The sequence below is a fragment of the Mercenaria mercenaria genome, chromosome 15 (assembly GCF_021730395.1).
Source record: "Mercenaria mercenaria strain notata chromosome 15, MADL_Memer_1, whole genome shotgun sequence".
NCBI classification, from domain to species: Eukaryota; Metazoa; Mollusca; class Bivalvia; order Venerida; family Veneridae; genus Mercenaria; species Mercenaria mercenaria.
This window is the reverse complement of record NC_069375.1, coordinates 52,347,228-52,471,159: the sequence shown is the minus strand read 5'-3', so window position 1 is coordinate 52,471,159 and position 123,932 is coordinate 52,347,228. Positions and strand designations below refer to the sequence as shown.

The following is a 123,932-nucleotide window of genomic DNA, read 5'->3' as shown; positions in this document are numbered from 1 at the left end:
AAAGTTCCAGGCAGAAAATATCTCTGTCCAAGAACACTTAAAGGCAGCAAACGCCCCTATACAAAGATAGTTCCTAGGAGCAAACATCTCTATATAAAGACAGTTCCAAGGAGCAAACATATTTATCCAAAGACATTTCCAAGGAGCAAACACTGCTATACAAAGGCAGTCCCATTGAAGAAACACCTCTATCCAAAGACAGTTCCAAGAAGCAAACATCTCTATCCAAAGACAGTTCAAAGCAGCAAACACCTCTATCCAAAGATAGTTCCAGGGAGCAAAGACCTCTATATAAAGGCAGTTCCAAGGAGCAAACATTGCTTTACAAAGCCAGTTCCATTTAACAAACACCTCTACACAAATACAGTTCCAAGGAGCAAACATCTCTATCCAAAGACAGTTCCAAGGAGAAAACATCTCTATCCAAAAAAACGGTTCCTGGGAGCAAAGACCTCTATCCAAAGACAGTTCCAAGGAGCTACATCTTTATTCAAAGATATTTCCAAGTAGCAGACACTGCTATACAAAGCAGATTCCATTGAACAAACATTTCTATTCAAAGACAGTTCCAAAACGCAAACATCTCTTTATAAAGATAGTTCAAAGGAGCAAACATCTCTATCCAAAGACAGTTAAAGGGAGCAAACTTCTATATCCAAAGACAGTTCCAAGGAGCAAACACGTCTATACAAAAACAGCTCCATTGAGCAAACACCTCTCTCTAAAGACAGTTCCAAGGAGCAAACATCTCTATCTAAAGACAGTTCAAAGGAGCAAACACTACTATACAAAGACAGTTCCATTGAGCAAACACCTCTATCCAAAGACAGTTTCAAGGAGCTAACACCTCTATACAAAGGTAGTTCCATTGAGCAAACACTTTTATACAAAGGTTCCAAGAAGCAAACACCTGTATAAAAAGACAGTGTCATTGAACAAACACATCTATCCAAAGACAGTGCCAGGGAAAAACACCTTTATATAAAAGTTTAAAGGAACAAATATCTCTATACAAAGACAGTTCCAAGGAGAAAACAACTCTATACAAAAACAGCTTCAAGGGACAAATACCTTTATCCAGAGACAGCTCCGAGGAAGAAACACTTGTATAGAAATACAGCTCAAAGGAGCAAACAGCTCTATACAAGACTGCTCAAAGGAGAAAATACCTGCACAAAGACAGCTCCAAGGAGTAAACACATCTATCCAAAGACAATTCAGAATAGTAAACACATCTATCCAAAGACAATTCAGATGAGAAAACACCTCTTTCCAAAGACAGTTCCAGGGAGCAAACATCTCTATACAAGGACAGCTACAAGGAGCAAACTCATTAATACAAAAACAACTGCATGAAGCAAACACCTCATACCAATAAAGCTCCGAGGAGCAATATCATCTATATAAAGAAAACTGAAAGGCGCACACCTCTATTCAAAGACAGTTACAAAAGAGCACGTACATATTTACAAAGACAGTTCCAAGGGACAAACACCTCTGTATAAAGAAAGCTCCATTGAGCAAACACCTCTATACAAAAACAGCTGCAAGGATCAAACACTTCTATATAAAGGCAGTTCAAAGGCGCAAACACCTCTATACAAAGACAATTCCAAAGAGCAAACACTTCTATACAAAGACAGCTCAAGTGAGCAAACACCTCTATACAAAGCCATTTCCAAGGAGCAAACACCTCTACACAAAAACAGATCCAAAGAGCAAACACCTCTATACAAAGCTATTTCCAACGAGCAAACACCTCTATACAAAGACAGCTCCAAAGAGCAAACACCTCTATACAAAGCTATTTCCAAGGAGCAAACACCTCTATACAAAGCCAGCTCCAAACAGCAAACACCTCTTTACAAAGACAGCTCCAAACAGCAAACACCTCTGTACAAAGCTATTTTCAAGGAGCAAACACCTCTATACAAAGCCAGCTCCAAAGAGCAAACACCTCTATACAAAGCTATTTCCAAGGAGCAAACACCTCTATACAAAGCCAGCTCCAAACAGCAAACACCTCTATACAAAGACAGCTCCAAACAGCAAACACCTCTATACAAAGCTATTTCCAAGGAGCAAACACCTCTATACAAAGCCAGCTCCAAACAGCAAACACCTCTATACAAAGACAGCTCCAAACAGCAAAAGCCTCTATATAAAGCTATTTCCAAGGAGCAAACACCTCTATACAAAGACAGCTCCAAACAGCAAACACCTCTATACAAAGACAGCTCCAAACAGCAAACACCTCTGTACAAAGCTATTTTCAAGGAGCAAACACCTCTATACAAAGACAGCTCCTAACAGCAAACACCTCTATACAAAGACAGCTCCAAACAGCAAACACCTCTATACAAAGCGATTTCCAAAGAGCAAACACCTCTATACAAAGACAGCTCCAAAGAGCAAACACCTGTATACAAAGCCATTTCCAAGGAGCAAACACCTCTATACAAAGACAGATCCAAGAAGCAAACACCTCTATGAAAAGACAGCTGCAAGCTGCAAACACCTCTATACAAAAACGGTTCCAAGGAGAAAACACCACTATTCAAAATTAGCTGCAAGGAGCAGTCATCTATACAGACAGCTGCAAGAGCAATCACATCTATACAAAAACAGCTCCAATGAGCAAACACCCGTATACAAAGACACATCCAAGGAGCAAACATATCTATACAAAAATAGCCCCACGGAGCAATCACATCTATACAAAGACAGTTCCAAGGAGCAAACACGTCTAAACAAAGACAGTTCCAAGGAGCAAACACGTGTATACAAAGACAGCTGCAAATAGCAAACACATATTTACAAAAACAGCTCTAAGGAACAAACACCTCTATACAAAGACGCATTAAAGGAGCAACACCTCTATATAAAGACAGAACCAAGGAGGAAAAAAACATCTATACATAAACAACTGCAAGAAACATATACCTCTATGCAATGAGAGCTCCAAGTAGCAAACACCTCTATACAAAGACAGCTGAAACGAGCAAACACTTTTATACAAAGACGATTCCATGGAGCAAACAGCTCTATAAAACCCGCCCGCTTAGTTCAGTAGGTAGGGCGTCGGTCTACGGAACGAGTGGTCGCAAGTTCGATCCTCGGGCGGGGCGTATGTTTTCCGTGACTATTTTATAAACGACATTGTGCCGGAAATCATTAGTCCTCCACCTCTGATTTATGTGGGGAAGTTGGCAGTTACTTGCGGAGAACAGGTTTGTACTGGTACAGAATCCAGGAACACTGGTTAGGTTAACGTGAAAAACGGCGTTAAACCCAAAACAAAACAAAAACGGCTCTATAAAATCACAACTGCAGGAAGCTGCAAATAGCAAACACATCTTTACAAATACATCTTCAAGGAACAAACACCTCTATATATAAACACAGTTCCAAGGAGGAAAAACATCCATAGAAAGACAGTTCCAAAGAGGAAAAGACGGTTGCAAGGAGCAAACACCTCTTTGCAAAGACAGATCCAAGTAGCAAATACGTTTATACAAATACGGTTCCAAGGTGCAAACGCCTATATACAAAGACAGCTCAAAGGAACAAACACCTCTATACAAAGACAACTGCAAATAAAAAACACAAAGACAGCACCAAGGAGCAAAAAATATCTATACATAGACAACTGCAAGGAGCACACACCTCTATAGAAACACATCTCCAAAGAGCAAACACATTTAAGCAAAGACAGTTCCAGTTAGCAAACAGCTATATCCAAAGATAGTTCCAAGGAGCAAACACCTCTATCCAAAGATAGCTCAAAGGGGCAAACATGTCTATACAAACACAGTTCCAAGGATCAAATACCTCTACACAAAGACAGCTCCAAGTCGCAAACACATCCATAAATTGAAAACTCCAACAGGCAGACACATTCATCCCAAGACAGATCTAAGGCTTAGAGACAAACACCTCTGTACAACACCAGACCAGACATTTTCATTAAAAAGATTTTTTAGCATTTAAAACCCCAAATGCCGTGTGTAAATTTTAGAACATCATGTACAAGTTTTATTAAATACAAAAAAAGAACATTGTTAATCACCAGTTCAAAGCTCAGATTATTTCCAAAATATCTTTAGTTTTACTTGACCAGTATATTTAACAGAATGTACATTTTTTTCACCGTTCTGGCAAAAGCTCTACACATATCTATTAGACATTGATTATATTGAACAGTAGGTAGACCGCATGTTATTACACGATTAGCGGTTGTATTGATATCATGCACCCCTCAGTTTCTGCTATTTACTTTGCTTGGTTGCATTCGGTGCTTCCGCAAGATCCTCTTATATAGTGATTTTATTTTCTTTAAATGGAACCTGCAGGTACAGTCTCCATAACTCTGATTTGAATTTTGACAGAATTATGCCCCTTTTTAACTTAGAATTTTTTGTTAAATTTTTTGATAAAGTCAAATATCTCTGTTACTATCAAAGCTATTGACTTGAAACTCAAAATAGTTATTAACTATCGAAGTCTACACCAGGAGGAACAATCCCCATAACTCTGATTGAATTTTGACAGAATTATGCCCCTTTTTAACTTAGAAGTTTTTGTTAAAATTTTTGATAAAGTCAAATATCTCTGTTACTATTAAAGCTTTTGACTTGAAACTCAAAATAGTTATTAACTATCAAAATCTACACCAGGAGACACAGTTCCCGTAACTCTGATTTGAAATTTGACAGAATTCTGCCCCTTTTTAACTTAGAATTTTTGGTTAAAGTTTTTGATAAAGTCAGATATCTCTGTTACTGTCAAAGCTTTTGACTTGAAACTTAAAATACTTGTTTACCATCAAAGTCTACACCAAGAGAAACAATCCCCATAACTCTGATTTGAATTAAATATGAGGGATTTCGAATCAATATACTTTTTCAGTTCTATCCCATCCCAAATATAGAATCTAGTGATTTAATCAAAATTGGGTGCCAAACTTTCTCTTTCTCCATCCTTAAATATCTACCAGTCCTTGCGCATTCAATTGAAAATTTAATTCAGTTGAAAATGATTTGAACTCGTGTCAATAGTTACTCCAGACCATTTTATATTTTACTTGCTGCTTTGTATTACACTGACTAATTGTTTGTTTTCATGTTGAAATTATAACAGTAAAACATATACAACATTCATTATAATCTTATCTTTAATCTAAACTTATTGTTTAGCATTAAATAGACAACAGTAACGGCAATACTGATTAATTACACGAAATAGCCGAGGTCACGGAGGTCGGAAAAAACAAATAATGTATTTTTATTGGAAATTAAATGTATATAAAAACGATATTGTACATGTTGAAGCACAAGTCCTATTTTTATTTTATGAAAACTGATTAACTGATAGCGTTAATTATGATTTTTCTTCATTAAAACTTTTCAATACAGAAAATATTTTTGTATGCACTTAACCACTGACAACCTTTTTGAGTTCAACGATGCATGAGAACCATAACAATCAAACAGTAATATAAACGTGCTGTCGTTTAAATCATCGTGTGGGAGTAGAAGATCAGCCAATAACAAACAAACGATTATATAGTGTTATTGTCGTAGTAGATTCAAAACAGTGAATGATTATCTTGTATGTATACACGTCAAGTATAAAGTATAATATGCTGACTGCCAAACTGAACTAGGTAAGTTATTTTATCAAGCATTTCTACATTTAAACTTCTATAATCTGCACACGGTGTAATGTAATGCAAATATAGATAGAACTGTGTGCATGTATAATCTAACTGTATGCATATATATATCTAGATCTATAATCCATACATGTATAGTAATTTCGCATAAACTAATTGAGTGGCCATGGCCTACTTGTAAGACAAATATATTAGTATTGATTAGTGAACTATGTTATACAAAATGTGAAGGTTTTATACTACACATTCTTATATAGATCTATCAATCTAAAGTACACAAATGCAGGAGTGTGTAAACTGGTATCGATTTAGATCCCTAAAATGTTCCTTAATTAATGGACCCATTTTTCACTGCGGTTTATTTGGGTTTAAATTGGGACGAAAACAGGTATTTTGTCTGATCATGTCTTTGTCTATTGTCAATCAATGCGCGATGGTTGGACAGTGGGATGTCCACGGTTGGGAATCTTAGAAATTCATTATAAAGAAAATAATGACATTATGTCTAACCTTTCAGTGTGTTTACTTTTTCCGCCGTAAATTCGCCAGACTGGTGTAAAGACGTAAAATGTTAGGGACTTTGACAAGGACTTTCTGTGCCAGATCCATTCGATCCCTGCAAAAATGCCAAATGGTATGTAATTCTGTTTCATTTCAAAGTCCAATCGGCTGTGCTTAAAACTTTATATAGAACATTTTTATACACAAATCGACGTTTATAATAACACGTATAGTTGTATTGACTGATAAACCCGCCTGGAAGGACATAAGTAGCATTTTCAAATCCATGAACATCGATGATCATTAACGCGTAGTTCAACTGAATGTTGTTATAGCCCATCTATTGTCTTTACTTTTTTAACACGATTTAAAAATACGTTATTACTTAAAGAACACAAAGGGCTTTTAAAATAAGTCGCAGTGTTTAATTAAAATTTGTTTTCAAACACAATATATAATCACTATAACTAATAAGTAATAGGTCTGCTTTCACCACAAACTAACATATAAAAATATTAAGGTGCATACATCGATCTCTTTTTATTGCAGTCCACACAAAGCAAGTTAGAGGGGATGGCTGTTGCACCATTTACGCCATTCAGCAACAACGGGTAAGACAGCTTATTAACTATTTCATATAGAAAACATTAAAGACCTTATATTTAATAACAATTTTGAAATATGGAAACACAGTCTGTTTTCAGTTTTACTCTTTTTTTCAGTGAAGTGGATTATACAAATTTTGAAAGATGCGTTCAGTATTTCGAAAAGTCACATTTTAATGGAATGTTCGGTAAGTATCCCAGTACATAATTCCACGAATTCTGATATAATAATTATGTTTACACTCTTTTATGAACCTTTAGAAAATTCTTGTGTATTTATGAGCAGTGTGGGTTCAAGTCAACTATTGTATACCCTGGCCTCATGACTGTGTCGTTCGTCTTCAGCAGTTTTACTGTCAACATTAGAGGTCAGATTTTGCTGTATTCTGATGAAACATGGTCAGAATGGTTCCTCCAGTAATGTTCCTGAGATATTTCAAGGTCAAAACCAGGTCACTAGGTTAAATTAAAAACTGCTGATTCTCTTAGAGGCCGCCTTTTTACCTGTTCTTTATAACACTTTGACAATGGAGTCGTGACAAGTCCAAAACTGAGTTACCTAGGGTCAAAGAGTAATAGAAGTGATAGGAAAATATTTCTTGATATACACTAGAGATCACATTTCTACTTGATCATACTATATTTTTGTAAAAAAGGTTTGTCTGTATGAAATCATCAAAGTTCAAACTTAGGTTATCTAAGTTAAAAAATGAAGAGGACAATTTTTCTACTTTATCTTCTTAAATATTTTGTTGTCTCAGTCCTGTTTGAAATGGTTATGTTAGGTAAAAAAACTACGTTATTTTCAAATAATAGAAAGCATTGTTAACACTATATAAATCTTTTATTTGGTTTTCATAAAACTGCAGAATGTTAATATCCATGACATGTATATCAGGTTTGAAACTAGATTAGCTATGGTCAAAAACCATCTCACTAGGTAAAATCATAATAAAAAATGCGTTGTTAGCACTCAAGGGACACATTTTCTATCCGATCTTTTTGAGACGAGACTAGAATGCCCATGTCTTTAAAATTTAGAAAAAAAAATGTAACAGGGTCATTTGGGTAAAACTCTAGGCCATATTGAAACTCTACCTAATTTACAAAAAAAAAAAAAAAGATGGTCAAGATGACTATTTTCAGACTATTTTCTAAAGACTACAAAAGGATGAAAGAAATTGTCTGAATATGTGAAAATTCGATTATTTAACTTACTTTTGTGTTGTTTATAATTATAATGTTTGATTCAGTAAATGGTACACTGGCAGAAGGAATGAGCCTGTCCTGCAAAGAGAGAATGAAAGTAGCCGAAAAATGGAAGGAGGTTTCTGACAGGTTATTTATTGAATATCACATGAAACTGTTTTATAATCAATGAAGATTTTCTAAAATTTAAAGTTTGACAGTCCGCAAGGACACTTTTGAAAATGATCTTATCCAAAAAAAAGACATTTTATCGCAGTTGAATACTGCTAATAGAAATTTCGAATTAGTCATTTTGAAACTAAAACATTTTTAATCTGTTGACGGAATCGGCGCCTTTTGGTTAGAAATGATCCAGATTCACATGTGAACTGGAGGTTGGGAAGAACGTTTTTAGCTACTGACCCACTCCGTCAAATAAGTCTTTAGCAATAGATTGGCCATTTCAACTAATTCAAAAGCTTTTTGGTTTTCGGTGCGGAATAAGCAGTATATGAGGAAATGAAACACAGGAAAAGGTCCTCAAAATGTCATGGCTCATTTTTGAGATGATAGTGTCCATTAAGTACTGTGGGCCATATACTATAATGCTTCACTGCTGGTATACTGTAACACAAATGTTTGCTTTGAATATCGGGGGAAATATATTTTAAGATTTCTAGAAAAAGGTTAGTATTTTACCGCCTTCGTCAAAAAGAGGCGGGTTGGCAAAATTCAGAACCAGATTTATGCATGCAAGTTCCAAAAACAAATTGGTTGGCATTGGAGTTTTAAAAAAACATGCGTTGGGGATTCGTAACACAAAAATATATTCCCAATGTTACTGCAGATGGGTTGGGTATTTGATGAAATTAATACTTGCTCGAAATTCATAAACAGTAATGACAATTATTTATAAAATGCTTCAGCAACTGCTTTAATTTTATTATGTAATACATGCATGTAAATAAAGAAATGCTACTAATATTTCGTTTAATCGATTTCATTTTAAATTTGCAATACTTTGTTTAATTAAAATCTAATGGAAGCTGCCTTTAGATATCACTTAATTCTCACAGTCTGGCTAGGATTTCTTTTGAGGACTTTTTTTCTTGTATTGCAGAAGTTACTTAAGATTATAAACATCTGTCCAATTTCAAGTTGGAATTAGTTTAAGGTTCTGACATTATTTCCAGTCATATAGCCGGTCTATCATTAAGTCGTGCACTCTCTTTTAAGGTAGTGGACACGTAATGATACTCGGCAATTTCCGTAGGCAAGCCGGACATAAAGTAGCTCAACCCGCAGTGACACTCGGCAATTTCCGTAGGTAAGTCGGACATAAAGTAGCTCAACCCGCAGTGACACTCGGCAATTTCCGTAGGCAAGTCGGACATAAAGTAGCTCAACCCGCAGTGACACTCGGCAATTTCCGTAGGCAAGTCGGACATAAAGTAGCTCAACCCGTAATGACACTCGGCAATTTCCGTAGGCAGGTCGGACATAAAGTAGCTCAACCCGCAGTGACACTGCAATTTCCATAGGCAAGTCGGACATAAAGTAGCTCAACCCGCAGTGACACTCGGCAATTTCCGTAGGCAAGTCGGACATAAAGTAGCTCAACCCGTAATGACACTCTGCAATTTCCGTAGGCAAGCCGGACATAAAGTAGCTCAACCCGCAATGACACTCGGCAATTTCCGTAGGCAAGTCGGACATAAAGTAGCTCAACCCGCAATGACACTCGGCAATTGCCGTAGGCAAGCCGGACATAAAGTGCTCAACCCGCAGTGACACTCGGCAGTTTCCGTAGGCAAGTCGGACATAAAGTGCTCAACCCGCAGTGACACTCGGCAGTTTCCGTAGGCAAGCCGGACATAAAGTAGCTCGACCCGCAGTGACACTCGGCAATTTCCGTAGGCAAGTCGGACATAAAGTAGCTCGACCCGCAGTGACACTCGGCAATTTCCGTAGGCAAGTCGGACATAAAGTAGCTCAACCCGCAAATAACTTTCTGTTGGTCGACCCTTTTGCCTATTATATGTACAATTGACGTAGTTATCTGTTTATATATGTATATATTGGCAATAAAATATGTTTAAACTAAACTAAATAACTTTCTGTTTAGCCCCGATCCTACATTCCCTGTGACGGCCCCGGTTCCTCCCGGTAAACATTAGCCGGTATACCTGGATGAAACGTGGCATTTTTTTGCAAAAATGAAAGTTGGATCTCATATTCCCGACTGTGTCCCGGTAAATCCTCGATAATGAAGCAAAATCTGCACTTTGGTCCCGGTTTAGTCCCGGTCTGACACCGGATATCCACGGTGATTGTCCGGCGTGAACCCGATTGATCCCGGTGTAATCCCGAGTGACCCGGGTCATAGCCGTTAGTGCCCCGATGACCGCCGGTAGCATCCTGTCATAGCCCGGCTGTGATCCGGTGACACACCGGCGCCTACCGGTGCTTACTAGCATATAAAACAAGATGCACGTCGATCCCCATAAGTTATCTTGTTGTCACTTGAAGCAAAACATCATGCCGAAGACGAAGAAACTGCCAGAAAATTACCAAGTTAAAAACCGACTCTATTGAGAGGCAAACACAGAGCCCAACGGACGAAGACTCTGCTGGAAGGCTAAAACCTCCCTCCCCAAACTTGGATTTTCACAGTGTTTTTATATACTATATCATCATATTACCTTATGTCACCGCAACTTCACCGTCCCGTCTGTTACCGTCGTAGATCCGTGTCCTCACCTTCTGTCACTGTCGTGTGGCCGGAATTAGCTGGCACACACCAGGTTAAACCCGGACAGTCCGTTGTGAAACGGGGTTCTACCGGACTACCGGTGGTTTGCCGGCATTTTTCGGCTATTACCGGGAGTTAATCGACGAATAAACCTGGGCTTACCGTAACTTTCCTTACCCCAACTAGTACAATACGGAGCCATACCGTTCTTTGTCTGCGCTATGCCGTCCCGGGGCCGGAGTTCGCCGAAGCTCTACCGTGTATAAAGTGATTGCCAGTGACCCCGGATTACTACGGAATATCACGGTAGACAAACGGTGGATATCCGATGATACCACGGAAATTGCCGGCATTGCGCCGATATTGCACGGAATATGCCGGTTTTGGCCATCGTTCCCGTTGATTCCCGGTTGTATTAAACATTTTAAAACAACCGGGGCCGTTTGCCGGTTCGACAAGGTTTATCAAGGATCTTCCCGGACGTTCACGGAATCGCCAAGGTTGTACGTCGGTTCAACAAGGATGAACAACAAGGTTTATCCCAGATCACTGAACCGGGATAAACCGGGAGACCAAACCGTGACAGTGAGATCGCGGCTTAAAAAAATTGAAAATACTAAAATCGCACTTGGAGTACATGTAATTTATCGATTAAGTACCGGGTGCATGAGATAATACTCGGTTTCAGAATATACTAATTGAAACGAAATAATCACTTTTTTTTCAGACTTTACATTATCCTTCACATTGGAACGGGGAACCTGAAAGAAAGCCAGGAGCTGGTAAAATTATAGTTTATTCACAAATATCAGTTCTGCTAGATTCCCCATACTATTTGTGTTGGGAACAGCTTCTAAGCGGAAATACTTTCTGCTTTTATTGAAATGAATATTGTTGTAATATGTATATTTTATATCAACATTAATAACAGCTTTATTTAAAGACCGACAGACAGATAGACAGATGATTTTATTCACGTAAACTATACAGTTTTTTGTAATACATAATGTATACATGTACATATTTGTCAACAAAAAGTCATGTAATGCAGACAGTTACATAAGGCTTTTAAGTTTATGTTAAAACAGATCAAACAGCAATCCAAATACTGATGCAGATATTATGCTTATTTCCATGGTCAGAAAATCACTACTTTCAATATTACACATGAACTTATCCAGTTAGAGCAAGAAAAGAGGTAAACATAAACAATAGATTCAAAGAGGTAAACATAAACAATAGATTCTAATATTTTCTACTGTGTTTGTCAGTACTGTGGTTGGCATAAAACATGAGAAAACAATTATCGAAAAGTAGGATTTAACAAGAAATAGACATTTTTTATTTATAAAGATGGAAACAAAAGATGTGGTGGCCACGTTATAAACAAAGGCATTAGGAGCCTTTAACAGTCAGTAAATAGATGGAGGGTAAACAAATGACAATATGTTTATAAGACATAATGTTCTACAGAATGTTTCTACATGGGGAATGTTGCATGGGGAATGTATGATGTCAACGTGTTACAATAAATTTGATCTTAAAGATAATGCATTGTAAATAAACTTTGCTAAGTTGAGCATTGTTTTATTCTTAATTTAATGGTAAAATATGGCTTTCTGAAATTGAAATAAAACAAACAACAAATGCATACATGCACCGTCGAAAATGAAATATCTACCGTCGCTGATGCAGATACCATCACCACGTACGGAAACCGCACTCATTCATACAGTTTATGACAGACAAGAAAAATGAAGACATATTGTGCAACAGATTCGTTCTACTGGTGTTGAAAAAGGAACAAACACTTACTCTGTAAAACATTTATGTGTACGTTTCTTTAAAACATTTAAGGCTATTTATGTTTATGAATAGTACAGTAATAAGTCTATTCTAAACGTTTATACTATAATAAGAAAATGTATTTTAAGGTCTTATACTTTATGCAATGGCATTACGTGAACTTGATCTCAAGTTGTATATTGTATTGTTTGAAACAGTCATCAATTCCGATCATATTATTTACTGTTTTGAAAACTAATATTTGTACCATGTGGTATTTACATCTGTAAAGGAAAGGTAACCAGTTAAAGACTCATAATGCCTTTGTTTAAATGTGGCTGCCACGTTTTCCATAATGAACATAAAACATACTAATTTGTCGTTAAATCCGATTTCTAAAAATTGTTTTCTCAAATATTTGTCAAAGATTTGAATAAAAATGAACATAGTAGATTTTTTTATAGAACTTGCTGCTTTTGATAACCTCCCTTTATGGCTTTAAAGGGACTAACCCACACATTTTAGGCAAAAAATAATTTCTCTCAAAAACCCATAAAAAGTGAGTACCCTAAAAGTGAATAGTGGTACAAATTTATTGATATAAGACTTTTGCAAGATATTCTTATAGATAACCGAAAATACTGTGCAGAAGTTAGTAAACCGTTGCAACGCTTTTGAACTATTGCAGAAAATGTACATTCTTTTCATATTTTTACCAAATATCGTACTTTTATTTTCATCCAAAATAATTTTGTTCAATGTCATATATACATTCTATACCAAACTTGGTGGAAACGAACAGGTTGGAAATTTAACCCAAACGAGTAGCTTTAACTTTAAAACTATTAGAAGTAGCGCTTTTCTAACCATGTTATTATGCATACCATCTATATGGACAGCTTTTTCAACTGTTTTTAATATAAAATTTAAAGGCTTATTGAAGTTTGTTTTGTAAAGCTGAGCTAACGGATATGTATGAAGGCTGGTTTTTCGTTTGCAATTTGCAAACCTTATTTATGTTTTTTGTTGCCTATACCCCATATTGCCCAACAGTGGTCCATAATAGGCAATATGTATGCTTTAAAAAATAAATTTCCTATCAAAGTTCAAATAGTATATTATTAGCCTACCATCATCAGATGGTGGGCTATTCAAATCACTCTGCGTTTGTCGTCCGTCGTCCGTCATCCGTCCGTTAACAATTTCTCGTTATCGCATCTCCACAGAAACTTCTGGGGGGATTTCGACCAAACTTTGTCAGAATGATGTATTAATTGGTACCCTTATTGTGTCCCCCTGAAAATCAGACTGGTTCAACAATTTGTAAGTGAGTTATGGCCCTTTGTTTATTTTTATAATTTACATAGATTTATATAGGGAAAAACTTTGAAACACTTCTTGTCCAAACCCCATCAAAGGTCACGGTCACAGGGGCCAACGTTAACTTTTTGCATAAAGGCACTTTACTCGCGAACCACTGCATCCAGGACCTTCAAACTTCACATGCTGATAGTACTTAATGAGTACACCACTTCTACTGACTTTGGGGTCACCAGGTCAAAGGTCAAGCTCACCGGGGCCAACGTTAACTTTTTGCACGAAGGCACTTTACTCGCGAACCACTTGACCCAGGACTTTCAAACTTTACATGCTGATAGTACTTACTAAGTACACTATCCCTACTGACTTTGGGGTCACAAGGTCAAAGGTCACGGTCACGGTCAAACGTTAACTTTTTGCACGAAGGCACTTGACTCGCGAACCACTTCACCCAGGACTTTCAAACTTCACATGCTGATAGTACTTACTAAGTACACTATCCCTACTGACTTTGGGGTCACAAGGTCAAAGGTCACGGTCACGGGCAAACGTTAACTTTTTGCACGAAGACACTTGACTCGCGAACCACTTCACCCAGGACCTTCAAACTTCACATGCTGATAGTACTTATTGAATACACCACCTCTACTGACTTTGGGGTCACCAGGTCAAAGGTCAAGGTGATGCGGGGGCATTTGTCACCATTAGTGACAGCTCTTGTTAGTAACGTTTACAAGAACGATTCCATTTATTGTAAGGTGAAAATTTCTTGACTTGTTTACTTTTGGCATTGTTCCGATCAGCATACATTTAGATTTATCAGGATCTAGGGCCATATTGATTTGGCACCGCCCTTCATTGCTTTTTTTTTTAAATAATAAGTTGTCTCCAGATTCATGGAGTAGTACGGTGCCCCTAAAGTGACATGTTACACACTTTTTTCCACTTAGGTAATGTGAGACTTTTTTTATTTCGTTTAAACAAAATCATTTCGTTTGAACGAAATAACTTTTTCGTTTAAACGAAATAACATTTACAGTTGAACTTCAATGGCTCGAACTCGGATCTTTCAAACACCCTGGATCGCTCGAACTCTTTGCCCGGTCCCGAATTTATTCCTTCTTTATTTTATATAGTTCTACCTCGTATGGCTCGAACTTCGAAAATTCGAACTCTCGAACTCATTTGGTGGTCCCCTCGGCTTAATTACAGTGATAATTACACCTATTCAGTCGAACAGACACTTTTTGCCAGGATGGCTTGTGTTTACAAAGTTTTTCATACTTCTGCCTGACATTCGCCAAGTTTCCTCTTTAACCGGCGCGTGCATAATTTTCACACGCTTACGTAATTAGCGTCGGTATACGACAAACAAATTAAACAAAGTGACTTTTGTGCACTGCAATGCTTTAATGGGCTTTGATTTATACGAATAAAATTATTTAAAATGATTGAGCAATGTACATACTACGTCTGTCTTTATTTTTTCTGCATAAAAACGGGAGATCCGACGTCAACTTTCATACTGCTTTAGCATGGCTGAACATCTTAGTAAAGGACCCGGATACGGGGGGATAGCTAAGTCGGCTACTGGAAAGCAATATATTTGATAATATTTGTACTGGACTAAGATTCAAAAAGGTTTGTTATTCATGTCTTTCTATTTGATGTTGTCTTCACCAAATTCTTATAATTATATTAGAGTTTTATCTGTTTTTTTCCGTATCTATGTCATGTTTGAAAATAAATAATAAAGCATATTTCAGCGTTCGTTTTTATTTATCATCGTATCATACACACATTTAGTTACAATATGACAATATATTACGATGTAAGGTTTGTAACACATCATGCCCTCGAATTCCCAAATTCAAAATGGCCGCCATTTGGATGGCTCGAACAACGGAAAACTCGAACTAATTTCCATGGGACCCTCGAGTTCGAGCCATCGAAGTTCGACTGTATTTCGTTTAAACGAAATGATTTCGTTTAAACGAAATAGTTATTTCGTTAAAACGAAATGATTTCATTTAAACGAAATAGTTATTTCATAAAAACGAAATATTTATTTCGTTCAAACGAAATGATTTCGTTTAAACGGAATGATTTCGTTTTAAGGAAATAGTTATTTCGTAAAAACGAAATATTTATTTCGTTCAAACGAAATGATTTTGTTTAAACTTATTTCGTTAAAACGAAATGATTTCTTTTAAACGAAATAGTTATTTCATTTTAACGAAATGATTTCGTTTAAACAAAATGATTTCGTTTAAACGAAATAGTTATTTTGTTAAAACGAAATCATTTCGTTCGTTTAAACGAAATGATTTCGTTTATACGAAATAAAAAAAGTCTCACATTACTTAAGTGGAAAAAAAGTGTGTAACATGTCACTGTAGGGGCACCGTAGAGTAGAGACCCGTGAGAGCGCAGATCTACGGATCGGGTGAAGTGCATGTTCTCCGCGACAATTTGATAAAAGACATTGTGTATGAAATCATTCGACCTCTACCGCTGATTCAAGTGGGGAAGTTGGCAGATACTTGCGGAGAACAGGTTTGTACTGGTACAAAATCCAGAAACACTGATTTGGTTAACTGCCCGTTACATAACTGAAATACTGTTGAAAAGCGGGAAACAAAAACAAACAAACAAACAAACATATAAAATAGAAATGTCTGCATATAAATCAATGTTTTTATTGTCGCATGTATAAACTTTGTCATTTACGTAAATTGTAAACAATAAAGGTTGTTATATATCTGATCCGTGCGTAACACATCTAGCTTTTGTTTCAAAGGTGTAAATTAGATAATTTTACGGCATTTTCATTTTCAGTGGTTTAGCTTTAGTTTATGCAGAAGAATTTCATGGTCAACTGAATCGAATGTTTTCTTTAAATCTAAAAATACAGTCATAACATATTTACCGCTATCCACATCCTTTAACCGGGTGAGGCGCATGTTCTCCGTGACGATTTGATAAAAGACATTGCGTCTGAGATCATTTGTCCTCCACCTCTGATTCATGTGGGGAATTTGGCAGTTACTTGCGGAGAACAGGTTTGTACTGGTACAGAATCCAGGAACCCTGGTTAGGTTATGCTCATTGTTATATAACTGAAATAGTGTTGAAAAACGGCGTTAAACCCAACCAAAAAAAAAACATGCTTTAACCTTATCTATTAAAGTAATGAGAGCAGTATTACAAGAATGATTTTTTTTCTAAAGTCCGAACTCAGCCCGACCGTTGATATATTTCAGGCAAAGCATGCCGAAGCTATTGGAATAGATGCCATAGCCGCACTACCGCCAACCTACCACAAACCTACTACTGAAGGTACTTGTTGAAGCAGTTGCTCGCGATAAATCTCATTATGATGTTCGCGTCATTTCGAGGGCTTAGAGTGGAACTGGTCTATATGTATATAGAACTAGAAGCAGATAGACCAGTTTCGCCCTCGATTTGTACATTTGTATATTGCAGTTTTAAACAGTGCAATGTCTAATTGTTGTTACTGCCATCATGGATAATTATTTGACTAGATCTTGTTGGCCATTCTTCTTTAAATATTTTAAGAAGATAATTGGTTTATGCAAAGCAGACGAGTTGCAGCAAGTATTTTTGTTTTCTTCATAGATAATGTGAGTTTCACTTACGCGTTTCTTTGATGAAGCATTTAAAGTTTTCCAATACAATAGTAACTAAAAGGAACATGAAACTTAACAAAGAGTTGTGTTGTTAACTATCTCCGGATGCGATAAATAGTTAAAATCCAGACATGTGTATTTCAGAACAGCTGGTCGAGTATTTAGAGCAAGTGGCAGCAGCTGCCCCGAATACACCATTCCTATATTATGAATACAGTGCGACAACCGGTGTATACTGTGAGTATACATGTGCATTGTTTTCTGTAATTACTATATACTAACACAACAAACATACGCTTCTATGTTTTTTTCACATTTACGAAGGACATCATTTTCTACTTTTCTTAGGACTTATCATCCTGTTTTATCAAAAGGGATGAGCAAAAATGCCTCCTGAATAGATTGTCTTGAAACATACGGGCAACAACAGCATTTCTAGGGCTAAATATAAAACAATTACATACAGCACTATTTACCTAAGTTAGGGGGGTGCGGTCGGTCGCGTTGGTGGCATTGTAACAGAAGTACAACCATAGTTTTTGTATAATCATTTTTTCCCTTTTTTGTTTCCACATTTTTCTTTTCTTTTTTGTTTGTGTAATCGAAACATTTTTCAATGTGTTTTTCTTTATTTCTTCAAATTATAAAAACCGCCATTAGTTTAATCTACAATTATTTGACGCAGTGGGAAGGGCTGCTTATAATGTTGGTATAACTTAAAGTCCAACCCATTTGCTATTTTCATACTTCTGTATTAGATATGTGTATATTATGTATATAATGAAAATATGCAATAAAATATGATTAAACTAAACTAAACTTTACCTAAGTTGAACGATGAACCCTTGATGTATATTCATAGTTACGTTAACCTTATGTATTTTCAGTGAAAATTCCGCGATTTCTTCAACTGGCCCAGAACAGAATACCTACATTATATGGACTTAAACACACTACCCCAGACCTTAGCTCAGCATTAAACTGTACCAAAGCATGTAACCGGAAGTACAAGATATTTTATGGCACCGAAACGGTTTGTAAACTGTAATCGTCTAGTACAGTCATTCTCTTATAAACCGGTTTTATTAACAAAATTGAATGTTAGGTAAAAGAAATAGTACACAATAAAGGTATAACTAGTAATAGTATGAATTTGTATTACTACTAAAACCACTTGCAGTTTTTAATAAATTACTGGAACTACATCCAATCTAATTGTGAAAGCAGCTCAATGTAGTGTTTTTCTATTTGACCAACTTATATACAACTTGTGAGTGTATCCTCCATTTAAAGTTAACACTAAGGGATAACATATTTTAGTGGGGAAAAAAACCCGCATAGACGGTATCTTTAAAGTTTTTATATTTCCAGCAATATTTACCAACACTTTGCCTTGGTATACCAGATGTTATAACATCGCCTTATATGGGAAAATGCTTCTACAACATCAAAGCTGAGTTTGAAAAGGGTGAAATGAAACATGCCCAACAGTTACAGGTAGGTTGCGGGATTTGTTAGTCTAATTTTACCTTGTATATTGTAAAAGCGTCTCTTTGTTATTTAGATGTTTAGTAGGCTTATTTTCTTTCAATGTTTTACGTAAGTAACTTAGACCTCTTTTAGTTTTAAAATTGACACATATATGGCGAATTCCCATTTGTCAGCAAATGGGAACCTACCTGCGATTTAGCACGGACATGCACCGTTAAGTACCACTGACCTTCACCACACGAAGGAAATGCGTGATGCCGTCATATTTATGCAAGGGATTGCTGCTATCAGTGCTGATTTATTCATTATTATACCCCCACAAAACGAAGTTTTTTTGTTTTGTTTTTTGTGGTGGTGGGGTGTGGGGGGTGGTGGTGAGGAGGTGGGTATTTAGGAGTGAGCTTGTGGTGGGTTTGTCTGTCGGCCAGTCCGTTGGTTTTCATGGTTTCCGGACAGTAACTCATGAAAAGCTTGACATATTTAAATAATGTTTGCTACACAGGTATAACATTATAAAATACAGGACAAGTTCGACTTTGAGGTCAGTAGGTCAAAGGTCAATGTCACAATAATCAGGAACAGTTAAACGGTTTCCGGATGGTAACTTGAGAATGATTGGGCCTAGGATCATAAATTTTAGTACACAGGTGTAACATCATAAAATACAGGTCAAGTTGGACTCAAGACCCGGAACAGTTAAACGGTTTCCGGACGATAACTTAAGAATGCTTGGGTTTAGGATCATGAAAGTTGCTAAGTTGGTTGGTCATGAACAGCAGATGACACCTATTGCTTTTGATGTCAGTAGGTCAAAGGTCAAGGTCACAGTGACCTGGAACATTTAAACCATTTCCGGACGATAACTTGAGAATGCTTAGGCCTAGGATCGTGAAAATTAATAGTAAGATTGATCTTGACCAGCAAAAGGCACCTATTGATTTTGAGGTCAGTAGGTCAAAGGTCAAAGTCACAGTGACCCGTAACAGTTAAATCGTTTGTTTCTGGAAGATAACATGAGAACGCTTGGGCCTAGGATCGCGAAACTTGATAGGGAGGTTGATCATGACCAGCAGATGACCCCTATTGATTTTGAGTCCGACTTTGACATTGGCTTACTTCTGTGACAAGTCCGTATTGTGGAGGTATAATTCGTCACTCCTGTGACAGCTGTAGTTTAGAATAATGGCTGTTTCCTATTTTTCAGAACAGAGCTCAGGAGCTTATCAACATACAAGTAAAACATGGTAAGGTTGACATTCTTTGTCTACATAAATCTTAAACACAAGTCATTAATTCGATTAATGTTAATATCACAATGTTAGATCTTGTTTACTGTGAATATTTTGTTCAAAATTTTCTATAATGGTGTTTAATTTGGTTTATAAGTTTGGTTTTTATTGTTCCGAATTTGTACGTATGTATGTAAGTATGTATGTATGTATATACGTACGTACGTATGTATGTTTTGTAACTGACAGCTCTGGTTTTGATTTGGATATTTCTAAACGGTTAGAAGGGATGCGTAAAAGGAATGCAAATTCCATGCAAGTGGAATAGTAGTCCCTTATGGATTAAAAAAAAGGCGTATGACAGTTCAGATTCATTTTACATATGACCTGGCATGTTCCTGAGAACAACTACTGCATGTATTGAACTTACGGTATTTAAGTGATATGGTCCTTGTTAATCGATTTTTGAACTGCCCGTTTAACTAACCGCCGGTTAAAATTTGATTCAAAATATTATGAGCCGTGCTATGAGAAAACCAACATTGTGGGTTTGCAACCAGCATGCATCCAGACCAGCCTGCGCATTCGCGCAGTCTGGTCAGGATCCATGATGTTCGCTAACAGTTTCTCCAATTCCAATAGACTTTAAAAGCGAACAGCATGGATCCTGACCAGACTGCGCAGATGCGCAGGCTGGTCTGGATCCATGCTGGTCGCAAACCCACTATGTTGGTTTTCTCATAGCATGGCTCTTATCATTTTTGGAAAACATCAGTGCGATCTTTTGCTTAACTATAAATACATTTTAGTCTTCAAAATCCTTAACTCATAGTTATATTCATTTTACTAAGTCTTCTTGAATATTGAAATATCATCCCATAAATTAATCGATCGTTAAACTTAAATTTTACTTGTTGTTTCAAACAACTGGGTCATGAGCTGCTGCTTAAGTTTAGTTTTTTACATACCCCTTGTACTGTTTTTCAGGTGGCGGCATACCCAGTGCCAAGGCATTGTTTGAAATAGTCTCTGGTATCACTATGGGATTACCTAGATCGCCGTTGCCTTGTTTATCTCACCAAGTTAAAGACAATATGAAGAAAGATTTAATAGAGGAAGGGTTCTTAGCCAGCAGAAGTTTCACTGAGGAAGATTACGATAGTATTTTGCTAACTTACTGATATTTACCGTCGCAAGTAGAAAGTTACCTTTCCTTGTGAAAGAAAACGATACAAGTCCAAACAGATTTCAGTTTTATATTGAGAATGAAATATATTTCTTTCTCTGCGAAATAGCTATATGTGCTGTGTGTTTGTAAAACCTTGATTACATGTTTGTCGTATCTACAGGAAAGTATGTGTGTTACGTGTCCAGTCTATATATTGAGGGTCATAGTCATGCATTTATGTGTGACTGGTTGCGAATGCGTCGAGTTGCAAAATGAGTGAAATTTCAGTTAAAAACGTGTGTTTGATTTAGAAAACAACTGAACAGATACTTGTGAACGACTATGAATTTATTTTAATCAGTAAAACGGTATATACATTTAATTCAACTCTCAGAAAGCCATATGAACTGTAATAATTACAATTCTAAATTGTATATATGTTAAAACGTCAACATACGGGCTGTCAATAAGCAGTTTCAAAAGAAAACCATTCGAAATTATTTTTAGCTCAACTGTTCGAAGAATAAGTAGAGCTATCCTACTCACCACGGCGTCGGCGTCAACGTCGGCGTCACACCTTGGTTAAGTTTTTCGTACCAGTCCACATCTTGACAGTCTTTGAGATAAAGCTTTGAAACTTTCAACACTTGTGTACCATCACCATGTCCAGTTTAAAGCAAGAGTACATAACTCCATAAAGGATTTTGGCAGAGTTATGGCCCCTTTTAACTTAGAAATCTTGGTTAAGTTTTTCGTACCAGTTCACATTTTGTGTAAAGTATTTGACAAATGGTTTTGAAACTTTTATCACTTGTTTATTATAACAGTCTCTATCTGTAGGCAAGAGTACATAACTCTGTCAACTATTTTGGCTGAATTATGGCCCTTTTTGGACTTGAAAATTGGTACAATTTTTGTACAAGTCCATGTTTTGTCAAAACTATTTGACTTGTGGCTTTGAAAGTTTTAACAACTGTTTATCATCATGATGTCTATCTGTATGCAAGAGTACATAACTCTGTCAAGGAATTTGGCTGAACTGTGGCCCTTTTTGGACTTGGAAATTTGTTCAGTTTTCGTACAAGTCCATGTTTTGTCAAAAGTATTTGACATGTGGCCTTGAAACTTTGAACACTTGCTTATCATCATGATTTCCATCTGTAGGCAGAGTAAATAACTCTTTTAAATATTTTGGCTGAATTATGCCCTTTCTGGAATCTGGACTTGGAAATTGGTTCAGTTTTCATTCAAGTCAACATTTTGTCAAAGCTATTTGACATGTGACTTTGAAACTTTTAACTTTTGTTTATCGTCATGATTCCCATCTGTAGGCAAGAGTACATAACTCTGTCAACTATTTTAGCTTAATTATGGCACTTTTTGGACTTGGAAATCAGTTAATATTTTCGTACCAGTCCGTATTTTGCCTAACCTGTTTGTCATATGGCTTTGAAACTTTTACCACTTGTTGCAAGTACATTGTCTTATCTATTCCTTTTCTTTTGTCTGAAAAACATTGGTAATATTTTGACCCTATACTTCTATCAATGCTTCGAATAGTCGAGCGCGCTGTCAACAGACAGCTCTTGTTTAGATCAGTTTGTCCTTTGTTTCATTAATGTTTTTATTCTAATAGATTGAGGACTGGCATCAGTTGTTAGAGTCCTTTAAGATAAATATCTCTGCCATTAAATCCTCTCAAATTGCACTTTCTAAATAAGATATCTCTGACTATTCTGGAAAAAAATACAATATCATTTTTAGCTCCACTATTCGGAGAATAGGGGGTGGGGATATACTACTCGCCCCGGCGTCGGTGTCGGCGTGAGCTTTCTTGATTAAAGTTTTTCAGCAACCTTTGTTTTTCTGTCATATCTTTGTTACTATTGCTTGTATCTTACTGTAAGTTCACATAAACATTGTCCAGCATACATGCAAATTATGTGCAGGGGCTGGACCCATTATACATAAGGTCAAGGTCACCAATGTGTTATACTTAGGTTATTTTTAAGTTTTTTGGCAACCTTTATTTTTCTGTCATAACTTTGTTACTATTGCTTATATCTTACTGTAAGTTCACATAAACATTGTCCAGCATACTAACAAAGTATGTGCAGGGGGTGGGCCCATTATACCCAAGGTCAAGGTCACCATGGTGTTATACTTAGGTTATTTTAAAGGTTAAAGTTTTTTGGCAACCTTTATTTTTCTATCATATCTTTGTTACTATTGCTTATATCTTACTGTTAGTTCACATAAACATTGTCCAACATACAAACAAAGTATGTGCAGGGGCTGGGCCCGTTATACCAAAGGCCAAGGTCATCAAGTTGTTATACTTGGAATTATTGTCATGTTAATTTTTTTCTAAAGCTTTGTGTATAGACATATCTTTGGTACTTTATAAGATAATGACTTGAAATTAAAAATATTTCTTTATAATAATCATCTGCATGTGTGGTTACAATCTCCATAACTCTAATGATATTTTTTCAAGAAATATGCCACTTTCATATATACTTAATGTTTTTTTGACAAACTTCGCTTTCTGGATATAACTTTAGTACTATATAAGATAAAGACTTGAAACTTAAAATGTATCTTTATCATCATCATATGCATGTTTGGTAACAGTCCCCATAACTCTGATTTGTATTTTTGACCAAGTTATGCCCCTGTCATACTTAATTGTTTTGACAAACTTCGTTTTCTGGACATAACTTTGGTATTATATAAGATAATGACTTGAAACTCCCCTAACAATCAAAGTAACTCTAATTTGTGTTCTTAACAGAATTATGCCCCTTGGTGTAGTAAAATTTGTCGCAGAAAAAAATCCTTCCTTTATGGTCATCTACACATCAATCTTGTTCATTTGTGAAAGTTTGAAGCAAATCAGGCTAATGGTGGAGGAGGAGTTTGATACACAAGAATTCGCTATATGCACCCCTCCCCGTCCCCGCCACACACACATATAAATGATAAATGTGCGGGGCATAAAAACGAATTGTTGTTCGTATTGAATAACCCACATACTATGGTATCATGTCCATTATATCAAACTAGGAGGAAACCCGTCCACTGTAAGACAGTTCTTGTTAGATGTATCAAAATAATTGTACATCCTACTGGCAACTTTTGGATCTCCTGCCGAGAACATTTTCACTCCTCCAATGTCGTGCATCCATTATCTGCTTTAAAGTTGAAGATCACTAATCCAGTCCTATTTGTTATCATTATCTAGGTAAAAGAAATGTGCAAAAGTTCTAAATAGGTAATGAAGCAGCACTTCCAGATAATTGTGGAAAGGAAAAATACTCAACTTTTTCCCGCTTAAATTGGCATTTTCATGTCTTATATTTTGCACCCATACTTGACATTTTGGTAGCATTTCAACGAGATTTTTTTTGGCATTTATAGTGTTGACCTGTCAGACAAAATTGAAATCTCTCAAAGAACAGATACGATTCCCATTTTTCATGGTGTTTTGTTGTGATTTATAGGTCATTTATGAACTTAAGGTTCGTAATGGACCTGGCTATGTGTGACAGCTCTCAGAAGATTGCTAATTCTATTTAGAACATATAGTTAAATTATTGTGCCTCACCCCCAAGTTTTTTATGGTGGGAGGGGCGCACTTAGAGTTGCCCTTGTCCGTCCGTATGTCCGTCCGTCCGAATTCGTTTCATACATATCAAAAAGATATTTGACCCAGTTATCAAACCTGACAAGATTGGTATTCAGTACCGGAAGTTGTGCACTAGATGTTTCAGTTTGGATCTCACAGTCAGACTAGAGTTATGGCCCTTGACTTAGTCAGAATAGGCTTAAAAGGGTCTAAGTTTGTGTCGCATGTTTCTCAAAAAGTATTTGACCAAAGATTATGAGTCATTACAGAAATATCATTCAGCATGTGAAGGTGTGGAAGTGGGGTTTTGTTATATATATTACTCAGCCAGTTCAGAGCTATGGCCCTTGACTCCGTCAAAAATATGCATAAACAGGCATAAAAAGTTTGTGTCGCACATATCTATCTGAAGAAGTATTTGACCTAGGGTTATGAAACATCATAGGAATATTATTCAGCATGTGAAGTTGTGCACCTTGGATTTTGTTCCGGATTTATGTCAGACGGACTAGAGTTGTGACCCTTGATTGTCAAAAATATGAATAGAGGGGTAACAAGTCTATGTCGCATGTTTCTCAAAAACATTTAAATTGAGTCATGAAACATTAGGGGAATGTTCTGAAGCATGATAAGTTGCGCACCTAGTAATCGGCTTGGGTTTTTCCTCAACCAGACCAGAGTTATGGTTCTTGACTAAGTGAAAGATACTCATAAAGTGCTTATATCTTAAACATATTTCACATAGAGTCATGAAACCATGTAGGATTATTATCCGCGATTCGGGTTATTTTTATATTATTTCACTTTGCGAGACCAGAGTTATGACCCTTGACTATGTCAACATATAAAAGTTTGTGTCCCATGTATCTCAAACTGTACTTGCATGTAAAGTTGTACGCCTAGTGTTCTCTTTGTGATTTCACACAGCTAGGCCAGAGTTATGGTCACTCACTTAGTGAAAAATGCATATATATATATATATATATATATATATATATATATCTTTAAAATATTTCACCTAAAGTCATGAATATCATGTACAGAGACAGGTGTGTGTGTGAGTGGGGGGGGTTGAGGGGAGGGCCACCTGTGTCCGATTAACACACATTTAGTTTATTACTGAATTACCTTTAAAACGAACAATTTAGATCAGTGATACGTACCACTTCTGATGAAAGTTCCATCATAACGAAAATAAATTGGAAGAAAAAGGGAGTTAAATACTATAATAAATCCCTACTTCCGCTAACTTGAAGTTAAAACTAGGTTTTAACTGTCCCAGTTCATGCAGAATGCACTTTGGCAATGAAAGGAGTGATAAAAGCACCATTTCTATACGAGTTTGTGCAAAAAAATCAAAATGTGCTTCTTTGGTGTAGTCGAAAAAAGTCTACACTAAATAGATCTTTTTTTCCAATTACTTTAAATAAACATGAAAGATCAAATTTTCTTCACATTAATATGTATCAACCCTATAAGATACATTAATATGTATCGCCCTATAAGAGAACGGCTCGTTATGTCATCCAGCTCATGATAAAATTCTTTCTTTACTAGGGATCTCACGTCAACATTTTGGATCAGATAAAGTGGTGTATAAGCTATAGATTATATAACATGCGTTGCAGTTCTTTATGTACAGTGCAACCAGTCTTAACACACACAACTGAAATATCTTAACTCTTTCAGGTGGAGGCCTGCCTAGTGCCGAGGCAGTTGTTTGATGATAATGGTATCACGATTGGCTGTGTTTTAAAACAAGAGGGTCATGATGACCCTATATCGCCCACCTGTTTAACCTGACCCTGGAATCCTCAAAATAAACATTCTGACCAAGTTTTATGAAGATAAGGTCATAACTATGGTTTCTACAGTGTTAACAAGCTTTTTCCTTGAATTGAGTGGTGACCTTGGTTTTGACTCCACATGACCCAGTGTCGAACTTGGCATAGGAACTGTCAAGATAAACACTCTTACTAAGTTTCTTGAAGATAGGGTCATAAATATGGCCTGGATGGGGTGTTACCAAGCATTTCCTTTGATAAAAGCGAGTGGCCTAGTTTTTGACTCCACATGACCCAGTTTCAAACTTGACCTAGGAATCATCAAGATGAACATTCTGACCAAATTCCATGAAGATAGGATCATAATTGTGGCCTCTACAGTGTCAAGCTTTTCCTTTCATTTGACCGGATGACCTAGGTTCAAACCCCATAGACCTAGTTTTGAATTTGGCATAGGAATCATCAAGATAAATATTCTTACCAAGTTTCACGAATATATGGTCTTAAATATGGCATCTAGAGTGTTAACAAGCATTTCCTTTGATTTGTGAGGGTTGCCTAGTTTTTGACCATACATGACCCAGTTTCGAACTTTGCCTAGAAATCATCATTCTGACAAAGTCCCATGAAGATATGGTTATAATGTGGCCTCAAGAGGTTTAAACAAGCTTTTCCTTTGATTTGACCGAGTGATCTAGTCTTTGACTCAACATGACCTAGTTCTGAAATTGGCATTAGAATCATCAAGATGAACATTCTGACCAAGTTTCATGAAAATAGGGTCATTAATGTGGCCTTTAGGGTGTCAACAAGACTTTCTTTTAAATTTCTTTTTATTTGACCTGGTGACCTAGTTTTTGACCCAACATGACCAAATTTCGGACCTGACTCAGAGATCATCAAAATAAACGTTCTGTGCAAGCATACATGAAACCTCTTTATGGCTGAAAGCGCCAAAACAGAAAATTTTGCGCCTTTCAGAGGCAGTCACTCTAGAACCCATGATGGAATCTAGCTGGTTTTCGAAAGGAACCGACATCTTATTGAGACTTAAGTTGTGATTAATGTGATTAAAATCGAATGGAAAATGTGACTTCTTTCATGTTCAAAAGGTAAAAATTATTAATAATGTTTGACTCTTTCAGGGGTCAGTCAGGGACCGTAATTCCGGAACCTATGACTGGATCTGAGGATTTATCGTAGAATCCAAGATCTATTGTTGTTGAAGATATTTTGCAAGTTTGTATCAAATCAAACCATAAACAAGAGCTCGTAGAACACGAAATGCCCCCCTTGATGCATTTAGTAATTGCACAAGGAAAAGAAATTATTTGGTCATTGTATACAAAAGTTCTACTGTTCTGGGTAAATGTGACCTTGACCTTTGACCTATTGAACTTAAAATAAATAGAGGTCATCTGCTGGTCATGATCAACCTCTCTATTAAGTTTCATGATCCTAGGCCCAAGCGTTCTTGAGTTATCATCCAGAAACCGTTTAACTGTTCTGGGTCACTGTGACCTTGACCTTAGACCTACTGACCTCAACATCAAAAGGGGTCATCTGCTGATCATGATAAACCTCCCTATTAAGTTTCATTGTCCTAGGCCCAAGCATTCTAAAGTTATCGTCCGGAAACCATATAACTGTTCTGGGTCACTGTGACCTTGACCTTTGACCAACCGATGTCAAAATCAATAAGAGTCATCTGCTGGTCATGATCAACCTCTCCATCAATTTTCATGATCCTAAGCCCAAGCGGTCTTGAGTTATCATTCAGAAACTGTTTAACTGTTCTGTGTCAATGTGACCTTGACCTTTGACCTATTGATCTCAAAATCAATAGAGATCATCTGCTGGTCATGACCAACCTTCCTGTCAATTTCCATGATTCTAGGCTTAAGCGTTCTTGAGTTGTTATCCGGAATGCCAATACAAACTGTGTGCAAGTTATTAAAATCTATTGCAAAATGTGGTCTGTATCGTGTTCACAAGCCAAAATAGCAAATTTTGGCCCTTTGAGAGGCCATACCTCTGGAACACATGATGGGATCTGGCCAGTTTTCGAAAGGAACCGAGATATGATGCCAGATACAAGTTATGTGCAAGTTTGATTAAAATCATTTGCAAAATGTGGTCTCTATCGTATTCGCAAAAAATTGTGGACGGACGGACGCCGACGGACGAGGGGCGATCATAAAAGCTCACCTTGTCACTATGCGACAGGTAAGATAACAAATTAAAAATGATATAAAGAAAAATGAAGAAAGTTTTCATAAGGTATGGTGGCATATTTTTGCCACGAGATAGCCAGGTAGCTATCACGATAATTTTGTATACTTTCCGGGAAATGTGTGCATTTTTCTAAACACTTCTATGGTGGCATTTTTTTGCCACGAGATAGCTCGGTAGCTATCACCTTGTGCATTTTTGACGGCAAAACAGTATTTTCTAGATACATGTATTTGTTTCCTGAAAATATTTTAGAGCAAAGTTTCGCTTTGATTTTGCAACTGCCTCGAGATACTTGGTAGCTATCAAGATAATATTCTAAATTTTCCAGCAAAGTTGTGCTTTTCTGAAAACATTACCACAATAAATTAGTGTTTTCATGGTATGTTTTTCATTTCCAGAAAACTTTAGGCTATTGATATAAAGCTTTCAGAAAAGTTCAAAATATCAAGAGAATTGCTTAAAGATATAGCGGTCTTGCTAATAAATGGCAACTGTGGGCACTTTCACAAAAGTAGAGGATTTTCAAGTATTTCGATAGCTACCTAGCTATCAAGTGGGGTAGAAATATGTTTTCCTCTCTCTATGAAATATGTATGATTATCTGTTTGTCATGCAGGAACATAAGAGTATGTATGTGCTGTGTGGTATTTTGATTTATTCAATTTCATATAGTTGAGATCCTTTTAGTTCTATTCATTCTTAGAGAGGAATTGAAGCTAGCTGTTCATCCAACTGGCAAGATAGTTACATGGAACAGTGACTGCAGCAGCTGAAATGTAAACGAGATGTGAAACTGAACAAATAATTATATGTGTCACAGGGTGAGAAAAAGGTGTAGCCAGACCGGGGCTCAAACCCGGGGCCTCGGAATACCGTTCCGATGCTCTACTGTCTGAGCTACCCGGCCGCCTGCACATTTTCTCCCCGTCTAAATATTTACTGTGAAATCATTAATATTCGTGGGGGACTAATTTTCGTGGATTTCTTGGTTGAGTCAATCCACGAAATTTAATCCCAACGAACAAGTAAAATTCCCATTAATTTTATGCACAAAAGTTGAAATCCACGAATTCATATCCCCACGAAATTGCGGTTTGACCAAAACCACGAAATTTCATGCTCACGAAATTAAATGATTTTACAGTAAGTTTTATACCATGACATAAAATTAAAACGGGGAGAAAATGTGTAGGCGACCGTGTAGCTCAGACGGTAGAGCATAAGACCCCGGGTTCGAGTCCCGGTCTGACTGCACATTTTTCTCACCCTGTGACATATGTATATTAAATCTAAAGTTTCATTTTTTGTAATTATTAAATTACGCGTCAGATTCAAAATAGTATGGACTTAATACACTCATATATTATTACAGTATAACTGTGTACTACCACTGAAACTTGAGATTTTTGTAGCAATGAACAGTTTCTGCATTGCATTGAATTACGAATGTAGTTCTATTTTCAGTAAAGTTAAATACATTGGATTAGGAGAGAAAATGCTGACAGATATTTAAGCAGAATTCCTAGTACAGAAGTAGGTTGCGTTTTAAATATTTGTAATCAGTATGATGAAAGATGTTCCATTATGCTTGCAAAAATAGGTCAGACTTCTTATATAAAAATCCGTTGAAATTCGTCGATAATTATCGAAGCTTCTAGTTCACAGTCGAACAGAAATTTGCATGTTTATAGAAATACAGAGCCTGATGTAAAAGTGAAAACTGATATTAGATATTTGTTAAACTAATATAGAATGGCGAGTCTGGTGATTATATCCACACCGTCACAGACACTTTACCCCTACTGAAGCATTAATTTTGTGGGAGACATATTGTTCCGTCCGTCACACTTCATTTCCGATCAATAATTGGAAAACCATTTGACCTTGATCCTTCAAACTACACAGGATGACAGGACTGATGGAGTAGACTTTGGAGTCACTCCATTACAAGTCAAGGTCACAGGGGCCTGAACATGGAAAACCATTTCCGATCAATAATTTGAGAACCACTGAACTTCATAGAGTAATTGGCCATGCAGAGTAGATGACGCCTATTGATACTGGGTTCACTCTGTTAAAGGTCAAGGTCACAGGGACATTAATATGGAAAACCATTTCTGATCAATAACTGGAGCAGAATGTTGAAACTTCATAGTATAGGATGATTGGATATGCAGAGTAGATGACCCCTATTGATTTTGGGGGGTCACCCTATTATATGTCAAGGTCACAGCAGCCAGAACATGGAAATCTATTTCCGGTCAGTAACTTGAGAATTTTTTAACTAGAACCTTCAAATTTCATATAGTGATAGGGCTTATGGAGTAGATGACCCTTTTTGGTGGGGGGGGTCACTCCATCAAGGGCCAAGGTCGCAGGGGCCATCCGTCCGTCACACTTCCTTTTTTTCAATAACTTGAGAACTATTTAACCTAGAACTTCAAAATTCATACTTCAATAGGGCTTACAGAGTAGATGGTCCCTATTATTATGGGAGTTACTAGATCAAAGGTCAAGGTCACAGGGGCCTGATTCTGATCAATAACTTGAGAACCACTTGATCAAGAATGTTGAAACTTCATAAGATGACTGAACATGCAGAGTAGATTACCCCTATTGATTTTGGGATCCCTTATTTACAGGTCAAGGACACAGGGGTCTGAACGTGGAAAAATATTTCAGAACAATAACTTGCGAACCACTTGACCCAGAATGTTGAAACTTCGTAAGATGATTGGACATATAAAGTAGATGACCCCTATTGATTTTTGGGTCATTTGATCAAAGGTCAAGGTCACAGGGACAAGAGCATGGAAAATGGTTTCCAATCAATAACTTGAGAATCATTTGAACCAGAACCTTCAAACTTTCATAGGATGATAGGACTTACAGAGTGGATGACTATCGTTTTTGCGGTCACTTGACTTGACCTAAGGTCAAGGGCACAGGGACACGAACATGGAAAAATCTTTCCGATCAATAACTTGAGAACCACCTTACCCAGAAAGTTGAAACTTCACAGGATGATTGGACATGCCAAGTAGATGATTTCTATTGCAACAAACTATCAATGTCTCTGACTTTCGCTCCTGTCCCCTATTGACTTCTTGCCTATAACGACTATGCACTGGGGGCGACATGTGCTTTTCTACAAAAGCATCTTCTAGTTTATAGATTTGGTTTAAAAAATATACGTAAACAGTAAACAAATTCATTTCAATGTTACGTTTTACAAAATGCTTTTAACTAATATAGAGGGAACTCATTTTCACCGACGAATAAATTATTTAAACATAAAGAAAGAAGTTTTTCCTTACATTCACATAGTACTTTTGAAACTCTGCCATTGTCACCATTCCGTTATCTGAAGACAAATGCATACACCTACATATTTGAAAAAGCTATAGACCACTAACCATATTTGAGAAAAACAAGAAATTCAACAACTGAACTAGAGCTATCACTTCATCTGCTTCATACCTCCAACAAAAGGTTCAACTGGTAGTCAATAGTACTCACTGTATTTTTTTTAAAAACTATACAAAGTTCGATCTTGGAGATGCTGAGTTTCATGAAATTCTTTTACAGTGAATTTAAAGTTACCGTCTTCTTTAATAAAATGTTAATAAAGGCAGTTGGCGTATAAAGCTTTATTGAATTTTATTCCCTAAAGTTTTCACAAGTTCGTATTTTTTTTTATTTTTTATCATATTTAGAAAGCAAAAAAGTAAAATTTTTAAAAATGTCTTTTAAATCTTTTTTCAAATCTGCGACAACGTTCCCTGAACCAGGGAATCTGTGATTATGCTCCTTGTTCAAAACTTAACGATTGGTAAGATACTTCATTACCTTCTTTGTAGTCATTAGCATCATTTTGCTTTCTATGTTTAGAGTTTAATATTCCTTTTCCATTTCAAATTCTAGGGCATTTTCTAAGTCAAGGGTTTTATTACAAGACAATATCTCTGGCGTTATAACTGATGACGGAAATGGTTCAAGGCTGCCGAATATCAATTTATTCATCAGTTTAAACAAGTACATTTATTAAAAATTAGAGTCTATTTTCGTTCCATTTCGTTTCGACATTTTACTCACCAGTGTGTGCAGTTAAATCATTATCTCCATCTATATATTATTACTATCTTATACCACCAGATCTAAAGTCTTGAAAGAAGAAATTGCCGTTGGCAATTAAACCCATTTATTTAAGATGAAATTCCGTACTGAATAATCCACTTACTATCGGCGTCCATGATATCAAACTGGGAAGAAACATCGTCCACTCTAAGACAGTTGGTGTTAGATGTGTCAAAGTGTTTGTATATCCTACTGGCAATTTCTGGACCTCCTGCTGAGAAGTTTTTGTACTCTTCTAGTGTCATACATCCATTGTCTGAAAAGATTAACATAATATTTAGTTACACCTGTTGCTATATACCGTAATACATCGATCTGTTAAACAAAGTTTGAAATTTAATAGTTTCGTTTAATTCTTAGCTCACGCGAACACAGTTCAATACATAAATTTCGATTACCTAGCGAGTATTTGCCATTTCCATCTTAAAATTGCGGGAGGTCGGTTTTTCTACCGAGATGGCCGAGGGAGAGGTAAAGAGAAAGCAATCTTCTGTTACCAATTAAACTGAGTTAGCGTATATCAATACATGAAGTGTAATGCTCTTCAAACAGTTACACTGTGTACCGTGCTATCGATCTGCAACTAGTCTTGTCTTATGGCATATAAAACTCTCTTAAAGATCACGCACCGTAGCAGAAAACTGCAACAATGCAAGATGAAGTAACTTACTGTCTTTATCTGCTATAATGACCAAATTATCAAACTCGTATCTTTCTATGATGCCGTCCGTGTCTCTGTCAACGTTCTTGAAACTTCCATCCATAATTTTATTAAAGGCGGAGCCTGTAGGGATGCTGTTTAAGCATGAAAAACAAAAAGTAATACACTGAAAATACTCAGATAATCAGTTAGAAAACCAAAGCCTTGAAATGTCTGATGGTTGCGGGTTTTTGGTAGATTTATTTCTGTTTAAATGCCAGTCTATGAATATACATGAATGAGAAACAAATACAAATTTAATGTGCCTAAGATGAAGAACGTGAATGAGTATCTAAGATGAACTCTGCCTGACCCAGCTTGTGATGTAACCATGGGCTGGAATACCTTATCATTGATAGATCTTATATAATCTAAATGGTCAGTGCGAGTGGATACAGGTTGAATAAGAACTGCTTGTTCATTGATAATTCATCCGCATTGTTCATGAATGGGACTATTTTGTGTAGCACATGAGTATCCTTTAGATGTGATTCGGAATTAAATAAAGATGCTATGATTGTCAGAAATACACTTTAACTTTGGTAGCGGTACAAACCCGCAACCAAAAAGTAAAAAAAAGAAGATACATTGTTTTTACCATCGAAAAATTCAGACAGGAACAAATTTCAAATCTTATATTCTTGTGTCACGGGGAGGAAGTGTTACACGAAGGACGGAGTCCTTCTGATAACCTGTCATATTTTCTTCTGATAACTGTTACGGAGTTCCTGGAAAACGTTACAGAGTTCTTCTGATATTTGTATGATAAAATAAGGAATCGGTCGAAGAAATGGTAATTATTTATCTTTGAAAAGAGAGAATGTGATGTAAAACTAAAGTTTGATGATCAAGGTTGCCTATTGTTTTGTGCTATGCGTCAGAAAAAAACTGTTTAGTCTAATAATCAGCGCCACTTCTTTAAAATCAAGACATTTTGAGTAAAATATCGAAATCGTTTGCTTATTCATACATATTAATCTACTCATTCACGTTCTTCATCTTCACCACCCGCAATTCTTATTTTCATTTATTTGGCTTTGAAATTACATTGTGTATTCTATTGTAAGAAAGTGCAGAATCTTCTTACTTAACAATATTTCCAACTAAACTCAAAATGCTCTTTTATTCATATATCTTATAGCATTTTGACAAATGCAAAGGTCGTTTCTAGTGAAGGATTGATATAGATAGCACTTTAAAATTCACACTATTCACGCATTATGATATTCTTTAAGACAAATAGTATATGCATATTTGAAGATGACAACCCCCTTTTTGGTACGCAGTATTCAGCGCATTGAAAATTATATGCATTCTGTAAGATGTTATGACAATACCAATTAAGTTTTATCGCAGTATTTACGCCAGTCACATTTAAATTCACCAAATACGATCATATCGGTCATCTACATTGAGTCTGTGGTAAATACGCTATAGAATCATATAACTAGACAAGCAATTGAATCGCGTGAGATAACAACAGCAGTCATATATAGTAATGCAAATAAACCACTTCAGAAAAAACAGTTTCTGCTAAATCAGCATTTAGATGTACCTAAAATTAAAGATAAAGGATTTGATTTTAATTCAGTGATCAATCAAAACGGAATCCACTAAACCGTTGTTCACAAACATTGGCACACCCATTGATAGATCGAACAATACAATTTACTGAATTTGTTACCTATTCGTATTTTACTTTATTATACCTCACTTTTGTCTACAATGGTAAAATCCCATTACCCGAAAAGGAGATATTTTGACTGCCAGAAACATTTTTAATCTTTTTAACACGTGACCAAGCGAAAGTGACTGTCAGGTCATGTGACCGCGCTGATATTTTGAATGTCATATAAGGGCAAATAACTACTTCAGTTTTTTAGCCATATGATTGCCTCCCTTGTACAGAATATCATATTGTAATGATAATGACGTCGCTGTTCAATGTGTACACAACTGATTACCGCGCTAAAGATGAAACTACTGAATTAAATGAATCAAAAACATATTTATTTTTTTTGTGTTTAGTTTTGTTCGGTATAATAAAATAAATACCATATGGCAGCGTGTGTGACATTGATATTGTCAACCCTCGGAACAGAATGTCACCACTCGGCTTTCGCCTCGGGTGACATTCTGCCCTCGGGTTGACAATATCAATGTCACACACGCTGCTATATGGTATTTATATAATATATATGTCATTATACTGCACATAGTTTTAAACTTTACAGAATTCTCATATCATACATTATATAACTACAATACTGTACCGTGGATAAACATCTTACGTTAGAACATGATAAACACCCTTTCTAAATAAAAAAATTAGCAAAAGAATATCTTAACATAGCTCAAGAAACACCCTGGCAGTAACTCTGTAACAGTCATCAGATGAAAACATGACAGGTTATCAGAAGAACTCCGTCCGTAGTGTAACACTTCCTACCCCGTGGACTTAAAGCCTATCAAGCCCCACTTTCAATTTAGAAAAAAAAAACGAAACACCAGTTGACGACTTGTCTCTAATGTACGAAAATGTACAGAAAAATAAATACATACCTTGGTGATGTAGTAGTGGAAGCACTGGCCCTAAAATATAAAAAAAATAATCCATTTGGTCATTTTGTACATATATGTTAATCAAAGGTATCTAATATTAAAGCCTTTAGTGGTACATTGATATTTTCTCTTTACTATCTGTGTGCAGAGAAGATTGATCTTCTACCAAAGACAATTGTATTATTTCGAAGATTCACGTCTTAAAAGGAATTACATTTTGTCGTAAGTTTTTTTCTAATATGATTTGTACAGTATTTTTGATTTCTATTTTTCTCATTTTACATTTTACATATTCAGTCATGTAAATATATAGTCTATATCGTAGGGATTCGAGAGATTGACCAGTTTTGTGAAACGGGGAAACATATGTTGCCTAATATTCTGACATGCAAGTATTTCATATTGCGTCTTAACACATTTTGACTATTCTGTCTGACACATAATTGAACCGTGCCATGAGAAAACCAACATAGTGTGTATGCGACCAGCATGGATCCAGATCAGCCTGCGCATCCGCGCAGTCTGGTCAGGTTCCATGCTGTTCGCTTTTAAAGCCTATTGGAATTGGAGAAACTATTAGCGAACAGCATAGATCCTGACCAGACTGCGCGGATGCGCAGGCTGGTCTGGATCCATGCTGGTCGCAAAGCCACTATGTTGGTTTTCTCATGGCACGGCTCATATCTCATACTTCGTAGTATTCTGTCCAACTCAGACCTCACCTGTCTGTCTTGGATTTCATATTCTAATTGGATTTTCAGATTTTCATTAATTCTGTCACAGCGAAACTTCTTGTCATATTTTGTATGTAATATATTTTAAAGAATGTCTAATAAGATTTTGACAGATTTCATATTTTGACTAGTTTTGTCGGATTACGATTTCAGTGACTGTCTGTATATAAGAAATTTCACATTTTGACCACATCTTGACCATACATTTCTCTAAGAAATTTCACATTTACCTGTATAGCCTCTCATTCCAGGCAGGACTTCACATTTTGAATAATTTCGCCTAATTCTGCCTGACAAAGCCTTCAATTTTTTTTATCACAGAAATGTCTAATTCTTACAGGTATTTCACAATATGACCTCTTGTTAGTATAGGGACTCCAAGGTCGACCAGTATACCCCCTGCAACACTCGGTCTACTAATATACGGAATTATAGCATAATATATCGAAAGCTGACACAATAAAAATCCAAAGACTTGAAAGATTAGCTGCAAAGAATGTTCAACATCTTCCACAAACAGCTAGAACAGACATGGCCCTAAGCATTTTAGGATGGTTCTCTATCGAAGCAGATAAAGACCAAAAGAAAACTGAGTTTCTTGCAAAAACTGTACACAATGTCGACAAATACTCTTTCCAGGAGGCTATGAAAGGCTACAAAAATCAACACGGCCTCATTCCTGAAATATGCAAAATACTGTATAAATATGAAATATTTCATTTTTGTCGAGCCCGCTTGCGGTGAGCTCGATATAGTCGTCACTTTTGGCGGGTCAGTGTATGTGCGTGCATGCGTGCGTGCGTGCGTGCGTCCGTCCGAATTGTCCTGACCATTACTTCGACATGCTTGGGCCAATCTTGTTTATATTGTTTACCTCAATGAGAAGGAGTGTCATGCGCAAACCGTATGTTCCTAAAGGTCAAGATCACAGTTTGTCCGGAGCATTTCTTCTTCATGCATGGTGGGATTTTAATGTAACTTGGCATGAATCTTCACCATTATGAGACGGAGTGTCATGCCCAAAAACCAGGTCCCTTGATCTAAGGTCAAGGTCACATTCTGAGGCCAAAGATGCTGGCGGGCTCGACATTCAGCCCGTGGGCATACAGAATGTATTTCTAGTATAGTCAACTCTATGAAGGATGCAAATTTTCCAAGCAATTACTCATGGAAATATACCATTAAAAGGTGATAACAGACAAACAAAACAACATGTGGCAGAACAGAACAAACAGAGATAAAGACCTTGATAGATACATTGCAATACATGAATCGGTCACACCATTACATCTATGGCTTTTCTCAAATAATAACAGCGGAATTATCCATGTTATAAGTGCTGTGAAAATACTGTTATATCGGCACTTCGTAAGAAACTTTTCCTGTAAAAGTGTCGAATAGTAACTGAGGATATAAACAGACATATATTAGCTGAGTGTGATGTATATAGAAATGAAAGGACAAGATTTACTCAATCCATCCATGCAGAAATAAGTTCTGATATTTACAATTTCTTTCTTAGAATAAATTCAGAAGCATTCATAAGAGGTATCTTTGATTGCAATCTACTCGCTGTTTTTGGCGTTAACCCAGAACTCCAAAAGAGCTTCGCCATTTTATGCTGTAAACTAAAATATAATCAAAGCGCTGAAAGCACTGAAGGACGGTTGTCCTGAAAAGTGGCAGAGGCCTACGTTTGTATTGTTTCTGGTGGTGCACAAGTGACAGATAAATGTTAATTTTAACCTGGTTTTCATTTTCTGTAGTACAAGAGTCATGTTTTAGTTTTTATCATATGGTGGCGTCTCAGAAATGCTGCACAATGAATTTAATGAATTTCTTGGCTTCATCACCAGACCCCATTGACACAAAGAATGTTAAGGCACAGATTGTTGTATTCTGTAATAAAGGTTTTACTAGGAGGCTTGTATAGATATTCTTTATATAGGTTGAATTAACCACTTCTATAGCAAACTCATTTCAAACGTGGTTATAAGAGAAAAGAAAGAACATTGTATATTCTATAAACTTTAATAAAGAAATAATTTATAGCAAACAGTGCTTTATCACTATACACGACGGGCGGTATTACGCCGGTCGTAATAATTTCACGAGGGCGCAAATGCAACAAGTTCAAGCTTCCTTCCTATATGGCGGCTTCTAGTGAAATGATCGCGTCCTTTTGTCCCGTGACTCAGCGTCTGTATTAGTACTCGTTTTATATTTCAAATACTTTTATATATAAACGTCGGTGCTACTTAAAAGGTAGAGTTCCTTGAAAAATCACCAGTGCCCCTTAAAAATTCAAAGAAGTGGTGTTATTGCAATGGCTGCAAATATATTCTGTATTTACGGATCCATATTAGGAAGTTTATGTTCTGTTATTACAATCAATGATTATCCATCATTTCTATATGCAAATTACGTTCAATTCTGGAGGAAGAATGTGATCAAATTTCGGTCAAGAAACACTGCTAGGCTAGACCTCTGGTATGGGAGAATGACAAGCAACCATTTACATGAATATTTTTGTTTCAAATTTAAAACAAAAAAAAATTTAAAAAGTAATTGATCAGAGATTTACACAGAGAAAAACACCGAACACAGAAATTCTCGAAAACCCAACTGCTAACTGTCTATGGCTTTTTGAAGGTTTATATATTTCATCTCTATAGAGTATGGGGTATCTATCTGTTTCGGTTTTATTCTGTAAACTTGTACAATGATAACAATAAATAGCTGTGATATTGTCAGCCATCTCTTATAACTCCATGTTGGAGTGGCATTGTACTTTTATGTTGTTAACATTGTTTTATCTTATAATTACAAAACGTATGTACAATGAGATGTAAATAAATAAAGACACTTTATATTTGACTAATATTATCTGTCTATGCAGTTCATATTAACGGACGGAATCTTCTTATACATAAAATTTCTCTATTTTTTTATTGTTATATATACTATAGACTTCGATTTCTAATCTCGATTCTTTTCAAAATTTGCTAATTCCTAACTTGATACTAATATTTTGTTTCATGTCATTTTTTCTATTCAATGCATATTAGCTAAATGTTTGTTCGATGATACATTTCAAACAAATTATGTAATACCGCCAAATTTACTGTAAGTTATCCCATATAGGAGAAGACCTTTATAAGCTTAGCTTTCGGATCTTATCCTTTTTCAACATGTATAATATTGATATTGTAAATTGTAAAATGTAATATGCACGTATGTTTGAAATAAAATATGTTTAAATCAAATAAAGATTGCCGATTTACATTAAATATTGTTGTTCACAGTTCAAAAGAATAAGCGCGTCGGTTTAATCATTCGTAAACTGCAAGTTCGTAAACTGCAAGCGTCTATTGACTCAAAGAAAATACTGTTAAAGTCTGGAACTATTTATTCCAATGGAGTTTCGAAATCACAGGAGTGGTCAAAAAATCGAATAAGGATATTCCCTGTATATATATATTTATTGTAGGAGGGAAGCGTGTTTGAACTGGCCGGTATGTCTTTGACAACCGTCCAGAAATAATTTTAGAGCCATCTAATTACATCCTCCTCGGAATAAAAAATATATATAAGATACTGCTGGCCACGTAGCGCAAGCAACTAATTGCAATCCTTTTACAACTGAATGTTATCGTACACGGATTTCACATTTTGCCAAGGTCTGTGTAACAGGGCTTTCGCGTTTCGACTTAGTGTTTGACAGCTATTTCTTAGTCCAGTCTATATAAGATGTGTTTCAAAATCGCAAATCTCAAAGTCGTATAACAGGGATCACACTTAATACATGTATTATATTCTCTTATCATATCTTACATAACTTTAGAATACAGATTTTATGGGGGAGGGGTTGCAGTGTATTCAGCTCCAATACACTGCTATGACAAAAAAAATCCTTGTCTATAAGAAAAATCAATTAGACAAACTTACCCAATACAAACCAACACCAATGTCAACCAAAACAAGTGCATGCTTGTTCTGAAAAAAAAAACAGTTCAGAGGTAAAGATTCCTACATAGCACTGTTGAATTAATGACCAATAGGAGCGATAACACTTTAAAATCTCTTGTAATTACTGACGCATCAACACTAAAATCTTTTTCCTAATATGCTTTGTTACATCTGAATGATTTAGTTTCAGTACTGTTGCGTATATTATTAACACTTGAAGGTGAGAAGCACTGTGGTAGATTGTCATCCAGCTGTTCGAAAACTGAAAAGGATTAGAACAATACATGACGAAAACTGCCAACAGCTTTTGACTTTGGCATGAATCCCAGAATATGGTTTGATATATCATTTTCCGCTAGAAAATACTTAAAAGAAACTTCTCTTTGTAATTATTTTAAATAAACTTGAAATAAGCTAATGTTCCTACCTTTATTGTAAAATATCCTGATAAGAAAAAAAATGAAATTATGTCATCTAGCTCAGGTTTTAATACTTTCTACACTAGGAAGTGTGATTTAAGCATCTGACGTCAACATTCGAGATAAGACGACCTGTATGGTGCATTAAGGTTTAAAAAGGTTTAAAATATGTAACGTGCATTGCAGTGCATTACACTCGTCAAAACACTGTTTGAATTTTTTTTCTTGGCGGCAAACATAGTGCCAGTGCATTGTTTGAAACATTTGGTGACATCAAAATGTATTTTATTGAAAGATTTGATAAATAGTTTTTGGCCAGCAGCGGTTTCACCTGGGAAGATAAAGATAGCTCTTGTTTCCATACAGATATGTACCGTCTTAGTAGGAAGTCATTTTGTTGTTCAATCAGACAACGTGAATTTATCATGCCATGAGTTAATTAAGGGCAAGGGAATCCTACCCGAGATTGAGGTTTGTTCTTAAGGGGACATAATTCTTACAGATATATGTACATAACGCCTAGCCTGAGAAAAAAATATAAATTCTGGCACTTATTTTAATAAAACACAGGATAGAAATAACTACAATAATGCAAAGTCTTATTCTTCACTTTGAAAATTTATGATTTAGTATTTACTAATTGACGAATTGCAAAAAAGCACGACATACTAGCATTACTTGCTTGTCAACAAAAATTAAAGAATTGTCACATAAAGAATGCTGCAGAGTTATATCTGTTTTTATATATTGCAGTCCATGTATGTTTTAGATTTTCATCTATGTATATTCATTACATTCATGCTATTTATTCTAATGCACAATGCCATTCTAAGATTCTAAGTGATAGTCGGAGACTAACATCTATCAGGTATTACAACTGTGTGCACTTCCGGTAAGATGCTTAAACTCTATGCAAAAAGGGCACTTTTAGCGACTTAAAATATTTTATTTTAAGAACTCCTATTCAGCTTTGATAAGCCTAAAAGTAGTGAAAGTATAAACAACATCTACACAGCAAAACACCCTGTTAAAGGAAACACAGACAGGCACATCATGTACATATAATTACAAAGAACACAGTCATGCACATTATGTACATATAATTACAAAGAACACAGTCATGCACACTATGTACATATATTTACAAAGAAAATATTGCGTTGGTGTAATATTAAAACAGACTTTTGCATGTGTTAGTATCAATGCCACAAAAATAACAATGTAATGAATTGGTTTGTGAAGATTATCGCATTATTTAATAGAAAAGACCTAATGTCTTAAGTCATAATACAAGGCACAATCCAGAATTGCATGGCTTAAATCATCACCATCTACCGTACATCACAAAATGGACCTTTAGCCCCTCCTTCCTTAAAGACAAGACTGCACTATTGTCCCACTGTCAAACCAGATAATTTCCTTTTACAACTTAAAGTACTAACTGGATGAAAGATTATTCATTATTTACAAATGATTACCCCTCAGTCATTTATTTTTCTTTTGAACTGAAAACCGCAATTGTAAAATTTCCGTTATAGCCCCCAACTAAGGGCTATGGATGACTTATCATTATCACAAATGCTTAGTCGATTGTCCGAAAACCTGATCACACAGAGAAGATGTTATGATTAAATGCCTTATAGAACTTTAAAACATCTTAGTTTTAAAACAATTTACTTGTTACCAGCGTTTCCAAGTATTTTCAAGAAAATTCAAGACTGGACAAGTGTTCGTAATCTGAGCAATTGGCGTCAATAGTCGAAATGAAGAAATCATAAAATAAATGCTATAAGAGAAAAACAACAACAAACCAAAAATATATTACATTAAATGTTTAGAAAACAAAAGCAATTGAGCAATTTAAAATCAGAGATAAGAAAACCGAAAACGTTTGGTCTAAACTTAAATAGATACATCTAATACTGTGTCTGGACATTATACACATTGTTCTGACATAAAACACATTGTCATGGCTTAATATATGTCCCGTTAGATTTATAACTAGATACTTATATTTCTCTTTATATAAGAATGCACATCATTGAAATACAAAAATATAGTTATTCTGTGGTGGGTCTTTGAATTTTATGAGCGATGCGAGTCAGAATCTTCTGTCTCATAGGGGAGAAAAATGATACAAAGTCTAAACAGACTTTAGCTGTAGAGTATGGAAGAGTTGCCTTAAAACACGAATGTTCTCCGTTCTAATGCTTGTTTGTCATGACTTTGTATATATAAGTATCTTTATAGTAATTTATAGATGTATGTTGAATGCCACCGTCATTTTCGAGTTGCGACTACATGCGATCATGTCAGTCGTGCGACACAGGTCGTGTGTTTTTCTGCGATATCAGACTAACTGTCATACAGTCAGACCAGTCTGCGACTTGTAGCAGACTGATAGCATGACTGGTTACAAAATCATAAGACATTTGTTGTACAATCCGCTAGTCACGAGTGGTCACGATTGGTCGTGCAAATGTGTCGTACATTGTCGTACATTGGATGACTGGTGAGTCCCACGATCAACCATGACAACGTAAGGCCAGTCAACTCTAGTAGCAAGACAACACAACACTACTGAAAAGCTACCCAAGACAAACTTCAACCAATCTGTCGCAGGCAGGTTTATGAATGTGACTGCAAACCTCCAAACGACCAAAGTCAGTCGTACTACTGCAAATACTCAAAACAACCCGTGACTCGCGGCATGACGTTCCTACGATTCCTGTAGTAACATGTTATGTTGCCTTTTAATTCAATGTGACTGGGGCTTTTAAAAATGTACGTATGGGTATGTGGAATTACAAAGGAGCCTGTGTTGTATTGCAGTGATTATTGTAGGAGTAAACCATGTAACATTTAACTCGTAGACTCACTCGTATCAAGTTTTCTGGAAGTTCTAAATATAGTTTTTAACTTGGTTATTTGTAGGGTCTAATTAATTCGAAAAGTAAACAGTCGATTCTCGGGCCACGAAGTGGAAAAGTGGGTCTTTTGGCACCCAACTATGTTTTTACCACTTCCCAAACGGTCTAGAGGGAGGTGGGATCCTCCTATGAAACTAGCTTAGTGTGTTAGGATTTGATTATAACTGACTGGTGGGTCAAAATTTCATATACAAATTGAATAGGGACGCTTGAATTAACCAAATATGAGTATATATATATATATATAATTTTTTATTCTTAGAATAAACACTTGTCCAACGGGAAATGCTGACTATCTGTTTAAACTGGTGGGAAGAGTATCTGCAACAGCTGAAATGCAAACATCAACAATTTAATACATGTACAGCATTATGTTGTGTATTATATTTTCATTATAGACATGGAAAAACTGCACGGGTATAAGATGTGTATCTGACATTTAGCAATAACAGAAGACGTAAAAGTCCATAAAATTCTGTCCTTCATGCGTGTGTCGGTGTTGTATATCCTTACAATAATACACGTGTCGCCTCCAGTAATTCTGGTCACATTGATAATCGGTCAATGAACAATATTTGGAGACAAAAGAGGAACATTTTCTTTGGCAAAGTTGTTTTAACATCGAGACAGTTCCAGATCTGAATTTACTCTTGAACTACAAAAAAATAGTTCAAGTCGAGGTCACGCCAGTTGTGATGGCTTCACGGTCGGGCAGATCCGTAAATAAAATTGTAAACTTTTCGTAAAACTCTTGCAGGAATAACAATAGTGATCATTTCCACTTATCCATTTTGGAAGCATTATTTTTGTACTTTACAAGGTTAGCGATAGGTCATCAACTTTCAGTATCTTCAAATTACAACGAATGAAAAGAGAATTCAGTTTTACCAAAAGTAATGAACGAATAATTATTTTGTTTTAATTAACAAAAACCTGCTTACATTCACGTAGTACTGCCGAAACTCGCTCTTGGTCACATTTCCATTTTCTGAAAGAAATTCACAATCTAGAAAGATAATGTTTACTTCTTGGGATAATGACAGAGTGAGTTTCTCGGCCTGTGTTATTACCCATGAGTATATTACGTTATTGTTCTCAACAGCGTGTATTGAATTTTAGAAAAGCAAGAAATTTCTCAACGACAAGTAATGCAAGTTTCATTACATGCACATTCTGATTGACGGCACTGGTTAATACACCGAAGGAACGCAGTATATGTTGTCATCTTATTTTTTCACGACATAATTATATGATATAGAAATACATGGTTCAATCACGCATCTGCTTATTGAGAAATGACATTAGAAAGAGAAATTATCCCAGTGTTTTGAATGCCGCCGCAATTAAATACTTCACTTACTTTCCTGGTCCATGACAGCAAACTGAGAGGCAACATTTTCCACTTTAATACAGTTTTTTCTTAATTTGTCAAAATGCTTGTATATTCTAGTGGCAATTTGTGGACCTCCTGCCGAGAAACCTTTGTACTCTTTCAGTGTCAGGCATCCATCTTCTAAACAGTTAAAACATGGTCATTTTGCAAGTTGTAATGGTTGCTTTTCTCACGGCAGCACCTAATTCAAAAGTAGCGTGGAAAAAACTGAATTTAAGTGTTAAAATTGGATGAGATTGCCATTGTATTATAAAGAGACAGTGTTTAGTGTGTGTCGGAGCAAAGTATCTATCGATTTATATCGTGAAATGTGACATAGACTGTATTATACACGGTAATACTACATTTGCAGTGTGGCCGGTGTAGACGTAAAAATCTCACGGGAGCCATCGCCTAGGTATCACGCCACTAGGAGAAAGAAAAGAAGTAAGAAAAGAAAGAAAAAAGATTCTAGCGTGAGATGACAGTTTGTTACCTTATGACAGTATATATGTGATTATTTGTGACTATACTGACAATCTTTCATTGATTTATAGCTGTTGTTTAATATCTGTATGATGGAAAATTTAGGGGAAGCACAAGAATATGTGGATAGTGTGATGTCTTCCTCCCAACCGGCAATTGCAGTTATGAGAACGCCTATTCCGCTTAAAAGAAAAAGATACCCATCAGAACCAGGGATTGAAAGTGAAATGAAAAAACAGAGAAGTGATAATATAGATTCTAATATCAGTGATCAAGATACTTTCTTTTCTGTGAAACGAAAACTTCTTGGCAACGTTAAATCTGAAAATAAATCAGTGTCTAATACAAAGACTGGGGGGAAAAATGGCAAGAAAACAGCAAATAAGAAAGATTCCAGTAAATCGATAAATGTTGCAAAACAAAGTGTAAATGAAAATAGTTCATATGAATCTGACCTTAAAGAAAAATCTTCGTTAACAGGAATAACTCGAGCAGATGTGCATATTGACGCAGATATTGACATGAGATCTATGTTGAAAAAGATGTCCGATGATATGCATGCTATGTATGACATGTTAAAAAGCAGAATGGATCATATAGAAGAAAAAATTGACAAATCCGAGAAAATTATTACTGAAAAAGTGACAGACAAGGTAACAAAAATTATAGATAAGAGAGTGAGCTCTGAAACTGCAAAACTTAGAAATGAATTTGATAAAAAGTTGGATGCTCCCCGTCAAGATATTATGATTGACATCAAGGAAATTGATACAAAGTTAAGTGAGAGAGAAGAAAAACAAATTGAAAACAGCACGACTATCAAATCATATGATTTATCATTGAACATTGTTGTACGGGGGTTACCTGAAACTGTGAATGAAAATGCAGAAAGTAAAATTAATGCTTTAGTCAGAGATGGGCTGAAATTACATGAAATCACAGTGGTCTCGGCTGTAAGGAAACAGAATAGAGACATAAGTAAGCCTGGATTGATTATAGCAAAATGTAGGAGTAAAGAAGACAAAAAGAAGATAATGGTCACAAAAAATAAGTTAAAAGACTCAAAGAAATATACAAAAGTATTTATACATAATGACCAGTCGTCGGAAGAACGCAGGTGGGCAACAAACATGCGTACATTAGTGGATGCGGTAAGAAGAGGAGACAAAAACCTATCAGTGCGAGGGTCTAAAATTGTGGTAGATAATGATTATAATGACCAACATAAACATGGTGAATATTCGCGTGTGCAGAGTGAAAATGATCAGAGCCGTCAAAGAGACGGTGGCAGTTTTAACCAACAAAGCAAATATCAGCATAATAGAAACTTTGACAGAAATGAACGTTATGTAAGATATTCGAGTCAAGATAATAGAAGACATTCGTCAAAAAACAATTATTCTGATCAAAGATACTCTTCAGATGATACTTACAGGTCAAATAGAGGTCAGTACAGTCGCAGGGGAAATTGGAGACGAGAGCAATGCTAGATAAAAGCAGGTTTTTGGAACGTGAATGGATGGAACTGCAACATACAAACTGATAATTTCTTTTTCAGGGAAAAATGTATAAATATGTTAGATTTAGATATAATAGGTGTCGCAGAAAGTCACTTAAAACCTCAAGAAGTACTTAAAGTAAATGGATATACATGGTTTGGAAATAATAGGTTAAATTTACATAAAAATGCAAAATTAGGTTCTGGGGGGTTGGGTTTTTAATTAAAAATGATATACTTGAGGATTTTAAAGTGACAGAATGCAATAATGAAAATGAGGGTATTCTGTTGTTAAAATTACAATGTATACATGATGATCTTTGTTTATGTCCGGTGGTATGTTATTTACCACCAAAATTTTCAACCAGACAGATAGATGTACAGAATTTTTACGACAATCTTTTAACATTGGTATATGAATATCATAAATATGGGACATTATTTTTTGTGGCGACTTTAATAGTCGCATTGGTGATCTTTATGATTATATAGAAGGTGTTGATTCTGTCATTGAGCGGGATGTTATTGATTTTATCAGTAATGAATATGGATCTTTTCTTATTGACTTTTTAATAAATAGTAATTTCTGTGTACTAAATGGTAGGAACACTGTGAAAAATGATTATACATGTGTTAGACCACAAGGTAGTTCTGTGGTAGATTTTTGCCTAGTTAGTCATGAAGATTTGAATTTATATCAAAATTTTGAGGTTAAACGTATGTCTGAACTGGTAAAGTTGTTTAGTATTATGCCAATTGCAATGCCAGATCATTCCATTTTAGTATGGGATATTATGATATCATGTACTCTTACTAGAAACGATTGTGTAATTGATGATGAAAACTTTAACTCATCAACAATGTATGATACTCAAAATATGCCAGATACTTTTTTACAAGATACTAGTATTGTACAAGAATTACATAATACAGTTTTTAAACTTGAGTCTAGTTTCCGAAATCAAACTGATATTGATGAGGCATATTCTAAACTTTGTAAGACCTTAAACAAAGAAATGTCATTAAAATTAAAGTGTAAGATGAAGAGTACGTCCAGTAATTCCAAGGCCCCCAAAAAGAATAAAAAGACTGGAAAACCATGGTGGAATAATGACCTCTCAGTAAAATGGAATAAAGTTTGTGAATATGAAAACAAATATTTAAACAGTAAAGTTCCTTCTATCCGAAAAAAGTATAGAATGGATTTTCTGATGTGCCGTAAAGAGTTTAATAGATTAGTGCAAAAATCTAAACGGCTGCATTGGTTTAATGTTCAACAGGATTTATTACAGAATGTAAATACTGATCCAAATAAGTTTTGGAAATCCTTTGGTAAAATTGGAGTAGGATATCAGAAAAAACATTCTATACCTATGGAAGTTATGTCTGAAAATGGTCACATTATTAAATAAAGCAGCTGTCTTAGATAAATGGAAATCCAGTTTTTCAGATTTGTATAATGTACTTGATAGAGAAGATAATGCCATTGAGGAAATATATGCTGAAAGTGATGGTGCTTTAGAGATAGATGAAACATTAAATAATAATATTAGTGTGCAGGAAGTCCGCAAAGCTATTTTTAAGGCAAAAAGTGGCAAATCTCCAGGCTTTGATGGTTTCCCATATGAGATATTTAAGAATGATACTTCTGTTTCATATTTACATGTCTTATTTAACGTATGTTTTAATTCTGGTAAAATACCATCAGACTGGGGTAAATGTATTGTAAACCCAATTCCCAAAAGTAGTACAAATGATACTAGAGATCCTATGTCATACAGAGGGATATCATTATCACCTGCAATGTATAAACTGTACAGTTCAGTTTTGAGCGAGAGATTGTCTCTATGGGCAGAATCGAATAAAAAATTAGCTGATGAACAAAATGGCTTCCGAAAGAAAAGGAGTACTGTAGATCATTTATCGTCATTAACAAATTTAATTGAAACTAGAATTAAACATAAAATGTCCACATTCGCAGCATTCATCGATTTCAGGAAAGCATACGATTCTGTACATAGAGGTCGTCTCTGGCGGAAACTGGGCAGTACAGGTATACATGGTAAAATGCATGGTGCTATAAAGACACTGTATGATTGTACATCTTCCTGTGTTAAAGTAAATTGTTTTCAAACAGACTGGTTTAAAGTTAAAACAGGTTTGAGACAAGGGTGTGGCCTGTCTCCAATTTTGTTCAGTTTCTTTATTAATGATTTGGCAGTGAAGATGAAAAGTTTAGGATATGGTATTGATATTGGTAATGATGAAAAAGTCTGTATTTTACTTTATGCCGATGATATTGTACTACTATCCGAGAATGAAAAAGATTTGCAGCTTATGTTAAATACACTGTATGAATGGACCAATGAAAATTGTATTTATGTTAATCCAAACAAGAGTAATATAATTCATTTCAGACCACGACATATACCATCTACCAAACACATATTTAAATGTGGTAACGATAGTCTTACAATTGTAGATAAGTATGTGTATTTAGGCCTTACTTTGGATCAGTTTCTGGACTTCAATGTTACTGCTAAATATGTTGCACAATCTGCAGGCAGGGCACTTGGTCTTTTGACTGCAAAGTTTAGAATTCTGGGTGGTATGCCTGTAGATGTGTTTACAAGATTATTTGACTCGATGGTGTGGTCCGTCATTGGATATGGAGCAGCTGTTTGGGGAACCCAGTCATTTTCCTGCATTGATTCAGTACAAAATAGAGCAATGTGTTTGTTTCTTGGTGTATCAAAATTTGCCCCATCAGCAGCAGTTGCTGGCGATATGGGATGGCGACCCACACCAGTGAGACAACTAATTAATGTTTCAAATTATTGGTATAGAGTTTGTAATATGTCAATATCACGTATAAACCGTAGAATCTTTGATTATTGTTATAACCAAAATGGCAATAAATGCAAAAATTGGTGTTTTAGAATATGTCAAAAATTTAAACTTATTAGGTGTGAAGAGTTGTGTAATCGCTTTTTGGTTATGTCTAAGAAATCTGTTTTAGATAGAGTCATTGAGTCTTCCATGCAAGAATTTGTTAATAGGTGGAAAACCGACATAAATGCTCAACATGGCCCGAGCAAAAGAGGTAGAAATAAACTACGTACTTATAAATTGTTTAAATCAAAGTATGAAACAGAACAATATTGTAAAGTTATTCTGTCTCGTCCACATAGAGCCGTTTTTGCAAAATTTAGGATAGGTGTTGCGCCAATACGTATTGAAACTGGAAGATATGAAAGACTAGATATTAATGAAAGGCTTTGTCCATTTTGTAGGGAAAATATTGAGGATGAAAAACATGTCATTATGGAATGTCAATTATATAGTGATTTTAGACAAGAATTATTCAGAAAAGCCAGTTCTATAGAAGCAGAATTTAATCATTACTCTGATAATGAAAAGTTTCTATTCTTTTTTACAAATAGAGCTCTTGTTCGTTTTACAGCCAAAACCTGCTTTCTTATTTTAAGGAGAAGAAATGAATTTGTATATAAATAAAATAGTTATTAAATGTACTAACAATATTCATATTTAAGATAAAACATGTGTTTTAGGTTAATGCATAATGTCAGTGTTAATCACTCATATTCCATGCAAAGTAATTTCCATTTCGAGTAATAAGTGTTTCGTTTTGTTTACAATTTTTATCAATGGTATTCACTATATCTTTTAGCTCGACTTATCAAGGGAAAATGGAGCTAGCACACTTGCCGCAGTACTGTCACAACCCTCAAGTTTATTTATTTTTTTTTTTTATAAAGTCAGAAGCATTTAAGGATTAAACTAAACAGTTATCAATACCAAGATCTACACCAGGGGAAACAGTCCCCATGGCTCTGGTTTGGGGTGTGACACATATGCCCCTTTTAAGTTAGAATTTTCTTTAGTCAAAAGTTTTTTTTTTTTTTTTTTTTTTTTTTTTTTTGATAAATTTGAACATCTCTGTTATTATCAAAGCCTGTGACTTGAACCATAAAATAATTATTTACTACCAAGTTCTATGCCAGGAGAAATAATCTGCATAATCCTGTTTTCAATTTTGATAGGGTTATGCTCCCTTTTAATTTTTTTTTTTTTTTTTTTTTTTTTTTTTTGGTTTAAGTTTGATAAATTTGTTAGACTCATAACTTGAAATGGTCATCTGTTGTCAGTCTACACCAGGAGGGACGATCCCCATAGATCTGATCTTGGATTTTGAAAGGGTTGTGCCCCTTATTTAACTTAGACTGTTCTAGTTAAAGTTTCTACACAGTGTTTCTTTTGCGGACAAAGCTCTAATTCACTGAGAAAGGTTGAGCCTGCTGTCTTACGAACAGGTTTTGTTGAAATATATTTTTAATAAAACATACATTTTAAAACAGATAGCTTTTTAATAGCTGTATCAATAACACTGACATTATGGTCTTATATGTACCAATGTAGATATTTAGGACAGTCTGTAAACAATTGTTTTATCTCCTTTTCATTATAAATAGACTGTTTTAAACTTTTAAATGGCACTGTCTTAGTAGTGATATGTCTAATTCCTAGATTTTAGATAGTTAATATAGAATTTTAATTAGTGGTAATACTAGTAAAAGTAAATATGAATATGTTTTTTTAAAAACTTTTGTCTGGCTTTTTATAGTAGAAATCAATTTTATCTCAGTCTCTTATAATTCATATATGAATGACATTGTACATTGTATTATTGTTTCTTTTTTTTGTTTTTTTGGGAGTATCACGTGACAGGTTTACCGGCAGGATGTGATTTTTTCACCGGAGATATTTTGGATATTTTTATTAATTTTTACAAATAATATCCGATTGGAAATTAACACTAAAATGATTTAGCAAATCTGTGAATCTCAGTGACTATGACTATGGTTCTATGGGTTCCAAAAAGAAGAATAAACGTGATAAAAAACGAAAACATAGCAGTGACAATAGCATTAGTGGTCATTCAAAAAACCCGCGTAATGGCGGATCACCGGCGGATATAAACAGTGGTAGTATAAGTGTAAGTGATACTATTCGTATAGCAAATTCAGTTCTATTTGACGAATTTGCCTCTGAGCTGGACAATTCTGTTTTCGAAACCAATGCTCAAGGGAACTGTGATAGTTTTATGATGGCGGACGCAAATATATCAGGTGTAAATATTCAGGTCGAATCAGGAACTATGCAGTCTACTAGCTCCACCAGTGATATAATGGTCTTCTTGAAGCGTATTGATGATAAACTCACACATGTTGACAAACGTCTTAATACTCTGGACTCGCTTGAAAAAAAGGTAAACAAATTTGAAACTGAACTGAACAAACTTTGGACTTTAGTAAGGGATCATACTAAATCGATTGACGAAAAATTGAGCAAAATTAATGACAGGGCTGATAACGTTGAGTTTTCGCTTGGATTGGCTCAAGATGACATTTCACGTTTACAAAAGGACAAGGTTAAAATGCAGGACGATTTACTGTATTTGCAGTCGCAAAGCATGCGCAACAATCTCATATTTGCTAATATAACGGAAGATGAGCATGAAACCCTCGAGCAAACCGAGTGCAAACTTCGTCAGTTCATGGTAGATCACCTTAAATTAGCACAGGATTTGGTTAGCCAGATGAGTTTTGAACGGGTACATCGCATGGGCCAGCGTTCGAGTAGTAGCGCATTACATCGCAAAATAGTTGCAAAATTTACATTGTTTAAAGACAGAGAAATAGTGAGGCGCCAGAAAAAGGAACTTGCAGGTACCAACTTCTTTTTGCACGAGCAATTCCCACCTGAGATCGTCGCGCGCAGAAAGGCACTCATCCCCAAACTTAAGGCGGCGAAACGGGAGGGTAGGTCAGCCTGGTTGAGTTACGACACGCTCTATGTGAACGGGGCGCCAGTGCGTGATGGCTGTGAGTAGCGGTGCGGTGAGGCTGGACTATCGGTTCTATCGTGGAACATTAATGGACTGAACCGATCTAAGTTGGAAGATAGTGAATTTGTAGATAAAATATCAAAATATGACATTGTATTCCTGTTTGAATCATGGGCCAACAGCACATCTAAATTTGATATAAGTGGTTATAAGTGTTATAACTTTTATAGGAAATTTCAAAATAGGAGAGCTAAGCGTTGTAGTGGTGGCGTTGTGATTTATATAAAAGATTCAATTAAGAAAGGAATTAAAATTGTTCAAAATCACCATGATACAATCATATGGCTCAAAGCTGATAAAACGTTTTTCAATATGAAAGACGATGTATTTATTGCAGGTGTATATATATGGGTTGAAAATTCACCTGCCTACAATTTTATTACAGATGACCTATTTACCTTATTACAAAATGACATACATATGTACGAATCACGTGGTATTGTATTGTTAACTGGCGATTAGAATGCTCGAGTAGGTAACGGGGACAGAAAGGATTACATTTTACATGATAGATTAATTGATTATATAGACGATGATACATACGGTCCAGATATGCCTTTAGGTCGAGTTTCGATGGATACTGTACATAATAACCAAGGATTAAAACTGCTTGATTTGTGTAAAGCTAATTCATTCCGTATCGCCAACGGCCGATTAGGTAGTGACTACAACGTCGGCAATTATACTTATGCTAGTACAATGGGAGCGAGCGTTATTGATTACTTGCTTTTAAGAGATTGTGATTTTTGTTGTATAAACAATTTTGAAATTGAACCGTTTTCTGTCTGGTCAGATCACGCGCCCATTTCCTTTTCAATTTTATGTAATAATGCGAATAATTGTAATGACGCTCCGTACAGCCGAACTCAAATAAAATGGAATGATGACCTACGTGACAGTTTTAGACGTGGTTTGATTTCAAAATTGCCTGCTTTGAATGATATTACTCAAGATGTTAACTTTACATGTAGAAATGAAGCAAATTTATGTATTGTCAATTTTACAAATATTATAAAATGTGTTGCTGAACCATTATTTTGCAAACATGTAGTAGTTTCAAACAGGCCAAGGCCGAGTGATTCTTTATGTAAAAAAGCTGAATGGTTTGACAACGAGTGTTTAAATGCAAAACAGATTTATGTGTCGTCTGTTAATAAATATAATATGTGTAAAAACGATGCCAATAGGATAGAAATGTGTACTTATAAAACTACTTATAAAAATCTTATTAAGACTAAGAAACGGAGATATGAATTAAATAAAATGAGAAATATTGAAAGATTACGCCATTGCAATTCGATAGAATTCTGGAAACATTTTTCACGTAAAAATACGTCTAATATAAACAACAGTATTAGTATAGATGAATTTTACAAACATACTGAAGAATTGGGCAAAAATCGATTCTATTATCTTTCCTTGTTTATTGAGACCAACGCTATACCTTGTTGTCTCCCTTCGACCGTCTAGCTAAATATCGATCACTATCGGATATTTTTTAGCGAGTGTTGCAGATCGTTATGGTTCGGCTATCTCCGCTTATCGTATCACGGGAGGTGCCGATCATAAAAAACAAGGATTATAGATTAGAAATCTCCTGTAAAAACGTAGTGGGAAGGGTGATTTATTTTACACCAATTTTAAGTACCGGTAAAACAACAACAGCAAATATAGTCATCAACGTGGTTTAATTCTGTTTTTCAATAATGTAAAATACGGAACGGAAAAAAAAGACACTACGTTATTTATTCTTTTATTTTGCATAGTCAAAGAGCTACAAAAGAGTGTTTTATACTTCTTTGGCATAGTATATGAAAATATGATCAACACTATATTATCTTCTTTATATTTCACATTAAAGAAACTGAGACATAAAAACAAATATGAATACACAAAATCATGTATATTAGGCGAGCATAACATACATGTACATGAAACTACTATTATCTTAAAAAATAGAAAGCAGGAAAAAAAAATTTTTTAAAAGTGCTTACAAACTTGACAATTTCATTTTCAGTTATTATAAATAGATGTGAAATGCGTTTTTTATTATTATTATTAATCATATTTAACTTGTCAAAATTAATTTTGCTATGTAATGAACATTTGAAAAACATATTGTCACACACTGATGAAAAATGAACAGAAAAACAAACTAGCAAACATACTTGACAATGTAAAAGGTATCTTTTTATGACACCAGAGCCTGTTAATTGGAAGTGTGACCTATTTGCCCCCGAGCCAGTCATTGTGTAATAAGGTATGTGCGAATTATGACATCTCAAGGTTTCTCAAAAGGGACTGACTGACTGATTTAATAAATGTCAGATTTTTAAAATAAAAAGTGGAAAACCTAAGAATAAAACAAGCACACCATAGAAAAAAGTCTTTTATAAAAGATTTAGGATAAAGTGACACTAATGTAGTGTAAAGGTTATTCATAATAACTATCACGAATATTTTTACTATATGAACAGGGGATTACAGATTTTTCATATCTTTTAGCGCGTGCTATACCTTCTTGAGATTAGCTGTGCGTACATTCAGTTCAATTCAATTTCGACTTATTGCATAAATACAATGCCTACAGCAAGTGAAAGCATTATATAATATGGAGCAGAGAAAGTACATAATAATTTTCAGGAGAGACAATAAACCAAAGAGCTATAAAAAATTAAAAATGTATTTTATACTTCTTTGAATAAACTAATAAATCAATAAACGACAATTTTTCACAATGTTGTCACAAAACTTCTATAGTATAATACTTTCACTCTTAGGCGAACTTTTAACACGTGTTCTATATATCTATACTTTAATATCGAACAATTAACCTGTATTCAGGAAAAAATACTGTTAATCAAATACAAGTAAATACTCAATCACTGTCCCATTATCTTATGTATCTAACAACACAACATTTGTACTTGAAAATAAAAAAATATATTTATTGTGTATTTACGTCTCGTTATTAAACATGTTACAATTTTCAAAATGCTCTTGTGCAGTCACCGAGAAGATTATTATCTGTGTAATGAAAAGACCTGATCGTCCCTAATCCCCTAATAAAAAGGTGTTGATAAGCAATAAACTTACAAAAAGCTGTTAATTGGTAATAAACAACTATCGAAAAGCGCTTTAATATGGCTGTTTCAGAGGCTCCGAAAACAATTTACTCAAATGTTGCATTATATAAATTCTTTATAACATATTTACGGTTAAAACTTAAACTAAGGGGTATAAGTATAATTAAACGAATCTTTAAAATACGAGACAATGGTTTAGAAAGAAATATATATATAGTTGCAACGTGCATCATGTCTTATTTTTTTATTATTTATTAACATGATACGTCAGCATCTTTCTCTGTAACATTTATTTTGCGGAAAGCTTGTAATTCCCAAAAACTATGGTTCGCCTTAATATAACTGAAATTATTCCCGCACTGTTATTATCACTTAAACCTATGTTGTAACAATCATATTTTCTGTATCATCGGTAGCTAAACTTCGGGCGAGTTCGTGCGTTTCCGCACGCGTCCGGAAATACCACGGACACGGCAAATAAAGAAATAATACAAAAATCACCAACTTTTAAACGTCTAGGGAAGCAAGAAGACATTAAAATAATTTCAAAATAAAAACATATATAAAAAGTTTATTGTCTGTAGAATACTTCAATAGGATAATAAATATTCTCAAAATATGAATAAAGTGGCTACAGGGAAAAGAAGATACGTATCACAGGTTTTTGCTTATTTTATTCAGTAACTATATGCCGTAAACAGAGACTGATAGTGATGTTTTTTAATCGCCAAGGGAAGCATTAATTCTTCATTTTAGATAAATAATTTTTATATCTTTGTAAAGAGAAAAGAATGACGAACACTTCCATAGGATAATAAATATTGTGTGTTCATTCTAATTAAAACAATATTTGTTCAAACTTTTTTTCCATCTTTGTTTCTATTGGAAAATATCAACCAGATAAAAATCGATATCGAACTGCCAGGTGATTTCAAGGGGGATAATTATACCGATAAAGATGACAAATTTTACCTAATTGTTGATCATGTTTTTTTCGGGTCTAAATGCACAGTTGCCTAACGATAGAAATATTGATGCTGAGCAATTCTGCGATAATCATGACTTTGGCGGTAATGACTGTGTATATGATGAATTAGATATGCCAATTACTGCGTCCGAGATACAGGCGGTGATAAGTAATCTAAAAAGGAATAAGTCGTTTGCTGGTGACCAGTTATTGAATGAATATTTTATTGAATCTTGCGACATTTTGTTGTCTCATCTTGTTGACATATTTAATGGTATTTTAGGCAGTGGCTTTTTCCCAGACAGTTGGATGGAAGGTATTATTGTGCCATTATTTAAGAAGAATGATCCTTCAGATGTTAATAATTATAGGGGTATTACCTTAGTTAGTTGTTTCTCTAAAATATTCACAGGTGTTTTAAACAAAAGAATAAGCAATTGGATTGATAGTAATAATATAATTAGCGATGCGCAGTTTGGTTTCAGAAAAGGGTGTTCAACTGTTGACGCAATTTTTGTATTGAATGCTATAATTAGTAAAGTTCTTAGTGAAAATGGACGATTAGCATGTATTAGCATTTATTGATTTTAGTAAGTCGTTTGACAGTATCTATCGCAATGGTTTATGGTACAAACTACATCAGTTAGGTATTACTGGTAACACTTTAAGAATTATCCGTGATATGTATTCCAAGGTGAAAGCTTGTATAAGAGGTTGTAAGTCATACTCAGACTTTTTTGAATGTTCAGTGGGCCTTAAACAAGGGGAGGTAATTTCTCCTCTATTATTTTCACTCTTCCTTGAGGATTTAGAGTTATATTTACTTGAGGGTGTTAACAGTGGTTTAACCTTGGATGACATATCATTTATTTTGATGCTGTTTGCTGACGATATGGTTATCCTTGGTAAAACTCCTTCTGATCTCCAACGAAGTTTAGATCTTTTAAATGTGTATTGTAAAAATTGGAATCTTCAAGTCAATCCAGACAAAAGTAAGATTGTTGTATTTAGGAAGAGGGGTCCATTGAAATTAACCGAACAATGGACGTATAATAATATGCCCTTAGAAACTGTCGATAACTTCAATTATTTGGGGACCGTATTTAATTACACTGGTACGTTTTTATTAAATCAAGAAACGCTAGCAGGGAAAGGATTAAAAGCTTTAAATGTTTTGTTAGCGAATACAAGTAAATTTTCCTTAAAACCTAAAACTCTATGTCAGTTATTTGACGCCTTTGTTGGCTCTACACTAAACTATGCATGCGAAGTCTGGGGTTTTGGTAAATCTAAAGAGATTGAACGAATACATCTTAAGTTTTGCAAACTATTGTTACATGTTAAAACATCATCTTGCAATATGGGTGTATATGGGGAACTGGGAAGGTATCCGCTATTTATTAATAGATATGTACGCATAATTAAATATTGGTGCAAAATTATTCATTCTAAAAACATTATTGTTAAGTATTTATACGAAGCAATGTTGGATGGTTGTAATAGAGGAGTTAAAAATTGGGCTAGTAATGTTAAGATGCTATTAGATACCTATGGTTTTTCATATATTTGGAATAATCCATTATATTATAACTTGAAATCTTTCCACTTACAGTTTAAACAACGAATAATCGACGTTTTTGTTCAAAATTGGAACAATAGCCTTTCCAACAGTCGTTCTTTGTTTGCATATAGAACTTTTAAATGTGTTTTTGAATTTGAAAAATATTTAGATCTATTACCTAATAAATATAGAATTGCTATGTCAAGATTGAGATTATCTTCCCATCAATTACGTATTGAATCTGGACGTTATGGTGCTGATAGAATAGACCGCAATTTACGTATTTGTAACTTTTGTCATACTGGTGATATTGAAGATGAATATCATTTTATAATAATTTGTTCTTTATACAGAGATATCAGAAAGATGTATATCAAACCATATTTCTATGTAAGACCAAGTGTTTTGAAATTTACTGAACTTATGAGCACTACACAATATTCAGCGCTCTTGAAACTTGGAAAGTTTGTATATCATGCCTTCTTATTACGTCAGTCGAATGTACTCGCTGTTGCATAGTTTCTTAGTATTATGTAGATAGATAGATACTTTATTTCCTTCAATATACATGAAGAGCTGAACATATATACACACAAACATACACATTCGACAATATTTACAGACAGACATTTTGATATACCTGTAGAACAAATCCAATTATCATTAACACGGGTAATTGTATAATATATATCAAACATTATTTACAAAATATAAGTCTCCTTAAAAATAATTTAAAAGGAAAATCAATTATCAGTGTATTACACGAGAATATTTTCTAATGCATACATACACACTAAATTTAAATCACAAATAAGTACAGATATCATTGGTTATCGTATCGTATCTGACAGAGTTATACATTTTTGATTTTCCTAGTAGATAATCGAAATAAAACTACTAGGAAAGTCCTATGTTCACTGTTAAGTATATAGTTACACCACAAGTTCTATTAATAGTAATGTCTAAATCGAAATCGAAAGTATTTAGACAGCAATAGATATGGCTGAAATCAAATACGATTTAGATAATATATAAAGAAAATAGTGATGCATATCCCAGTTAATTGCATTACACTTAACTTGAGTGCTATACATTTCGCGATAACGAATTATTAAAGTTCAGCATTTTGAGCAGTCATGATATGCACAGAAATTAATTTAGAATATTAATAAGTATTTATACTAGGTATTTATGATATGATACTTAAATCAGATCTATACAAGAGATTGATATTAACATAAGTCTTTTCAATAATACATATAATAAATACGTTTAATTTAAAACGTAACTGATATAAAGCATTCTAGAATGTCTCTCCGACTACCTAATAACAGCTCAAACTATCCATTAAATATACATTTGAATAATGAGTAAATCACTTTTAGAAAATTAAATTTTCCATCTCTCACATTGTCTGCGCACAAAGTAAGGACTGAATCCAACTGTCTGTCGCGTGTCTGCGATATCCATGATTTGTAAGAATTAATTCCACCGGAGTGAATCATATGATTCCATAGAGAGGTACGTGCTACATTTGTTTCTGGGCAAAAATTCATTACGTGGTCAATTAAGTTTTCACACAGATTGGTGCATACAGGACAACGTTCAACGAATCTTCGTGACATTGTCTTCCCTATCAAAGACGCCGCAACATGACACATGGGACGTAATTCTGGGACACTTACGGCAAGTGACCAAAATACACTCGCGTTACCGACCTTTGGTAGATAGTTCATTGCGGAGGGTCTCTGTTGATATAAATTTTCAATTGCCGTCTGCTTTGAAGGTAACAGAACGTGTTTATGTAAAAAGTACCTCCAGGTTTGTTTTGAAGGGAACTCACCAGTTCTTACATAGTTGTCTAATACATGCACGAGACTGTATTTCTGTAACAGTCTGTAGGAGTCAGGTATAAAACCTAAGCGCTGTCTGTCATTATTAATAAAACTGAACAGACGATTGACAAAAACGATTTTTGCCAGATATTTACAAGGTAATCGACACAGCTGTCCTAAGAAGGTCAATTTTCGATAGTGGATCAAAGTCTCCATTGTAGACATATCTAAGGCAGATAATGTATAGTTTGTATTTGTGCTTTTTTGAAATGACTGAATGAGCTTTATACAGAACCGATGTGCCTTTTCCAGTTCAGACATATCACTGATTGTATAACTGTTCCATAATTCACACCCATAAAGCGCTCTTGGAATTACTATTGACTCATAAATTGTTTTTGATGTAAGCGGATTTAGACCACTAGGGTGAAGACCACTATTTGCAACACTTAAGAATGTGCCTCGCAATTTCACACATGCATCTTGTATAGATTTCTTCAGGTTTAGAGATTTGTTACAGTCAATACCAAGGTGTGTGTAGTTATCTACTACTTCTATTTTCTGCGAACCAAGCATCCAATTATGATTCCTATTTCCAGGAATATTTTCATTAAATACAATGATTCCACACTTTCTACCGTTATATTCGAAGCGCCATTTCAAAGAGTAGTTGTTACAGATTGATAACATTTCTTCAAGTCCATGCTTTGAGAATGACACTAGAATCATATCATCTGCCACCGTTGGTGAACTAATGTCACTGTTAAACATACAAAACCCAAGTTTACTTGCTTCTAATTCATTAATAAGACCATTAATAAACAAAAGATACAGCATGGGCGAACATTTACTTCCTTGTCTGGTTCCCTGGAGAATTGAGAATGTGTCAGATATATATCCCTGATTCCTAACATGACTAGAAATATTTCTGTACATTTCTTTAAAAGCCAAGAATGATGTATTGTCTATTTGAACTTCTAAGAGCTTGTATAAAACGCCATCGTGCCAAACACGGTCAAACGCTTGGCGGCCGTCTAAGTAGCATACGTAAAGTTTGCTATTGTATTCCTTCGCATAAATAACACTTTCTCGTAGGATAAATGACGTCATAAGGCAGCCTAATTGTTCCTGAAAGCCACCTTGTTGTTTATTCAGGTTTGATAACACTTTTTCTTTGCATCGTCTCATAAGAGACATTTCGAATAATTTTAGTATTGATGACGTGAGAGATATAGCCCTATAGTTATTAGGGTCATCTTTACTTTTCTTCCCTCCTTTATGCAGCGTTACGATAATTCCTTTTTTCATTTGTTCGGGTATATGCGAAAGTCTCAACATGTATGAAAAAATGTTTGATAGAATAGGGGACAGAATGTCACATGCCAAGATGAGGTGTTCATAGCACACATTATCCTGACCGCTAGCTTTCCCTTTGGGGCAAGATAAAATGAGTTCTCGCACTGTTTGTGGTAAAACAGTCACACTTTCATCTGGAGCCATAGAATCAATGGTCGTTGTTACCGTATGTTTGACATGGTAAAACCAGTCTGCATCAAAATCACTATTTTCCGCCGGTGTATACAGTTCTTTAAAATATAGCCCCCATTGTTCTGTTAAGTCTTGTTTATCTCTATACATGGTGCCTTTAAATCTAATACCTGCTCCTGATGCATGATTCGATGAGTTTTTACGGGAATTGACCATTTTCCAAAACTTATGAGAGTCAGTTTCGGCGGTTTGGTCTATTTCCTGATCTAACTGTCTTAGGTATTCATTAACATGGAAGTTATGCAAACGTTTGAATTCCCGTTTGGCATTTTTATATTCTATGTAGAATCTGTTCGTATTGTCTCGCGGACGACCCTCACGACACCATAATATTCGTTTCTCTTTCATGATTTTGTGGCCTTTACCAAGGTCAGAGTTCCAGTACGGTTTGAGGTAATGTTTGTACTTAGATACCGGAAGACATGCAGACGAATTTTTTATCGCGTTAGTTAATGTTGCGTATGCATTATCGATACCCGGTTTGTTTAACACACAAGTCTCTAATTGTAGTAAATCCTTGTTGTCTTTTAAAGCAGACATATAGTTAGATTTATCATAGTCTTTTACTTTTTTCCAGTTTATTTTTGTATAATTTTCCACCTTATTCAGTCGTGTTACACTTGCACAGTTCGCAACAAAGCACAATGACGATACAATTGGCCTGTGGCGGGAAACATTCAGACAGTTATCGTCCAGAATTTCACAAAATGTCATACAATCTAGAGTTTCCACAGGTATACATATATGATCAATGAGAGACACGTGACAATTATCATAGGATACAAATGAGTATTTTGCTCCTGTACAACTTTCTAACTTATTCACAGGAACATAGTTTGTGTCAGACACAAACTTATTCAATAGCTGGTTCCTGTTATTGTTAATGTTTGGTAACAAATTTGTGTTAAAGTCACCTATGAAAACTGGTATTCCATATTCTTTATACATATACCATATATCATAGAGTTTATCTATATAGTTTCTGAAAACTTCAATAGAATAATTCGAACATGGTAAATATATCTGAAAGACAAACATATATAAATTAGGCTGTATTTGTAACTGTATACCAATAATATGGTCATCGTTCACTGGCAATGGTGTAACACAATCGTCAAGTCTTTTGTGCCACAAAATTGCTACACCGCCTTTGCCTATTTTTCTCTGGCTGGGAAATGTCAAGGTATAGTCTGAGACAGCATGGTATTTATATTCACTACTTAACGAATTTAGAAAAAACAAATTATGATCATAAAGCCAATGTTCTGACAAACCACATATATCTATATTGTACTTAAGTAATGTGTCACATAGATAAGATGCAGACGACATTATGCCTGTGGCGTTCCATGTCATGAGATTTATTTCATTTGACGCAGACATCATTAGTCAATATCAGGCGTTAATGTACTATACATGTTATAACCATCAAAGGGAGACCAATCCTCCGTCGATAATCTCATCGCGGGCAATACATCTGACTCGTGACTTTTAATTCCACGACGTCGGCTTCCATAGACAAATTGAGGAGCGCCCCCTTTTTGAGAACGTTGCCGAAGTTCTGCACGTGACAGCCATGGTAAGCACGTAATGCCACGCGGCCAGAAGCCCGGGTCAAGTAATAAGTCTGCGTTCTCATTTGCTTCTACGTTTATGCGAACAGTTACCTTATTCCTAGATTTACGCACTGGGAATTTGCGTATCATTGTCACACTAGCACCTCTGTTATTTACAAAGTTTGATAAGTATTTTAAAGATACTGATTTTTTGAAACCTCCCACATAAAATCTTTTGGTCGGATATGTTTTGTGCCAATCAAAGAAATCATATTGATTTTCATCACGTTCTTAGTTCACAATATTGTCAATCATATATCTTGTTCCATGTTATGTTATTCCAATTCAAGAAATGCTTAATTACTTACATCAATATATAATTAAATATTTTGAGTTTTAACCTCACGTATTGTTAACTTCAACATATTTTTGAAGGTTTACGATATTTATGATGTTCTATGTGTAAACTTGTCACTATAATTATGTTTATATGTTTTCCTGTATGTAACTAGAAACAGTATCTGTTTACGTTACAAATAATAAAATAAATTGAATTGAATTGATTGATTTAACCTATGTTGTATATTGATGTACTGTACAGTGAAGAGACTATAATAAATAATAAATAATAATAAAAAAAAAATGATAAGTAACGTGTTTTACGTATATACGCTACATTTAATTTTAACACTTTCCCGTATATAAATGGCAAAACTAATTATCATTAAATGAGATACAGTTCCTCAAGAGTCACACATATACATGTAGCTGTAAGCATGAAAAACAAGTGTAAAGTAATACAATCGAATGGAATTGACTGTAGTTAACTATTAAATATAATTGTAGAATCGAATGGTATAGATCATAGTAAACTATCATATTATACTCGTACTATCGAATAGAAACGCTTATAGTAACTTACTGTCGCTGTCTGCTGTATTGATTGTGGTATTAAACTCGTGTTTTTCTATGTAACCATCATTATTACTGTCAACATTCTTAAAACTCCCGTCCACAATTTTATAAAAGTCGCCGCCGGTATTGAGATGTGGTACGCTGCATATAGGAAAACAAAATACAAATGTAATACATACAAAATATACAGCAGACATTTTTGAAAATTTCACAATTTGTCTAATCCTGGCATTGTTTTCTGTTTGAATGATTCTTTCTAACAGAGATTTAACCTGTTCTCTACTTCTGTCCAGTAAGTTATATCATTGGTCTTCGTATGCCTAAATTATTAGTCAAGTTTCATGCCATCCCTTTAACGCATTCTCCCTAGCAGAAACAGAATTTTGGGATCTTGCTACCTATGACCTAAATGCTGCAAAATAGTCTCGATATACTGTTGAAACACTGAAAAATTCAGGACCAAGGGAACTGCTGGTGGCATAGCGTTTCCCTACGAGCTTTTTTTTTCTTTAGCAAGGAAAATACGAAAAAGTAATAAAAGATATCATATGCTGCCTAATTCTGTCTGACAGAGTTTACGCAGTCTATACTCGTACCAGAGAGAGATTTCACATTTTACCGAACACTGTCAGAGTTTTCACATTCTGTCTAATTCTAATTTAACATATTTTGTCTAATTCTGTTCTGTTAAGACAGAATTATCGCATTTTGCCTAACAGGGATTTCACATTTGATCGATTCTGTCTAACAGCTAGAGTCTTCTCACTTTGCCTAATTGTGTCTACACGCCTGGTAAACAACAGAGCTACCTCTTTAAGAGGTATACGGTAAATCGCTCTGTCGCAACTTCCGAGGTAGTACATGTCGCGGTAAAAGAACGTCAACAAAGGTTAGTGTCATCATATTTTTTGTATTTTTACAAGCATTGTATCGAATATCAAAAATCGGGGAATGGCAGGCGATGTAGATTTTAACTTTACAGAGAACTTAAATTTCCCTAATTTATTCTTGATTTGTGGTCGAGGCGATGTTTACCAGCAAACTGATTTAACAGTGAAATAGGCCGGTTCGTCATGAAAGCACTTTCATTGTCACATATTTGCATTTTAGCTGGTATCAAGAAACAAACCGAGTAGGCGTGAGATAACTGTAAGGTACACGAAGTATTTGGATATAAAATTTGTACCGAATGGTTTGGAAGTAGATATATTCACTTTTTAATTGTGAGAGACAGCTCTTTCGAGGAGATAGTCATATCGCCAAGGAGAGCTCTGTGTTCATAATTTTTATGCTATATTGAGAAGTTTACAATATTTACGCTGGATTGTCCTCTTTTGAAATAATATACAGTCACTGTTCCATTGAGCATACATATGTATTAATTTGCCAAGTACTGTTTTGATATAGATGTTTCATAAGGCTATATTTGTTAAATTTTGAATAGTTATACATTCTGTTAACTTTTCTTAGTTACAATGAAGCAAAGTAGGCAAGGTTATCGATTCTTTACGACTGGTTTTGTTCCAAATTGGTGCATTTAAAGGAAAGCGGATTCAGCAGTATTGTTTATCGAAAAGGAAAAAGGGCAGAAATCTGATTATACATAATGAAAATAAAATTAATAAAGGGTCTTAACTATGTGATAAATCGTTCAACTGGAATGTGTTTTGCACATGCTCAACTTGTCTTGGTACCAATGATAATTACATGTTTGACGAAAGTCTATCATTTAAGACCGAGAAATAGCACGGACAATTTTTTTTTCATATACATACATATAAAGAAAATATTAAAAAAGACCATAACTAAGTAAAAAATAATCCAAATGAAACCCACTTTGCACATGCACAACTAGGCTTAGTACTGATAATAATTACCAGGTTTGATGGAAATCCGGCGAATAATTGCCGAGAAATAGCCCCGACAAATTCCGTCAGACCGATAGACTGACGGACGTACCAATAAATAAAAGAAAATATCAAGCAAGACGTATTGTTCAAATGTTGTATAAATATAAAAATGTGATAAATGATTTTTTTTCTCGTAACTGCACATAATTACACTGACGAGATATGAAAACGCAACAAACATATGCCTGAATATGTATTTTTATTTTTAAAAAAAAGCATCACCTTGAAATGTTCAACAAATACACATTTCTATACCCTAAACCCATTGAGTTCAAATTTAATCGAGATGTGTAAGTGTTGAACATTTCAAGGTGATGCTTTTGTAGTGAAAAAAATATATTCAGGCATATGTTTTTTGCGTTTTTCATATCTCGTCAGTACGTTCAACACTGTTCAAAGCTGTTAATGTAACACAGAGCTATCTCCATTGCGGCATGACTATCTCCTTCACGAGAGAGCTATCTCTCACAATTAAAAAGTGAATAGTTTACTTCCAAACCGTTTTCAGTACTATTTTTTTTTCCAAATACATTGTATACCTCACAGCTACCTCACGCCTACTCGGTTTGCTTCTTGATATCTGTGCTTTCATGACGAACCGGCCTATTTCACTGCTAAATCAGTTTGATGGTAAACATCGCCACGGCTACAAATCAAGAATAAATTAGAGAACTTTAAGTTCTCTGTAAAGTTCAATCAAATCTACATCGCCAAACATTCCCCGATTTTTGATATTCGATACAATACGTATAAAATACCAAAAATATAGAGGATATTTGTTTGTTTTGAGTGAATATGGAATAGACCTATATCTCACTGAGAAGTGAGAATATTTCAAATATTTTCACGAGCACGCAGCGCGAGTGAAAATGTGAAGATTTTCTCACTTCGTGGTGAGATATATTCCATATTCCTGAAAAACAAACAAATTTTCTTTTTATTTCATGCTAAATTACGTTGAGATGTGCATTTTGCAACTATTTTAATCTTAGCGCTGGAAACAGACGCGCGTAAACAGACAGGACGTCATACGTACTGTGACGTTATAAAAATGCATGCAACATAAAGTTTCATTTTGTTTTAATTTTTGCTGCATAACGGTATGAAATTCTCTTTAAGTAAAATAATTTGAATCGAGAAATATGCTATAAAGAACACAGTGCGACTACAATTTTCATCCTGTTTTAAGCAAATAATTTAAAATCCATACACAATGTAATGAGGGGGCGGCGCTATATCTCTCACAGTGTGAAAATATAGATTTCATATTTTCACAGTGTGAGTGATGAGATATGAAAATATTGAACTGATAAAATTTCATTAGTGAGCATAAAATAAATGAGCCCTGCCATGAGAAACCAACATAATGGCTTTGCGACCAGCATGGATCCAGACCAGCCTGCGCATCCGCACAGTCTGGTCAGGATCCATGCTGTTCGCTTTTAAAGCCTATTGGAATTGGTGAAACTGTTAGCGAACAGCATGGATCTTGACCAGTCTGCGCGGATGCGCAGGCTGGTCTGGATCCATGCTGGTCGCAAAGCCACTATGTTGATTTTCCAATGGCACGGCTCAAATGATGACACTCACCTTTGTTGACGTTCTTTTATCGCGACATGTATTACCTCGGAAGTTGCGACAGAGCGATTTACCGTATACCTCTTAAAGAGGTAGCTCTGTTGTTTACCAGGCGTGGCCTAGCTAAGACATTACACTATGTAAAATAGAGATTTCACAATCTGCAGAGCTTTGCTATTTCAGATTTTCACTGAATAAGTTTCGCATTTGACTTGTTTGAAAGATTTTTTATCAAATTTTTGTGTCAGCAGGGATTTCGAAATATTGAATAATCATTTTTCTAACAGAGATTTCGAAGTTTAATCGTTTTTGTTTTGACCGAGATTTCACACTGTGTAACTGGAATTTAACAGTCTTATACTATGTCCCTTTTTCATGTCTTCAATATGGATTTACCTGCTGTTTAATGAAATTAGCTTTGTTTCAGTAATCAATAAGTAAATTTAAACGTCAATACTCAAAATCTGTCATACAAACATATCCGTACGAAATAAACACGAAAATCTGTCAAACAAACATACCCGTACGAAATAGAAACGAAAATCTGTCATGCAAACATACCCGTACGAAATAAACACGAAAATCAATGTCATCCACAGATAGCCCATTCTTGCGCCGCTGAAAGAAATAGTTCATGTGTGTAAGTTAAAATGTCGAATGAATAAACAATATGAGCAATCATGTTGTTTTTCCTCTTGCAACAAATGCTGCGAAAAATGCAATGGCAGATTTGCATAGGACGCAAACAAACAAAGTAACAGCAGACCCGATCCATGTGAGGTACCTCTCCCTAACAGCAGACCCGATCAATGTGAGGTACCTCTCCCTAACAGCAGACCCGATCCATGAGAGGTACCTCTCCCTAACAGCAGACCCGATCCATGTGAGGTACCTCTCCCTAACAGCAGACCCGATCCATGTGAGGTACCTCTCCCTAACAGCAGACCCGATCCATGTGAGGTACCTCTCCCTAACAGCAGACCCGATCCATGAGAGGTACTTCTCCCTAACAGCACACCCGATCCATGTGAGGTACCTCTCCCTAACAGCAGACCCGATCCATGAGAGGTACCTCTCCCTAACAGCAGATCCGGTCCATGAGAGGTACTTCTCCCTAACACAGAACTCCATGATCCCATATACCATTACTGAGTGTAAGTACGAGGAGACCTATTACGACCGACACATGACGGTTGTTTTGCTCGTTCATAAAATCTATAACATTGAATGCAGCAAAGCAAAGTGCAAGTAGTTCGGCTCTTTTTTATCCGAAGCTCTCTGCTAGCCAGCTGGAAAAGTAGGTTCAAAATTCTAAAAGGTTAGAAAAAAAAACAAGCATAAAAATCCCCCTGAAACTTCAGACTGTGTGGAATTTTTCCTGATGTGTTTAATATACAAGATTTTACATATTGAAAATTCCTTTTGAAATTACTTTCCATCACATGAACTAAGCTAAATGTCTCACCTTTACTGTATAATACTTAATATCCAAATCAGAAAAAAACTCTGTAGGCCTATGTCATCTAGCAAACTACATAAAAGGTGATTGATGAATCTGGTGTACACATTTTAGATGAGAAAGTGTGTTGTACAAATTGTAAAAAGTGCGACGTGCATTGTTTGCAACATCTCTACTGCAACACCGTTTGGCAATTTGAGATTTGATTTATGTTGCTATACAGACATGTTTGTTGAATTAGAAACTAGTCCAGTTGAAATGGAAATATTTGACTTTATATTGAGGTATTTGTTTTTCCTTAGTGTTGTTAAAAGAGGTTATACTAAGTCTACACATTTTATTTGTTTGGTACGTTAATGGTCTTGTTTACTCTAAACATGATAACAAATTGCCTCTATACATACGCACATTATGATAAATTATGTTAATTAAGCAATTGGTTTTCCTTCAAACTTATCTAGCCCTGTAAACATGTAACAATATATTTATATTTGATTTTTTTTTTACTTTTTTTTTTCTGTATTAATTAACCTACAGATCTTTTCGTGCAATAAAACACTGCAGCAGCTGAATGTTTGGAGATTTCCAAAATGGCCATTCCTAAGTAAAAAGAGCCAAAAACATCATGTAACTTTTGCTGACTCACTCTTTGTGTACATAAACATTTACTGTTTTCATCGTATTCATTCTAAGGTCTTAATTATAAGATCTTAAATATATAGAGGATATTTGTTTGTTTTGAGTGAATATGGAATATATCTCACTGAGAAGTGAGAAAATTTCAAATATTTTCACGAGCGCGTAGCGCGAGTGAAAATGTGAAAATTTTCTCACTTTGAGGTAAGATATATCCCATATTCACGAAAAACAAACAAATTTTCTTTTTATTTTATGCTCAATTACGCTGAGAAATGCATTTTTCAACTGTTTTAATCTCAGCGCGGGAAACAGACGCGCGTAAACAGACATGACGTCAGACGTGCTGTGACGTTATAAAGACGCATGCAACATAAAGTTCAATTTTGTTTTATATTTTGCTGCATAACGGTATGAAATTCTCTTTAAGTAAAATAATTTGAATCGAGAAATATATTATAAAGAACAAAGTGCGACTATAACTTTCATCCTGTTTTAAGCAAATGATTTAAAATTCATACACAATGTATGAGGGGGCGGAGCTCATATCTCTCACAGTGCGAAAATATAGATTTCATATTTTCACAGTGTGAGCGATGAGATATGAAAATATTTAACTGATAGAATACAGTATTTCATTAGTTAGCATAAAATAAAAAATTGTATTTGAGTATATTATTAACATCAAAACACCGTACCAATAGTAGAATCAAAACTGAAACTTTTAACCACCAAAATCACACTGGCCATAGCTTTATCAGATCAAGTGGTTCCAACGTTGTTTGAGCGGTGAACTTTACGCCGATCAGATGGAGAAATATGGCCGATACTACATATTTCCGGTATTGTAAGTATGATTTAAAGGAATTTCTATCCGTTAAATAACGAATCAAATGAAAACGATGGGTGCACCTGGAGCGCAAATGTGTCTATGTTTTAGCACATGTGTCCATTTAGCTGAGATTTGTGCCGTTTATTCAAACACTTCTGTACAGTCCGGCGGCGGAAGGAAATTTTTGACAGTTTTTGACAATATCGCCTCAAATATAGTGTTTATCGGGAACAAGTAACTGTTAAAATGCTTTTTATGTAAAGGGCTACCTCTTAAAACAAAGCGTTTATATTTTCATAGAATTATTCAGGATTGTTTCTGAAAAATCGCCCGAAAACCTAATGCAACGCCGTTTCGAGTGGGTCGCTATGCAACGCAATCAAGTGGATACCGTTCTGTGTCTTACTTGTGAAGTCTTATCCGTCTTAAAAACAGTCATTAAAGCCTAACAATGAATAAATTTAGAGAGTTTTATATCATTATAATGATCCCACCATTTCTAATATATCGTACTTTTACATTTTTATGCTCGCTTAACATTTAACATATTTTTGCAGACATTGTCAAAAACATCAACACAAAAACATAAAGCAAGGATGAACATCGAACAATATCATTAAGTAAATAATAGTAATAGTTCGTAAAAACAAGAACCAATTCAAGGATATTTATCTCCTCCACGAATGGTACTGGACAGCATACCAAAAGCGGGTTGACTCTTTCAATCAGTATAGTTAACGTTGGTTACTTTTAGTCCCTTAAAACCAATACATGGCGATTTCATTACTGATTTGTTATGCAATTAAGCTGTTCATACAAAATAAATAAAATTTGGTCCATGATAAAAGTATTGATTAGTTGTTTGTATATATTTTCATTCATATACCTGGTGAAACGTTCATTTATTTTCAGAGAGATAAATCACAGAGAACGTTAAAACTGGCTAGGGAAAAGACAAGATTTTATTTGACCTCCATAAAACAGAAACGACGTAATAAAACTTTATGGTCGCCGTTCAAAAAATGAAAATACGAATGAAATACAGACACCAATGAAAAAAAAAAAACGGACCAGTAATACTAATAGAGACGTTTCACCAAGCAAACGATTTAGAGCGTTTGCTCCATGTCCTCAAAGTGAATATAAAAAAAAACACACAGAAAAAAAAAAACGAAAAGACTGCTAACTCCAACTTCAAGCACCAAAATATCAAGAAAAAAAACCTGTTCTGAATAAAGTATTAGAAGAAAGAGTTTTATCTGATGAAATGTTTAAAGAATTAACAGAGGAAGAGACAGATTTTTTTGACATTGCAAGCGACAAGGCGACATGAAGCAAAAGATACATTATTTTACAATATTTCTAACTCTTATCAAATCGAATAAGTACCCGTTGGCAAACATCGCTTTTCTTCTTTGGTTAGAGACAGTTAAATAGTACAACTGTGACACGTCTCTCTTAGTATTGCTAGTCCGTTTATTTTCTTTCATTGGTGTCTGTATTTCATTCGTATTTTTGTTTTTGAAAGGCGACCATAGAGATTTATTACGTCGTTTCTGTTTTACTGAGGACAAATAAAATCTTGTCTTTTCCCTGGCCAATTTTAACGTTCTCTGTGATTTATCTCTCTGAAAATAAATGAACGCTACACCAGGAATATGAATGAAGATATGTTCAAACAACTAATCAATACTTTTATCATGGACCAAACTTTATTTATTTTGTATGAACAGATTAAATGCACAACAAATCAGTAATGAAATCGCAATGTATTGGTTTAAGGGACTAAAAAGTAACCAACTGTAACTATACTGATTTAAAGAGTCAACCCGCTTTTGATACGCTGTTCAGTACCATTCGTGGAGGAGATACATAACTATGAATTCCGTGTACTGGTCTTGTTTTACAAACTATTACTATTATTTACTTAATGATATGTTCGAGTTCATCCTTGCTTTATGTTTTTGTGTTGATGTTTTGACAATGCTGCAAAAATATGTTAACTGTTAGCGAGCATAAAATGTAAAAGTACGATATATTAAAATGGTGGATCATTATATGATTAAACCTCTAATTATCATTGTTAGGCTTTAATGATGTTTTTATAAGACGGATAAGACTTCGCAAGTAAGACACAGACGGTATCCACTTGATTGCGTTGCATAGCGACCACTCGAAACGGCGTGCATTAGGTTTTCGGGCGATTTTTCAGAAACAACCCTGAAAAATTCTATGAATATAACGCTTTGTTTAAAGAGTAGCCCTTTACATAAAAAGTGTTTTAACAGTTACTTGTTCCGATAAACACTTTTTGAGGCGATATGGTCAAAAACTGTCAAAAATCTCCTTCCCGCCGACTGTAGAGAAGTGTTGAATAAACGCACAAATTCAGTAAATGGACACATGTGCTAAAACATAGACACATTGCGCTCAGGTGCACCATCTTTTCATTTGATTCGTTATTTAACGGATAGAAATTCTTAAATCATACTTACAATACGGAAATTGTAGTATCGGCCATATTCTCCATCTGATCGCGTAAATTCACCGCTCAAACAACGTTGGAAACTGAATTGATAAAGCTATGGCAGTGTGAAAATGCTTTTGACCAAATCGTAAGAAGAATGAGAAACATTTTTCACATGTAATGTTGTCATTGGTCTCTAACCTGAAAGGTTGGTGTTTTAGCGGAAAAAAAAACATCTGAAGTTAGCTGGATGGTTTCGGTTTGGATACAGCTATTCCAAGAACATTAGCGTTGGATTAGTATGCGAATAGTAACTTAATTCGCATCTAACAAAATTCGAGACATTAGAGGTGACATTAGGGGGCATTGTACATCATGGATAATCTAGCCATAAAAATAAACGAAGGTCATAACAAGTGCCCAAAGTGAAGGAAATGTGTATAAACAATGCGAGAATTAACCAAAGTGAGAGGCAACATTGTGCATAAACAATGCGGGAATTAACCAAAGTGAAAGGCAACACTGTGCATAAACAATGCGAGAATTAACCAAAGTGAAAAGCAACATTGTGCATAAACAATGCGAGAGTTAACCAAAGTGAAAGGCAACATTGTGCATAATACAATGCGAGAATTAACCAAAGTGAATGGCAACATTGTGCAAAAACAATGCGAGAATTAACCAAAGTGAAAGGCAACATTGTGCATAAAAAATGCGAGAATTAACCAAAGTGAAAGGCAACATTGTGTATAAACAATGCGAGAATTAACCAAAGTGAATGGCAACATTGTGTATAAACAATGCGAGAATTAACCAAAGTGAATGGCAACATTGTGTATAAACAATGCGAGAATTAACACCATAGACGATGTTTTTATTTCAACTTTTTGGATAAACTAGACCCTGTGTGTAATTAACAGTATTGTAGTGTGTTATCATGCACATACAATCTATCAGTCAGATGTGCACTTGTATTTGAGTCAGCAGGAAGAGTGAATTCCTCAGCTATATTGAACTGTACACTATATAGTTACTGATCGTTTGGCATGTATTCGAGTATGCAGCATTGCTTTTTCTGTTGTTCCTCTTCCATTTGCGTTTTAGACGGGACTATTCCGTTCGTTTGCAGAAATTGAAACCTTAAGTACATACGGAAATGCGATACTCTGGTCGACTATTAACATTGGTATAAATTGGTCAACCTGTCTCTTAGCATAGTACGTAACGTACTTTTTTGTCGACCGTGGAGCTAATACCCCCGTTTGAAATATCAACCACTAATGTGTTTCTTTGCCATGTACACTGAATCTGGCCACGTCATTTCTTTGTCCATGAACCACTGAATAGAAGTTTCAAGACTTAGTCTCAATGTATTTTTTAAGTCATTTTTTTTCAAGTCATCTGGAGAATTTACCAACTTTGGTGGTGTATTTCAAATTTGTTTGAGAAAACGTTCTATAGTTTGGTAGTAGTGTTACTCAGGGTTCCAAAAAATATATCGCTGTTCGAGTCTTTGGTACTTATGATGACGCAGTGTCCTTTGATCCTCGGTCTGTAAATTTCTTGCATATTCAAGGCACTGACCTCCAGGATTGAAGTTTGGTCATGTTATAAACATTAGAACATTAGAGTTTTTGTTTCTTAACTATTTTAGAAATGCCAAGTCAAGATGACAACCCGAACCATTGCGGCAATAAGTAAGTTTTCCAATACCGCTATAGAGGATTATGTGTTCAGTGCGTGTTAAATACATGTAGAAAAAAAGAAACCTAGGAGAGGTCCAGTGTTGCTCCTTTTAAAGTTATATCAGAGACATAGATAACAATTGTTATCTATGTCTCTTGTTATGTGACAGGTTGTGCTATAGACGAAAAAAAGAGTTTCCCTGTTGCAAGTCACTGTGACCTATTAGGGGTCATAGTCACTGTGACCATGACCATTAAACCTCAAAATCAATAAGTCATCTTCAGGTTATGATCAACCTCCGCCAATCCGAGGACTGTAGGCCTAAGAATTTCCTAGTTGCTGACTTTCTTTAGCTACCACTGCAATAATTGTACACTGAACTTGGCCCTTCTGAAAGCTGCCAAATTAACATCTTACCATTTTTGCGAGAACCTCACTTGACAGGCTTGTTTGTCAACTGCCTAGTTCGTTTGGGCCCCAAGCAGCTTTAGAAAAGCTTAGAAGAAAATCCGAATCGAACTGACGTCTGCCGAAAGTGAAAAAAAATATATATCATTCTTTTCTTTTTTTTAAAGTATTTTTCAGAGATTTTTATTGTTAATGCGCTATTTGAAAAAGAAATTCTAAACATTTTATTTGTTCTAGTTTATTACTCAGTTTGTAAGGTTTATATGTTGAATAGCCGCCTTGTTTTGATCACGTAATTAACATCTCCGACTATCGAGTGGAAGACAGAGAAGCTCGAAAGAACTCTTCTTATTCCGGCAGATCTTCCAAACGGGACAAACGAACCCGCCAATTAAACAATAAATTCATTTAATTGAACGAAATACATTTTAACGTGATTCAATTCATATGCATATCTTTGAATACTGCGAACAAAGAATATTAGATATATTCTTTATTTTAAACGAACAATTATTTTCGTCTTAGAGGATTTCAAAACTTACTTGTGCGCAAGCGCGCAGGGCCATTTTAGACTGGCTCACCGTAATTTGCGATAGAAAGTGAAATCTAACGCCTTAAAATTAGTAGATTAGTCTAAATCCTCCTAGTTTGAAAGCAAACACTATGGAGATAGGGTTATTATAACAGTAGCTCGATCCGTCCTTGTAAAATCTACGATAGCGGAATTCAAAATCCCAGATCTATATTGTAATGACCCTTTTATTATATAACTCCATCTTTTTGTTTGTTTACTTGTAATCAAACGAAATCTTAATTGTTTGATGATGTTAAAATGAAATGAGTGATGTTTTTGTGTGCGCTATATATATAACTGTGTCAGCTCATGCATATTAATGAAAGTAGTCCGGCAACATACAATACGGAAGGTACAATACGGGATTTTTTTCAGCCTGTTCGTATTTCCTTGTGAATGCAAGCTGTATTTTTGATAGAATTTATATAGGTATATAATCGAGTCAACATACAAACGCTTTTAAATTTTCATCGTAAAAAAGTAGTAAAGGTAACTAATTCTCAAGTGTTTACGTAACATATAGTCTGTCAGTAATTACGTTTCAAAGCATTCTTAAGAAATACAGCATTAACAGCATATCAAGCCCAGCATACAGAGTTGATGCTGTTCCATCACGCCTCGAGATTCTTCACGTAATGGAGATTAAATATAACATAATTATGACTGTTTCTCTGAAAATGTACGCTTATACGTAAGATTTATGGTCATGCTTGGTTTGCTGGAAGACATAATTGAACATGTGCCACTAAATGCTAATGTTTTCCGTGTAAAATTTAACCCTTAGCCTGCTGGTGGCAAGTGTTTCTGCCTTTGCGACCAGTGCAGACCAAGATCAGCCTGCACATCCGTGCAGTCTGATCATGGTCTGCACTGTTCGCTATTCAGTCGGTAAATTTTTAGTAAACACCCCTTCAGACGATAAATGGTACTGCCCAAATTGGAAGATGGACCAGTCCATTATAGAAATTTAGCATGGTAAGGGTTAAAGTGCTAGAACAAGGTTGTAGAAGCAACCACTATTATCTCAAAAAGATAATTGAAATGACACATCCAATCGCAGACATCCAACATACAGAAATGTTTGGGACGGGACGGTACGGTACGGGGAGGGGCGCGGCGGGGTGTGGTGGCGTACCTTTGAGCTTCCTCTAACCGCTTGAAATGTTTAGAACTGTAACGTTTACCGAGCGGAATACGGCTTGAATCACTTATTAACTTAAATATCCATCTACAGGCGAACTCACACAAGCTAGATCTTATACGTTTATTCTTATAAATACGAAACATGCAGAAATGATTTGTGACACTCCATTTTGAAAAATGATGCAAGAGTTCTTCCTAGCATAACTTGATAACATTTCATCATTTAACATCTGCATTTCATATATCAAGACTGATAATGCTATTATAAAACATTTGTTTGTTTGGGTTTTTTTAAATAAAATTTACTACACTGAGTCGTTTTATGAATATAAGTATATGTTACTGCATGCTATTTATCGCCGATAAGGCATGCAATAACATACTTGTTGCTACTTGCTGTGGTGACAGGTTATTTTGACAAGCAAAAATTACAGCTTACAGCTTTGGTCATGTGTGTACATTCACGTCTGCATTGTGATATTGGTATCACTTTCAAAGATGAAATATCTTTGCAAATTTGTATTGTTTCTAGATAATAACCAGATGTTCTTCCCGTTTTTTTAATATTAAACAAATGATTAAATTTTGTTTAAGTTATAGTCACTTTCAAGTATAATGTACGTACTCTACTATACATCTCTGCTTGCAAAAAAGACAACCAAAAAATTTGTAATCCTCTGTGTGTCATGATGCTGTCTTCTTTTATCTGAGGAATGGAATGCTTTGACCCGAAATCAACTTCTACGTATCTCTCATGGTTAAAATTAACCATAAACATTAGCTCTATTATCAGGCTATCTGACATCTACAGTAAGTGTCTGCAAGTCCATGAAATCTATTTATTCTGACTGATATAAAATCCCCATTATTGCAGAAAAAGCAACAAATATATGTTACTGCATGCTATTTATCGCCGACTCCTACCGGAGTCGGCAATAAAACATGCAATAACATACTTGTTGCTACTTGCTGTGGTGACAGGTAATTTTGATAAGCAAAAATTACAGCTTACAGCTTTGGCCATGTGTGTTCATTCACGTCTGAATTGTGATATTGATATCATTTTCAAAGATAAAATATCTTTGCAAATTTGTATTGTTTTATTTTGACTGATATAAAATCCCCATTATAGCAGAAAAAGCAACAAATATATGTTATTGTATGCTATTTATCGCCGACTCCTACCGGATGCAAGGTATGCAATAACATACTTGTTGCTACTTGCTATGGTGACAGGTAATTTTGATAAGCAAAAATTACAGCTTTGGCCAGGTGTGTTCATTCACGTCTGAATTGTGATATTGGTATCACTTTCAAAGATAAAGCAAATTAGCATTGTTTTTATATAATAAGATAATAATTAACTTTCTTCTTAAAATGTATGTGAAAATGACAGAACAAACGTGAAATTGGATTAAAACACAGTCTTACAAAATTTTGGATGTAACTTGATGTAAATGATCATTATATTGTGCTTGTCAAGTTTTGTATACTAAATATTACCATTAGTGTTTGTGAAAAAAAATTTCATCTATAAAAGTATGTGAACAATGACAGAACAAACCAGTTATACAGAATTATTACTTTTAATTTGTTTTAGTTATAGTCACTTTCAAGTATAATGTATGTACTTATTCTTATTATATATCTCTGCTTGCAAAAAAGACAACAAAAAATAAAAATAAAGTTGTAATCCTCTCTGTTTTTCATGATGCTGTCTTCTTTTATCTGAGGAATGGAATGCTTTGACCCGAAATCAGCTTCTACATATCTCTCATGGTTAAAATTCACCATAAACATTAGCTCTATTATCAGGCTATCTGACATCTACAGTAAGTGTCTGCAAGTCCATGAAATTCATTTATTTTGACTGATATAAAATCCCCATTACTGCTGAAAAAGCAACAATTATATGTCTTGAACATGCAAGTTACATAAGTCACACTCACAAATATTTCTGTTATTACTTTTGTTTCATTTGGCCGGAATAAATCGTCAGTACAGTTATGCATTCTGTCACGTAACGATGCTGAATGTGTCTGTCTCACAGATTTATTGACAATTGATTTCCATTTGTATTTTTGGAAACCTTCTAGTTGAGCATATTCTACTAGATCTAGATGTACATGTAATCACTGGTGGCAGTAGCGTACCTAGTATACAGTATGGGTCCATGAGCCATATACTCTTAAATATATTACAATTATCTTTATACAAAAGTCTTTATACAAAAGCCTTTTTGGCATTTTTTTCCTTAGAAAACATAATAGCTGTTATATATTTAAGTGTATTACTATATGACTCATGGGCCCATACTGTACTATCCTAGGACCTGCGCATGTAAGTCGTATTTTGCCATATATTTGTAAAGATCTGGTATTGCACCGGTCTGATGTGAAGATATTCGTGTAAGAAAGTGACACAGTGGGAAGTCAAATATCTTTTTTGTTAGTAATTGGGCATATCACACAGTCTAGGAACCGTCTGATTTCTCGAGCAGTTCTGTCTTATTTAAATGACCAACATCATGTGACAATCATTCTAATTTCTTATGGGTTAACTGTATCAACATTATTCTCATTAAGCGTTTAAAGACCGTTTCATATTTCAATGAGCAATTTCAATCTAAGGTACATCTCCAATAAACGCTACGAACATTGGATCTGAAGACGTGCTAGTGATAGCCTCATTCTGACGACCCTTCCGCTAGCCAGTCAGAGCATTACTTGCAACATCTTGTATGTAAAAGTAGAAGTTTAAAAATCTATATTTAGCCTGGGTTTTTCATACTTACAATTCTTATGACGACCACATCGCGACTATGCCATCGTGTTTAAAGAGAAATCATATGTCATGGTACGGACTTGGTCACGTAAGGTGTCAGACCGCCGGTGTAACGTTGTAAACTGACCCCCATAGAATAATGACCCCCGGTCATTATTTTATATAGAATAATGACCCCTTTTCTATATAATACTGACACCCCTTATAAAATAATGATCCCCCGATTTTATCTATAAAACATTGACACCCCACCTAACCTATTACTAATATACTCTGTCGTGTTTCTATTGCTTATATCTGTTGTTGTTGTTTTTGTTTCTGCTGATTTTTCTCGTATGCATGTCACTTTTATGCTATGAAAACCTTGTAAGTAACCTTCCTTATATAAATATCTTTACTAATAATTGATACTTGTCTGATTAATGCTTACCATGTAAATTTAATTGCTCATGAACATAAACCAAATGTAAGCAGAGACAGCATATGACTAGGGACCAACTATGAGAAGAGACAGCGTATGACTAAAACCAACAGTGAGCAGAGACAGCATATAACCAGAGACCAAATGTGAGCAGACACAGCATATGACCAGAGACCAACTATGAGATGAGACAGCATATGACCAGAGACCAACTATGAGATGAGACAGCATATGACAAGAGACCAACTATGAGAAGAAACAGCATATGACCAGAGACCAACTGTGAGCAGAGTCAACATATGACCAGAGACCAAATGTGAGCAGACACAGCATATAACCAGAGACCAACTATGAGATGAGACAGCATATGACCAGAGACCAAATGTGAGCAGACACAGCATATGACCAGAGACCAACTATGAGATGAGACAGCATATGACAAGAGACCAACTATGAGAAGAGACAGCATATGACCAGAGACCAACTGTGAGCAGAGTCAACATATGACCAGAGACCAAATGTGAGCAGACACAGCATATAACCAGAGACCAACTATGAGATGAGACAGCATATGACCAGAGACCAACTATGAGAAGAAACAGCATATGACCAGAGCTCAGTCGGTAGGGCACTCGGCCTGTAAGCGAGCGATCCCGGGTTCGAGCTCCGGACTGACTGCACAATTTTCCCACCCTTTGACATTCGACGCTATTTTTATGCTTCAGTCAAATGCTTGTTGAAACAAGTCGTCTGACTGGTTCAAATAAAAATAGATTTGCGAATGTGAAAATAGCAATTTCGGAAATCCAAAATATACAGAAGACGAATGTGAATCACAGGGGTTCGGCTCATGCCTAGGTCCAGGTCCTACCCTATAAGAAAACACAAGGGAAATCATTTCACCTAGAGCAAAGTTCTATGTTACTTCGGTTTTTCCCTTGCTGTATTTTTTCTTAATAGATATTTTCTTAAACTATATATGCCATTTGTTGTCTATTATAATAGTGGAGTTCATTCGTTGCTTCAGTTTGGACACGGTCTCCGTCGACTACAGAATTTCGGAACATTGTTGAAAGTTCGGATGCAGTTTTCTCGCGTTTGCTAGCACGCTTGTGAGAAAGTTTGGTACCATCGTGCGAGGAATTTAATAGACAACAAATGGCATATGTAGTTTTAGAAAATATTTATTAAGAAAAAATACAGCAAGCGAAAAACCGAAGGGACATAGAACTTTGCTTTACTGAGTGAAATGATATCCCTTGTTTTTTTTTATAGGGCAGGGCCTGGACCTAGGCATGAGCCGGACCCCTGTGATGTGAATGGGTCATTCTCAGATCTTCGTTTAGAAGATCAAATACTTTAGTTAGATTGTTTTAATGATCGTTATATCAAAGTACGGCGATTTGCACTATTTGTTTCTTACAACAGCTCTATACATTTTAATGTATGAATTTATACTACAAAACTTTATTATTTTGGTAGAAGAAAGTAGTTTATAAAGTATACAGACCTTATCGAAAGAGAGATCAATGCTTCTGATTGTTACTAAAACTACAAATGGCGAGAAATAAATCAAGGGAAGTAATTCTTACTATCCGGGTTACAGAACCAACGAGCTGAGTAAAGCTGTTACAGTAATTATAACAAAAACAAATCTCAACACTTTTCTCTAATTTTTATTTCTTTTACGAATTCGACAAGTCCATGCTGCCTAACCAACCGTTTGCTGTTGCTGTCCAAACAACAGTGTCAGCAACTGAAACAGACAAAAAAGTAATGTATTAAATATCTTCCAAACATACAACTATCTGAAAATTCTATTCAACATGGTAAATTGCAAAACGGACGACAATAAACTGTAGAAATAATTATTGAAAGCTGTAACAATCATTCTCTTATCATGACATTGCTTTGTTTCAGCTGAAGCGAGATTCAAGTTTATCATAATTATTCTATTAATTTACGGGTAATGACTTCTGCGCACGATGCATTTTCGATATGAAAATGATCCAGCATATAAACATAAGAGATAAAAAAAAATAGAGATTTATATAAGGTTTTTTCCTTCAGTATGTAGTTATAGTGCTTGATTTGATTCATATCTTACGAATTTAGATTTTTTTTTGTAACTACAAATTCGTCGTTTTAATAGGAAATGTCCATTAAAGTTCTAAAGTATATTCTTATAGATTTTAAAGATCTATATATCACTTGAAATATTTATTTTAAATTCACAAAACAGCTCCGCCACGTGATATATTAATCCGAGTGCGTTCTTATTATGGCATTGGCGGCCGAAGGCATTAAAGTATGTCACATCAAAGCCATCTTATATATGCTTTGAACAGTAACTTTTATGATCCGCTCTAATTAGGAGACATCCTCGAAATTAAGTTAGGGTCTTGATTACCTAGGTGACCTATGTTTTATCATGTCATTTGCATAATAGTTACGTAATAATTTCCGATATGTTACTTTAAAACAGCAACTTCAGTGACATGGAGCCGCGACCCCTAAGTATGTAGATGTCATTCAAGTCGGAGAAAAATATATAAAACAACTATTTGAAGTTGTGGAAAAAATAGATAAAATGAAAGAAATTATGAAATTTTTAAATGTAAGGAATAAGTTTTATATTTGTATGATGTGTGGAAATAGATTGGAAATGCTTGTTATTTTCTGACGAAAATAAGAATAAGGCAGGCTTTTCAGGTAAGATATAATTAGAAATACATACACGTCTTTAATCAAAGCATACTGTATAATAAATTACTTGACTGAAATCATCTTTATAGTGGCAAAACAATTCGAAATATGAACATTTTATGTAGGTTTCCTTATTGTTGAGCGTTCTTTTGCCACACGTAAAGAGCACATGCGCGTTAAAATCAAAACATCCGTGAAATAGCATAGCAACCGATAGCTTTCGTAAAAAGGTCTATAGTGTACAAAAAGGACCTGACTTACTTACATTTGGTAATAGTTTAAAATAATTTAAAAATAGCCTTGGTGCCTCTGTGACATAGTAGTTAAAGTCACTAACTCCGACTCACTTGTCACTATTTGTTCGAAACATCGTTTGTCGTGGCTGAAGAATGTTTTGATGCGATGAAGCAGTCCAGATGGGTTACGGAAGGTTCTTGGTTCTACTAAGGTGCCCGCACGTGTCTGAAACAATGCCTGGAGGGGTAGTGGAATGTGGGTCTTCCTTCACCATCAAAAGCTGGAAAGTCACAGCTAGTATAACATAAAAAGTGTGCCGTATACACATAAGCACATTTAAAATCGACTTACGTTTATATAGTACTGTTTGAATTCCTGTGGTGTCACCTTATTGTTGTCTGAAATAATGTTTAAAGGATTATTATGGTGTCATGAAAATAATGTTATAAATACAAGTATATAACTTCTACGTTTCTTGGATCAAGTTTCGACTTACGGTTTGGAAAAACTGCGTAACGACTGTAACAAGAGGTAATAAATAAATATCATATATCTTACAGCGTTGCTATAAGTTATCTTATAAATGTTTGATTGGAGTATGTTTATTTACAGTCGCCATCGCTAATCCATACGGACGACTCCTCCAGAAGATTGTAAGTAATTTTAGTGGGAGGATAGTGCATAATACAGACGAGATAACTATGACTCCAGAAGCTTCCCTGGTTCTTTAGTGTGTACTAGGTGTACATGACCCATACATGAGATTCTTATCCAAATGTTTAAATATTTAGTTGGAGGAGCGAGAGCTCCAACGTACGATCCCTGGTTTCGTAGTCCGACAGTACTACCACTGAACAACTGCGTCCGCTAGATATCACATTTTATATGACTAGTTTGTTCAATCTAATCACCTTCTGCTGATGTTTCAGAAGATACTACAACTTCTCGTATGGTGCAACTGATACTAACGATGCATTCTGGAGTAAAAATTCGTTCCCAAACAGACGTTGGGGGTTTTGTAGCGAAAAACGGTCAAAAAGATAAGAAGCAGACCTAGACTCAACCCACGATACATTGGCGATAGTCATAGTACAGCATGCCAAATAAGAAGATTTATGCCAACTGTTGGAGAGCTCAGAATATCGTAATGCTACAGAAATTATTAATAACTGCGTTCTTTAAATGTTATACCCGTGGTTGCCAATAAACATTAAACATTATAGGCTTCTTCCGACGGAAGTTCTTGATAACTCAAGTGTCGGTGCGAGATATTGGAGAACCGTGTTCTTAATTGGAATCGCAAAAAAGCCAAGAACTTCCAACCAAGAACAGTCAAGATGGCTGCGCCCATCCTTTCGACGCATCAAATGCTAGGGGATATCTGTGACACTGAAACTGTGGACTGCTCGGTGATTCTTTGTTGCTAACTTGTATTTTGACTTCTGTAACCAAAACAAAAGAAAGGACAAAAGTGCAGAACATTTTTTCCGCCGCCAATTTGTTGAGTGTTCTCGAACCGTGTTCCTGGTGCTCCCCGTAAAAGGTGCGCGAACAGTGTTCTCGGATCATGTTCTTGGCGTTCGAGCGTGCTTTTTTTTTTTAGACGGAACAGCCGCTAAAACGCCACGAACATGCCATTCCGCCCGAAGATTAGCACATGGCAATGAACTCAGTTGAAAGTAATTTGCGCCCTACACGCGATATATTTGCTGATGTACGTTAGTTGAGTGAGGAGTGAGGATCATTTTGTAATATGGCAAAGTATATCGAGGTATTTGGATCATATCAGATGTTTGGCATGTAGGTCGGCATTAATTCCCCCGCATTGAGTGTACGCACGCATTGAACGTACTTCATTAAACCTATATTAAACCTAACCCTAAACTTTAGTTAGTATATTGAACACACAATTCACGTGCGTACATCCAACAGAGACGATTATAATGCTGGCGTTGACGGGTAACCCGTATCATGGGTGTCTATCATTACCTGCGGCCTGGAGAACGCAGGTATATTGGAATGCAACAAGTAATAATGTAGCACATGGAGACTGGGTGATTTCACGTGATTTTTTACCGATATGCGATTGACTTATCGCATTTATGGAACGCCGTTTTTACAATATAGCTGGCACTCTATATGATATATAGAGAAATGCTTGTGACCTGAATTCCTCATTCATTATATTTCATATAATTTATTCAGACTTTCAGCAATTATTGATATTAATACCTAGTGGTGCATTTTTTTAAAATTGCTCTTTAATTTCCCGGATTAAGGTCTTGTGTTGTTTTGCTCTATATGTCGACAAAGTCCAGGTGAAGACATGAATCACATTTGTGACAGTTATTTCAATAGTCAAGGAAAATGACCAGTTGAGCTAAAAGTTATGTTAAACATGAAAGGGAAATATAGTTATTTTTGCTAGAAACAATAACTTTCAGAATTAAGAAATACATATTTCATTGATCTACTTGTAAAACGTGTAGAATGGAGTAATATTTCCTATATTAAAGCGTAATGGTATGATAAAATACCAAGCACACTATTCACCCATTAGTTACCTTTTAGGCTGAGTGGTCACATGAAAAATCCATAACAATTTCTGGTCTATATAACTTCTGACAATTTAGTATGTATTCATTTATGAGCAAAGACACATGGGCAGTACCAGGGCGCTCAAAACGGCTCAGTATAATTGTGACGAATACAATGTTGAGATGTACTCACGGTTAACGTCCATAGCTGCAAACTCGCCAAACACCTTGTCAACAGTAAGGCAGTCTGAGTTATCGGGATCAAAATGCTTGTAAATTTTGGTGGCAATTTCAGGTGTCCCAGCAGAGAATTTTTTGTATTCGTCAAGTGTCATGCACCCATTGTCTAAAATGTACATGGTAAGATTATTCCAATGGTCTGTTTAACACGATAATGTACTGCATAACATACCCAGAGTGTCACACGTTGAAAAACGACAACTCTGCGTGAGAGATTATTTGGCCTGGATAAAGATCAATGGGCTTTTCTATCCACATAATTAAGAAGATCGAACAGTAACGGTTATTGCAAGACGAGACCTTGCAGCTTACTTATTTGAAATTATGTTCTTTCTTACAGTCGATAGGAGTTCGGTATGAGAGGCAGTCATACCATTTATCTTTATGTTTAGTTATGTAAAGTTATATGAGCCGCGCCATGGGAAAACCAACATAGTGGCTTTGCGACCAGCATGGATCCAGACCAGCCTGCGCATCCGCGCAGTCTGGTCAGGATCCATGCTGTTCGCTGTCAATACCTATTGCAATTAGAGAAACTGTTAGCGAACAGCATGGATCCTGACCAGACTGCGTGGATGCGCAGGCTGGTCTGGATCCATGCTGGTCGCAAAGCCACTATGTTGGTTTTCCCATGGCGCGGTTCATATAGAATCTAATGTTTCTTTGAATTCCCTTCGAATGGAAAGTTACTGCAAACATTTAGAAACGAAAGAACAATAAGGATAAAGTTTATTCAAGATAGAGTTAGATAATGGTGTTTGTGCTCTGCACTTTCTCTAATTTCCATCAATCATTAAACAGGGGAGGACGTATAGTGTATGCTGTAAAGGCTGTAAGGATTAAGTAAGCGAAATGTATCGTTGTAACAAAAATGGCGGAAATTTAAACAGAAAATACACTTTGCAGACATATTTTTGACAGGTAAGTGGGTTTTTGCTTCACATTTCCTGAAATAAATATGCCAGTGTTGTAGCGCAAAGCCTATTCTTTAGCTATATTGTCTTTACAATCAGATACGTTTAAAGACAAAAAAGGTCAATGCAAGGTTTCGCGCTCAAATGCAATGTGTCTTGATTTTTGACATAATTTAGCCTTTTCCCCCTGTAAATATGACACTTTTCTGCATGTTATAATATACGTGTCGATTCATGTAGTTGTGCCTATTTGCCAAAACTGATGGTTCTACTTCAACTACCCACGTTCTCTGGCCATTTTCTTTTACTGTAAGCCTTGTTTTGGTAGAGTGAAAACACATTAAGAATGTTTAGTCTGACTGTAAACATGTTTGACAAAGTAGCTTTGACTTTTAGGCGCCGCATAGATATAATGGATATATCTTCTATTTCATGAAGCAATCAACGAGGATATTTAGCATTTAGTTTAAGTACCACCATCAGTCCGTTCCTTCATATTTTCTTAAAACGATGTTTCTGCCTCCTCTAGACTTGGCAGGACTGTTCCACATACGGATTCCTCCCTTGCACATAGAGGCACAAGGGCTTAAGGTTAGAAAGTATTGAATGTCTCTTGTTAAAGCAGCATGCCTCCAGATTTGGCTAAGAAATAATCTTTCTTTCAAATTGAAGTCTGATCATATTATGAACATTAGAATATGAATTTTTGTTTCCAACTTAATTTAAAAGTTCAAAATCAAGAAAAAAGAATGACCGCGTCGGGAATCGAACCCCGGACCGCCGCGGCAATAAAGACATTTTCCCGTCGTCGTAACCAATAGCGCTAGACATACCTTCAAGACGAGGGCAGTCTTGCAAGAAGTGAAAGGCGGGGAATGCTAATCATTGTTTTTTTAAAGCAGCATGCCTCCAGATCGTTCGACAACAAAAAAAAATATATTTGTTTTAGATATCTTGAAATAAATGCTATATTTCTTAAGAAGGCTTTAAAACTTAATTACTGAAAACTTTCTGTTACGGAAACACTTAAGAATTTGCTATTTTTACTACTTCTTACGATGAAAATTGAAAAGCGTTTGTCACGCTTTTACTCCAGGTAAACTGTCTCGATTATAAATATCTATATTTCGAAGTTATTATTCACTACTTAAATGTACCCAATGATATCGCCTTAGTCATATGACTCAGACACGTGATAAAACCGCTAGGTAGACATAAGGAAATACCTACTTTCACTTTCATTTTATCCAGAAACAAAACTTGGAAGCATTTAAAGCTTATGTTTGGTATGAAAATGGCATTTAATATAAGCATGAAAATGGCGCTATACTAGCCTATACGGAGGCATATCCGGCTAATTACAACCTTCTTACACTGAGACAAATAAATATCCATTTTACCCGATATACTTAGTATTCAAAGTTACACATACGCAAAATTTCAGGTATTTAGTAATAGTGCATGGTTATTGTGTCTTGCCCTTCAATATTTTCCTTAACTGCCATAATTCTTTTATTTTGTCACCAACTACACATGTTTGTAACATTCATGAACAGTAGTATGTGACGTAAGATGGTGCATTCACTTATTACTTTGATCTTTACGTGCGTATCTGGAGTTACAAGATGTTAATAAAAATTTTGCCAACCTCCGCGCAGGAACCAGGGGCGGCAAATTCAACTGTCCATATTGCCCAGGTTGTCCCAAAGCTTGTATGGACAAGTGAAATTTGACCAGAATTTACTATATAACTATGATACGGACAAATACTAAATAGCAGTTGACAAAAATGGACAAGCAAAACGTCAGATTTCGCCACCCCTGGGAATATTGTCAAACAATCATTCACTGTACCGATAACGGGAAGTAACACTATGTTAGAATTTGTATTACTACCTTATTTTTTAGTGATTTTTTTTTTTTCTCGTTTTACAAGCAAAATATAACATTTAACTAATGAGATAAACACTTTGTACAACAAAATTGAGATAATGAAAAATATAACTCGACTGAAATTCAGCCCAGTTTGTATGTGGTGGCTGTGAATGGCTGTAAATGTACCGGTAAGGGGAAGTAACACTGTGTTGAGTTTGACATTTAGAATACCTGAGTTTTTCCGAGACACAAATTCTGGAATATTTCTCGAATAAATACTTTAAAAAAAAAATTTACTTGGCTTTTGATGAGCTCAATTATGATTCACTTATATTCATATCTATACTTTATGTTTGTGGAGCTCAGGCAGTAATGTCATTTGTTGAAAATATATCTGACAGTTTCATCTTTTGCGCGGTAATCACCTGTTTACACATTGAATAGTTACATCATTACAATATGACATTGTGTACAAGGGAGGCAATCATTTGGCCAAAAAATTGAAGCAGTTATTTGCTCTTATATGATATTCAAAATATCAGCACGGTCACATGACCTGACAGTCACTTTCGCTAGGTCACGTGTCAAAAAGGTTGAAAATGTTTCTGATAGACAAAATATCTCTTTCGGGTAATGGGATTTTACCATTGTAGACAAAAGTGAGGTATAATGATTTAAAATATTGTCAGCGCCCTTGTAAAGCCGAAAAATAAAAAAAAATGCTGTTCTTCCTTTTTATGAACCTAATGGATGTTTAAGTCTGTTTGTAACGAGAGACTACCACACTTAACAGACTTGAAAGTACAACAGTAACATATAATACAAATTATTTATTAATAAAATAAACGTGAAGGATGATTGATGCAGAATGACGAAGAGTTTGCTTTAGAAAAGATCCAAACTTGAAATGAATTTCACCTTTCGCCTCGTGTGACATTCTGCCCTCGGGTTGACAATATCAATGTCACACACGCTGCCATATGATATTTATATAATGTCATACATCCCTCCGACCCTCTCATATAGACACAATTACAAGAAAAATGAATTAAAAACTTTTTTTAAACTTTTTTGTGTGCTTAATAATAAAATAAATATCATATGACAGCGTGTGCGATATTGATATTGTCAACCCTCGAAACAGAATGTCACCACTCGGCTTTCGCCTCGGGTGACATTTTGCCCTCGGGTTGACAATATCAATGTCACACACGCTGCCATGATATTTATATAATGTTTCTTGAGTGTAAGATGTAAAACATGCACGTATTTTTTTCATTATAGCAGGAAAAAGTAGAGAAATCACTTTACAGAAATAGATAAATGCAGTTCAAATATGTATCTAGAAATTTAACAAATCCGCCAATTTTTGGTTTTTTTTGGTTTTTTTTTTTTTTTTTTTTTTTTTTGTTTGTTTGTTTTTGTTGCCATGGACATAAAATGGCCGTCATTTTGATCAAATATTTAAATGCTCAACTTTCTCATTTTTAAGCCGATTTTGAAAATTCTTTCACTTCTTTGAATGATTTAAGAAACCCTAGCAGACGGAATTAACATATAAAAAAAACCCTTGCCTTTCCCATTGCAGCATAAAAGTCACAGTCACACAACAACTGATCAACTTGGTTATTATTCACGGTAATATTACAACTATTTTAACCTGAATTTCTCCTAATAGTCACCTTCCTTTAAATTCTCTGTAGAGTTAAAAGTAAAATCAATTTCAGAACTGGAGTCCATTCAAGAAATATTCAAGACAGAGTTATGGCTATTTCGCTCTGCATTTTCTCATCAATATTTCAAGAGCACGGATAATTATAAATCGAGTTGTGGTCATTTCCCTTTGCATTTTCTTATCGAAGTTTTAATGATTTTAATCGTCCGGATTTATAAAACTTGGACACATCTTTACCGTATTGCATCGTTATAGTTTACAATCTTACCATCACTGTCGGCCACAATTATCAGTGTATCGAACTCATACGGCTCAATGAGACCATCTTTGTCACTGTCCACGTTCTTAAAACTCTCATTCACCAGTTTTTCAAGGACTGCACCAGTTGGGATATGGGGCATGCTACTGTAGAAAAAAAGCAGTGACAGAAAATCAAGTAAATAAAAAAAAAGATAGATGATTGACATATTGAGAAGTATTTGCAATTGTAAATGCATGTACATTGTACTTATTTAGAAACGGTATTTTTTCCCATTGATATTTCGTGCGTTTAATTCAGAATAAAAATTATTAAAATCACTTTTACAGTGAAACCTGTGCTAAAGACCACCCTCGATTAAAGACAACTGCTGTAAAACCTATGTTGCACGTCAGATTGGTAGCAACGCGTTTTGGTAGTCACTACCAAAATTCGGCCGAGTTTTGGTAGTCACTACCAAATTGCGTTACACTCAACGAAATTTGGTAGTTTACAAAATTGCAGTATCAAAATGCGTTGGATATGTACACATCCAACGCAAAACAGTATTAATAAAAATCTCATGATTTCCAAAAAAATATTTTGTGACAAATGGACAATATTATTTCAAAGGTAGTCATGATGGAACTCAATCGCTCATCCGACCTTGGCCTTTCGACCTTGAAAATCTAACGGCCCTAGATTCAGTCAAGCAGGACCATTGGAACACACGTGAGAGAGGTCAATACAACTCTAACTTTGACATACATCGAGAGATATTGAAGGAACGTGGCACAACTGCTCACCACAATTTACTTAGTGAAACAGGCTTGTCAATTTTCACAGAATCAAATAAGAATGCGAAACTGTCACAAAATACGACCGTAATGCAGGAAGAATCACAAATACACATTAAAACTATCCCAAAAAAAGCTAAAGGGAAGTGATATTATCTAGTGGTCATCAAACTTGCGCGAGATATTATGCCCATAAATATTATTACCAAGTCTGGTGAACATTGGACAAAAAAACTGCTCCGGTCAGAGAGCGGAAACTGTCAACATTCGCAATTTTGAGTTATTCGAGGGGCATAACTCCAGAGCTACTGAGAGGTTCTGACTAGGTATCGATCTTGGCCGAGATATAATGCAATTCAGCATAATGACCAAGTTTGGTGAACATAGGATAAGAACTGCTCAAGTTAAAGAGAACTACTTGGACGATCCGGCTGTTTATCGAACTTTCCCGGGATGTTAACATTCTGACCAAGTTTGGTGGATATTGGATAAGAACTGCTCAAGTTAAAGAGAACTACTTGGACGATCCGGCTGTTTATCGAACTTTCCCGGGATGTTAACATTCTGACCAAGTTTGGTGAATATTGGATAAGAACTGCTCAAGTTAAAGAGAACTACTTGGACGATCCGGCTGTTTATCGAACTTTCCCGGGATGTTAACATTCTGACCAAGTTTGGTGGATATTGGATAAGAACTGCTCAAGTTAAAGAGAACTACTTGGACGATCCGGCTGTTTATCGAACTTTCCCGGGATGTTGACATTCTGACCAAGTTTGGTGGATATTGGATAAGAACTGATCAAGTTAAAGAGAACTACTTGGACGATCCGGCTGTTTATGTAAATTTACCTGTGTTTAGTGACCACCTGTCAACAATGACATGACATTTTTTTCATTCCCGAAGGGTGGTCTTTACAGACAGGTTTGACTTCTTTGACGCAGAAATGTTCTTATTAGCTGGCTGTAGCGAGAAAATCACTTACCCAGGTCCCATAGTTGTTGCCCCTAGTCTGAAATAAAATGTTGAGATATTTATGTTGTTATATATTTTGTGCCTTGTGTCTAGCCCGTTTCTTGCGTAAGAAAATTTGTCAAAAAATATATACCATATCGGCTACCATTGATAATTACACAGAAATTAGTATTTTTACAAGTTTGCTTTTATTTTCATTACACTCATTTTAAAGCAGCATGCCTCCAGATCGTTCGGCAACAAAAATTTCTTTTTTAGATATCTTGAAATAAATGCTATATTTCTTAAGAAGGCTTTAAAACTTAATTACTGACAAATTTTGTGTTACGGAAACACATGAGAATTTGTTGTTTTTACTACTTTTTGCGATGAAAATCGAATAGCGTCTGTCACGCTTTTACTCCAGGTATGCTGGAGAGTCTCCATTATAAATATCTATATTTTGAAGTCATTATTCTATTCTCTTTACTACTTCAGCTATAGCGCTATTGGTTACTACGACGGGAAAATGTCTTTATTGCCGCGGCGGTCCGGGGTTCGATTCCCGACGCGGTCATCTTTTTTTTCTTGATTTGGAACTTTTAAAATATAATAGAAACAAAAATTCATATTCTTATGTTCATAATATGACCAAACTTAAATTTGAAAGAAAGATTATTTTTTAGCCAAATCTGGAGGCATGCTGCTTTAAGACAAAAATCTTTACGGCAAATGCATTAAGTTCAAAGGGCTTACACGACACTGGTACAAGCAGCAAAAAGAAGACCTGACCACAGAGTTTTCATGCCTGAAAAAGAAAAAGAAAACACGAGAGTATTGACCCTAGAGCGCTCACCTGTGTACAAGGCTTCAAGTGTGTTTGTATACGTAATGGTACAAGTACAGAGTTAGGTTTCTTCTATGCTAGTCTATATCATATACATGTCACACACATTTTTTAACCTAAGGCAAAAGTTTGAACACTTACGGTATAGAGAGCAAAACTCTGGTATCATACGCTTTATATCAAGGCTGTCTAGCTATTATTGATTCAGAAAACAAGATTTTCAAAGTTTCTTATATATAACACTGTATGGTAACTACACCGGTAGCCGTGTGTTTGGATCTGTCCAATATGGCCTCTCCCGAGCAAAAAATGTCAAAAATATCACGTAAGTTTCGATATTTTGTACGATTTAACAAATCTTTATACATAAAAAATTACTGTGTTTTTAGTTTTCATTCTAAGGTGCAAGTTATTCGATATAAAAAGATCAAATCATGTCAGTTCAAGTTAGTAAGTGATAAAAACGTGCAGATTATGGCAATCAAGAAGCGAAAACGAAACTTTTAAATGATCTTATCAAAACTCTTGTAACTGTATCGTCAGAAAAATGAGTTAAGAAGAAAGAAGAAACATTTTCACATATCTTGTCATCGGTCTCTAAACTAAAAGTATAGTATGTTTGCGAAAAAGTACCATCCAAAGTCAATCACATGTATCAAGTGTGTAACGGTTTGGATACTTGGAAGTAAATGAAAAACTGTTAACGGTTTGGAATAAGTGTATGCACCGATTTGGATCGCAACTTAATTCACATTCCTACACGATAGACCGGTATCAAAGTTGATAAAACCACATCTATCTCCTTCAATTATTTCTGGGATATCAGAGGTAACTTTTTGTAAGGACTGCGTAAAATCTAAAGAAAGAAATAAACTGAAGTTTATAAAACTAAATATCTAAGGTAAAAGGAAGAACTGTGTATAAACGAACACTTCACCAACTGTAATTATTTTTGTTACCGATGCATAATAATGTGTTAGGTTTTATAACGAATTTATTTCCGAGAACATTTTCAAAATGAATCACTATATAACCTGATATGTACGATAAAACGACTTTAACAAAAAGCAGCGTAAGTACGTTTGAGTGTCAGGTTGGTTAGATATCAAATTCGTTCGTTTTTGAAGCCCTGCCATCTGCCGTCTCCAGGGTAATTTGATTTCTTTTCTTGATAAATACTCATTTGTTTATCCTGTCTGTCAACTGCTTGTTTAGAAGAGAAATTAGTAAATGCTTAGAAAAAAGGCCCAAAATAATAATAATACTAATAATAACGTTTGTACCAACTTACAAGCAATCCCTTAAAACATTAGTTTTGTTTCACCATTCCAAAAGATTATTTAGCTCGACTACTTGAAGAATACGAAAGGCTATTGTTCACATCCGTTCGTCAGCTTCGGCATGCTCTTTGTTAATTAGCCCACCATCATCAAATGGTGGGCTATTCAAATCACTCTACGTCCGTGGTCCCTCGTCCTTCTGTCCGTCCGTCCGTTAACAATTTCTCGTTATCGCATCTCCTCAGAAACTACTTGGGGGATTTTGACAAAACTTTGTCAGAATGATGTATTGGTACCCTAGTTGTGTTCCCCTGAAAATCAGACCGGTTCAACATTTTTTGAGTGACTTATGGCCCTTTGTTTATTTTTATAATTTACATAGATTTATATAGGGAAAAATTTGAAAATCTTCTTGTCCAAAACCACAGAGCCTAGGGCTTTGATATTTGGTTGGTAGCATCATCTAGTGGTCCTCTACCAAGGTGATTCAAATTATTTTACTGGGGTCAAATATGGCCCCGCCCTGGGGGTCACATGGTTTATATAGACTTATATAGGGAAAAACTTTGAAAAACCTCTTGTCCAAAACCACAGGGCCTAGGGCTTTGATATTTTGTATGCGACATCATCTAGTGGTCTTCTACTAAGATTGTTCAAATTATTCCCCTAGGGTCAAATATGGCCCCACCCTGGGGGTCAAATGGTTTACATAGACTTATATAGGGAAAAACTTTGAAAATCTTCTTGTCCAAACCACAATGCCTAGGGCTTTGATATTTGTAATGTAGCATCATCTTGTGGTTCTCTATCAAGTTTGTTCAAATTATACCCCTAGGGTCAAATATGGCCCCGCCCCGGGGGTCACATGGTTCATATAGACTTATATAGGGGAAAGCTTTTAAAATGTTCTTATCAATAACCTACAATATTCAAATTTGGACCACATGTATAGTTTTGAGTGGCAAGATGAACCTTGACATATGTTGACCTTGATTTTGACCTAGTGACCTACTTTCACATTCATGTAGCTACAGCCTTCAAATTTTGAACACATACATAGTTTTGAGCACTGAAAAAAACTTTGACCTTGACATTGACCTAGTGACCTACTTTCACATTTTTGAAGGTACAGGCTTCAAATTTGGATCACATGCATAGTTTTGTGTTCTGAAATGAAATTTGACCTTGATTTTGACCTAGTGACCTACTTTCACATTTCTCAACCTACAGCTTTCAAATTTGGACCACACGCATAGTTTTGTGTTTCGAAAAATACTTTGACCTTGACATTGACCTAGTGACCTACTTTCACCGTGATGATCTAACATCCAAAGTAAGAGTCTGCAAGTCTGACTTTATATTCATTCTTCCTTTAGCTAAGAAATACTGGTTTAGCTTTGGTACTCGAGTACTATTTGGTATGTAAGCAAGAACTTCATAATGGAACGAAACTTCAAACACTTATTTACTCTAATGATCCAACATGCAGTGCACATGCTTCAAGAATCTCCTGCTAATTCATTGTGCCGCTATATTGAGTAACCAAATAAGTGAATCATTCCTTTTAAAAGCTCTGTTTTGAAATGTAAGATCAGAAGACAGGAAAAAAAGCTTTTAATGGGGCCTAACAATTTAACTAACTATCTTGCTTAATTAACAATATTATGTATTCATGCACTTTCAGCCTGTCTTATGTAGAACTAGGCATGTGCGTTTGAATTTCCAACGAAGATTGATGTTGACCATTGCTTTTTGTGGCCATTCCTCTCCCATGGTGTTTAAGACTGGAAAATTTCACTGCTACACTTGAGAAAAGAAATTTTAAAATGGGAAACATTTTTAATAGGAATTACAACGATGAATGTAACGGTTTGGATAACAAGTGTACACCGGTTTGGATGACTTAATCTCCTTGGATGTTTGCGGTTTGGACTAACACTTTTAACTGCTAATTTTGAATTTTAGATTATTTTAAATATATATTCTTATAAAATAGGGATGTATACTTTAAAGAAATACACTCATATGTTGATCAATATGAAGGCTGTTACTGTTAACAATTTTAAAAATCAATAATTTTTGACATATTGCAGATGACCATGAAAAAAATGTGTTAAAACTGAGTAAATGATCAATGCATGCTGAAGACTGCTTCAGTTCGGTAGACATTGACGCACACCTCACAAGTGATATATGCGTTAGAACTTGCCCAAATGAACATCCTCGTGGAAGCCGTACTCCATGATCTGCCGGAAATACGACAGGTTTAATATATAGTGTTTAATTAACACACGACTTGTACACCTTATCACCTTCCTGTATGTGCTAACAAAACCTCTTGAAACTGAACCGTACGTCAGTGTATGTATGGATGTGTGCATTATTTAAACTATTCTCAAAATATAGACATACTATAATGTATTAGATTTGTAAAGTAGCAGAAAGAAACAAACACTCATCTGGGCGTCACCTTGGAACTGTCATTGACAAAATCACCACTAGGGTATAAACTTGTTAGCACATACAGGAAGGTGATAAGGTGTACAAGTCGTGTGTTAATTAAACACTATATATTAAACCTGTCGTATTTCCGGCAGATCATGGAGTACGGCTTCCACGAGGATGTTCATTTGGGCAAGTTCTAACGCATATATCACTTGTGAGGTGTGCGTCAATGTCTACCGAACTGAAGCAGTCTTCAGCATGCATTGATCATTTACTCAGTTTTAACACATTTTTTTCATGGTCATCTGCAATATGTCAAAAATTATTGATTTTTAAAATTGTTAACAGTAACAGCCTTCATATTGATCAACATATGAGTGTATTTCTTTAAAGTATACATCCCTATTTTATAAGAATATATATTTAAAATAATCTAAAATTCAAAATTAGCAGTTAAAAGTGTTAGTCCAAACCGCAAACATCCAAGGAGATTAAGTCATCCAAACCGGTGTACACTTGTTATCCAAACCGTTACATTCATGTTTTTACTACACAATACGTTTTGTGTCCTTTTGAATCTTAGGTGTTTTGTACATATCACAGTTTATGCATACTTATACTATAGATTATCTTAAAGTATATTTACATCCATTTAGTCCAAATATTTCAATTTAACAGGTAATAAAAATGAAATTTTGGAACATCTGACCGAAAACTGGACAATTTCCATGAGTTAATAAGATATATCTATGCTAAATATGATTCCGACCGCCATATCAGTCCGGCGATTAGTTCTTTAGACATTACCACGATTACTGAACAAAGTTTGGTAACGAAACATAGCAAGGCGTAGTAAATATCTTCAAGAACTTACATGAAGTTCCATTGGTTTTTTTATTTGAGCGGCCATATTGGACAGATCCAAACACACGGCTACCGGTGTAGTTACCATACAGTGTATAAGGCTATAGTAAGTACATGTCACACACAGGGGCGTGGCCATTTTTTTTTTATCTCAGGGCAATAATTTGGTCAATTATGGTTGAGAGTCAAACCCTTGTTTTTTTAATGAATCAGAAAAAGTTTAACAATATTTGTAGACGGTCAGACAAGGACAATTTGTGTGAAATTATTGTAAAATCGGACTAACAGTTTTATACAAGAAAATTGTTTGTGTGGGGTTTAAAGCCGTTTTTCAACAGTATTTCAGTTATGTTACGGCGGGCAGTTAACCTAACCAGTGTTCCTGGTTCCTGGATTCTGTACCAGTACAAACCTGTTCTCCGCAGTAACTGCCAACTTCCCCACATGAATCAGAGGTGGAGGAGTCGTCCTCAGGACGAATGATTTCAGACACAGTGGGGCCTATCAGGGAGTCCAGACTATAACCTCTGTGGCAGACCAGCGAACCTGGAGCACGCACTGAGTTCGTGCAGGACAGCCCTGTCAGATGGCAGATACAAATGGCGCCACGACAAGGTTTTGTCATCCATAGCAGAGCACTTGGACCAGGCAAGGCGTGCACAGAAAACGTGCACAGAAAACGGTTAATAAAGGTCCATCATTCATTTCCTTCGTCAGAGCTGGACAAGAGGGCAGAGGAGCCAAGAGTGCTAGTGGGATCCCAGGCAACGCCAGTGACTGGAAACTAGATGCAGACCTGAAGAAACAGCTCAAGTTCCCACCGGACATCACCGTAACCAACCTGAGACCAGACGTCGTACTATGGTCAGCTTCAACGAAGCAAGTCGTCATGGTGGCACTGACAGTACCATGGGAAGGAAGGATTGAGGAGAGTTTTGATAGAAAGCTCACAAAGTACCAGGCTCTCACAGACAGCTGCATGGAGAGAGGTTGGAGGTCATGGTGTTTTCCTGTGGAGGTGAGCTGCCGAGGATTTCCGGCACAATCACTGTGGAGCACATTCAGTAGACTGGGATTACCGGACAGTTACGTAAGAGAGCGCTATCGCCTATTACCCGAGAGACTGAAGCCGCCTCATTGTGGATCTGGCGGAAGAGGGATGAACTGTGGATTGGTGGCCAAGCATAGACAAGAGACAGACAACCACCGAAACTTGGCAGATGGGACAGGTGTAGCAGAAGCTTACTATCTCTAGGTTGGAAACTGGTCACTTTCGGTCGGCGCACCATAGAAGAACGCTGTGGGTAAGCGCCGAAGCGTCCGGTGAATGTGGAACCCACCTGATGATGAAGATGGTAGCATCCAGTGCTGTATCTTACAACTTTTATCAAATAGTCGCGGAGAACATACACCTCGCCCAGGGCTCAAACTCACGACCCTGAGATCCGTAGATCTGTGCTCTCCCTATTGAGTTAAGCGGGCGGGTTCTACACAAGAAATTCACACTATATACATATAGGGAAAAGTGACCACGCCCCCTGGCAGCCATTTTTTTTTGAAGAATCAGAATAACTTGAACAATCTTGGTGGTAGAGGGTCACACAACGACCATTTGTGTAAAATTATTTTAAAATCAGGCCAGCAGTTTGGCACAAGAAGATTTTCAAATTTTCCATATGCCTATAGGGAAAAGTGACCACGCCCTTTGGCGGACATATTTTTGACAAATCAAAATAATTTGAACAATCTTGGTACAGCGTCACACAAGGACCATTAGTTTTGTGTAAAATTTAAAAATCGGGCCAGCAGTTTAACACAAGAAGATTTTTTTAAATTTCCAATATATACATATAGGGAAAAGTGACCACGCCCCCTGGCGGCCATGTCTATAATTTGAACAAGCTTGGTAGATGGTGACAGAAGGAAACTTTGTGTGAAAACATTTCAAATCGGACCATTAGTATAGAAGAAGATGCCGTTTGAAGATTTTTCTAAGGTTAGCTCTAGCGGCCCCTATGTGCAACCAAGCAGAACCGTGATAAAAGACCATCCAAGGAATATCCAGGCCAAATTTCATCAAAATCCACACAGTGGTTTTGGAGGAGATGTCGTTTAAACACAATTGTTGACGACGAACGACTTGACGGACGCATTGACGACGGACACAGCGTGACCACAATACCTCACCATAAGCAATTTGTGCTCGGATGAGCTAAAACATCATTGTAAAGTTCAGTAACTTTATGACACACTATCTTGCAGGTGCTTGTAAACACATGGTGACACACTATCGTGCAGGTGGTAGTAAACACATGGTGACACACAATCTTGCAGGTGCTAGTAAACACATGGTGACACACAATCTTACAGGTGCTAGTAAACACATGGTGACACACTATCTTGCAGGTGCTAGTAAACACATGGTGACACACTATCTTGCAGGTGCTAGTAAACACATGGTGACACACTATCTTGCAGGTGCTAGTAAACACATGGTGACACACAATCTTACATGTGCTTGTAAACACATGGTGACACACTATCTTGCAGGTGCTAGTAAACACATGGTGACACACTATCTTGCAGGTGCTAGTAAACACATGGTGACACACAATCTTGCAGGTGCTAGTAAACACATGGTGACAAACTATCTTGCAGGTCCTAGTAAACATACGCATCCTCAACTAAAATTATTCCTTTTTAGTCGCAAACTTTAAATGATGAAAATTCTCATCAAATGAACTTAACTTATATAAATGCATAAACAAATCTAATGTTATGTATGACATTCATTTGTTAAGAAATGTCAGTTTTAAGCGGTAGTATACATCCATATACATCCATACTGCGATCAGCTATATATTTCGGATTGGGATTTTGATATAATATATATTTACGTCTTAAAGTCAGTTACAGTCTCTCTATCGATACAATCTCACGGCCTAACATCAGAAAGTACAAGTTTCATAATTACATAAAAATATATATAAACGCAACTTAACTGCAGTAGAATAATAAAAAAAATCAAACCTGTTACGAATGCTGAACTCTAACTAAAATCACCAGAGATCTGTAAGAAAGTGGGCAATATCTAACTGATAACGAGTTAGGTTATATAAATACTTACAACGTCAAGCACATTCCATATGCTCCTTTCATGATCAGGTGAAAATTGCCCTGGATTTTTAGATTAGGTCAACAAATGATAGTGAACGTTTGTAGGGTTATACACAAAGATATTGAACAATGCAACCAACGGTTCTGTAAAATATTAATGTAAGGTGAAATGCAACGATCGGCAAAGGAATGAGAAATTTATGAGAATAAATATTTGATCAAAATGGCGGCCATTAATTTCCATTGCAACAAAAAAATGGCAGATTTATTAAATGTCTAGATTAATATTTGAACTGTATGAACGTGGTCATATTTGCTAAATAAAGAATTCAGAATTTATGTGTCAAAGACGCCATATACACATTAAAATGGCCGGCTCCATGATCAGCCATTTTCTTTAATTTCAAACTGCCATATCTTTTTCAACAGTGGTCAGATTTTAAAAATTCTTTCAGCATTATGAAAGATTTGAAGATGGCTTTCACATTAAATTTGTCAGGCATTCCTTGCCCTTTAAACCAAATATTGATTAAAAGACATATGGTTACACTCCCGTATATTTAAGTGTGCGGCAACCTTCAATGGGGCGAGGACCAACTTTAATTTCGTGTCCAGCACATTTCGCATATATAACATGGACAGTTAATGTTTGTTAAAGTCAAGGAAAACTAAATATGAAAGGTAATCGAGTTTGCGAAAATTTCGTTTTTGCAAACTAAAATAATTCGGAGAGTTATAATTTACTTAATGAAACGCAGTTCAAAAGAGCATTATTTCTTCATTCGAGTTCATGTACTACATTTTGTAATTTGACAAAAAGAATTCCGAAGTCTTACTATCCATAGGTCAAGGATTGGTCGACTCATTGAATTTTGTAAAATATACAGTATACCGGATGTTTCAACTTCTTTGCATTATTTTGCTAAAGCCGGTTACAATATATTTTTGTCTACATTTAGTAAGTTTTTGAAAATGAAAAGTTTGAAACTATCCTCTTGTGTTAAATTGTATCATCAAAACTACTGACAAAACAATTATATTTCTAGAGAAACTGTTTTATTTTGGTCAACTTTCATAATTACACATTCATGGTTCATATTGAAATACTACAATACCTAGACCAAATACATGTGTTTCCTAACTTTTCGAAATCACTCAAACTATGTTCAATATCACTCCATTGCCTAACTTATAAATGTGCTTAAGATCATGGGATGAAAAAAGTACGACATTTCCCAAAAGATCATACGAAATTATTAAAGATCTCTCTTTTAGATGTGTAGATTATAGTTTTAATCTTTGAAAGATTTAAAACATGTACATATCAATAAGACCGGCTGAAATTTTGTGTACGCAGCAATTGTAATCTCGCGTACCACTGCTTACAGTGATAATGTAAACAGTTCGGTCAAAAAATAGGACGACTGTACACTAAGGTATCAGATATTAATGATTGGAATTTAGACACAAGTCAAGATGAGCTCGGCACTGCAATCCCGTCGGATTGCAGCTGTCGTCGGGGCCTTGGTTGCCGACGCTGCAGGTATTTTTACTTTCTTTTCGTATGCATGCAGGAATAACAGGCTATTGTTCTATAATTATTTTACGTAAATTTATTTTTCTAAAAACTCTCAATAGTCATTTTTATATAATTTGCATAATACACACACTTGTTACTGTATTTTAAGCTGGTATAATGTTATGCAGCCATTTGTAGCTATATAAAAATGTTAATCTGTGTCTAGGTTCTTGACTTAATTACTGTGTTTGCCTTAATACAAGGTGTTATAATGCTTTAAAGTTAAGACTGTTAATTTTTCAAGCCATCCGCGATATACATTCCCTGCATATACAAGGTATCTATATATATTGCTGAAGTACGTTACAAGTTTCTTTTTTTTTTTCTTTCTTTTTTTTATGACTTCATTGTTTTAATATTTTGTGGTCTAGACGATATGTTTAAAAGGTGTTACAATATTTAGACATAATGCTATTATGTAATGATAATAAATTGTGTTTTAAAGTCTTATGTTCTCTTTTGTAACCTAAGTTCGATTTTGTAACTTATTAATGTCCTGTTTTGTAGCCCAGCCGATACACTGGAATTACAAAGTGGATAAACTGGATGCCATGCTGAAAAATGCAGAGGAAGTGGCGTTTTGGGAACCATCCGCAAACCCCTTCTACAAACTACCTCTTGGAAACCAGAGTTGCTATGGAGACCAGTCGTTTGTCGTTCTGAAATCCCTCGTCGAAAATAAAGGTAACGAAGTGTGTTAAAGAGTATCATGGGAAAATCGTTTTCATTACTCTAACAGCCAGGTTCCTTAAACAACACGACCTAAATATTTTTTTATGAAACTATTCTTCATTCTTTCTGTGACAATACATAGATTAACGGTTGTTTTAGTTTTCGCCTATTGTTCTGTTGCTACATATGTCATATAAGGCTTGCATGTATAATTATTACTTTAGTCACGTGTTTTGGCAAGCCACTTCAGTAAAATTAAATAATTTCGATTCGTAATAAGGTATGGTATATTAATCAATATCTGTATTAATTAAAATATAAATTTTAAGGCAAATCTTCGCTGAAAATTTTCATCTTCTGAGGTGTTTATATGTTGTTGTAATAGAAGCGACCATCAGAGAGTAAAAATAACGTTATCTTAGCCAGTTTTTAATTTTATATTCGTGCGTGTTTTACAGGTTTGTGTGTAGAACATTTAAAGAATTCAACATTTGAGTGGTTTGGCCCGAAATCAAAGTACGAGAACCCTACAAACGCCGTGTACAAGATCAAAACAGGTTAAGACATCAAGTCTGTTATATATTCGAAAAAATATATGAGCCATGCCATGGGAAAACCAACATAATGGGTATGCGACCAGCATGGATCCAGACCAGCCTGCGCATCCGCGCAGTCTGGTCAGGATCCATGCTGTTCGCTAACAGTTTCTCCAATTCCAATAGGCTTTATAGGCTTTAAAAGCGAACAGCATGGAGCCTGACCAGACTGCGCGGATGCGCAGGCTGGTCTGGATCCATGCTGGTCGCTTACCCACTATGTTGGTTTTCTCATGGCGTGGCTCATATATACATACATTATAATTCGAATAATTTTTCTTGGAATAACATTCTTTAAAAGTATTATAGTTTTTTCATATTTCAAAAATATGTGAGCATTAGATAATTAATTGAAATTCAAAGATCATGGCATTTATAACATACACGGCGTGTCGTGTTTGTATCACTTTAAATGTATTCATGATCTATAGAAACATGGTAGCTCATTTGATAGACCAACGGAACCACGCCTAAGGAGTGAGAGGGGCTGAGGAGGCGCAAGTTTCGGGTTACTCTATAGAAGCCTTGAAATATTATCGATAACGTAAATGGTTGAATTTAATTTGTCCATTGGTATATTACCAGATGCAGAAAAAGCTACCACATACCCTATAGACGGACCATGGAGACATTTCAGTATCAAAGATTTTATCAGGAATGTATTAGAAGAGAAACCAACTACAGGTAACAACTTGATTTTTTGTTGTTGTAACTGCATGTCTACCTGTTACTCCACTGTTCTGCAGTTGCATGCCGATTAATTTAATAGACAAAAGAATAATTAATGATTTTAATTATGGTAGTATTTTGTAACATCAGTGATTACAGGTGTCAAAGTAGTTTATCACAGTCTCTCGTTATTACCCGATGCCCTTAGTAATTCTTATTTGTTGAAATATCATTATCCCGTGATGTACATATCAATTCCTATTTGTTGAAATATTGCAGGATCTGAAAAGGATGAACAGATGGACTGTACTTTACGAATTGTTTCTGTGGTAGCACTGTATGCGGGTCGCCCTGAAATGCTAGATAGAGCGGAGGAGGTGATCCGATCTACTCAAAATTCAGACACCAGTGTGGCAGTGGGACTGGCTGCTGCAAGGTAGGTGTCGGTTTAAGTTGTTAGTCAAATCCCGAGACGGACCGAGAAACTATGGTAGGCCTCTGGTATGCGAGAATGTTCAAAAATAGATGAAGGATAGAAAAATTTGAAGAATTCAGAAAGAATTGGCTTGATAATGAAATCGCACAGAATCCCCCAAATAGTCACAGAACCTATGTGTATCATACTGAAATACTTACTGGTCGGATGTCCATACCCACCCCTAAAAAATGAAGAAATATATGATATCAAGAACTAAGAACAATTCACGAAATATGAATAAAGTAATAATCTGAACTCATTTTGAAGCTTATTTTTCAAAGGTTTCGCATTTCTGGACCACATCATCCAAAAAGCAGAGCGATCGGACATTTAGCGACTGGTCAATTGTCTGCGAGTGTTGCGGCCCGTTAAAACACAAGTCTCGTTTAAACCTCGCTTTTGTCGTATGAGAAGAGACTACAATGAACATTTATCGCATAAACTTCTCTGTTTTCTTCTCCGTTGGTAATACATTAGCGTGGTCTGAAGATCATTTTTAATTTGACTTGAATAAAATACCAAAATTTAATGCATATCTGAAACTCAAGTTCTAACGTAGTAAAATCATTGAAAAGTTCGAAATGAAATTTTGGTATTTTACAATGACTTTAACTTTACTATTGAAACAATTGATCGACTGGCAAGGTGGCTTATGTTTTAAAAATATACAATACCGGTAACTTTGTTCAGTTTCTGATTTCAGATTGTTGGAGTACTATATTTTGAATGGTGTGATGGAAAATGCAGTTGAACATGTGATTGAAGATCTGACCAACCAGAATAGAGCAAACGCGCAAGATCTAGATAAAGCCTTAGCTTCGTTTTTAAGGGAAGTACTCAGAAAAAAGGACGAGCCGCACATTAAGACGGCTCGAACCTTTCGAATTGACTGAGGTATGTAAAACTTTTGCTACTAAACAGAGTATGTTCTTGCAGATAATAAAGGATATTACATTTCGACCTAGTGCTTGTTAGATGTGAACCACAATGTTGTTCTCTTGAAGTTGGTTTCGGAGCAATACCCGGAGATCGCGTTGGTCTTAGGTGGACTCATACTTCATACAATGGTAGATGAATGTACCTGGTATTAGTAGGTCAAAGGTCAAGGTCGCAGCGACACTTTGGCTGATATATACTGATTCTATCATTTTGAGGGTTATAAGGTAAATAACATTGAGACTGAAGAACGGTTTCCAATCGATCATGGGAGACGGGTTAGGTTTGCAGCCGTCAAACGTCATAGGATAACAGCATGTTATAATTACACTCCCCCAAATAATTTTGGATCAAAGCGTAAAAGCTCGTATTTCGATGAACATTTTCCGATTTATTACTGGTCAGAGACCACCAATTCAAAAAAAGTTACTGGGAATGTGGTAAGTGTATACCTGGGAATAAGGTAACGTCTGTGCGTTCTGATTGGTCAGTCATGTAAACAAACCAAGGAAGTGATTATTTTTTTCAAAATTGATATTTTTGCACTGCATTTACAGTATTTAATTATACATTTTGACAAAATTTGCAACATTTTATGTGTATTGAAAAAAAGTTTTATCAAACGAATTTCTCCGGCCATGCCAACGATGTAAACAGGGGATCATCTGATTCACACGAAAATTACTTAAATAAAGTATCACTATTCATATGATTTTCGTCCGATATTTTGGTAGAACTAAGATAGTTCTTGAAAAATATATAGTTAGATATACATGTTTCGATGTATGGAAGGCCGTACACGCCATATTGTTATAATGTAGGTCTATGGGAAAACAATTGGTGGTCTCTAACCAACTGGAGAACGTTTGGGCCTACGACCTTCTTAATTTGCAGGGTAAATACCTGTGATTAGTAGATGATCCGTATTTAGTGCTATAAGGTCAGGTCAATGTCAAAGTGACTTTTGGGGCTTAAAACGGTTTCCTGTCAATGGAGAATGCGAGTACATAACTTTGTAAAAACATAGATGACTTTCACTTTTTTTTCAAAGGTCGTGCAAAGTCATCACATTTCTGGAATTGAAAATTAAATAACCAGTTTGTTACCACCGACAGGCTATCATGGGGATATCTCTTGTTTTATTTTGACAAAAACGTCGTATATTATAATGAAATCTTCAAACCACCATGGCTTTTATATATAGTCTAGATGGAGATAGAGAAATTCATAAAATACATGAAATAATTGCCGTTTCAGTAATCCCGGGAGCTTTTCAGTCTGCCGTACACGGTGTGATTACTGGTAAAGACTACCGTTCAGGTGTTGAAACTACTCTCCGTGCTGGAGGTTGCAACGCTTCTCGTGGTGGATTTATCGGTGCATGCCTTGCTGCACAGGTCAGTTAGAATGATGTTATAAATCACGTGTTTGCACTTCACATGACGGCTTTATCAGTGCACGCCTTGCTGTACAGGTCAGTTAGAACGATGTTATTAAACACGTGTTCACACTTCACGTGCCGGCTTCATCAGTGCATGCCTTGCTGTACATGTCAGTTAGAATGATGTTATTAAACACGTGTTCACACTTCACGTGGCGGCTTATTAGTGCATGCCTTGCTGTACAGGTAAATTAGCCTTTAGCCTGCTGTGGGCAAGTGATTTTGCCTTTGCGATCAGTGCGAACAAAGATCAGCCAGTACATATCATGGTCTGCACTGATCGCTGTCCAGTCTATAAATTTCCAGTGAACATCCCTTCGAATAGTATTAAAGTGATGCTGTCCAAATTGAATGATGTACAGTTTAAAAATTTTGCAGGGTAAATGTTAGGAAGATACTATATTAGCCACGTAACAATTTCCAAACTCCAGCTAGTTGTTAAGCGCATGCCATGCTTCACAGGTAAGATAGGTAGTTACATATTGATCACGAGCTCTAACAACTTCTAGAGTGGGGCCTCCGTGGCCGAGTGGTTAAGGTCGCTGACTTTAAATCACTTGCCCCTCATCGATGCGGGTTCGAGCCTCACTCGGGGCGTTGAATTCTTCATGTGAGGAAGCCATCCAGCTGGCTTACGGAAGGTCGGTGGTTCTACCCAGGTGCCCGCTCGTGATGAAATAATGCACGGAGGGGCACCTGGGGTCTTCATCCACCATTAAAGCTGGAAAGTCGCCATATGACCTATCATGTGTCGGTGCGACGTTAAATCCAAAAACAAAAAAATGATTTCAGGTGGAATTGTGGACGCATTGCTTGCTTCGCAGGTAAGATAGGTAGTTACATATTGATCACGAGCTCTAACAACTTCTAGAGTAGCATTTCAGGTGGAAATGTGGACGCATTGCATGCTTCACAGGTAAGATAGGTAGTTACATATTGATCACGAGCTCTAACAACTTCTAGAGTAGCATTTCAGGTGGAATTGTGGAAGCATTGCATGCTTCACAGGTAAGATAGGTAGTTACATATTGATCACGAGCTCTAACAACTTCTAGAGTAGCATTTCAGGAGTAGCATTTCAGGTGGAATTGTGGAAGCATTGCATGCTTCACAGGTAAGATAGGTAGTTACATATTGATCACGACCTCTAACAACTTCTAGAGTAGCATTTCAGGTGGAATTGTGGACGCATTGCATGCTTCGCAGGTAAGATAGGTAGTTTCATATTGATCACGAGCTCTAACAACTTCTAGAGTAGCATTTCAGGTTGATTTGTGGTCGAATTGCTTGCTTCGCAGGTAAGATAGGTAGTTTCATATTGATCACGAGCTCTTACAACTTCTAGATTAGCATTTCAGGTTGATTTGTGGTCGTATTGCTTGCTTCGCAGGTAAGATAGGTAGTTTCATATTGATCACGAGCTCTAACAACTTCTAGAGTAGCATTTCAGGTTGATTTGTGGTCGTATTGCTTGCTTCGCAGGTAAGATAGGTAGTTTCATATTGATCACGAGCTCTAACAACTTCTAGAGTAGCATTTCAGGTTGATTTGTGGTCGTATTGCTTGCTTCGCAGGTAAGATAGGTAGTTTCATATTGATCACGAGCTCTTACAACTTCTAGAGTAGCATTTCAGGTTGATTTGTGGTCGTATTGCTTGCTTCGCAGGTAAGATAGGTAGAATCGAAGCATGATCTTTGTCACATGTGCACCACGTGGTACTTCTGTTGTAATTCATTTAAATGCACAATCTATAGCAAATTAACTGTTTGTGGATGTAAAAGTCGATTGCAAAGTAATGAACCACCATGCCTTCAAAATTGGCAAACTTCAAAAATTAAGCAACTTTTTATATAAGGTGATATTGGAAAATGCAGGTTATGATGGTAAGATCAGGCACACACTAAATATCAGTGCGAGTATGTGTCGGGTTAGTTGTACCCAACATTTGATTTACATGCGTAATAGTTGCAGACAATATAATAATGGGTGTTTAATAAGTGCCATATTATTTTATAAGCTTGGTGTTCATCTCTTTGCACTATTATGCAGTTATATAATAATATAGTCATTTGTTATTAAAATGACATGTTTCAATTCATTTGATTTTTTTTTTATGTAAATCAAACAGAGAAAAACTACCAACATGTATCGGCAGACATAAATGCTTGGTTAAAGCATTGTTACGCCACAAGACCAATTCAGTTATTTCGGAAAGGTGGAGTCATCGGAACAATACTGGGCAGACTGCAATATAGGAAACCTTTTGTGACATCAACACGTCAACATTTTCAGTCACGTCAACCTCACAAAGACAACTCGTACTGTTTTATTAGTGAACGTCTTATCAATAATTTTTAACGGTGTCCCGACTTCAACAATATTCGTCATTCTCTCTTTTTTTGTATCCGAATGTTAATTTTACGTGAGCTCTACGTGCAAATGTGACAAAGGTCATGCAACGAGTATGACGAAAAATAGATGTTGCGTTTTTACTTTTCTTGAGTGTAGGTACCTTAAAGCAGAGTTGTATAAAAATGTATCATTTAATTGCTGTTTTTGTTTAATTTAGCATGGACTGTCAAGTATCCCGGAAAGCTGGAAGGAAAAGACGCTGAGATATCAGGAGATACTCGAGCAAGCTGAGAAACTCGTACAAATTAAACTGGATTAAATTCTTTACTTTCTGAACAGTGATATTGGAATCCGGTCTCGAACTAGAACTAGTTAAGTTAAGTTTGATATTTTAACGTTTTCTCGAAGGCAATCCGTAATATTATTACATTCATAAAATTTGTTTGGGTATTTGTTTCGCTCACTTGCTTTACGGGTATATTGCAACTGTATATGACAGTTTGGTTGGTATTTAAATCAGGATGTATAATTTTATCTGTTTGTAATAAATGTGTGTATGCTTTGATTGATAATTTCTTGTATCATCTCATTAAATCAGATTTATTTATTGCAATATCTATTTAATCCCCCGCCACGAGTGATGGGGTAAACATATCGTGTCCGCTCTGTATCTCCTAAACCCCTTGAAGGAATTTCATGAAACTTTGGCCAAATGATCACCTCATCAAGACGATGTGCATAACTCATGAGTCAGCCATGTCGGCTCAAGGTCAATGTCACAACTCAGGGTTTCCATTTTATGTCTGCTCTGTATCTCCTTAACCCCTTGAAGGATTTTAATATGACTTGGCTGTAATATTCCCCATATCAAGACAATGTGCAGAATTCAAAATTCACCCTGCCAGCTTAAGGTCAAGATCACAACTCGAATGTTTAATGCCAATACCTTCAACCCTTTCACTATCCATAACAGTGGCGGGGGATATAGCTGTCTTTCAGACTGCCTTTTTTCTGGTATTACATTATGTTGTACATGTACTAATATTATACCATTTTTGCCTTACAGTATTGTTATCTCAGATTCGTTGTAATGCATTAAGAAGTTTAGGTTTAAGTCTTTAAATAATCAATGTATTAGTATTATATAAAGTATAGCAGTTTAGATCTACTGTATGTATGTATGATCGGTTGATCAAGGTCAGGTGTTTATGAAGATTGTGTCATAAAGCTTGTAAAGCTGGCACGTTCTGAAGTCTGACCCACTTTGTTCAATTGAAAATACCAGATAATATGGTAGAAACGTGTACATGTGTATTGCAAAATATGATTGTTTCTAATTATGAATGACAGCGTTTATTAATCAGTAGGTATTGAATTATTAATTACTAAACAACGAATGAAATTAAAAAATGACGATGCGACGGACCGTCAGTAGATCAGTCGAATAGACGGACAAAAGCAGATGTACACGAACTTGCATGTCATTTTTATGTGTATATACTATGTTCTAGATTTATGTATTGATGTAAATGGATATTAAAGACATATATTAGAAGTGGTTTTTTTTATCCTTAATTGACTATTTCATAATATGCTCTGACCGTTTTGTTGATTTGTAAATATACCAAAAACATATCATGAATAACATGCGGCCTGTTTGTTAATAGTAAAATCCATTGGCTCTTGTGTCCAAGTATAAGGAAAAGGCGAAAACAAAATAAATGTTTTCAAATTTATTTCAGTAATGAAATAGCAGTATATCGTTCTGTTCAATGAAAGGAAATGTATATGTTTGCTATAGTCGAACAATTAGTACTAACTGAAAGGCACTTACAAATATTCCAGTAATAACAAGGATAAATAGTTATGAGCGTTTTCTAGAGCAATAGTGTAAATGCCACGAAAGTAAAGTCTGAACTGTATTTAAATAAAGTAATTATGAAAAAATAAGTACTTTTTGGTGTCATGAAGGTTCATCAACAGGTAAATTATCTATAGGACAATTCCTTGAAGAATTTTCCAACCACATCTCGATACATTTAGCATGAAAGACATGATTACAGGGCAGAAACTTTCTATTCTGTCCAATTTCATAAGCATCCATACAAACTGGGCAAATATCACCGCTGCAACTGTCATCAACAATGTCAGATTTGAAGTTGTCAAGCAAAGACTTATCAACAGTTTTTGGTGCGACAGATTCATCAAGTCTTAAAAGGAGCTCGTAATCTTCGGGTGTTAAATCCCGATGCTGCAAATTTATTAAAACGTTAACAAGGCTTGAATCAAAATGTGAAGCTGCATTAGTGTTTTGAAGTGCAAAGCGTAGATTCTGAACTGGTGCTGGTCGGTGATTACTAGGAATAGGTGCATATGGTTTTAATCTTGATTTGGTTTCATCTGAACTTTTATTAGATTTAAAGTCAATCGTTCTGTAATTTGACCGAGAAGGCAAAAAGTGTGTCAGCCGTTGAACCTCAAGGTTGATAAGTTTGAACAAGCGGTGATGAATAAAAAGCTTTTCGCGCCCCTTGTTATTCTTAACACTGGTACAGTACTTATCCTTCACTTGCTTTCCAGCTTTTCTAACTTTTCTATCTCTGTCTTTCCTCGCAAGTTTGTCATTTTTCTTACAGTTTCCCTCAAACAGTTCGGTTTCCGTTGTGTCAAACTCCCTGTACTTTTCAACAACAGAATCATATTCTTCAAGTTCATTTTCTATTTGGTCAATTATTCTGGCCTCCTCCTCAGGGTCTATACGCTCGGGCCGAGTTGGCCTTGGGAAAAGAGATATGTTGAATCCAAGGTCTGTCAAAGGAACTGACTTCCATTTTTTCTTCTTTCCCTTTTCCTTATTGTCGGCTACTTCAGTTGCCATCGTGGATTCTTTGCACTTTTCTGCTTTTTCTTGAATGTCCGTCTTTGGTTCCTGTAATTCTAAAATAAGAGACACGTTGTCAATAGAAGTTGTTTTGTGTGCTAAGCTATGTAAATTCTCTACTACTGAGTACAGGCCGGGTTTGAGTAGGATCTTTGAAATTCTATTTTTGACAGACCCTGCTGATGTTTTTATCAATATAAGCATCTTGAAAAAGGCCAAGAAGTCATAACAGTATATGTGTCGTGACAAATATGACTGGTCTTCACAAATGTTAAGATATATATGTTGATCTGTGGTTCAGGACCATGTCAACGGTCAAAGTAATTAATAAAATTAATAGTTTTAGTTACAATAAAATCTTTTCTTTCTTTTATAATTTTAAGCCGAAATGGATAATAATAGATAAAAAGATATATACCTGTTTTAACATCTTCCTTCGCCTGTATTTTTCTTTCTTTCAGTGAATTTATTTTTTCTTTCACTTTCTCCTTTTTCGTTGCCAACGCATATAATAAACATCCGCGATCTGTCATGCCCATTTTCTGAGACAACGGGGGATATTCTACTGCACAACACATGGCTTAATTATCTAGAAACTTCCTTCGACCTTTTTCAGACGCCGCCAAAGGGCGGAATAAAGAAAAATTGCACAACTCTGACTTAAATTTGCTGAACCTGTCAGTTTGGATATTGCACCACTGTTGGTAAACATAATGTAATATACTATTTTTAGCAATTTACTATTTTCGGTTAGTACTTTATAAATAAATCGGTTGTTGATTGGTTGATAATTCACGTAATTTCTCACGAGATTGACATATATTTAGACAGGGGAATTTCCAAACAATACATGTGCGGGAACAGAATACTTTGCAGACAAGTACTGCAGACACTATACACAAAGAAGGATTTTGCAGACAACATAGGTACATAGGTACTATGTGTGTACATGAAAAGCGATGGTTGCAGTGTAAAAATGCTCATGATAAAACAATTTTAAAGGCATGTTATGTAAAAAAAAAGGAAAGAGTTTGATAAATTGGTACAAAAGGCTAAGAGGTTTTACTGGTTTAAGGTACAAAATGATATTTTAAATGAAGCTAATAGTAATGGTTCTGAATTTTGGAAGAGAATAGGTAAAATAAGTATTTCTTCAAAAACATCTATTCCTTTTGATGTTATTACAGATGATAATGTTATCTCAACAGATGTAAATGTTGTTCTTGATAAATGGAAAACTAGTTTTAGTAACTTGTACATCTGCCTTATATATTATTCAATTCTTAATTGTTTTAGTACTGGATATGTTCCATCAGACTGGGGTAGGCGGGTATCATCAACCCAATACCTAAGTCTAATACTGCAGACCCAAGAGACCCTATGAATTATAGTGGGATATGCTTAGCACCTTGTATGTATAAATTGTACTGTGCAGTGTTAAACAATAGGTTGTCTAGACAAGCTTACTGTCGCTGAGTGACTGCTTTTTAATTTCTGACTTTTGCAGCCACCGCAGTTTGATACAGTTTGTTACAGTTTGACCGTCACAATATAAAAACAAACTGTATACGTCGGATTAGTTCGACTATAGGTTGTCAAAATGGGTTGAGGATAACAATATCCTGGCTGATGAACAGAACGGGTTCCGGAAAAATAGGAGCACTGTTGATCACCTTTCGTCATTAACCAACTTAGTTGATAGTCGTATTAAGAAAAAATTGTCAACCTTCTGCGCTTTCATAGATTTTCGAAAAGCATATAATGACTTGATTGATAGAAATCAGTTATGGGAAAAATTGTATAACTATGGAGTGAAAGGAAAAATGTTAAATGCTTTGAGATCTTTGTATAGCTCAGTTAAGTCTTGTATTAGACTAAATGGGGTCAATAGTGATTGGTTCAATGTGAAGACAGGTTTACGTCAGGGATGTAGTTTAGCCCCAATTTTGTTTAATCTGTTCATAAATGACCTAGTAAATAATGTTAAACTACTGAATGTTGGTATAGACATGGGTGAAGACGAAAAGCTATGTATACTTTTGTATGCCGACGACATTGTTCTAGTAGCGGAGAGTGAGACAGATTTGCAGTTGTTGCTTGATGTCCTTAGTGTCTGGTCCGAGACAAATAATATGTCTGTCAATGCAACAAAAAGCCAAGTTATCCATTTCAGGACAAAGAGTGAACCTCGAAGTAATATTGCTTTTTGCTGTGGCCCACATACACTAGCTGTTGTTGATAAATATGTTTATTTAGGCCTTACTCTAACTGAACATTTGGACTATAGAATAACTGCAAAATTTGTTGCACAGTCTGCTGGTAGAGCTCTAGGCTTGCTTATTGCTAGATATAATAAATTAGGCGGTATGCCTTTCGATGTATTTTCTAAGTTATATGATAGTCTTGTATGGCCGGTTATTGCTTACGGTGCCTCTATTTGGGGGGAAAGGTCATATTCCTGTGTTGATGCTATTCAGCATGGGGCTATGAGGTTTTTCCTCGGTGTAGGGCGATATACGCCGACCAGTGCAGTAGCAGGCGATATGGGCTGGACACCGCCACTCGCTAGACAGTGGATTAGCATTGATAATTTCATTGTTCGTATGAGTAAAATGGATAATAACAGGTTGAATAAAAGAATTTTTGTATATCTAGACAAGATTGGTAACTACAGATGTAGGAATTGGAATTTTAGAGTTAAAACATTGTTACGTAAGATGAATTGTTCAGAATTTATTGTAAATAATGAGACAACTATTAATAAAAGAGAACTCAATACCAAAGTTACAGACTACATAATGAATGATTTTAAAAATAATTGGTTACAAAATGTCAATAGCATTAATGGAAGAGGAGGTAATAAGTTAAGAAAGTATAAGTTAATTAAACAGGATTATGGTGTAGAAACTTATTGTAAACTCATTATGTCTAGATCTCACAGGGCTGCCTTTGCAAAATTTAGAGCCGGTGTTGCCCCGTTGAGAATTGAAACTGGGCGGTATGAAAACTTGCCTGTTGCTGCTCGAACTTGTCCGTTTTGTGTGTCTTTAGTTGAAGATGAAATACATACTCTGTTCTTTTGTCCAATGTATAATGATCTACGTAATTTACTATTTGAAAAAGCTGTACATCTAAATGTAGATTTTGGAAATATGACAGAGGAAGAAAAATTCATTATTCTGTTTACAGATGTCAGATGATATTATAAGAGATTGTGCAAAAACCTGCTTTTTAATTTTACAACGGCGTCAGACATTTTTGTGCAAGTAATGTGGGAGAATGTTGTGGGAGAATCAAGATTGTTTGTTGTCTTCTTATGAATGCTTCGGGGCAGAATGAGTCGGAATCTTGGTTCCTCCATGATATTGTCCTCACATGTAGTACATATTTCATAATGAACATGTGTACATAACAGTAAGCTTTTAGACAGTACAATATATCTTAGTTTATATAGAAGTGGTTTTAATAGAAGAATTGTTTTAACGATGAATAAATGTATAATGTATAGTCTCTAATAGTTCTATATAGAACAGTTATGTACTATTATATGTATGTTTGTAAATGTATATTGTTATTGTATGTATGTGATAGAGACTCTAATAAACTAATAAACTAGGTAAAGAAGGATATTGGATTTTGCAGACACTATATGTAAAGAACAAAAGGTGTGAATGTCTATATGGATGGTTGAGTGAAGTGATAATGTTTTTATTATGTCACTGATTTTGTACTATATTTTAAGACCCAAGATTTAAATGAGACTTATGGTTTATAAAATATTCAAAATATTATTTACAATTAATAATAATAATAATGATAATAGATGGTAATAATGGTAGAAATTTAATATTAATAATATAATCATTATTTGTTCTTATTATTAATGGTTTTTATTATTAATTGTATTATTTGAAATAACATTTCGAATATAATCTATAACCATAATTCTCATTTAAATCTTATTATTAATAACAGATAAATATTAAATGGTATAAGGTCATATAAGGGAGTTACTAACACTTTGACATATTCAAATAACACAAGAAAAGTGAATGGTTTCTTTTACTCTGATATCATCTTTTTAAAACATTTATTCTTTATTCGGCATCTTATCTTTATTCTTACCTGTCTGCAAAATTCAACTGATTATCATTACATTATTAGCTCACCTGTCACAAAGTGACAAGGTGAGCTTTTGTGATCGCACGGTGTCCGTCGTCCGTCCGTGCGTGCGTGCGTCCGTAAACTTTTGCTTGTGACCACTCTAGAGGTCACATTTTTCATGGGATCTTTATGAAAGTTGGTCAGAATGTTCATCTTGATGATATCTAGGTCAAGTTCGAAACTGGGTCAAGTGCCATCAAAAACTAGGTCAGTAGGTCTAAAAATAGAAAAACCTTGTGACCTCTCTAGAGGCCATATATTTCACAAGATCTTCATGAAAATTGGTCAGAATGTTCACCTTGATGATATCTAGGTCAAGTTCTAAACTGGGTCACATGCCATCAAAAACTAGGTCAGTAGGTCTAAAAATAGAAAAACCTTGTGACCTCTCTAGAGGCCATATATTTCACAAGATCTTCATGAAAATTGGTCAGAACGTTCACCTTGATGATATCTAGATCAAGTTCGAAACTGGGTCACGTGCCATCAAAAACTAGGTCAGTAGGTCAAATAATAGAAAAACCTTGTGACCTCTCTAAAGGCCATATTTTTCATGGGATCTGTATGAAAGTTTGTCTGAGTGTTCATCTTGATGATATCTAGGTCAAGTTCGAAACTGGGTCAGGTGCGGTCAAAAACTAGGTCAGTAGGTCTAAAAATAGAAAAACCTTGTGACTTCTCTAGAGGCCATATATTTCATGAGATCTTCATGAAAATTGGTCAGAATGTTCATCTTGATAATATCTAGGTCAAGTTCGAAACTGGGTCACGTGCCATCAAAAACTAGGTCAGTAGGTCAAATAATAGAAAAACCTTGTGACCTCTCTAGAGGCCATATTTTTCATGGGATCTGTATGAAAGTTGGTCTGAGTATTCATCTTCATGATGTCTAGGTCAAGTTTGAAAGTGGGTCACGTGCCCTCAAAAACTAGGTCAGTAGGTCAAATAATAGAAAAACCTTGTGACCTCTCTAAAGGCCATATTTTTCATGGGATCTGTATGAAAATTGGTCTGAATGTTCATTTTGATGATATCTAGGTCAGATTCAAAACAGGGTCATGTGCGGTGAAAAACTAGGTCAGTAGGTCTAAAAATAGAAAAACCTTGTGACCTATCTAGAGGCCATACTTGTGAATGGATCTCCATAAAAATTGGTCAGAATGTTCACCTTGATGATATCTAGGTCAAGTTTGAAACTGGGTCACGTGCCTTAAAAAACTAGGTCAGTAGGTCAAATAATAAAAAACCTAATGACCTCTCTAGATGCCATACTTTTCATGGGATCTGTATGAAAGTTGGTCTGATAGTTCTTCTTGATGATATCTAGGTCAAGTTTGAAACTGGGTCAACTGCGGTCAAAAACTAGGTCAGTAGGTCTAAAATTATTAAAATCTTTTGACCTCTCTAGAGGCCATATTTTTCAATGGATCTTCATGAAAATTGATCTGAATGTTCACCTTGATGATATCTAGATCAGTTTCGAAACTGGGTAACGTGCGGTCAAAAACTAGGCCAGTAGGTATAAAAATAGAAAAACCTTGTGACCTCTCTAGAGGCCATATTTTTCATGAGATCTTCATGAAAATTAGTGAGAATGTTCACCTTGATGATATCTAGGTAAAGTTCAAAACAGGGTCACGTACCTTCGAAAACTAGGTCAATAGGTCAAATAATAGAAAAACCTTGTGACCTCTCTAGAGACCATATTTTTCAATGGATCTTCATGAAAATTGGTCAGAATTTTTATCTTGATAATACCTAGGTCAAGTTCAAAACTAGGTCACTATGTCAAATAATAGAAAAAACGACGTCATACTCAAAACTGGGTCATGTGGGAAGCGGTGAGCGATTCAGGACCATCATGGTCCTCTTGTTATGTCTATGCTTTATTTCTACTTGTCTGCAAAATTCAACATTATATATACATGTACATTATTATATCAGTCTATGCTCTATTTCTATTGTCTGCAAAATTCAACTGAAATCTGTCTGCAAAATGCAGTTACTGTTGATTGTACAGTATTCCATAACTTTAGTCTTAAGTCTTACTTGTCTGCAAAATTCAACCGCAGTCTGTTTGCAAGATACAGTTAATGTTGCGGTTTTATTATTATATCAATTTATTCTTTATTCAGTCTACTTGTCTGCAAAATTGAACTGATATATGATAGAAATGCATAGGTTTATTCTTACTTGTCTGCAAAATTCAACTGATTTATGATAAAAATGCATAGGTTTATTTTTACTTGTCTGCAAAATTCAACTGATTTATGATACATAGGTGTATTCTTTATTCTTACTTGTCTGCAAAATTCAACCGCAGTCTGTTTGCAAAATACAGTTAATGTTGCAGTTTTATTATTATATCAATTTATTCTTTATTTCTACTTGTCTGCAAAATTCAACTGATATTATGGTAGAGTTACATAGGTTTATTCATTCTTACTTGCCTGCAAAATTCAACTGATGTATGTATGATAGAAATGCATAGGTTTATTTTTACTTGTCTGCAAAATTCAACTGATTTATGATACATAGGTGTATTCTTTATTCTTACTTGTCTGCAAAATTCAACTGATATATGATAGAAATGATAGAAATGCATAGGTTTATTCTTTATTCTTACTTGCCTGCAAAATTCAACTGATTTATGATAGAAATTCATAGGTTTATTCTTTATTCTTACTTGCCTGCAAAATTCAACTGATATATGGTAGAAATACATAGGTTTATTCTTTATTCTTACTTAATGTCTGCAAAATTCAACTGATGTATGATAGAAATACATAGGTTTATTCTTTATCCTTACTTGTCTGCAATATTTAACTGCAGTATGTCTGCAAAATGCAGTTAATGTTGCTGTTTTATTACATATCAATTTAATCATTATTTCTACTTGTCCGCAAAATTAAACAGACATCTGTCTGCAAAATACAGTAACTGTTGTATTACTATATCACATCAGTTTTTGCATTATTTCTGCTTCTCTTTAAAATTAAAAGTCATTGATAAAATAAGACTCTCCATATATGCATATTGATCACTATCTGACCTTATCAGACAGGACTTGTTTATTCCTGGGGCAATAAAGTAATTAAAGGCCTAGATTCACTACTATATAAGTGTACCCCCCCAAATCCAATATACAACTCCCATCTTATCTGCTGCTTATCAGCGATTATGTAATAGCAACTGATTAGAGGGCAATTAGCACAGCAGGGACCCCAACTAGACCATGAAGATGTGTGCAGTGGAGTTGAAAGAAATTAAGTTTTCTTTAGTAAATGTGGAATGAAAAAAAAAGTATTATTTTGATATTATGTAGATGATAATAACTATTACTTTAATGTTATAATAATGATAAAAGATAATCATAATTATTATTATTATCATTAGTATATTATTATTATTATTATTATTATTATTATTATTATATTACATATAGGATGATAAAAGATACAGTAATAATATTGAAAATAATAATGATAATAAAACACAAGATAGTGAAAACTTCTTTGTTCTAACAAAAAATATTTTTCGATTTGAAAATTGATTTTCATGTATTCATGTAATCAACATTATTTGAATATAAAATTACTGTGTTCCATCTATACTTAATTTTCATTTTCAGTACTAGTATGTTGCCAAAAGGGACTTTTTTCATGCTTTGCTTTGTAACTTTGAAATTCACATTCTGTTTTCAATTTAGACAAATGTTACTTACCGGTACAGTATTCTGCAAGCGTTAGATGAGTGAAAGTCACATTTTTCAGAAATATCACAATTCTTCAGACAGAATTTGAAAAAATAAAAACTTGCATGTTTCTTTAAGTAAGTTTCTCATTATTTCATTATTGTGAAAATAAGTTTCTGATTATTTTATTATTGTGTTTGATCAACAAATATTTTTCTTTGCATAGAAATGCCAAAAAAACTAGTATAACTTTAAAGTTATCAATAATTCATTAATTTAAAATAAATTACATTGTTTCCCCTTCTCACTAATAGATACACTGTAAGGTAGACTGACTCTCCAATAAACAATGACCCTTGTTTATTGGAGCCATACTGTGATGGTCATTAGCCCCCAACTGTGCTGGTGAAGACAAAAATCCCTTGGCCCACTGCCAAAATCTAGGCCTTTAAATTTTGCACACAAGTAAGACTAAAGATTAAACCTATGTAATTCTGTCAATTCTGAAGATAAAAATGATACAATATAATAAAACCGCAACATTAACTGCATTTTGCAGACAGACTACAGTAACTGTTGGATTTTGCAGACAAGTAATAATAAAGGGAAAAAAATGGAATGCTGTACATAAATCAACAGTAACTACATTTTGCAGACAGATTTCAGTTGAATTTTGCAGACATGTAGAAATAAATAAAAGAAAGATGGAATATAATAAAACCACAGCATTTTGCAGACAAAAGTAAGAATAAAGAATAAACATTTGGAATACTGTACATATATCAACAGTAACTGCATTTTGCAGACAGATTTCAGTTATATTTTGCAGACAAGTAGAAATAAGCATAGACTGATATAATAATGTACAAGATGTATCAGTAGAATTTTGCAGACAGGTAAGAATAAAGAATAATTGTTTTAATAGATGATATCAAAGTAAAAGAAATCAGAAACATTCACTTTGCTTGTCTTTTTTGAATACATCAAAGTGTTAGTAACTCCCTTATTTGACCTTATACTGTTTTAATATTTATTTTTTAATAATAATAAGATTTAAATGAAAATTATGGCTATAGAATTTTCAAAATGTTATTTCAAATAATACAATTAATAATAAAAACCATTAATAATAAGAACAAATAATGATTATGATAATAATAATTATTACTGATATTAGATTTCTGTCATTATTACCATCTATTATAATTATTAATTGTAGATGATATTTTGAATATTTTATGAACCATAATTCTCATTTAAATCTTAGTCTTAAAATATAGTACAAAATCAGTGACATAATAAAAACATTATCAGTTCACTCAACAACCCCTTTATACATCTACACCTTTTGTTCTTTATATATAGTTCTGTCAATTCTGAAGATAAAAATGATACAATATATAACTGTAGCCAATTTCCTGACTTGGATTTTAAATGGCACTCTTGAATTCTTCGAAGTAGAATATTTTTGAGCATACCTCACAGTTTCTTAGATAAAACCACACAAATTTGGTACCATTTTGAAGAGTGAAACACACACTTTCATAGGAATAATATGATTATGAATTTTAGATTGACTTTGATGAAAAAAAGTGCCATCAAGCAGAGGCGGCCATTTAGCCAATAAAGGGTCACCCATATCAGAGATAATCAAAAGATTGTTTATTCTGCTTAAAAATACAAACCAATGGTTGATTTGATGTAATAATGGTTTGAACTGGCAAATTTAGATAAATGAATAAGGTTCTGTGCATCAATACTTTTGTTTTGTTTTAGATATAGTTGGTGCTAATTATGCTTAGAAATACAACTGTGAAAACTAGCGCTATATTCCTTTTACCTAGTATCTCCTGTTTGAAATGTAAACATACTGATTCTCATTATATTCTGCCTTGAAATGTTTATTTCCAATACCACAGTCATGTTTTGTCAGAAAAAAGACTGTTTTAAATGGATAGAAAATATGATAAACTAGGTGACCCTCTATTGGCAAAAGTGACCCCCTATTGGCGAATCGGACAGGTTTAAATATTTCATCATAACTTCAGACATAAAAAATAGATTCAAATAAATCAAACATTTAAATGAATGTGAGCAACAGTTTTAAGTGTTAGTAAGTTTAGATATCATGAAAGTCTAAACATTCTTCACCACATGCTAAAAGTGTTGATAGTGACCCACTATTGGCGAGTTGTCTGTACTACAAGATCCCATCCACGAATTTTGAGTGCTCATCATCAGTTAAATTGAGATAGATTGATTAACATTAATGGTTTATTTTAAGGTTTAACTCATTATAAATTATATATATTATAATAATTATATATATAGTATATAAAACATAATAAAATTTATTTTATATTTCACCAATCATTTTAAGAATCATTTGTTTTCCAATCATTCGGCAAGGAAGCCCATAGGAAAATTATATTATATTTAATATACTGAGCAAGACCGTGCATGCTACACTAGACTGATAATTTCAACATCATTCCTCTGTGAAAATCTCTAAAGTAGACTTGCTTTTGTCTCTATGAAATTGAATTTTTCAAGAAAAGGGAAAAATGTAGAAATATATTTATTATCAGTCTAGTGGCTAGTCTATGTTATAGATAGAGTTTATGAAGTGAATT

General features: G+C 35.3%; 7 protein-coding genes across 11 annotated transcripts in view; 3 read left to right on the top strand and 4 right to left on the bottom strand.

Moving 5' to 3' along the window:
• Nucleotides 1–5,527: 5,527 nt before the first annotated feature.
• On the top strand, nucleotides 5,528–23,219 carry LOC123554638 (N-acetylneuraminate lyase-like). Its single transcript, XM_045344900.2, has 12 exons — nucleotides 5,528–5,665; nucleotides 6,192–6,308; nucleotides 6,725–6,786; nucleotides 6,898–6,968; nucleotides 8,034–8,118; nucleotides 11,448–11,502; nucleotides 17,089–17,164; nucleotides 17,620–17,712; nucleotides 18,363–18,508; nucleotides 18,847–18,972; nucleotides 20,171–20,210; nucleotides 21,183–23,219. The coding sequence occupies exons 2-12, from the start codon at nucleotides 6,243–6,245 to the stop codon at nucleotides 21,374–21,376; spliced, it is 1,014 nt and encodes a 337-aa protein (XP_045200835.2). The 5' UTR covers nucleotides 5,528–5,665; nucleotides 6,192–6,242; the 3' UTR covers nucleotides 21,377–23,219.
• A 6,422-nt stretch (nucleotides 23,220–29,641) lies between these two features.
• LOC123554625 (uncharacterized) lies at nucleotides 29,642–41,633 on the bottom strand. 2 transcript variants are annotated; one of them, XM_053525263.1, is made up of 7 exons: nucleotides 41,540–41,633; nucleotides 41,092–41,139; nucleotides 36,410–36,439; nucleotides 33,818–33,942; nucleotides 33,251–33,403; nucleotides 32,328–32,374; nucleotides 29,642–29,779 (listed from the first exon to the last, which is right to left on the bottom strand). In XM_053525263.1, exons 2-7 carry the CDS (start codon nucleotides 41,130–41,132, stop codon nucleotides 29,735–29,737), a joined length of 441 nt encoding a protein of 146 aa, XP_053381238.1. In that variant the 5' UTR covers nucleotides 41,133–41,139; nucleotides 41,540–41,633; the 3' UTR covers nucleotides 29,642–29,734. The 2 variants fall into 2 exon arrangements, with proteins under 2 accessions (XP_053381238.1, XP_053381237.1); XM_053525262.1 differs by lacking the exon at nucleotides 41,540–41,633 and adding an exon at nucleotides 41,397–41,489.
• A 3,061-nt stretch (nucleotides 41,634–44,694) lies between these two features.
• Nucleotides 44,695–70,318, bottom strand: LOC123554610 (uncharacterized). Its single transcript, XM_045344862.2, has 6 exons — nucleotides 70,168–70,318; nucleotides 69,264–69,320; nucleotides 65,222–65,355; nucleotides 45,822–45,974; nucleotides 45,403–45,449; nucleotides 44,695–44,791 (listed from the first exon to the last, which is right to left on the bottom strand). Exons 2-6 carry the CDS (start codon nucleotides 69,308–69,310, stop codon nucleotides 44,762–44,764), a joined length of 411 nt encoding a protein of 136 aa, XP_045200797.2. The 5' UTR covers nucleotides 69,311–69,320; nucleotides 70,168–70,318; the 3' UTR covers nucleotides 44,695–44,761.
• A 12,452-nt stretch (nucleotides 70,319–82,770) lies between these two features.
• LOC123554594 (uncharacterized) lies at nucleotides 82,771–101,836 on the bottom strand. 2 transcript variants are annotated; one of them, XM_045344848.2, is made up of 7 exons: nucleotides 101,750–101,836; nucleotides 94,040–94,091; nucleotides 93,315–93,341; nucleotides 91,565–91,701; nucleotides 86,786–86,938; nucleotides 84,407–84,453; nucleotides 82,771–82,868 (listed from the first exon to the last, which is right to left on the bottom strand). In XM_045344848.2, exons 2-7 carry the CDS (start codon nucleotides 94,087–94,089, stop codon nucleotides 82,824–82,826), a joined length of 459 nt encoding a protein of 152 aa, XP_045200783.1. In that variant the 5' UTR covers nucleotides 94,090–94,091; nucleotides 101,750–101,836; the 3' UTR covers nucleotides 82,771–82,823. The 2 variants fall into 2 exon arrangements, with proteins under 2 accessions (XP_045200783.1, XP_045200789.1); XM_045344854.2 differs by having other exon boundaries at nucleotides 91,565–91,698; nucleotides 101,750–101,826.
• Nucleotides 101,837–103,237: 1,401 nt separating this feature from the next.
• Nucleotides 103,238–112,115, top strand: LOC123554590 (crystallin J1A-like). Its single transcript, XM_045344843.2, has 8 exons — nucleotides 103,238–103,379; nucleotides 103,923–104,099; nucleotides 104,546–104,644; nucleotides 105,269–105,367; nucleotides 105,632–105,788; nucleotides 106,534–106,724; nucleotides 108,024–108,163; nucleotides 110,778–112,115. Exons 1-6 carry the CDS (start codon nucleotides 103,313–103,315, stop codon nucleotides 106,721–106,723), a joined length of 789 nt encoding a protein of 262 aa, XP_045200778.1. The 5' UTR covers nucleotides 103,238–103,312; the 3' UTR covers nucleotide 106,724; nucleotides 108,024–108,163; nucleotides 110,778–112,115.
• A 165-nt stretch (nucleotides 112,116–112,280) lies between these two features.
• Nucleotides 112,281–114,144, bottom strand: LOC123554566 (uncharacterized). The gene is made up of 2 exons (XM_045344802.2): nucleotides 113,860–114,144; nucleotides 112,281–113,497 (listed from the first exon to the last, which is right to left on the bottom strand). The coding sequence occupies exons 1-2, from the start codon at nucleotides 114,017–114,019 to the stop codon at nucleotides 112,524–112,526; spliced, it is 1,134 nt and encodes a 377-aa protein (XP_045200737.1). The 5' UTR covers nucleotides 114,020–114,144; the 3' UTR covers nucleotides 112,281–112,523.
• Nucleotides 114,145–114,262: 118 nt separating this feature from the next.
• Nucleotides 114,263–123,932, top strand: part of LOC123554575 (tRNA-splicing endonuclease subunit Sen15-like) — a 30,010-nt gene continuing 20,340 nt past the window's right edge. For 2 of the 3 annotated variants that reach the window (XM_045344832.2, XM_045344815.2), the window contains exon 1: nucleotides 114,263–114,367. The gene's annotated coding sequence lies outside the window, so the exon portion shown is untranslated. Of the gene's footprint in view, nucleotides 114,376–123,932 lie in introns of all 3 variants that reach the window. The other variant, XM_045344824.2, reaches the window with a different exon arrangement.

What these genes read in the sequence shown, in the direction of transcription:
- LOC123554594 (XM_045344848.2), bottom strand. Translation starts at nt 94,089, where the DNA reads ATGAAAACTCTGTGGTCAGGTCTTCTTTTTGCTGCTTGTACCAGTGTC. An exon ending in GCTGCTTGTACCAGTGTCGT is followed by an intron (nt 93,342 to 94,039) that starts GTAAGCCCTTTG and finishes ATTTTATTTCAG; the next exon opens with ACTAGGGGCAACAACTATGG. An exon ending in TGCAGCTATGGACGTTAACC is followed by an intron (nt 84,454 to 86,785) that starts GTGAGTACATCT and finishes ACATTATTTCAG; the next exon opens with ACAACAATAAGGTGACACCA.
- LOC123554638 (XM_045344900.2), top strand. Translation starts at nt 6,243, where the DNA reads ATGTTAGGGACTTTGACAAGGACTTTCTGTGCCAGATCCATTCGATCC. An exon ending in CCCTGCAAAAATGCCAAATG is followed by an intron (nt 6,309 to 6,724) that starts GTATGTAATTCT and finishes TTTTTATTGCAG; the next exon opens with TCCACACAAAGCAAGTTAGA. An exon ending in TATTTTATGGCACCGAAACG is followed by an intron (nt 18,509 to 18,846) that starts GTTTGTAAACTG and finishes TTATATTTCCAG; the next exon opens with CAATATTTACCAACACTTTG.
- LOC123554610 (XM_045344862.2), bottom strand. Translation starts at nt 69,310, where the DNA reads ATGGGCTATCTGTGGATGACATTGATTTTCGTGTTTATTTCGTACGG. An exon ending in CAATACAGCAGACAGCGACA is followed by an intron (nt 45,975 to 65,221) that starts GTAAGTTACTAT and finishes TTAACTGTTTAG; the next exon opens with AAGATGGATGCCTGACACTG. An exon ending in TTCGGCAGTACTACGTGAAT is followed by an intron (nt 44,792 to 45,402) that starts GTAAGCAGGTTT and finishes TTTGCATTTCAG; the next exon opens with CTGTTGCAGATACTCTTCCC.
- LOC123554590 (XM_045344843.2), top strand. Translation starts at nt 103,313, where the DNA reads ATGAGCTCGGCACTGCAATCCCGTCGGATTGCAGCTGTCGTCGGGGCC. An exon ending in ATCCCTCGTCGAAAATAAAG is followed by an intron (nt 104,100 to 104,545) that starts GTAACGAAGTGT and finishes CGTGTTTTACAG; the next exon opens with GTTTGTGTGTAGAACATTTA. An exon ending in CGTGTACAAGATCAAAACAG is followed by an intron (nt 104,645 to 105,268) that starts GTTAAGACATCA and finishes GTATATTACCAG; the next exon opens with ATGCAGAAAAAGCTACCACA.
- LOC123554566 (XM_045344802.2), bottom strand. Translation starts at nt 114,019, where the DNA reads ATGTGTTGTGCAGTAGAATATCCCCCGTTGTCTCAGAAAATGGGCATG. An exon ending in GAAGGAAGATGTTAAAACAG is followed by an intron (nt 113,498 to 113,859) that starts GTATATATCTTT and finishes CTCTTATTTTAG; the next exon opens with AATTACAGGAACCAAAGACG.
- LOC123554625 (XM_053525262.1), bottom strand. Translation starts at nt 41,461, where the DNA reads ATGATATATCAAACCATATTCTGGGATTCATGCCAAAGTCAAAAGCTG. An exon ending in CTGTTGGCAGTTTTCGTCAT is followed by an intron (nt 41,140 to 41,396) that starts GTATTGTTCTAA and finishes TTTTTTTTTCAG; the next exon opens with AACAAGCATGCACTTGTTTT. An exon ending in TGATATCATGGACGCCGATA is followed by an intron (nt 32,375 to 33,250) that starts GTAAGTGGATTA and finishes ATTTGTCTTCAG; the next exon opens with ATAACGGAATGGTGACAATG.